The sequence below is a fragment of the Pungitius pungitius genome, chromosome 14 (genome assembly GCF_949316345.1).
Source record: "Pungitius pungitius chromosome 14, fPunPun2.1, whole genome shotgun sequence".
In the NCBI taxonomy this organism is placed as follows: Eukaryota; Metazoa; Chordata; class Actinopteri; order Perciformes; family Gasterosteidae; genus Pungitius; species Pungitius pungitius.
In genome coordinates this window covers 11,890,954-12,035,132 of record NC_084913.1, presented here as the reverse complement: position 1 = coordinate 12,035,132, position 144,179 = coordinate 11,890,954, and the positions used below count along the sequence as shown (strand labels likewise).

Here is a 144,179-nt window from a genome sequence, read left to right as displayed (position 1 = left end):
AAAGGAGAACAAAAAGAACACGGTCATTAGTACAAAAAAACAATCCAAAACCACACTGACAAACACAACTTCCTGACCATACAAAAGTACATGGAGCCAGAGCCAGCGAGCCCTCCTCGGGCCTCAAGACTGTGGCCTTTTGAGCTCCAAACCAGGTGCAGCCACTAACGATCCTGGGTCCGCAGCCAATCAGGGGGGGGGGTGGTAAATCCTGTCAATTAAGAGCACACACACACACACAAGCAACTTCAACAACAAATGCACATACACACATACAAGGCCCTGCTGTGGAACACAGGGCCGTAACATGCAGTACTACGCAAAGATCCTCTTAATTAATAAATATGATGAGTTATAATAGCTATAAATAGAGCTGTGTTATGTTGGGCCTTTCCCTCTGAGGTGAAGACTGGGAGGAGCGGTCGTAACCTCTGCGACCCCTGACCTTTAACGCCTTGCCCTTGGGGTTCAGTAGACATGCTGAGAGTTAACGATGTCCAGAGGGGGACAACAGGCGTGTAACCTTTTAGGTGGCCTGGGCTCACGTCCCTTCTTGGCTCCTTCCGCTTCCTGGAACCACATTAAGCCCTTTAAATCCCTGCTCCAATCTTCGGGTAGAGAGCATTTTGTCAACTTCTTGACAAATGTATTGACCTTAACCCGATAGAGCCATCTCTCCTACTTGTTTGAGCTGTGTTATTGCAAAAAGAAAATAATGTTTTGAGGGTTTGTTATCATTGCCCCAAAGAAAATAAAAAAGGCATTTTTCCACTACTCTTCTACAGGGAGTAAATCAAAGGGCTACAGTTTCCGCCTATGTAACCAATACTAATCCAACATCCACATGTGGTCACAACAGAGCAACCCATCCACCAAAAGCCTTAAAGCGTCAACACGGGGTCAAAGGTCGTGCAGTGAATGGCCAATAAAGGGTACTGCAGCGGAAGTTTCAACGCCATACGTTTCAGAATGGTTACAATTGCTTAAAAATCCAGGTTTAGAGGACTAGTGAAATTACACTGATTCATCATCACGAAATGGGCGTGGCACAGGGAGGCAGGGTGTGGAGCAGGATACACGGAACTGGCATGGAATAAATTCAACAAGTTTTAGACGGTTAACAGTTTAGATATGGTTATATCAAAGGGAACATTCGGCATCGTGATAGAAGTGAAGGTTTAAGACGTAGATTCATGTGAAAGGAACCTGTACGATTAAAGCTCTCATATGGCAAAAGACACATTTCGGATTATTCTTGAAAATAGTAAAGTGAAGTCTGTCACCTCACTAGAGAAAAGATGAAATATAAAAAAATAGAATCAGAAAAAAAATATCCCATTCTATATTGAAACAAAGTATGTTTGACCTCAGGCATAGATAATTATAAATTAATAAATTATTACAGCTCATAAAATGTTCTCCTAGAATACCTCGCCACTAACCCATCCTCTCACAATCAAACCAAAGGGGAGTAGTAAAGTCAAGAAGAGACACCAGGAGTGATAAACAAACACAGTAGAACTCTCAACATCAGTTTTCATGAACAAAGATGTTAAAACCACGCCAGCCACCACAAGACAAGACGGTTTGTCTTGCAAAGAAAACCCAGGTGTGAGCAGCCTTTGTGTGAGATGCAGGAGTGTGCAGAAGAACATTGTGTCCAGGACTTGCGGCCAGGCCATGAGTCAAGGCTGCAATCTGTGTGTGTATGTGTTTTTTGAACCTTGACAACACTGATGTCGCGCTGTGACAGTGTTTTCTGCGTTCTCTGCTCTGAAATAGCATGACAGGAAGCGAGTGAGAGGTGGAAACTGCCTGTGGGGTGTTCTTCTCAACAACACCTCAGATCAGTGTCATTTATCACTCTTCTCATCTGCGTTGCTGCCATCAAAGACAGCAGAGCTGTTTAACTGAGGTTGAGATGGGCCCAGCCCTGCCTGCCCTGGTCATATACACCCTGAGCTATTTTCTCTTGCTATGTAAAGGTGGTTTGGTTTCAGACAGGCTGCTACAGGCACGCATCTGGGCTCAGGATGGGCACACGTGCAGAGACTGGTGCCTTTGTGTGTGTGTGTGTGTGTGTTACATTGTCTGTTTGCAAAGAGCAGGTCTGATTTGCTAGAAAGGACTGACGGGTTGCTGCATGCTGCCGTTCACCAAATAGTAAAATAATCTATATCGGACTCTTTTTTAGAATAGAGAAGTATTTTTTGTTAAACAAGAAAAGGCATTTACAGATTACATTAGTATGGAGGGAAACAAAGAGTTCAAACCACGATTATACAAACACTTTAATCAGTCACCAGCAGCTAAATAAGTTCACTTTTAGACGGATTTTCTTATCATTGACTGCAGGGTCCTTACGTTGCCAAAAATATCTCCCTGGTATACCAGTTTATACATTAAAAGAGTTTTCAATAGCCTACTCCATTCTGGATTCTTCAGGTCTTTAATTCCTCAATGAACAGCCATATTTAAACAGCTTGCTATGAGTCAACTGAACAAATTCACCAGTCCAAGTTCACCAAAGTTGAACTTTGAAAAAAAGATGGTCCCAGATTTACTTTGGCAGAACAAGTGTGTGTACAACCACAAAAAGTTTGCTGTGTTGTTTGCTGGTGTGACCTGGCCTTAAATGTCCGACTAGAGCTAAACTCAGCTCATAAAGGGGTCAAAAGGTCAGAAATATATTCCAGGACCAGGCCCAGATCAGTATGATCTTGTATATCTCTATTAAATACAGAAGCAGAAAATGAGAAATATGTTAAAACCTTCCTCATTGCTTGTACTGACCCGAACGGATCTTTGTGACTTTTAAAGGAATACAGTAAATTGAATAGTGAATTGTCACAAACAAATGATTTACATTGAAGTGAGTCTGAAGACTCAACACTACTTTTTCTTGTTAAACTTGGCAGTTAAATCATTTTAAGGATTTCTCTCAACATTCACAAGATAACTTAAGAGTCACCTCTCTCAATAACAATTAAAGTTCTTTCAGATATCCAAACCATCTCACTCCAAGCGTCCACTTAATCGTTTGAAGGTCTTCGACTGTCACAGGATCCACCTGAGCAGATGGAGTTTGCCCAGGTAGATCAAATTAAGGAGATGAAGCCTGTTGGTATCGGGCCAGTAAGTGTTCATGTGTGACATTTCAGAAGCAACTGATTGGAATATTGGTGAATAACCTCGTAATAGTAATATGCTGTCGAGGTTAAACCTTCCAGTACTCCTCTGTCAGGAGGTGATTTGTGCAAGGCGGTCTTGCCTCACACACCCTTTGACAGGTTTGATAAGAGTTGATGGACGTGATTTCACTTCACGCCTTGGGTCCTTTGGATGTGGCAGGGCTGTAGTCAGGCAGGACCAGACACGCTGAACACTCAAGAAAAGAGGATGATAATTACGCTGCCTAGGATAAGTTAAAATTTACAAAACTGATAAATAGCCCTGAATAGTTGGAAAAAACATCTAACAATGCAGCTGCCTGAAGAGGTTGAGAGCCGAGGTTAAGTGCAAACTGGCAGGAGTTGATCCACGTGCCTCTGATGTTGTCTTCATGTTGCGCATCTATTGCCACGATTACAGAAACAAAGTAGAAGAATATAATAATCAGTTAAATCTGCTGTAGTTGCTAGTTTTGATTATTTGCCCATTGTATTTGTTAATTAGGTGAGATTCTTCCTAAATTAAATTCTCCCCTTCACAAGTTTCTTATTTTCTGTGAACAAATAAATCTAAAGTACTTTGTGACTGACTTGATTTTTAATTCCTCTTCTACAGATACAACAGATGAAAACTCACAAGAGTAAGATTCTAAAGTAAGATTGTGTTGGCAAACATCTTACGCGCTAAACATCAGCATGTTAGCCATGTAGCTGTTAGCAAGCTGACGTTAGCATTTAGCTCAAAGCACAACTAGCTGCCGACTCACCGCTTATGCCTGTTCAATAATAGACTACGTTAATTGGTCGTTAGTGGGTTAATAAAATCTCAAACTATAATTTAATCCGTATATTTGGGACAGACACGGCAAAGACCAGGGTCAGTGTCTTCTCTCACTCAAAAACTTTGGCCGACATGACTCAGTTGAAAGCAGTAGCTCCAGTTTGTTTCATGTCTGTGATTACGTCGTCCGTACACTTTCCAGAGCAAAGACAACTCAATCCATTACGCAAAGCCATTCTGCGTGCGCCTCTTTTTTCTTTCGACATAATAGAAAAATCTGTCAGCAGGTGGAGGAGGCCAGGTTTTTAGGAGGAGGAGCCTGCATTGGTTTCTCCCCCGTGGGTTCCAACGGGGGAGAAACTTCATAAGCTTGTCACATACGACCTGATTCACTAAACAAAATGAGAGTTTCCACACCCGAGGGCTGTCTTTGTACCAGGTGTGTGTGGGAACTACATCTGGGAGGCAGTGCGTGTCTCTCTGGATATTTTCAGTCAGACGTGGAGGGGTTAGGAGCAGAGAAAGACCAGCATCCCCCGCCCTCCCTCCACTGCCTCCACACCCTGTTCCAGTTTTTTACCGTAAATGTGTGGTTAACCAGAAAAAGCTGTTGGTGGGGGAAGAGCAAATCTTGAGGGAGGTGCAATTTGAAAAACCCTGTTTTTCGGTGATGTTGAGGGCATTGTGGATCTGTTCAGACCGAGCCAGTGGCTTAATGGTTATTATTATTGAGTTTGGACATGTATGTGTTCCCTCTGTTCCCTTTTGGCTACACGCAAGCTCAGCAGTCAAAAAGTCAACCTCTGTTCCTCTGAGACAAAGAGGTAGGGATAGGGTGGGAGGGGGGATTGAAGGCCAAAAATGAGACCGTGAATGAAAGAAACAGATAGCAAGGGAAGAGAAGAGAGAGAGAGAGAGAGAGAGAGTGAGGGAATGACAGAAAGAGCCCGAGAGCGAGAGAGCAGAGAGAGGGGAGAGAAGGAGGAGGAGGGAGTGACTGAGCAGTGCTTTTCAAGAGCAGAAGAGAGAACAAAGGGCCTTTTGTGTGCAGTGCTGAGAGAGTGAACTGGAGCCAGGGCTTAGGGAGTGTTTAACAGTGCACACCGACTGCATTCCTGCGATGTGATTACAAGACGCTTTTAATTTATACTCAGGAAATGGACTTAACTCGTTCCTCTCTGTGCATTCGCTCTCTACCTGCCTCTGTTCTCCCTCTCAAGTTCTTCTTTTAGTTTTTTTAATGAGCTGTGCCCCTGTCAGCCTGGGATTGTACAGTTTGTGTGCCTCTTGTTGGTTTGTGTGAATTTGTACACTACTGTCATTTTTGGAGCAGTCCAGCTCACTGGTCCGCCTCCGGGCCAATGATTACAAACCATTTCAGTGCAGCCAAGCATTGGGAAATCATTGTCGAAACTCACATAACTCCATCTCTAATTCTCTTTGAGATCCCACAGTTTACAAACTGTATCAACGCAGTGCAATCCAGTGTCCAAGACACAATATCTGTGTTTGCTGGATTGAAGCAGCGATTAAATAAATGGACTCAACACATTTTTACTTCACGCTAAAAGAGTGACTTGAAGTCCACTGAAACACATTCGCCGTAAAGCACAAAACAAATACGGACGAGAAGCAGCTGTATGATGTTTCTGGTCTGACGGTCACTCTCATTTAACTCTGCTTTGGTCTCCACCAACTCCTGAAAGAGATTCTTGCTTCTTAAATGCTCGATTGTGTTCGCCAGTTAGTTGCTTTGTGTCTGCTGTTTGGTGCTCGAAGGTAGTGTCTGGAGAAGGGGCAACTCAATAGAAATCCACCCAATCTCATATTACGCACCTTTGAATTGTTTAAAACGAGTCACCCAAAATCCCAATTACCTCACTAATTGCCCCCTGGTGTCTTCTGTTCAGATCCTGGTAACTCTATGGTTGTTTAGATCCTACAGCTCCCGATATCAAGCAATGGTCCCCACAATGAGAAGAAACACTGACGCTGCAGGTTTCTCTGCTGTGAATTAAAACATTTCTTTGAGGTGTTCAGGGTAATTCCTGGTAAAATGCGAGGGGTTCGGCATGTATAAATATAAAAAACAAAAAGTTGCCTCAGAGCAACAGTGTCTGCTCAGGGCCTAAAAGGTCAATAAAGTAGGCCAGTAGACCATCAACCAGCCTGAAATACAAGAACTCCTGCCGCTGCCCCCAAAAACACCAGAGCATTGTTTACCAACTAGAGGGCCATTACAGACCGTGGATTATCGAGTTTAACAAATGACAGTCTCCTGACTTGACTTGCCAAGTCAGAAGGGACGAGACGGGAGGCTAGGCGGAGATGAGGAGGATCCGGAGGCCGGGGTCATGGCACACGGCCCGTCCACCTCTGGCCTGGCTGCTGCCCGGCCAGAGTCTGGAAGTGATCGTCACAGCTGCTTGTTTATCGGGGGGAAACATCTGATCTCAGATCATCGGCTGCCCCTCCTCCCTTTCCGTCTCCTTGGGGTGAGGACTAAAGTGCAGTCTGCAGACGGGCCACTGGCTGCTTCTTCTGCAGCACACTTCCTCTTCTTTCTTTTTTGTTGTTATTCCACCCCTCATCTCCCACCGCCCGCTGTGTTCCTATATTCAAATGTAAGATACAACTCCTTGCACTGCTCTCTCTGCACTAAATCCTCCTTGCTGAGTGATTTACTTTCTCTCTCAACATCTCCCCTCAGCTCCGGTAATGAGGCTCTGCATTGTCCACATCGCTCTCAATCCTCCATCAAACGCAGTGAAAGCAAAATAGAATTCAGTGAGGTTAAAGAAACCCAGGGGTGGGCTTAGAAAGAGAATGCACAAAACAAGAAAGTTTTTGAAAACTCATAAAAGCCGGACTGGCCAGCTCCCACCCACCAGATTAGCTTCTCCTCGGAAAGACTGTATAAAGATTTAATTAGCCAACCGTATCTGCACGGCTCACTATTCACTCTCCTGATTTCTTTTATCTGCATTTCAATATGTCAATTCTGCATTTCTGTTGGGTTTTTTTTGTGTGTGTTTTCTTTTCTGTTCCGTAATCAGAAATGCAGGTCTGTGGTAAAAGGAAGGACCAACAGAGTGAGACGAACGAGGAGGCAAAGCACTTCTAATCGGGAAAGAGGCCGAAGGGTGTTACAGTGTATTGTCCATCAAAAACAATACCAGGTTTTATATTCATTTTGGATTAAGGTCTTGAACAACATGAGGAGCTTGTGTGTATGCAGTCGGGCGACTAAGAACATTTCTGTGTTTACTTGTGAGGCTTGTGTGCTTTGGGTGTGCCCCAGTGATGCTAATAAAGCGCATGGGTTTCTATAAATCGTTGCTATTCTTTCCGCATTGTGCTACCGTGTTAAATCTGTGGAGTACTCTGACTTATTTTCATTCAACACGCTGACGCCATGACTTTGCATAGGATTTCTGTGAAGTCTGTGGCTCAAGAATTCTCCCTCATGAAATGACAAATTGCTGTGTTCTGCATCTGATAAGCTTTCAAACTCATGGAGGTGTCCTTGAAAGCTAACAGTGGACAAACAAGCAGCTTGTACTCACATGGCCACAGGAGGGCGTGAGAAAAGTTTATTTTTATTTTTTATTACTAAATGACACGTTTTCTGGAGAAAATCTTGAATATGTGCAGCGAATAACATTTTCCAATCTAGGCTTTAACTGATTAGCATGACATCGGTCCTGGTCTCAGCCACTCTAAACCAAATCTGAAAAAAACGCTGCTGAGGTTAGAGGGGATTAGGGTGAAAAGAGCGGAGGGGTGCAAAGAAGTGAAGAGCAAAAAAGAGCTGGACAAGTTTGGAGGAGGCAGCTCAGTGAGCCCGAGGGTCTGTTTTGTCAGTTGAAGGGAGAGGAGGGAGTGACGGAGACAGGAGCTGTGGGGGACTAAAGGCGGGAGGAGGCAGGAGGGGAGGCATGGTGAAAGTTGGTCTGTATGAAATCCCTCCTTTTTCACTGCACATCAAAGCGGAGCCTGGCAATACAATTCAAAGAGGCAATCTGCATTTCCATGGGTTCCTCCTGACCCTGCTTGTCTTCCTCCTCCTCCACCGCCCACCACCCACCCCACCCCACCCCACCTCGCTTATCCTCCCAAACGTCTCTGCCAACCACGAGCCGCTCTCCCATCCCACCCACACCTTTTTCATCCACTCGCATGACGCTTTTATTTCAGAGGTCAGAGGTCAAGATCAGCTATGTTGTTGATGCTTTTTATAAGATGAGATACCGTGTTCTAGATTACAATCCCTCCATAATTATTAATTAAATGGATTAAGTTTCCAAGTAGAGAAGAGAATATTACTTTTTGTTCATAATAAAATACATAAAAACCAATAAGATTTCAATCAACCTCATAAATAAACCTAATATGGTGAACAAGATAAATACTACACCTGATGCATGTACGCATCCTAAATCCCACAGTACAGCCTCTCGGTGCTGCTAGCATGGCTGCACACGCGTATGTCTGCGTTAACACAGATTGATCTGTAAGAATTCTTGAAAATATTATGGATCATGGTCAGCCAGAGATGGAGCACCCAGATTCAGATTTCTGAGGCTGTTCTCATTGAAAGAATGCACTGTTGAACACAACTCTTTCTCGGGAACAGCTAGATGGGCACAAGATCATCGAGATTGATTATCTTCTTCTTAACTGCATTCTAGTTACGTACTATAGGTTTAGCGCAATCTATAATTTGCTCTAGATTACAATCCCTCCCTAATTATTAATTAAATGGATTAAGTTTCCAAGTAATTGAAACAATTATAAATGATAAAATAAAAACATTTCTAATTAAAACTCAATTAATTCAATAATAAAAGAAAAATAAATAAAGACATCAAAGTGTTGTTGTTGCTACCGCAAGTTAAACATCATTGATTTCTAAGTAGTGAGTCATTCATGTACTGCTGTCTATTGTGTAGTATTGGCATTGTCCAACAAAAAGGCGTAACCTAACAAACCAGACATTGCCCAACAGCAACCACATAAAAACACAATGTCCTCCATACAGTCGGATATAATAGTAATATTACTTATTAAGACTTTTTAGCTTCAAGGAAAAAACATTTAGCTATTAACTTTGTGTTCTTGTTTATTGGAAAATATGGGCTGAATGTGTTTGTTTGGGCTACTGGCCGATAGTTGTTTGTTTTGCTTTTTGTTGTTGCAGAGTTTCGGTGGGTGTTGGTCTATTTTGTTCCACTGTTGGCTGCTCGGTGCCAACAATTACTGGATCAGTTGCATGCTGCGGTTATTTATTTTTTGCCGTCAAATCCCACACTCAAAGGAATCTTTGGGTTTCTACGGCGGGCCTCAGGGTGCAGAGTGCAGCCTTCATCGCCTCGGGCAACTTTCTTTTGTTGGATTTCCGTCCTTCATTATGCAAGTAGTTATAGTTCACCTGAGAAGAAAATACACAGCTTTTTAAAAGGTTGAAAAGACCAAATTGGATTCTAACCATTTCTTTTAATTTCCCAAAGCTCTCAAAAGTCTATTTTTACCTCAGGTGGCGTTCTCACAGTTGGCCACAGCACAAGTCGTTTCAGCCACACACTTGGCTGCAGCCAAACGTAGACCTCATAATGTTGGCTTCATTGACAATTCTAACCTGCAGTAGAATTGCCTGTCTGCTTTCTTACCCATGAAAGAGCCTTAGACTCCATCAGGAAAATTCATTCTGGAAAAACTTCTTCTCAGAATGAATTACCCTTAATAAACACGTTCCTCTGCATGAATGTTGAAAAACACATTTGCTAACTGGCTGCTGTATTCTTTATGAGTGCATAAGTGAGTGTCATTCATGCGTATTTTTGATCGTTGTTTTCTTATATGACATTTGTGTTTTCTATACTGATGCTAATGTTAAGCAGTTGTTTAAAAAAAAAGGTGCTGCGTAACTAAAGCTGACCTACTTAAAATGAGTTGACCTCATAGCAAAAAATGGAATACTCAACGTTCAATGTTCATTTGATCAAATACAAATCATACATCATATACTACACAAAACACCTATCTCACTCATCATCACACTTTGGGCAAGTCTAAAAAGGTCAAACCACGAATGGAGGGGCCGCCGGTCCCGGCCAAAGACGTGGGTTTCTGTACCGACATCTGGGGAGCAAGCCTTCAAAGAACTTCCTCTGGAAGCCTTATAGAGGGGCCAGAATAGCCGTGATGCATGGGGTACAGCGCGCTGTGGTGGGCTTATAGCGCGTTGTGGTCGGAAAAAGACACAGAGGAAATGACACAAAAGAGAATGTGAAAGGCAAAACAGAGATAAAAAAAAAGAGTACAGCGAGAGATGAGACAAATTGACATCGAAGAGATGGACACCACACTACCGTCAGATGATGTTTGAATTCGGGATAAGAAGCAGGCCTCACATAGACAGGCACCCCTAGGAAGCTACTTTATTCCACTAAAATAATGAAGCTAGCAGAGTAAGAATGTTTGGGAAGACACAGCAACATTGCTGCTGAAGGAAAGTTTGGAAAACTTAAGTGAAAGTCCGCTTTTCATTTTGTATTTCTGGTCGGTCCTTTTCATGTTTCTCCACTTTTTTTACAAAACAGACCCATTCAAACACCCCCACCACCATCTCTATTTAGTGCAGGTGCAACCAGTTCAGTTTTCACGCTCCGTCAGTCACAGTTTTAACACGGCACTAATTATACACCCGTCCGTTTTTAATTATCATTTGTTGTATCAGTTATTTTAACAAGGTTTTTTTTTCTTGCTTGTGAAGGCTGATTGGGAAGACTTACTTACTGGATGTTTCCACCACAGCGGTTTACCAAAAAAAGTGCATGACGAAAGGTAAAAACAACTCTCAAGGACAAAGTCACGAATCTTCCAAAAAACAGTGGTCGTTGTTTATTTGCCCGACGGTCATTGAGCCGTTGGAGTGTTTGTTTATGAACACACGACAGATAGTGTTGGGGAGGATTTACCTGCCGAGCTAAACGGGGTTTGCCAGAGCTCAGATAAACCAAAAGTCTTTGTGCCATAAGACTCACGGTTCTTGTTTACTTCTTCATAACTATAGACCAAACTACAAATTGTCCCCTTCCACAGAGATCCCAGGGTTATTATCAGCTTGTTATTATCAGCTATCCCCGTGTGACCCCTTTAAGGACGTTTTTAGCTAAAAGGGAACAACATCTAAGCAAGAATAAGCCCTGGAGGTCAAACGCTGTTGCTAAAACAGATCTAAAAATAGGTACTCCTCTCAATAAATACTGAAGCGCATTCTGGGCGTGTCCTATTTAACACCAGCTTTGACGCTATTGGCTGAGTTGTGCAAATCCCGTGATGGTACGATGGACAGGACAAAAAGATTCATGTGTCCTCCCTCACTTTCCTCACATCTCCATTAATGACAATATAATTATAGCGAATTAGACCGTGCTAATTATTTCTGGGTCAAAAAGGTCGGGATGGCAGCTATTTATATCCAAGTTGTACATACTTTCTTCTTTGAATAGCAGTAGTTAACCAGCCAAAAAGCTCTTAAGATTGAGACGTAACATGTGAGTGACAAAGTAGATTTAAAGAGCAGGTTGTGGTGGATGAACGGGTCAAACTCAGGGCTAACAGGGCTTGGGATTGATCCCTGTGAGACGCTTATTAGTAACTCTAAATTGACTTGAGTATTTTTCCGTTTTTGTTCAGTTTTGTTTAGTTTCGATAACTTGTGTGAAGATTTATTTATTTGAGAATCTCCAAGTCGTGAATGTTGGATGATTTGGAGATTCCCTTTTACACGTTTCCAAATACCAAACAGTAACTTTAGCAAATTCCTGTAGGCAAAGACAGGCAGATGGCTCTAATGGAGGACAATGTTGCTCTGTGTCTGCCGGATGTGCAAATAGACAGATTTTCCACACTTATTAAGATAACAGTTTGTCACTTCAAAAGCCAATGATTCAATATTTCATTGTGTGCTCGTTCTATTCTTTCTCTCGACTTGACTCAGGTTCATAATATTCATTCTCAAAGCAGCCAAAGAAGGCACTGAATACACAACTCCTCCCACGCAATTTGTTCTTTTCTCATCACCGCGTTTCACATGACACCTTGTCAAAAATACCGCATCACATTGGAACACATTGTTCCCAGTGAGAAATACCACATCTCGAGCAATATCAGTGGCCTTAATCAGATTTTCAGGTGCTGACAGCTGCCCGACAGCTGCATGACGAATACATGCATGAGTTTATGGAACTGTTTGTTTTGTTTTATCAGCTCATCTGAAAGGTTTAACCAACTCCACCCAAGCCAGAGGTTTCTTTATCCACCGGGGAGAAAAAAAAAAAAAATGCTGGAGCTGGACTTTTGCCCAGCAGCAACATTATTCATAACTAACTACTTCAGACTTTCCAGGCTGCAGGAAAGTGTGTGATTGCATCCATGAGCGGCCATGCCTCTGGTGTCATGTTTTCATCTCCTTCCGCTGTGTGTCCTCGACACACCTGGGAGTAATTTGCCAGCAATGTGGGCTCTGATGAATCCAGAACACAGGTTTAGATTTAACAATCCAAATTGGAGGGATTACAAGAGTGGAAAGACAAGTGCGCCTCCTCGCCAGGCTTTCCCTCGTCTTCGTTTCTCCCCCCCCCCACCTCCTACCCTGCACTACCATCATCATCACTCGGCTCCTCTTCCTTCCCACTTCACTCTTCTCCGACCCTGTGACCCCTCCCCCACATCACTCACGGGTCATCAGTAAGAAGAAAGGGGGATTTAACGGCTAACTTGGCTCGGGAGGGCCCATGGAGGTGGGGGCCAAACACGTCTCAGAGAATTCCAATCTTCAGCTGACTTACACCCACCCCCCGCCACCCACCCGCCTCCTCCCTTTTCTCCCCACTGCGCTTTTCTGTTCCCACTCAGCAGCCCCAAGGAAAGACATCTCCCCTCATCTTTTGGGGGTTGATTATTGGGGCTGTGGAGCAGTCTGTCAGGAGTCCGCTGATGAGGAGCAGAGGCGCCAACTCTCTTATAGAAGCATGGTGGATGATGGGAATGGGCAAAAATGACTTAAAGCCATATGGAAATCCGCTTATTCACTTTCTTGCTTGGGGTAAGATGGGACCTTGGTTACAACTTAAATATAAAACACTGGGTGGTGGTTCCATTGTCTTTTTAAAGGGGGGCAATGGATGTGATCCAGTTATTTGCAGTTTATTCTTGTTTGCCCATCCAGTTTACATGTGTTTTGCGGCCTTGTAGAAAGCTTACATCTGTTTCCCCGAGGGATTCCTTTGGGGGGGCACTGTTAAAATATTGGATGCAGGGGTCATAGCGCGAACCACCTGGTCCTTGTATGACCAAAGTAAAGCCTGTGTCTGTATAATAGGTACGTAGTCAAACCCGTTTCCACTGGGTGTCACATGACATGCTCCTCTTTGTAAGTGTCCGGTTTGGGGACCTCGAGAGTTCTGTCACCGCACTTTGCAGACGATGTGGTTGTTTTGGCTCCATCAGACTGAAACCTTCAGCACGCACTGGGGCGGTTTGCCACCAAATGTGTAGCCAAGTATGACCACAGATATTTGCCAGGAACATATTTTGGATCTAGCCCTCCTTATTGAGAGTGAGTAAGGTAAACGACTGCAAGGTCCTTGCTGTCTTTCGTTATGAGAAAGGGTCAAATGGAGGTTCAGGTGCCGCATCAGAAGTGCAGTTATGGAACCATTCGATTGTGGTGAAGAGGGAGCTGAGCCGGAAAGTAGAGCTCATGATTTACCTGAATAATCTGCTCCTCTCGTCACCAAAATAATGACTTGGTGGATGCTCCCTGTCTTACATTTAGGGTTACGGAGTGAACTCCACCAAGAGATTGGACCTCAGGGCCCTGCCCTTCTGCCTTAGATGTTTTGATACTGCATCTGACGGGGCATTTATTTGAGTTTTTGTGAGAGTTATGGCCCTGACATGCTCACATGCCCTCCCCCCCCCCCCCCTCCTGCTCCTCCACCGGCTGCAGCATCAGACAAACAGGTGATGACGGTGGTTGTGCAATCCCCCGACGTTGTTTAGTGATAAATTAACCACAACATTAGCGTCGCTGAAACCATTACGTCGCAACTGGTCCGATGTTTCCTAAAAATAAACAAATGAAAAAACTCTGTGATTTGAAAATCTTGTCCAGCTGTTTAGTGACGTTTGTCATGTGTAATGAAGAGAGAGGGAGAGAGATACAGGCAGGCAGACTGAATCTAAAGGCAGTTCTAGTTTTATTCAATCATTGAAATGAAAGGTAGGTCTTAAGTTGAGCTACAGTCTGGTGAGGTATATTCTGGTACATTATTAGTGTAATCTGCTTATGCCTCAAAAATGTGTGTGTGTGTGTGTGTTGTCAGCTTTATAGAAATTTGATTTTGATTATTATGCACAGCGTTGATTCATCTCATTTACAAAATTCCCGACATAATGCTACGAAAAAAGAAACTCCACAGGGAACATATCATACGGTGTTTTATTCATAAATTTTTATTATTGATATTTTAATTGCTGTGACTCAATTTACACTTAAAACGCTGCTGAATTAATACACATTTTGACTATACACACACAAACAATATCCGGTTAATTTGTGACCTTTAGAGGTGCTGGAGGTGTTTTGCCAACTTTGGGCAGACCAACGCTCGCCTACTCTCCCTGATTTTTATGCTTACCTTAGCTAAAGAGCCCCTGCCTCGAGCTACATGTTTGACAATACTGGCTGGGCAAAATAAGGATATGAGGATTGAAATGAGGTTTTGTTGTCCAAGTAACAAGACGGATTAAAGGATCAAGCAGGAAATCAGAAATGCAATCCCACCTTTTCTCTCCTGAGCCTCAAATCAACCATTGAATAGTCATTGGTGGGACTCTTCAACTCACTGCTTCACTTCTGAGGCAGCGCTGGCGAGGCGGGGGTTGAATTGAGAGAGGATCTTGTAGAGTTATTCTTTCCCGATCAACCAACCTTTTAAACACCAATGTATGAAGCGGAGGTTAGACTCAATTTGATTGCGAAGCTGTATTTGAACAAGGCAGGAAGCTGGAGCAGTACATCAAAGAGAGGCTTTGTGGGAAGAGGACAAGATTAGGACCTCTGACGCAGGGATGTACACAGCCAAGAGGAGGCCATGAATACACACACACACAGGCAAACTGCTCCAACACACAAGTCAACACATTAGGGAGGCATTAAATCGAATTCAGGATTGTTCTTCACTATTATTGGAAGCATACAGCCACAGCTATAATGTCTAAAAGAAAAAAAAGAATATCCCTACTAGTAATCCTACTAGGATTTCTAGTACATACTTCCCTAAGCTACTGCAACATAGACACAGTGAGACAATAACGGATTTTGTTTGTATTTTTGTGGCCTAAATGAAGCAGCAACTCTGTCCACTTGACACGATTAGTTACGTCTGAGATACGGCCAAAGGTCACACCTTTGTGTAACAGCGTGATGTTTCCGTTTATATCTGCATCAGTCATGCCAATGGACCTGTCTGAGGTAAAATTACAGCCCCAAGTGTAGACGAAGCAGGTTACCGTAGCGATGTCAGTGGTTAATGTTCATTTCTTACAGCAGAAAGTGAAATATATATCCTGCAAAAACTTCTCCTGCTCCTCTACTTGCCTTCCACCTCCACCTCCTACTTTTACGATGCCCTGCTTTCTAATAAACTTTTGTGGTGTTTGGAATCCATTAGGAGCAATATCCCACTTCTCAAAACATCCTGACCCATTCTGGGGGAGTGGAGCAAGGAGACGGGGGAGCCGCGGGAGGGGAGGGCTTCAAATTTCCATTTCTATTGAAGGCAGACTGAGGGGGATTTGAGCATTGAGAGCAGGGCTGTCGGGCCTGAATTTAAAGTCCGATGCTAAAGAGAAAGAATGCCACAAGGGGGAACGCACCGCTAGAAAGCAATGTCTTTTGGGTAAAAACATTGCTTTTAGAGACCAGAAGCAGTAATAGCTTTGCTTTTGCCTAAGAACACAGTGAAATGTCCCTAAATTAAACGGGAGGCACAAAACCTATGATGCAAAAACATACACTTGTATCAAAGTTCATCCTGACAGAAGCCACATGGAACAAATAAATGTGCCTAAAATAAAACAAATGAAGCATGTAGGTGTTGAAGCAGTCCTTCAGTTAGTAGTCATGAACCTGTTTAGCAACAGTTAGCAAGGAAACCTTTATTTTGGAGGCCTGAAATAACTTTTGATTGAAGTTCTTTTCGTTACCATCCACCTCTCTCTCCATTTCCAAATCAACAGGTATAGGCATAGGTATTCCCACCATATCGGTTGTAGTGGCTGTTATCCTGCTCCAAACAAACCTTTAATCCCATTCTGATAGCAGGCACTCAAGTGTCGCAACAATTGTTCCCACAGTGTGAAAGTAAGCCACTATCTGAAAAACACAAGAGCGGCAAGACAAATGCGTGGCCCGGTGCCAGCCAGGGGAGGCACAGGAGCGAGGGGCTGAGATTACAGACAAAGCACAAGTAAACAGTCCGTTCAGATAAATAACACCGTCTGGCACTTTGAACAATAGTCCTTTCCTGGCAGGGAGCGTCGACAAAGCGCCTTCCTGTACGCGAGCCCCCTTGCATGCGGCCTCACTTCCCGCGGATGCTCCGACATGTGGCCCGCCGCTGAGCGACCGTCCGGCCCCACGTGCCGTCCACCCCCGACCCCACGTGCGCGCGTGTGTTTTTGCGTGAGATTTTTTTTTTTAAATGATTCATAAGGTGATTAACGGGAATGTTTGTGATTATTAACACAAACATATACTTTGTTTTTATTGACTTATTAAAGCAGCAGACAGATGTTTGTACTGCGCCCCTCCAGCTTTGTCCCTGTAGCCCCCTCCAGCTCTATTGACACTGCTGTTAGCCTCGTAAGCATCGTTAGGAGCAGCATCTCATGATGCGACCCGCTGAGAACCAATCACAGTAGTTTCTGTAGCTGTCAGAATAATACGGAAAGGTGCAATACTTGCCTTTGTAATGTAGTAGAACAAAAGTTAAAATAGCATAAAATGGAAGTATTAAAGTACCTCAACTTCAAAAGAGAGTGAATGTGTCTGGTAATTTGCCACAGCTAGAAAACAAACAGAAACCGTCCCATGGGACATCTACATCATTGGAAATTGTACTGATTCCCACTCCCACTCATTGAATCCTGCTTTACTCCGCTGCTTTAAGACAGCACAAACATCTCAAGGGGGGGGAAAACAACAATCTAGAAGAGAAACCACAGTTAACTGGGCTAAGCGATTCATTATGTGTGTCTTGCTTTTATAGTTCTGCCAACACATACTCGTGTGAGGTAAAAGCATATTTCTGGATGGCACATCTCTGTGGACACCAGAAAAGCCTTTCTCCTTTTACATCATGATAAATGACGTTTGCGTGCTGCATGCGTTTATGATTTCGGCCGAGGAGGGGGCAGAGCATCATAAAAAGAAAAGAGAAAAGGAGAACACAGGGCTTGTGGGTAATTACGGCGCAGAGTGGTAGGAGAGGGAGCGTTTGGGAAAGACTTGGGGGCCAGATGTGTGAGGAATGTTCTGGCTGCTGCAGCGTGCAGAGGTGGGTGGGTGGGTGGGTGGGTGGTTGAGTGGAGGAGGGGGGGGGGGGACCAGTCGAATAACACAGCCTGCAGATCGTTAAAGAGCTGTCAGGCCGCCAGCGTTCTACTGTGCATTTCACATCATCTCGTAGAGCAGCTCCAGCCTCACCTTTCTGCCTGGAAACCATGGAAAGAAACTAAGCACATTTACCAGAGGACTCAAGACTCAGGTATCTATTTCATACTACCTTATTACGTTTGAAAGGAAAATATTGCACTTTTAAGCCATGCTAGTGGTGCTGACCGAGGGATCACTCTGTCCACCACCTATGACCAGACTGCAATATCTCAAAAGTGACATTTTGTAAGAAAGGACATGGTCCCCAGAGGATGGGAAGATTCTGGTGATCTTTTCTCAGAGCGTCACTATGAGGTTGACATTCTAATTTGTCCACATTCCCCTTCAGCCTCAGCTGCGTCTTCTTGTCCCACTTAGCAAAGGTTAGCATGCTAACATGCAAAAACTTTTAAGAAGAGTTTTTCAAAAACAATTCCAAATGGGTTTAATTTACATAACTGTACAAACGGGGGAAAATATCCTTATAGTAGAAGTAAATAAGGCCAACTACAAAATGTGTAGAACTCTCTCCAACCCCATTAATCATCCTACGACCCCTCAGGTGTGTCTGGTGACGCTCCGGAGGGGGTCCGGCTCGTAGGAGAGGATCCACTGCACCAAACTCCTCAATTCTATTCTGTTCAAACTAGCTCCAGCGCCAGCAGCTACATCACTAAAAGTCCCACTGACGTATGTTATTCAAATGATATGGATGAATATATAAACCACCCACGGGACATTTTACTGAGTACTTCTCAGTACTTTATCCTCCTTAAGTAGGATTTTTTTTTAACCTAAGTGAATGATCTGCATACACTTCTGCAGACAGCTGCATCACCGCAGCCGGTCCCACTCAATCAATTTGGAGCCGCAAGAAGCCGGGCACGTATTCACACGACCTACCCACAATGCACCTGGAGAGCTCAACCTGCGTCACAGGCAAATAGTAAAAACACGTCTTCCATCTGTTTCTCATCACCCTCATCCATCTCCCCCCCTCCCGCTCCTCCCCCACTGTCATACAGACTCGTTCTCCCTCTCTCTGCTAACTCATCCAACCCTCCACCGCAGCCTCTCTGGTGCTGTGGAATGGATAAATAGGCCACAACAGCTGGGTCTGACTCCTGACCAGGACCACCCCTCCAGACCTGACCAACACCCCTCCTCCTCCTTCTTCTTCTTCTTCTTCCCCAACCACCACCAGCACCACCTCCTCTGGCCGTGGCCACATGTTTTAAAGACAGAACTGGGGGAAGTTTTCCGCATTACCGGCTCTGTTTACGCAATTATTTATTTGGCTTTTTAAATTCATTAAAATTCATTACCGGGGGTTTTGACAAATGAGCGTTCAGTTGCTTAGACGGAGCTTGTTTAGAGCTGCGGTGGAAACAAGAAAGAAATCCAGGTTTTGAGTTATGACAGCTCTGCAGAAATCTTAACCCCCCCCCCCATGTTCCTACTCCGGTGCTTGAGGGCTAAACACAAATATACCCAAAGCATACATGGTTCAAATAAATTCCTGATTGCGCCTTTAAGTTGGGAGCGTGTTGTTTGTTCAGCTGCCGAGGGCCTCAGAGAGAAACCCGGGGAGGCCGCGGAGAATTCATACCTTCCATTCATCACAGAGGAAAGGGAGCGAGGAGGAGGGGAAGGAGGGGGGGGGGGGCAAAGAAAGAGCGAGGAAATGAAGAGACAAGAGTGTGTGTTTTTTTTTCTGCTCTGCTGAGTAAGGAGAGAGCTAAGCTCAGCTTTCTGACAGCTGGGCTGTGAAACTTCTGCTCCACTGATTGACTGCTCATGGCTCATTCATGTGACCGTACATAAGGTTTCCAGCAGCATTGTGTGGAGTCATTTCGGCGGAACCCCCTCGGTGAGGATGTGTCTTTTTCCAGGATGGTTTGCACATGCAACAGCGATTTTCTCTGAGAGAGAGGCCGATGGTCCAAACCAACGTCTTTTAATCTCTGATCACATTATTAGCGACCACGCTTAGTTTGTCTTTGAGGAGTTCCTCAGAGTGTCGTTATTACTTTGAGGTTGCTTGCCAAAGCGTAATTACCCCGTAAGCTGCGCCTCTGTATCTGAATGGTTCCTTGGGGAGATTTATTTGAAGTATTCTGCATTTGTTTAGTGTTGCTCACCAAACGCATCGTCCGTATCTGCGCGGCTTACATTCATTCGGATGCTTCTTCTTGGCAAGATTGTGCATCGCTTCACCCATCTCCATGTGCACACGTGTGCACGTGCATCGCGCACGTGTGACACAAACCTATATAATGGGGACACAAGTCAGGGAAACACGACACCATGATGCTGCTGCTTGTCGGGAACTCTACAGAATGCTTTTAACACAAACACAGAGCATCTGATCAGATTTTCATGAAAAACATTTCATGTCTTTTCTTTTACTCGCAGTTGTTCTTGTCTGTTCAAAATGTTGATTATACGATTGTTTATTTTATTTAGTTTAGTTTAAAGGTTAATCTATTAAATGTAAATTCCCCCCGACTCCATGATGATGAGTACCCATTAACTTGATAATTTATATTTTTTGGCTAACCACAAAATATCAACTAAATGGCAAATTCAAATTATGAACTAAAGCCATATATGTTAAACAAAATATCCTCAGCTTGTCTTGAACGCTTTCCCAGAATCAAGAGTCCTCACATGAGAAATGTCTTGTTATGAGACGTGCACGAGTCCCCTGGGTAGTCATGGCAACCGTGTAGTCCTCTGTACCGTCTCTCTCTGCTGTTGTCGTGAGAAAGCGGCCATGGTACGTTACGGCTTGTTCCATGTCAGGTTGTTACAATGTAACCAAAACACACAAAACCACAAATGTTCCTGCGATGGGAAGCCCTCGGTTGCATTGTGTAATCGGATGAAGGGCATAAAGTGTTCCAAAGCATGTACGCAATCTGACACCTGGCCAAGAACCCCAAAAAGCTGCTGTGCTACATCCTGCTACAGTAGGTGTCTCCAGGACATTTAGCTATAATGACACACACACACACACACACGCACACACACACACACACACACATACACACAACAATGAACAACACAGCAGTTCTTTTGCTGATGGTGGAACTGTACATGCACCAGATTAAACTGAAGCGGGCTGACTATATCTTTTACTGTCGCTGTGACTCTGCCTGCGGTGAATCTCCACTCCGCTCCCACTTCCCCAGCCGGGGCCACGCCGGGGGCCTCGCTTCATCCTGTTGTTACTCACTTCGGTTGCATCAGCGCCGCTACACGCAACTGTCCCGTCAGCACCTCTCGCTTCCTCAAAAGTCTGAAAAACACGGCGCGATGGCTGACTCCAGATCAGGAAGAGCGCAGGGGAGGGGGTTTCGGTCAAGGAATAATCCCGACCTCAAGAACCACAGTGTGTGTCGAACAGCTGTGGGCCCTGCTGATTCAACACAATACAAACGCTGCGGAGGGATTTGTCTTTCTCTTTTGGACCGTTTGAATATGTTCAAACAGAGTAAAAATGTTTTCATATAATCCCATTTGCGATCATACCAGCGCCGGCGATTGGCCACAGGAAAAGTAAGGAAAGGGCGGGAAAAACAAGCCACATGGAGAGGTTGTTTTGAGAGGCCCAATCATTTATTTCCCTCGGTTTTCAGGGGCTGAAATTTCAGCCTCGCTGGGAGGAGAAACCCGAACCCGCGGCCCAGCTGTCTACAGACTGCCGAGAAAAAACCTCCCCGCCGCCCACGCTCTCTGCCAGACTCGCGTCTCCCGCCCGTCCACTCCCGTCTCATCTCACCTCCCCAGCCAGGTAATCAATGGGAAACACACACCCAAACACATCGCGGCTGTGGGGGGGAGGGGGGGGGGGACCAGGACGAGCTGTTGTGACAGAGGCCCCACGAAAGCAATCCGTGTCCCCGGTTGTATGTTTCGTGTTCTTTCGCCTGTTCCCGCTACACAGCTGGAAAACAGTGAAAGAGAGAGACCAAAATAAGCGCGTGACTGAAGAAGCCCCGCGTGGTGTACCTTCGGTGTAACCATCGCTCCGCTGTGCACTTACTTTACGCTTCAATGGATGACATGTCGTCTTTCTGGGTGACTGATTTTTACAGACAAAAGACACCGATGGGACTTAAGGCCACATACAGTATGCAGCAGAAAAGACTAGCGGTCGAGTGGTTGAAATGGTTTAACCCAGAAGCCTAAATGAGGAAACAGACTGATTCGTTTAGGTGTGTGTGAAACTTTAAGTTGAGTTGTTAGTTTGTCGGGAAAAAAAACAGATACAGCTTAAATCAAGTATTTTTTCCCCCCCATTTTGAAGAACTACTTTCTCTGCTTTGTTCAGCAACTCGCTTTTCTTTCCTGTATCTCGCACGGAAGGAAGGAAGGAAGGAAGGAAGGAAGGAAGGCCACTTCTACCCGACAGCGACTCACCACCGACGCCCCTGTCACACACAGGGAGTCGGTGACCTTGGGCACGGAGGAGTTGTCTGGACTTGCTCGTCTTATCAGTTCCCCTGTGGTAGTCCAGCAGTCTGAGTGCGGGACGCAGCCTTGTACTCTGCACAGTTCAGAGACGAGAAAATGTGAGAAAGCGTTCTGGAATCCTGAATTAATGTTGCTGTCGATCAAACCAAGTGGACTCTTTATAGTTGCATTGCTTTATTTATCTTCCTACACTTCCCTCAAAAGAAAAAGAGTTACTTCAAACCGAACACCAGTATGTTTTCTTCTTCGTGTAAATACAGATGGTATTTAGGGTTAGCCCGGCACAGTCTGTACTTTACTTCAAACTAAACATCACCAAGGTGGAGCACACATGTGCTCGCAGTGTTTAAACCTGGATTCACAGATTTTCTTTGGGGAGGGGGGGGGGGGCACTGAAAGCTGTACACATAATGCTTAGTTGCTTATTTGCACATCCAGCAGCCACGAGTACAATAGCGTTCATTTGGAGTTGCGTTTGAGTCAGGTGGATGAATGTTAAGTACAAAATGCTCTGTCCTCTCAACCCTCCCCGGAGGTGATTAAAGGCCTCTCTGCGCTTCAGTTCCCCAAAAGCGTGTTCACGCGGATCACATGCTGCGTCATCCACCTGAGTTGAAATATTTACTGCTCACTGTTGCTTTTACAGACCTAGTGATGGTGGAGTGGTAAACAAGTGATCAACAAGTGCCAGAGCAGAATGACGGGGCGGAGGAGGGCTCAGGGGAGCAGGGACAGGGTTCACAGGCCAGCAGATGTTTCAGCTTTTGGGTTTTGGCTAGAAAAGGGCAATTAAGAGCTGCTCTTAATGAGGCTGGCAGCCACCCCATAAACTGTCTGGTTTGGTGAAAGAGTCGCTCATTAGACGGCGCTGCCCAGAAACCGCCCCCCCTCAACACCACCCATTGCCTACACACTTACTGGAACAGGAAGTGATGGATCAGACATTTGAAAAATTGTATGCCAGCAATAAACAAAAACACTTTATTCCATTCGTGGCTTTCGCTGACCAACCCTATGTGTGCGTTTGCTTGAATGCGTGTCCCTGTGTGCCGGCGTGTTTGTTGTGCGCCAGGCCGAGTGTGGTAATGATGCACATTTTCCATGAGGTAGGCTGCCGAGTCCCCTCCGGCGTTAAGAGCCCAGAGAGGCCAACTGAACATAACTGATGAGAATGGCAACATTGAAATACTAAAAGTGTTCAAAATAGACCCAGTTGCGATCCACTGGTCCTGTGTTTCTGGAGTCGTGAGCACACAGAACAGCTGGTGAACAGCAGTCGCACACAAACACAGACACGCATTTGTTTCTTCTACGGTCTTCGTCACGCTGCCAAAAAACGCGCGCAGACCTCCAAAATGGCGGAAAATAACTAGGTTGATTTACAAGCACCAATTCAGAGGAAAATATCTAATTTTAAGCTCTTCTATTTACATCTGTCATTGCTAGCAAATAGTTAAGATGTTGGATACAACAAAAATGAGGAGCTGAAAGATAGATGGATTAAGACAGATCAAACTACTGGGTCCTTGTAAAAGGTTGGAGTTGAATTCAAACTTGAATATTAGACAAGGATAAAAGTAAACATCCCTCATATAAAAGTGTTCCAGCTACTTAATAAAAAGGGAGGATTTGTGGATTTTTGTTGCCCTAAAGTGATAAACCTAGTCTGAGATTACGTTTGACTCTTGGTCTATTTGAAGTAACAGTGCTGAACCAGCAGCTACAATCCAACCAACAATGACACTAAAATGCATCTTAAATGCATAAGTAAAATTGTGATATTCCCATGGGCCATTTTTCAGCATTGAGTACATTTACTTTCATCATCTTAAGTACATTTTCAATGCAGTACTTCCACTTGTGACGGAGTATTTCGGTACCTTTATTTAATTAAAGGGTCTTGACACTGAAGTGGTCTACAGCGCAGTGGCGTGGCCTGTCCCCAGACCCCTCGCAACAACGATTCCTATTGAGTCTTCACAAAAAAACTAGGTCAGTCGCAAAGCTCTCACTGGACACGCGCAGTGGAAGGAAAATAAACAGGGAGGTGAAGGGAGCTCGACTGGAGGTGGACGAGCTTCCTGCGCAGGCCACAGAGGGAGGTTAAGATAATGCAAAGATGTGATGACATATTGCTATTTATGTGTAGATAATCATGCCTCTGATATTCATCTGCTCTTCACTCTTCCGCATTTTGCGTGGGATGTGGCTCGCAGGGTCTCCTTCTGGCGAGTTTAATAACATTTTTCTCTCATCATAAATTATGCAACAATTTTAAATCCCATTTCTCCTCCATAACCCCCTTCGCCCCTCCCCCCCCCCCCCCCCCCCTTGATGTCGACAGTTGTTGCAAGTAGGCCCCGGATAATGTCTGATAGTGATTAGGCTTCAGAGGACTTTATAAACAAGTCAGTCACAAGAGATATGATCTATTGTTCACTTCACACCAAAGCCTACAAAAAGTTGAAGGTGCACATGCTGTTGTCATCGCCGCCAAGACAGGGCTCGTGGAAATACCAGCCGAGCAGGAAGTGAAAAGAAAAACCCTCAGAGGACAGACGGGAAATCAGGTGACTGGAGCCATAATGTTACAGTAGAAAAAGGACTGGCTCAGAGAGACGATATCAGCTCCAAACAAAAACGCTCAAACCTGAGAGAGAAGTATCTCTCTTTCCTGAAGTTCTCAGTCAACAGAGCATAGAGTTATGGAATCGATCCCTGCCCCCACATCCTGCCTTCGCCATGAGCCCGAGGCGTATGTCTGCCAGATGTCCAAAGCAAAGAGGGGGGATATGAAAGGGCTGAAGACTGCCAGAGGTGTCTTGTATCGGCGGAATTATTATCCTAATGATATAATATAACACATACCGTCAGTCCCTCCAGGAACAACAAACCCCGATCTATATTAGAGCCACGTACCTTTCATTTAGCTGAGCTTTTATGGGAAAGCAGGAGGAGGAAAGACGGCAACCAACATTTTCCTTTTCCAACCAGAACCTGAAAGGGCAGAAAGATTACCTTTCGTTGTAATCTTTCCATATGCAAAGAAGTATTTTCAGCAGAGTTGACAGACATACAGAGACATAGAGTGTCAGAGATAGAGCGGCATGGTGAGAGGTATAGAGATGTATCCCAAAAACCAGCGAGAGGAGAAGTTGTTGCAGACGATCGTAAATGTAACGTGTCTGCCAGGTGCTGCAGTCCCAACCAATACGTCCCATTTCCCACCATGGTAAAGCCTGTAAAGTGCTTCGCATTGGAACGTATGGCAGTCAGTCAGCAAACAAAGAGCTAACTGCAGTCAGCTGATAACTCTCTGTAGTCGTGTCACAGAGTGATTTGAACCACTATTAAACTACTATTAGAGTATTGACTGAAACTCGCCAAACTGGGAGCAAAGTTTTACCAAAAAAAAAATCAATCTGAGTCAAACTGGAACAAAGAAAAAAAAAAGCCTCCTCCTCCCAAGTAGACACACACAGGCCTGTGCCTTAGATTTATGATTATTTGTCTTTTTACTATCAATTAATCCTACATTTATATTCTTGATTTCATGAAAATTTCACAAAAACATGACAAAAATGACAATTACACTTTTTATGGCGACATCTGGAGTGTGTCTTTTTTTGTCTGACCAGCAGTAACATAGTCGGTTCATAACTAAATCATGAAAACCAGATCATTTTAAAAATTGGCTCCAGAACAGAAGGTGTAGTCTGTGAAGGTTTGGCACTTTGACTTAACCAGATAATTACTTTTGAGAAGTATCACATTGAAAAACAATAACTGTAATGACTTTTATAATAATAATCAGGTTTACTCGCTGCAGCAAAAACAGCCCCAAGACTCAAAAATCCAATCCTGCTCGTCTGATAATAGCCCAATAAAGAGATTTCGTTAGGCCCAAGAAAAGCCTCCAAAAAGCCTCCTCCCACAGCTGAACGACTCACTGATAATCGGATGCCAGAAATGTGTCCTCTAGCTTGTGTAGGTTTTTGTGAGCTATATACATGTCGAGAAACTCGACCCAGTAACCTGACTGGACTGGCACCATGTAGCACACATGTATACGGACCCTAGTAGATGGATATCTGGCAGCGAGCCCCCAGAGCATTTCAGTGAATGGATGAGGAGGAGGACAGACAGCACCTGACATTTACTTAGTACTGCTGGATAGACAGACCATTGTCTTTCCTGAAATGAGAAACTCTGCCGCAGAAGGGCGAACGGGGGAGAATGAGGGTGGTGTCAGACAACCTGATATCAATCTAATGAAATAATAGTGTGCTCTGATGTCGATATCTGGGATATCTAGACTTTATACCCCATTGACAAAGTCTTTCATGACCTTGGGAAGCTTAGAGGCACAAAGAGGGCGAAATGGTGAAACAACGCAACAAAGTCTTTTTGCGCGGGCTCCTTCTCACCAAAAAAAAAGAAATCCTCCCTCTACGCGGCGCGGATGGCCGATGAACTTTGCCGGCCTGAAGGCCTCTCCCGGTTGTCTGTTGATAATTACTGCAAATGTAAACAGCCCAAGACAGAGAGAGAGGGAGAGAGAGAGAGAGAGAGAGAGAGAGAGAGAGAGAGAGCCTGCCACAGGCAGAGACAAACATATAAGGTAAAGCCACCCACACAAGCGGTCCTCCTGGTCCGTCGCTGCGGGGTTGACAGCCTGTACCGCTGTCCCGCTCCGCTGCAGTGTCAGACGGACCCACGAAAAGAAAGAGCAACAAACCGCTGTGCATCCATCACAGAGAAAGAGGAAGGGAAAGAAGAAGTAGAGAGCTGGTGAAAGGAAGTGAGACTGAGGCCAACACAGCATCTGCTCCAGATCCTTCTTAGTGAAGTTCGTCCCCTTCTCGCGTTTAGTTTTTTTTTTCCATGGGTCAGGAACACAAGCCAAACACACACAAAGGGGGGGGGGGGCGCTCGGAGATGTGTGTACACCCAGAGAGGAGTTAAGAAGTCAACAGGACGCATATCGTATCGGGGATTGTCTTTGCGGCTCGTCCAGGAAAAATAATAAACGGGACTGACACAAATCAATGTTATCTTTTCACTTGGGGGGGTGGAGGGGGCGAGCCAAACAGCCGGGAAAGAACAAAGGCACAAAAAGGAGGAGAAAAAAGGAGGGAAGAGGAGAATGAAAAGCCCCCTTCTGACTCGCAGTGACCCACATACATTTGCCCAGCTTTTCTGTGGCTCCCTCTCTCTCCCTCCCTCTCTCTCTACCTCTCTCTCTCTCTCTCTCTCTCCCTCTCTCTCTCTTGGCAACCGGCAGCCTCTGTGAAAGAATCCCAGCGTTCAGCCAAAGGCAAAGCCCGTGTGAGGGGAGGGAGGGGAGAAAAGGATGGCAGAGGGGGAGAGAGAGAGAGAAAGAGAGAGGTGCGGACGGGTGGACACCAGACCCCTCCTCCCGTTGCTCTTGGCGACCGGCGCTCAATGGATTCCTCCAGATCCAAAAGGCCAGAAAACGCACAGTACCAAGCGCCGGGAGAAGATTCTCTGTTCAAATGAAAAAGCCTGTGATCTGTGTCCAAAAACGGACTCGAGTCAAAGTACAGAAGGTTCCACAGCGAAAGGTACTCCACACATTTGCAAAAGTAACTTGTTGAGCTCTGCCAAGTGCGGAGCGTCAATTAGCTCGCCAGTGGGATAGCCAAACGTCTTCCAATCACATGACTGGCATCAAATGAAAGGCTAGGTTTGTATCGATATCCCTTTAAGGGCCCTGGTAGCGTTTTTGGTACTAATATCTAATCATATGAACTTTCATACACAAATGCATAAGTAAAAGCTGGTGTGGGAGAGTCCATCGGCTCCTGAACTAAAGGCCATTGTGAGATGATTTGTGGGGTAGGAAATCTGGTACCCTCATTCAATTGTTGATTCTTTTCTGGTGAATCTGCTCAAGCCTGAATCATCATCCAGGTCCCCTGGTTTAGTGTTTCGACGACGTTTCCTCCACCCAGTAACTCCAGCTGGAGTAATCAGCGAGGAAAAGTGCAAGTACGTAATGCCAAACTGTGGGTTGGTGGAATGGTAACAAAAACTGACAAATACACTTTGAATTTCATTATTTCAAAGCATTTGAGCATTTATCCTCTTCTCTTATATTTAGTCCAAGGGTAAGAGAATTGAAGCTGAAAATTCTGGACACTGTTTTTATCGGCGCAGGGCAGCAGCTGCAAACGGAGAGCCGACTGAAAGAGACCAGTGGAAGGTTTTAATAGGGCGTTTGATTGGGGCGTCCAGGCTTGTAGCCTAATGATGGATGAATGCGGAGCCTTCTGAGCGACGGTGACATAATCAGAGGGCTGTAGGTCAGCTAGTGACAGCTGAGTGGCTGTGGCCGAGGCGGGAGAAAGAGCCCTTTCAGCCCAAAGGCTCACGGACGCTGATCCAAGTTCATTAGCAGTCCGACTGGCAACCGGGGCCGCTGCAGGCTTCACCGATGCACACACACACACACACACACACACACACACGCACGCATCAGCATGCAAAGACATACCCAACGTCACACAACAAGCAGCTTTTTCTTCTTGAAGAATCCTTTTTTGTTTTCTTAAACGGCCCATGGCTGTGATTTTTCTCCCCTTTGCTGGCTTTTTTTTCCTTCACGGCTCTGGCAGAGCGTTTTATCTATAAACAATAAAAGGTTGGGGCTAAAACATTTTCTCTCTGGTTTGGCCCCTTCACTACCAATCATCCAGCCCCTCTCCCCTCTTTTCCTGCCATTAGGCCGCGATGGAGCCAAAGCCGCAGCCCAGCCAACGAACCCGATAGTCGTGGAACCCATGCAGCTCTCCCCCCCCGCCTTGGAATGCATTTCTGCTGCGCTGCACTTTTTCACCATCCAGCAGGGAATGTATGCAAGCACCCCCCCCCCCCCAGCTGCAATTACTTAGCATGAGAAACAAGAAAACGATTGATAATCAAGTAACTTGTGATTCCCAACTGTATCGTCTTGGACAAAAAACCTGTGTTTAGTTGTTTCAGCCGTCTTATGTGTTGCAGAACTTGTCGTTTCTTCTTTCCTATCTGAATATTCCTCTTGTGACCCTTAAGGTTTACCATGTGACCCATTGGATCGGCCTAACTCTCAGTTTGGGAACAACTGGTCTAGACTAACTGTATACAAAGCAGCTCAAATTTCCTTCAGTGCTACAAGCAATAGCCGAAGAAAATGCTCCTTACCGATTGTTGCATCCGTGTTAACAATGAGATAATGTACTATGTAAAAATATATCACACTGACCCCGCTTCGAGTCCTTTTTCGTACTCTTTGTTGATCATATTCTTTTACTTGAGTAGAATTTTTGAATGCCGTTTAATAGTTGCATTGGTACTTTTAATTAAAAAGCATGTAAGTACTTCTGCCATTATACTGCTGACATCAGATCTCCGGGTTTAATAGTGCACATTAAACACACTCACACAAAGAGCCACAAACACTCACACCCTTCTCCCCGTGTACCACCACAACTGAACGGGAGACAAATTCCTCCCACATCACACTTTTCAGCAAACCGCAACGGCGCTCGTGGAGAGAACGACGGCTTTTTGGCCAGACGCTCGTTCTGCCCTTTCTCCCTCAGCATGTGATCTTGTGTTTCAATGTCAACACGGAGTGGAGGCCACTTCGCCTGCAACCCACACGCTCCCCCCCTCCCGAACGCTGCACTTCCTCTCTGGTGCATCTTTCAGAAGCAGCTCACTTGAGTCACTCCTCCCACCTGGGCACTGTAGTCATCTCACGCCTTCCACCCGCCACCTCTGGAACGTGCCGACCCCGCACACCTTCCGCATAACGCATGCAGTACGCTCAGGAGTGCGGTGCCTGAAAATAACTCAACTCAGCGGGCCGACCGCCTGAGCTTTGAAGTGGGAAATGGGGGGGTGAAGAGAAGGCGGGACGGTGAGAGGGATTAGGAGGAAGGAAGAGAAGCCAAGATTGGCAAAAAGTAAAGGAAACAAGGGAGATAACTAGAGTGCGACCTGCATTCTCACAATGAAGCCCCCCCCTCTCGCCCCGAGGTCCTGTGGGAACTATTCTACTGCCCCCTGGTGGTGTCCAACAACAATCCTCCCCACAGTGACCCCTTGAACAGGCCCGTGCTCTCCTGCACTGTTCATACACTCTCTCTGCGATGACTCAAATCACACACCGTCATAACATCAACATGTCATGTGTATCCTTTACGCAAAGAGACAATCCGGCCCTCAGGTTCGAGTCGCAGAGTCCCCCCCCCCCGTGGGACCACAAGACGTGTTTCTACTACACCCTGCCGCTCTATACTCCTCGCATGTCTTCGCCTGCAGTGCTGCAGACACTGGGTCACGACCTGATGCTGCAGAGCGGAAGAAACACCTTATGTAGCTGACACTAAAGGTACATTGGTACCAATTGTGTGCCAGTGGTGTGTGTGTGTGTGTGGGGGGGGGGGGCATGTTTCTGGGATGTAAATATGTGAGAAGTATTTTTTTAATTGATTTCAATCGAATCTGTGAGACATCCATGTTATCTGGGAGCACATTAAGCCATTGGCCCAAACACAGCTCCCGTCCCAAAGAGGCGCAGCAAAGACTGCCGTTTTGGTTGGTGGGAGCCGACTGTGTGTCTCTGATGGCCGTAGAGATGGTTTAAAGTGAATACAAGTTGAGCTCAGCTACGTGTCTGCTGCAAAGCGTTCCCTCAGCGCCTGTACACACACGGTGAGCGTGGGGAATGTAGCATGACGCAATGAGATGGTCTGATTGGTTTAGTGCCGCAGAGAAACCTGGAAGAGCTGCATGGCAGAGCAGGACTTCACATGCGAGCACCTCGTCTCTGTGTTTTGGTGCGTTGGTTGAATATGACGCTGAACGATGAACCAGGAATCTGCATCCATCTGCGTCAAGTTGAGAAGCGCCGAGGAGAGGCAGTGTGCGAAAGTCAAACAGATGTCCCTTTGCCAAACCGACATGTGGGCCCTCCCCCTTCAAGCCTTCGCTCTTGCGAAATAGAAAACACACGGATGGAAAACACGTCCAACAAGGCGTCCTTCTCATGGCGCCGTGTCCAAAGCCGGTGTGTTTGGCACAAAGTGCTTTTGGTCGACCCGCCACCGTCAGATGGGGAAAAAAAGAAAAGAACACTTGCTTCCCTTTGAAACTTTTTACACAAAAATCAAGTGCCGCGGACTAGTGTTTACGAAGCGAAGCCTGCTGTCCTTTCCTTTGTCGCCCTACTAGTAGTAATCAAACTTTCAGCAACCGGATCTACTATTCACTCAACCGATTCATCCCTGTGCGCGTTTTGACACGAAACCCGGAGGCCCGGTGGGAGTGAGGTGTGTCCGTCTCCGTTGGTGCGTCTAATTGCTGCCAATGCTAGTGTGCTCAAGACAAGTGTGTGTGCTCGCTGTGCCTCTCCTACGGGCCCATAAGCACTTTGGGTTTAGCAGGTTATGGGCTCTGGCTGCTGTTGGGGGAACATAATGGTCTTATTGACTCAATCCCAAGGTCTATCCTGCCAGCTTTGTGAGCGAGCTGCAGAGGGAGCATTACTGTAAAAATGCTTTTAAAACCGCTATTAAGCCACATTAGGTGTGTGTGTGTGTGTGTATATGTGGGGTAGTAATGAAAGATTTGCGAAGGGTGGTTGTTTTCACACCTTTTCTAAGAAAAAGAAAACCTGGGAAAAGTTTGGAATATATCGTGGGGTAATTGACTAAGAAAAAGAAACATTTTATTAAGGGGCTTAGTGGAAAACCTAACGAGGAATTACAGTTTGTAATGTGTGGTTGCTTGTCTAGGTAGTTGCTCTCAGAAAAAGCCATCCACCGCTACGCCAATCAATGTTTTCGTCCCCGTTGCTGGAGTACATGGTCATATACACAGGCCGCTGCAGGGACGATGTATTACGTAAACGTTGACATGCAAATATGTCTTCGTACCGGTTTGTCCAGCAAATCTATAATAGCTGGTTGTTGATAAATAACTGTCAAGCAAACATATCACTCAGCCTCAACTGGGAAACTGCTCAACTGCTCCAGTATCACCGTCCAGGTTGTCAGGAACACCTGCTAGACTAGACAACTAGACTTGACCCACTTGAAACAACCTACCTTTACGGACATCAGCCCCGTATATACTTTTATTACCCTGGGTCTGAACCGCCAGTGACCCGACGTGGCACGTGTGCAAAGTGAAACACTCCCCAGAACAATGCATCTAAGCCCCTGACCCCTGGTAGATCATTTGTTTTCTTGAATGCCGTACTTCTAGTGTTTACCTGGCAATCATCTCTGCGAAAGATAAAATGTGATGAATTTCCAAATTTGTAAAACCCTGCCTCGAAAGATGACAAACCCCGGCGGTGTTTGGGTGAAAATGCAACATGCTGTGATACCGAAGAATACAGCAGATTGACCAGCTGACACACACATCATCATACACTGTCCCGTACATTGATTTAAGGGGAGTGAGGCAACACATTGTTCTCCCTACATAAAGACATGATGGGTTTGGGTGCACGGTCTGGCAATTTATTAAAAGCGGATGAAGAGTGAATGAAAATGGGGACCGAAACTAAAGTCACATTTTGCCATCTGGATTCCATCACCTCCCTCCTCGATGGCTGGTCATGGAGATGCTTTAGCCTCCATCTTTACATTTTCAACATTCGTTTCTTTTTGCTTCTCTCTTCTTGTTTGCTTTTTTCAAAGGTAAGATCCATTCAAGGAGAGCTTTGAGTGTGGTGTACACATGGTAGCAATGAGTAGTGGAGAGTGGGGCATGGCACTGGGAGAATTCAAACATACAAACACTGTCAAATGAGTCACCCATATGGAGAGTTTACAGAAAGTCACCTTGTTGCTTTAAAAATGGTTAAACAATAACTTACTCATGACTCATAGATCAGTTATACATAAAAGAATCTGTAGTTTTTTAGTAGGTCAGGTTGTAAAAACGGTGTCATTGGAACGCGGAAAATCTGTGGAGACCAGCTCGAGTGTAATTTGTAGGTTGTCGCGCCCATCATAAAAGCAGCATTCATCTCATGGGGAACATGAATGTCTTCACACTGGAGGTCAGCCACGCCACTAATGTGGCTAAAGAATGCCAAACACAAGCTGGTGTTTACTAGACAAACGGGAGGATTTGCTACTTTCGCACTGTTTGGATGTTTCCCAATCCTCCGCTCGTTAAAGACCAAACACGTAATTGGTCACACATTAGACTATACAGCGATCTTTAGTCGTGCATGTTAGACCAGTAGAGTGGCCCCCTTTTCCTGTCCTGGGGTGTAACGTGTAATAACGCAGTGTGTGATTCCTTCTAGTAATCTCCCACCTTAGAACACACACACACACACACACACACACACAGTACACACACGACACACTGACACAAACAGGTGCAAGCGGCGAGGTTGCATGTGTCAGAATACTTCCCGCCTTGGTCTCTGCCTTATCTGCTCAGACAGGCCCTTTATCTTTTATCTACATGTTTAACAGCTCTTAACATTTCACATCTGCTCCGACAAACTCCCATCAAATGTGTTGCATATCAAAGCCAAGCCCCTGCCGTTGGTCTGAATAAACAACACAGCCAGGAGACTTTGGTCGGAATGAGTAACGGCGAACTGAGGTTAAAACAAAAATCAGCGGAAAGTACCTTTAACCTGCTGAAAGTAATCTGTTAACAACCTATTCTTTTTTTGTGTAAATATAAAATAAATATAAAACTAGGGGAAAAGAACATTCTTGATCTTATCGTAGTGACCTTGCACCTTGAGCCACATGAATTCCGTGTCATCCATCCACGATTACAAGGAAAACCTCTGAGGCGTTTATCGACTCAATGGAAGAGAGCACATGTGAATTCCTTTCAAAGCTATGGAGACTTTGGAATTGGCTTTTAGAGGCTCCTGAGCTGTCCCCGATGACGGGGCCACACACCGAAAACGCACACAGGCTGCAATGGTCGCAGGCTTTCCCAGGTTCAGAGTGGTCCAGATGGGCCAGGAGATGCTCAGATGGGCCACATTCCTGAGAAAGCTTAAACCCGGCGGAACATTTTTTCAGGCATGGGTGGTCCGCCCGCGCAGCGTTGGACAGGCCAGGCTGCAGAAAGGCACCAACTGTCAGCGGGCAGCGACGAGCGGACATCAAAGGTGGAAAGTGACCCGGCGGTCACAGATCTGCCTCGCGTTGTCCCAGAGGAGCGTCTCTCGTATACATTCCCAGCATCCCTGATTCCCCAGTCAAGGCCACATTGTGGCTGCGCGGGACTGGGAAGGAGGGTGAGGGCCTAGCTGGGAGTGTGTGCGAGCCCCTGACCCCGTGACCCTTAGCATCGCCTGCCATTCAGGGCCTAAAAGCTGCGGTGTGGAGGGATGCGCTACCAACACGGGGGTCTAACTATTAAAACCATAGCAGGAAAACTGTGGGATCCTGACCCCCCAGTTTGCATAACGCGGCGTGTGCAGCAAGCTTCTTGTTGTTTTAGGCGTACAGTTGGGAGCGCCACACAGACATATTTGCGTACGCATTTAGTATCTACAAGCCGTAAATAGTCCTTCCTCGTCATGTGACTTGCGCTGCAGTGGGCCAAAGTTATCCGTTTAAAGCCCTAACTACCTACAGCATGTGCCACCCAACCTGGTGTTAGTGTAAGTAAAATTGATTTGTAAACGTGGAAATGCCGTAAATCCAAAAATAGACAAACACAAGTTACTCACAAAAGATCAGCTTTTGCCTACTTGTTATTTAATAAATTCCAACATTTCACCAAGATATTGAGACATTCTAGGTAAATATGAGAACCACAGTGGATAAATGTGGATCTGTGAAAGTTGGCACTGCACTGAAGCTCTACTGATTTCTTTTGATTCTTTCAACCAGCCAAGAATGTTTCCACGTAACGTAAGCGAGACCAAGTTGTTTTTCCGGGTAAATGAAAGAATGAGCTCACCGGTGAGCCTGCAGACAATGAGACAAGCCTGCTTACTCATCATCATCCGACCCTCAGACAGCCGTTCACACAACTCACTGCTGCTTCTGCTGAAAACCGGCCATTCCAGTTTGCACAGACTCTGTCACTTGTCAAAGTGTGTGCGTGTGTACGCTTGTGTCTGTGTGCGTGTGTGTGTGTGTTGTTTGCCTGCTACTGTGATTGGCATGTCAGAACAGCCAGAACGCTCCTTAAAAGGAGGCTTGAGAGCACTAATGAAAGGTTGAAGGGTGTGTGTGTGTGTGTGTGTGTGGGTCTTTGTGTGTGTGTGCGGACAAAATCAATCACAAAAAGTAAAGCATGCTGACTCACTGAGGTCAGAAGCAGCTCAGCAGAGACAAAAGGGAAGCCCTCAGGTAGAGTTTTCGATGTTGCATCACAATGGCGGTGAACTCTGTCTACTGTCGGGCCATTGGCTCTCAGCCAATCAGTGAGCAGTGAGCAAGAAAGGAGGGAAGGGCCTGCCAAGATGATTGATGAGCATTAAAAGACTATTGGGGATTGGCACTGATTTAAAGAAGAAAAAAAAGGACACCACATAAGCTCACCTAACAGGTTGGATCATGCCTCCCCTTCTCTTCCCTTCTCCTGTGAGCGAGGAGTTTTCGCGGCATTTTAAAGCCGCACTGCACAGCATGACAGAATGTGATAGAGTTATAAAAACAGGAATGAGTATAGGAAGCAAGTAGGCTTTCAGTGCCTTTGCCTTTTAGTATGTTTCATGTTCATAATGTGGCCTACAACACAAAAGTATGTAAGTTGGATCAAACTGGAATTTCTCAATAGTTGGACGCTTTGTACTTTGTACAGCAGAATACATTATGACATCTTTACCTGCATTTGTATTTATTTTGGCTGTTCCAGAAACACCTGAACCTTTCTTATAGTTACACCTGACAGGGAAAGCTTTTCCTGTAAAACACACACACACACACACACATGTTGAACACACCTTAGCAAACCCCACGTCCACAGAGGAGCCATTCTATCGATAGACGCTGGCGTGCAAAGCTGCAGCAGAGCACTATTTTCAAAATGACTAGTGAGATTTGTGGAAAGGGGGGTGTGGGGGGTTGTTGTGGGGAGTAGACATGAGGTAAAATAACTTAACTGCTTCATAAAGTGCATAGAGGAGGGGAGGGGGCCGGCGAGCAGAGGGGGTAAGAGGAAGGAGACGCTCTCGTGAGGACCACGTGGAGCTCTGCGCCAAAAACGATGACAGAACTTGAGCAGATGTTGCTGGGTTTTTTCTGCCAAATTGCACTTTTTTTTATTCTTCCACTTGACTCCAACAGACAACCACGTCCAACCATTTTTATCCAGAAAGTGGTGCTATTTGTAATATGTTAAACCCTGGGTTTAAGCACTTATATAAATGGTCATAACACATTATAATGCAGTTTTGAAAGGACATACAATATTTTTAGGAATTTGTTATTATATTAACCCTTCAATGGCCTTTGGCTAGCGTCTTTGTACTCTTACAACGTGCGCTCAAAAGGACTGCACAATACATGTCAACCTTCACACATACATTCATAGGAAGTGCTGCTCAATTAATCACCAAAGCTGTCCTTGAACAAAGACAATTCTTCAACGTAATATTGGCATTCTGTGTGAACGTACTCACGACTAAAGCAAGCCCTTAAAGAAAGTGTGTTCTGTATTTATAAAAAGGTCACCGGTGTGTGAAGGCCTGAATATTCGAAGGGGTGACACAAAGCATTATGCCCCTCCGCGCTGAACATAAAGAGGGGCAGCTCTGTACCGGCCTGTTGGCAGCTTTAGTGCCAGCTCCTCTGGCCGCTGATGGAGGTGGCTCAATGCGGAGGTCAGAGGTCGCCCGCGGCTTAATGTTGTTAATGTCAGCCGTCAGTCCACACATCAAAGAAAGCTGTTTATAAATAAACCCAGAGTGACCCCTCTGCTTTCAGCTTCACCAGCTTGGAGCTTGGGAGGGTGAGGAAGGTGAGGCGTGGGTGTGTGGGGGGGGGGGGGGGGGGAGGGGGGGGGGGGGGGGGGGGCTTAAACCACAGAATGGACCCGAGGCGGAAATCACACTGTTTTCCTTGCCTCTCAAATGGGGGCTTTTTCGAAACACACCAAACGGGTTGTAAAAACAAAAAGGCGATGAAGGTCCTGTACATTTCATAATAAGACGTCACGCTGTAGCCCACCTGCACAAACAGCGGCCACACTGTCGCACCCCCCCTCACCGCCCCCCACCACCTTCTACACACGGCAACGAGCCCCTCGGCGTGATCCATGCAGCGGGCCCAGCCATGTTTGGGCTAGCCCAGGTTTTGGGATATGGAAGTTTAAACACTGAGTGGCGTGGTCTAGATGTTGAAGTCATACAAACGACGTGTGTACTTGTGCTCAGCAGGACGCATTCAGACCTGGTGGTTAAAGTAAAAAAAGTAGCAATAACACGAGTCTACTTAGGGGCCATTCAGCGTAACGGATTTTCACTTTGATACTCAACCACTACGGCCTTAACCACTGTTTGTCTCTGTCTGCCCTGCAGCTTTGCTGTTTCTGTTCTCTCTCTCTCTCAGCATCGCTTTGGGCCACAGCAGGAAACCGTTTTCAATGAGAAGCAAAAGAAAACAACTGTACACCACCTGCTGAGCTCCAAAAAAGCAGACAGGAACCACTCGGAGTGGAGCGTTTAGCCGCTAAAGACACCAATATACCCAAACGGAGTTGGTGGAGACCAAAAACAGAGCTAGTAATGGACTTTTTCATCTGGTGCGGCTGGACAATATACTAAAAGTCCCAGTCAATATTGTGAGACTAGATAGTGTCTTAGATTTTGGATAGGGTTATACTATACCAAGGTTTAATTGTTATTTCTGCTTTTAAAGCCTGTAATGTAATATTTGGTTGTATCATATTGTGGTATTTTCTCCATTTTGCGCAGCTCTGACAGGAACAGGACTGCAAATGAGTGACAGCCTCACTCAGTTTCTACCTGGTGTGTACAGTAAATAGGGAACCATCTTCTAATAAGTCTGCCATATCAGTTTAAAAGGGTGCGGTCACCTCTCTGTGGTCATCACGCCTCGTATGCACTGCCTCCAAGTAGCCAATGAGATGAGCTGGTTTAAATACATTACTTGGGTACCCTCCACCAGTGGGCCCCTATTGTATCCACAGCTGAAGAAACAGAGCTGTGGGTCTATTTCTACAGCAAAAGCTTCCATCAGGTGTTGCTACACTTGGGTGACATAAAATTGGTCGGGACAGTGGCAATGAGCCAATAAGAGCAAACACAGCCAGTCCCTCAAGCTAATGACATCCTGGAGTTCCCCTCAGGAGGCCCACGTCGGGACCTTCACGTTGAAAACACAAAACGCTTCCCTCTACAGGCGGGAGACACACAGGGAGCAGAGCGACTTCACGCTGCAAGAGACCCCAGTAGTTCAGCTCCTCGGGAAGCCGCACTGTTGGATAATTATCCTCGCTGGTTTGAGCGGTGAAATGGTGCATGTGTGGGTGTGTGTGTGTGTGTGTGTGGGGCGCACCCGCAGCTGTCATCAGTGTAAACAGAGAGGCGTAGTGACAGTACTGCCGTTAATTACAGTTAGGCAATAGCTTAAAGACGACGGTTGGCTCCTACCTGAAGCTCATTGGTTGAGCCCTCAGTGATCCTGCCTGAGCGAGGTCACACACAGCAGCAGGAATGAGCGGGAACAAAACAGCGCTTGTTGTGTGTTGAACTCCGCTCAGTCTGTCATGCTGCTCCCACAGAACCATGAGAAAACCATCTACAATATGTCATTCTTCCCTAGTTCTCTTCCTGAAGCAATTGTTCTATAAATAAGTGCTAGGCAATTTACTTAATGGCTGCAATAAATGAGGCAAAAACATGATGCATGATCACAAAAGGCCAGTTGGGGTTTTTCGTCTGGGAGTAATTAAAGCACATCAATCTGTGCTGATCCATCGAGTAGAGGCTTCACCGGACAGATAAGAACGAGCGACTCTTCCTGCGGTCCTCGTGCTCTCAACTCTCCATCATTTTTGTGTTTTTATCTCGGCCACAATAATCTTAGAGATTAACGTGTTAACTTTCACAGCCTGACTTTGAATGCAAATAGACATTGTGAGCATCCAGCCAGTTACTGCAGCTCAGGTGGTCAAATGAATGTCATGTTTAATGGGTAGAAACAGCGAGAAATGTGTAGTACAGAAGGAGCGAGTGTGACAGAGCCAGCAGCGGTATTTGGATCCCATCAAACCTACAATGACGTTAAAGAGTGTGCGAAAGGCAAGGATCGATCCCCACTTCGTACAGTGGGGCCTCCGTTTGAAGCAACGTAGACTGGGGGGGTGCGGGTGGGCAGGGGGCATCAGCTATGTTGGATAAATAAGAAACTCTGATCGTTGCCCCAAAAAAACTTGCATCTGAGAAAGGGCCAAACGAGAAAGGAGGCTGGACCTGAGCCTTCTGAAGGAGGAGATGGAAAGCTGCTGAATGGGCCCAGAGTCCTGGAGAAACCCGGGTTCAGGCTCCTCCCACATCCCTCTGACCCGCAAGACCAGCAGCAGCACATCGATGCCATTAACTGCTCCTATTTTCTCTGCCGCCTACCTGGAAACCAGCATTTCTAAATATGAATCAGATAATCAGACAATATAAAAGAGTGAAGGTCCTTTTTGTATCCACTTTGGTTTTGTGAATATTAGGGTTTTTGGTGCCGACAATCAATATGGGAGCAAAGCACCAGAAATATTTGCCTATTATCTGATGAGCCGAAATGAACAGGATGTTAGAACTTGATACTTACAGTGCAAACAAGGAATATGCAAAACAGCGAGATGGCCAGGGCGGAGGAGCGCTTGTTTTTTTTGGCAGGTTCTACATATTGACATCAGACCACAATCCGTTGAGCTTTACTGCCACATGATTAGGAAAGCAGTCATTGCCAGAGCTCTAAAGTGATATTGTGAGAAGAAAAAGGGGCTCACTGGATCCTTCCACAGCCTCTGAATCTGACTAAGGCTTAATATTCAATAACACCTCATTCAAGGGTTTGGCAACCCTTTGTGATCCGTATTTAACGGATCCTACATGAGGGGCAGCTGTGAAAGCTCGTGCATCAAAACACTTCCATTTCTAACGATTACTCCTGAAGCAAAACACAGAAAAGCGACATTGGAAATGGGTCGCGCCTTCTCTTTATGCAAAGCCTCGGCCGAGATAAGCCGTGACCGTTGGCTATGCGGCGCTACAGCTGGCCGCAGGTACAAACTGTCAACATTTAAAAACCGGGGGCACGACAGTGCTGCCTGTTGTTGTGGTTTAACAGAGGAGCCCTGCTTGATAAGGTGAGTGATTTTACTAACTGGCGTGTTCAACGCCAGACTGACAGGTATCCAAAATATGGACGATTTCCTCTCGGGATCTGTCTCATTTCACGTCATGTGAAAGCTAAAAGTTACCTCAGGGAAATCTCCTGGCCCGAAGAAAAGGCACAAAACTATTTGTGTGACGGATTTATTTCTGTTTTTTAAGAAAACTTTAGTTTGCTTCCCTTGCTTTTTTGCACTTTTTTTAACCAGCTTGGTCAAGAGACCTTTGTTAAGAGAGAGACAATTCAAGTGCGTCACATGAAAAGGACTTACCAGCAAAAGTGAAGCTCATCATGGGACTGTCTGTCTGTCCTTTATCTGGCGTCTCTGTCAAAACAAAAGGCATCAAGCACAATTTCTAAAAATCAATAAGATAAGGTGAACTAGATTTAAGTAAAACATGATTTATGACACATACAAACACTTCAAAGTGACATCACAACGCATTCACTCGTTCCCCCTCATTTGAACACCCTGAAATAATGGTGGTGCATGTCAAAGTGTCCCTGAGCAAGACACCAAACCCCTAATTGCTCCCCAGGCAAAATGTAAAAAAAGATGGGTTAAAATGCAATGTAAATTGCTTTGGATAAAAGCATCAGCTAAATGACATCTAATGTATTTATTGGAATTATTGGGTACAAGATGTTCTCATCACAATGCTGTACTTTGCTCACTGGTCCAGCTGGATTTGTATTTAACGTCCCAAATCGTCTGGTACATACGTTCCTTAAAACTTTCCATCTTCAGCAGATAAATGTGAGCACCTTACCGTCGAAAAAATAAATAAAAAGAGTATTCCGCAGCCTAGGAGTCAAACATCGCAGTGACGTAGCCAAAACAAAAGTGCCATTTTGAATGGAAGGGGATTTTACTTCAGCTCATGGAGGAAAAAGATTGTTTATATTATATCATTCTAACGCTGGCTAGCTTGATGAGTAGGCCTGGTACGAGTTTACGGAAAATAAGTGACAAATGAGTAACTCCATTGTGGAAAAGTAGTTTTGCGCCAGAAGCGGAATTCTGTGGGTTTGACTTTTTCGTCATCCCTGGAATCAAATGGATGGTGATGAAGATGCGCTAGGCCTCACCAGAGGAGTGCCAGCACTCATGGCAAAGAGGAAGAATAGCGTGCGATCGGCGAGCCACTCGCCCTCCCTGCTGGTTCCCCACTGCCAAGCGTGGGGCGGGGGGGGGGATTTTCCAGAAGGATCTGAGCAACAAAAAAAAAAACAGTGTCAAAAGCCGTGAAGGCATTCATGTTTTTCAGCAAAGGTCCTGGAGATCTCGCTCATTCACAAGTCAAGCAACCCCCCCCCCCCCCCTCTCCAACACCTCAATGGAGCGCACTCTCCTCGTTGGATCTGATTCAGTGGAAATTGCCCTGGATCTGACGGGAACAACTCGTTTTGTCAGGTCGCCATCCAAACCAGAACCGCGACCTCCCCGACGCTCGACAGACGCATCGTTCCCTCACACCTGCACACCCTGACTTCAACATCACAATAGAAATACATCCAGTTCTACGATGATGAGGAATTAGGGATAAAAGCTAATTCTGTTGCCATTTTAAGGAAACTGTAGAGCAGAGGTCACTAACTAGGGGACCGCGGCCCGGATCCGGACCCAGAAGCCGTCCCATCCGGACCCGGATCAAAAGCTAAAAAAAAAAAAACGGTTGTGATTTAAACGTGACATCACACTTTTCGAGCAGCTTTGGTCGTCTTTACGTTAGTGGCTTAAAGCACTGACCGATTGCATTTGAGTTCAACCATCCCACGTGATACCACTCAACCACTCTTTGCATTTCAGGCAGGACGATGATATCGTCTCCACGCTGCAGACAGACGAGAGAGGTAGCTGCAAATTACAAATAATAAGAGAGTAGGAAGAAAAGAAAGATAGCTACATTTGAGAAAAAGTGAGACGGAGAAAGCGAGAGAAAGGGACAGCGACAACAGATCATTTAATCCTCAATGGACACACCCGTGTCTGTTCATACTTGCAACTGCAGCACTAAACCAGTGTTTCCTGTGCTCAGAATCCATTAAACGCCATCATGAGGCGCAATGAGCTCCTCCACATGATGTACCTGATGCATTCAGATACAGGTTTAAAGTTCCACTTTGCAAAGTAGGAGAGTGGATATATATAACAATTGAACAGTTGATAGAAATATATACATATATATATATATATATATATATATATATATATATATATATGTGTGTGTTTAGGTTTATTATTCATAATTTACTGAGACTGTCAAGTCCAATTGTGAAGCAGAAAAGGGCAAATTCAAGCTTTTCTCCCTGGTTTTTTCTGAATTGAAGCACTTTAACATGCGGACATTTTCACATTTGATTTTTTTTAACTGCAGCCCTACTTTTATTTAGTTAATTGAGAGAACATTATTTATATTTGCAGTCACACATATATGTTCAGTTCTTTGTCACGTGACAATTACATTACATGTTATAGCTGATGCTTTTATCCAAAGCGACTTACATTGCATTATAACCCATGCGTTACATTTTGCCTAAGGAGTAATTAGGAGTCAGGTGTCTTGCTCAGGGACACTTTGACATGGCACATGGGTAGCCGGGATACAAACCGCCAACCTTGCGGCTCCCAGCCCAACCCAATAAATAAATATAAGAGTTTTAAACACTGAATACTACTAGTGAATTCATTTGATTTGTTAGTCGTGTATTGATTAAATGCAAATGCTATTTAATGACACTAAGTGGTCACATTATGATCTTCTGGGCCTTTGCTATATGAAAAATGTTCTCTAACTGGACCTCTTCACATTTTAGTTGAATCCTCCTGCTGTAGAATCTAACACTGTGAACAATTAGGTCAAACAAGAAAGGCCCGGTGAAACTTATATTACACAAACAACTTTGCACACACCCAGAAAAAAAGCTTAACACACATGACATCATGCAGAAGAAGCACTTGCTAAACAGGCCCTAAAATCTGCCCCCGGGGGAAGACACTTGTCATCTTGCACCGAACAGATTACAGGTCGTGAAACTCCATACTTGGAGTGCAAGGGACTTGACTGGAGGAGGCGCGACAAAGACGCGCTGCCAAATGAGGCACTGCCGCGGCAGTTCGTGCTATTGGTGCAGCTGAGAGTTTGAAGTGGACACTCCCTTATACAGGCAGGTAGGCTGGGATTCTGTGGCGGCCCGGAGCTGCACGGAACTCACAGCCAGGCAAAAGATTTGTCAATAACTAGCACCCTACCTGACGAAAGGTGTGGCAGCAAGGCAGGTGGGTCGTTGTTTTTCCTTGAGGCCACTACCGAAAACAAGTGGAAACCTGTCAATGAAACATTATTTGAAATAAATGAGTTGCTTTTTTTATTGAGCACAGGCTGTATAATGCTGTCATAAAAGCATGACGGTTTGAATCAAAGAGGAAAAAACTATAAATATTGAATGAAGTGAGAGGACATGTTAGTTCACATGAAACTGTGCAAGTGGCCGACATAACAAATTATACTTTAAGCCAATCTTTGTCTCATCTAAGAAACCCTAGCCATAAAAAACGTACTCATCAAATAAATCTCAACATGTAGACTGATGACTCAACCTGTGTCCCCGTGCTGTGTGAACACGGGTTTGCCTTTTCTGGTGAAAAGGCGCCATCATGTGGCCAGTTTAAAGTCCTGCAGCTTTAGATGTGACTGCCTATGTGCTTTTCTGTAGGAGTTTTTATCTGTGAGTTCTGTGTATCTGCCTGATTCAGAGTATGAATTAATGAGGAAATGAAAGAGCGCTGTCATTGGCTGGCTGCTGTCAGGGGGAGGAGCCTGTGAAAGAAAACCTGTTCCCGACCAGGTTGGGCTCAGTTACCATAGCGACTCATCTCTTTCTGAAACATACAACCCAGAGTTTCCCTCATCTCAGGGTTAACAAACTTTTACATTTACATTAAACCCGCTTCTTGACCCCGGGTCCCAAAGGCGGAGGATCTAAGAAGCCGTTAGCCAATCACTGATAAAGTTAATGATACAATATCATTTCAGCGCCCTAAAATACATTGAGATTTGGGGCCAATTCTTCGCCACCCTACGCTGTGCTCTCGTCAGGGCAAGTCTCGCGACGCGCCCTTTTGGCGTTAACATGACAATGGCGAGCAGTGTCCCTCCAACAAGACCAAACCCTACCTCGGTACATTCTCTCCTCAAAGCACCGTTTGACCGAAGAACTTTAGCGGAGAAACTGGCGGTGAAACAGCTGGACCCGGATTAACTGGACCTCACGACCAGACAACGGACGTGAAAGGGAAGCTCGACATTGGGCTGTTTAGCTAGCTAGTTAGCTACGTGCTAACGCCGTATATTCGCGCACAGCGCGTGTGACGTCGCCGCGTTACTGTCAAAAAGAACAGCGAGCGCGATCAGATTATCCTCGCTAGCAAGGAAGTTCACGTTCCGCGAGCGAGCGAATATCTCGCGCGAGACGGACTTTTGCTCGTGCATGTTTGATTTATGCGCGCGCATGAAGCTGCTCTCGAATTTTGACAGTGATTTGCCGCCATAGCCATGCTACTCACAATGAATAAAATGCAGTACAGTGTGTCTCCATCTCATCCGTTTCCTTTGGCTAATGAAAGGCTTTGTAAATGAATGTAGAATGTTTCTGCGAGTATATCCTGAACCAGATCACTTGGCCGATGTCAACGGCTACAACGTGTCAACGTAGTCCCACAGTTTCATTTAGTCGTCATTGGAAAATTGGTTCTCAGTTCTCAGAAGAAAAAACACTTACTGTATTACAGGTTTGTATGATATTTGCAAATGAATGGAGAGGCTTCGGGTCATGCCAACGCCTATATAGCCCTCTGATAGAGGTGTCAAGAAACGAAGTACAAATACTATACTATTTCGGATTGTTTTCCGGCTTGTCACCGTTCAAAAACACACAAAAAATACCCGGATAACTCGCGCCGTCGGGATTACGTGAATTTGATTGTGGTTGGACGAGAAGTGTAAACATTTACCATCCAGACATCTTATTGGTTTATCACATGACGCAAATCAGAGTGACGCTGGGTGCGAAAAGTCCCAGTGAGCACAAGACGTTATTTCAACGTTGAAATATGGTTGAAATCGGGTTGAAATGAGGTCTGAACGTCTAAGACCTCATTTCAACGTCTTTTCAACCGGCGAAAAAGTGCGAGAAACCTCAACTTGCTAGAAAAGGGTAAATTTCTCGATGATGTGTCATGTTGTAACGTAAGGTTGAAAGAGAGACGATAATATCATTAAGATTATCATAATAATGAATGAAGTGGTCGGCGAAATTTGGTCTACGCAAAGACGTGATTTCAACGCATTTAAGATTTTTCTTAAAACGTCATGAATATGGAAATACAGAGTGTGTGTCTGTTACGCCGCCACCCCGGCTCGGGAGAGGAGATGGGGCGTAACAATATGCTTTAAGGACAAAATAATGCGGGCCGTTTCAAACATTAGTTGTAAACACGTAACTCTGATCACATCTGTAACGCGCATGCGCAAGTTCTTAGACGCTTGCACCGGGTGCAGCGCGAGGGGAAGTGTGTCCGGGAGCAGAGCGACGTGAACGGGCTGATACAACCACGGCTACCGGCCCCAATACTCTGTAAGTACGTGAGTGTTTGAATGAAGCACACCTGGAACTATAACCAGTTATTTTACTTACCACTCGATACGGGAAAGACTGTTATTTTGGTAAGCTAGTTAGCGTTAGCGCAGATCGTTTGCTAGTTAGCATGCTAGCTCGGAGCATGCTAGCGTTCAACATGAACTGGACCAAAAGTAAACCTCACAGAGTATTTTCCGTGTGTTTGGTGTTGCTTATGCTTTAGGTTGTTGCTGTACCCATATCATATTATTGCCGTTCCCATTTCATGTATAAAATACACGTTTTTAAAGCAACGCGGCCTAAACACAGATTGCAGGTGAATTCAACAAGTTGTGGCCTGTAAACAAGCTAGCCAAAACATCGTAAGTTACGGCATGCTTAAAGCAACATTGTAAAGTATGGTACTGTATAATATACCTGGAAATGTTACTCCAGAAATGCCATAAATGGTTTATAATGTCATAAGTAAACAATCTATAAATAAGGGTTCTCAAACACCTGCTGCTGTTATCATTATTACACTTTTTTATTACTGTCATTATAAACCCAAATTACACACTTTGCCTTTTCCCTAAAGTCTTGGTTCTTCCCTCCTCACAGGTTCCTGTGGATGGAGGTTACATCTGATGGAGTTTGTCCCTGCAGTTGTCCTGCCTTACACCTGGTGTACTACTCTGAATATTTGAATAATTTCTGTTGTAGGAATTGAACGTACTGTACATCTTTAAGTTGTTCTTTCTGTACACAGCTACTCCTCCGCTGTTCACCCTTAAGTGTTGTCCAGTTGAAGGGAGTTTTATCTGTGCCGATGTGATGGTTTCGGGACAGGATGCTACATGTTTACACACTGTAAAGCTCCCTCAGGATTATTTTTCATTTTGGGTTGAATAAAATGAATTGAATTGAATTAACTTATTGACTAGAGGCATCTGCAACTGAGGGGTGTTCTGCACATTCTGAATCATTGAAGTGACGATGAGGGAGACAGAGCTGATTTCAAGTATACGATCCGGATTCAAGTGACTCAGAACCATATCTTGTTACAGAATCTGAAAATGAAGTGCCAATGATTCAGAAAAATGGTTTACAAACACAAAATTCTAAACTGGTTCATGTTGTTGCTCCACTTATAATTTCATAGTTTATTTTCACAAAATATAATTTATTTTTGTATTCTGTTTTGTATAGGAAAAGTGTTGTTATATTGATATGAATAAATACAAATTAATCAAATTGTGTTGTCCTTGTTAAGGGCTGTTGACATGATTGACAACTGTCAACAGTTGATTGTGTGTAACTTGTACTTTTCCAGCGAGCAAGTTATCCGTTGAAAAGACGTTTAAAAGACGTCTATGGCCCGACGTTGAAAAGACGTTGAAAATTGGTTTAAAAGTGAAAGTTGTTTCAACGTCTATTCGTAGACGTTGAAAAGACGTCTATGTTTAGACCCGTTTTCAACGTGATTTTTAATATCGGTGGTAAACGCACAAATGTGGACGTAATTTCTTTTTACACCTATAAAATAATGCTATAGCACAAAGTAGAGGACGACATTTTACCGTATTAAAAATCACGTTGATATGCGGTCTAAATATAGACGTCTTTTCAACGTCTACGAATAGGCGTTGAAACAACTTTCACTTTTAAACCATTTTGCAACGTCTTTTCAACGTCGGGCATAGACGTTGATTCAACGTCTTTTCAACCAAAAAATGTTCACTGGGGTGGTGAAGGATCTTTTTCAGGACGGCAGATCAGTGGTCGTGGTACAAGTTGATCTATTTAGCGACATGAACCCGCCTCCTCCTCCTCATGCAAAGTCCATGTAATGTTAAATGAGTCTTCATGACCATGGGTCCGTACATGTTTTTTCTAACTTTATTGATAATCTGGGACAACACAGCGACCTGCAAGTAGCGCAGCGTCTTCAATTAAGTGACGTACGTCTTAATGCGAGGCTTTAGAAATGAACACATGAACATGGATTCTGTATTTGTTCAATATTTTGATAACCGACGGCTCCCTATCATTATAAAAGCGATGCGCCCCCCCCCCCCCCCCCCCCCCCATGAAGTAGTAAACCATGGGGAGACACTGCAGTCTAATCAATGGGAACAACGTGTGTGTCCTCTGACTCGTGTCATTTAGCCGTCACTGGAACATGTTTCTTTGTTTGTCATACAGCATGCGGGTCGATACGCGTGTCCCTCTGTTGTTGTAGCGTCGCCTCTCTGAATGTCGCCATGTTTCCATCATCCGGCAGGTCACGTGACCTGAAGGCACCTTCCCATCGTGTTGTAACGGACTGAAACTGACACTCACCTTTTATATGTCTGCCTTTTGTGTTTTTTCATCATCCCACTTATGAACACTGTACCAACATGTTTTCTCTGTCAATTGTGCATTGCTGAGAGCAGTGGCTGAATAAATGATTCCACTGAGTAAGAGGTTTTAAAACTTGTAAGTTTAGATAGTTGCTAAGTGATTAATCAAACAAACAAAAATATTCACTTTTAACAAACCTTTATTCCCCTTACAAGTGTTCCATCTTTTAAGCTTATTTTAAGGTACAGGTTAAATTATTAAATTACTGAGTATTAAAGTATAGTCAGGTTTGCTTTTCCAGCAACAATATTGTGATTTATTTAAAGACTCCAGGGGCCTGTTTCAATAAGGAGGTTCAACCAACTCTGAGTTAAAACTTGAACTCTGAGTTGACTTACCCTGAGATGGGAAACTCTGAGTTTTCGGTTACAGAACAGCTGAAATGAGTTAGTTCAATCAACTCTGAGTTGACCTACTCTGAGTTAAGCGCGTGCACCACAACTATAAAAAGCCATTATCAATGGAGCGCAGATATTACGAGTCACCATGGCAACAGCGCCAGACAAAAAGAGGTCTTCATATTTTTCACCAGCAGAACTGGATGTGCTTATGCAAGCATATGGAGAGTACGAACATATATTTAAAAAAAAAGCAACACGGCTGCAGCGGCGAAGGACAGAGAGTTAGCTTGGGAGAAAATAGCTGCTCGAGTCAATGCGTAAGTTTACATTTGAATTACTGTTATACAGTGTTGTGTGTAATTAATTTCTATGTAATCTAAAAACTGTAATTTAATTCCGTAATTTAAAGTAAAATCTGATGTAATTGCATTAAATGCTGCATAAACTATAAAGCAATTCTGTATAAAACAATAGTGGATTTAACATCAAATTTTAAAAGATATATTTTTTCAAGAATAATTCATGCAATTGTATAATGTTTATTTGAAAGCATTAAAAGTGCAGTTTCTTGTCTCTCCTTGTATTGTTCAAGTGGTTGAAGTTGATATGGGATTTAGAAAGTAATTAGTAATAAGTAGACCAATACTTTCTAGAGATAGTCATTATTACATTAATCTAATTACACTGTTGAAGAAGCCAGTTGTAGTTAGTAATATAAGTGACTTGCCCAACTGTTATAATATCAGAAGTGAAACTGGAAGAAGAGTGTGTTATTCAACCTAATTTTAATTTTCATGTAGGTGCAATCTTGCACATTATTACTGTGGATGGACCTCCTGTTGACATAGTCCGCTTCATTTTCGGAAGGTGCAATGATGGGAATATGTGTGCCATCAATGCATCCAACCACATTCGGAAATCCTAAAAGGAATTCTATTATTAGTTTACTTCCAGGGGTCGCAGCAATATGCTCTTAACTGAACGTCATTTATCAGGTTAGCCTCATTTAAACCGATTTATACATCACTGACCTGCAATCCTGTGAAACTCCTCTTTGATGGCTTTCACGGGTTTGTGCCCAGGAAACAGCACAAAAATTTGGAGAAAGCGCTTAAGAGCGAGGCACACTTTCCATACAACTCTGCAAACAGTAGCCTTACTGATATGTTCTGCATCCCCAATGTTATACAGAAAACTACCATTTGCAAAGAAACGTAATGCAACGCAAAGCATCTGCTCGGATGTTAGAGCACGGCCGCGATGTCTGATGTTTCTGATGTAAGGATGGATGAGATTATGGATGTATCTTATTGACTGTAAAGAAAAACGGTACCGCTCAAATAAAAATGAATATGGATATGACAAAAAATCCACTCTGGGTCTCAAAATCCTCTCCCGACGTAAATGCAACTCCCTACGGATTAATGCAGCCTCTTCATCCACAGGATCGTCCATAAAAGGACATGCCATTTCATTCACTTGATTTGATGCGCTCTGCGTGACTGAAATGTGCGCAATGAATGAATACCGAAAGAATGAATGAGGTGATTAAATACCACTTCCTCTTTAAAAAAGGGGAGGAGACGAAATAAACTCTGGGTTTCCCGAAGAAAACCTGCTCCCGACCAGGTTAGGTTCACAGAGTAAGTTGCCATGGTAACTGACTCTGAGTATAAGTTACCTCTCTTTCTGAAACAGGCTTGACTTACTCTGCTTTCTCAGGTTTAACATACCTCCCATTCTGAAACAGAAAACTCAGAGTTTCCCTCATTTCAGGGTTAACATACTCAGAGTTTTCACTTAACCTCCTTTCTGAAACAGGCCCCAGGTCAGACGGTGGTGGTAAACACCCCGCCATCATTAAGCATTGCATATTCAAAGTGTCCCTTCACAGACTCGCGGTACTCTGTATCACAACGTAGGAGGTCAAATGTAAATATGTCTTCACAGTAAAATACCATAACTCTTCCCAGATATGTATCACTGATGATTTAGATCTGACTTTACTTTTGAAACACAACAAATGATGCACGTTTCATTGAAAACAGAACAAAAAAAAACTAAATTGAGCAAAACATAACCTTACAAATAGTATTTTCTGAATAAACTCGGACATCTTGCGGTTAATCCCCTGAATAGTGGCAATAAGAACAATCAGAGAGACGGAGACGGTAGTGGAAGATGGAGAGAGCCTTTTTCATGACACTAAATGTGGGAAGCAGGCTGAAATATGTCTCAGTAAAACACACACAGAACCCACTCATCGAAAACTCCTCCATTCACATATACCCCAAAGCAAATTACCAAATGTATATTGCGTGTTCATTGTGCGCTGTCTGATGGAAGTCGTAAGATTAGTTAAGACATCAGATTTTCATAATATAGTTTATTTGATTCTTAAAGAGAAAAGTTAACAGCCTTGAGCTTGAGCCAGTCATTGCTGCGTCAGGAGCCTCTATTGCTTTTAAGCCAGGTGAAATAAAAACACACATATCCTTCTGCTTTTGATCCTAAAAAGGATTCTTTGTGTGTCTTATTTGTCGTCCAAGCTCCATAAAATATTGGTTTAAATGCTGCAGTTTTCAAAGTATCCACTGGGTGGCAGCATTTCATCGGTCCTCTTGAACAGCTCTCTGTGAATCCATCCTCTGAACTTGCAGGAGAGACAGTGAGGTGGAAACACTTGGTGCCATCGCACCAACAATGATGCCGGTCACACCTTCATGTAGTCCAGTAGTGTTGGGAGGGGGTTTGCATAACTTCCCTCAAAAAAAGGGAAACGCTGAGTCAGTCCAAAATATTGTGGTTGAGTCATTAATGGTGGTCCTGAGGAATCAGTCTATGTTTCCATTTCATGTATCAAGTCAATCTTCTGGTAGCTCGCAATCACTGTAAAGATAGACGTGTCTAATAATGAAAACATGAATCAGCCCATGTAATGTGACCGTGAGTGTGCAGTGCCATGACCTTTCTACTCAGTAAAGGAAGTGTCAGGATTCACACCAAGAGTAACACAACACTAAAGGAAATAAGCAGTTGGCACCTGCTTTGAGGTCCAGATGTCTGAAGTTAGGACCATTCAAAAACACACTTACTGCTTATCTAATACTACCTGAATTATTACAGTTACCCTTGTTCATTGTGTCAGATTTCAGTCAAATATTACAAAGGTGAAACCAAAACACATAATGTGACTCACGAATCATCAATAATGAAAGAAATGAGCATTGATTCTTTTCATTAATGACCTGGTGCGATACTTCTCTCACATGAAAATTCTGAAAACACTTTCTTCACAATGGGATCTTTGTTCTTAATGTACGTATTTTCAAATCAAGACGCTTGACATGACGACGAAACATTTTGTCATTCTTCCTTTACTCAAAATAAAACATGGCTACTTCTTTAATGTTAAAACACAATTTTATCTGCACCGTGGGGGGAGAACATTGTCTCAGAGGAAAATTGTATAATTTGACTCCTTAGTCTTATTAAACTTCGGCAAATCTGAGACAATATTACAGCGCACAACAAAAAAATAAATAATAATAAAAGATTTTTGGTGCTTCATGGTGATGCTTACAACGCATAATCAGAGCCACTGCTCTAATGGCAAATGGACTGCATCTAGTTAGTGCCTTTATAATCACTTGTTAGAGCGCACACACACCCTTACACACACCATGCAAGGCCGAGAACCGGCTCAGTAGTTTGGAGTCTTGCTCAAGGACACTTCAGCATGCTGTGAGGACACGAAGCCGGGAATCGACCACAATAACCAGTAGACCGGCTCTATTGCCTGAGCTACTGTCGACCCCTACACACACACACACACACACACACACACACACACACACACACACACACACACACAAGGTCACTGACCTACAGTGTGACTTCTGACAGAGCTGTGTAAAAATTCTATATAATATTGGAAGACAACGTTTTTCATGCATTATTTTTGCAGGCATCGTGGGTGTTCACTATAAACAATCCTCATAGCTGACATGCAAAGCCTGAGGGTGGACGCTATGTTCTTATAGAGCTTTTTGTAGCTACTTTACTACAGTACTTTGAATAATAATAATATAATAATAATAATAATAATAAGGGACGGGTTGCATACACCTTTTTCTTAGGATTCTATGCAGCAAGCGTCCTGCTGACAGATGTGCCCTTGAAAAACAGACCAATTGTCCTTGAATCTGTTCCTTCACAAGATAATAAAATTAAACCTGTGCAACAGTGCTTTTTTTTTTGTAAAATTCTGAGGTCAGGATGATGATAGGAGACATTGACAGTGTATTCAGGGTCACAGATGAGTGAGGGATTTTGGTCTTCTGGCTGTTATCATAACCGGTGGACCTCTGCTCACCGACCCCCCTCCAACCGGTTAACGCGGAGGAACTGCTTATGAAACGGGGCCAAGGAGGCTAAGGACGGTGTAGCTGGGTGCTCGGGCCGGTTGTGAGACTGAGGTTAGTTTTCTACCTTTCCTTCACTCTTCTTTCAGGCAGCCATTAGCATCACCCGCGGTTCCTGCGGCGCCCGAGCGGCGCTTCGACCAGCCGTCCTCGGCCCCGCCGTGGAACCGAAGCCGCAGCGTCTTGCGGATGACCAGGCGCTCCACGAGGAAGGAGGCGCAGAACCAGGGCACGGCGTACTCGGCCGTGATCAGCCCCATGAAGTTGTAGCGGAAGCCGGAGTAGTCCCAGGGGCAGGCGTTGAACTGGCGCAGCAGCAGCCCCGTGCCGAACTCCCACAGGTAGGTCCACGCGGTGTATATGACGCAGCGGGGCAGCACGCGGCAGCGGCCGCGCAGCCGCAGGTACATCTGCTCCACGGTGAGGATGCAGGTGCCGTAGATGAAGAGCGCCCACACGCTGGTCACGCCGGGGAACTTCCAGTTGCAGTTGACCACGAACTCCCAGGCGGCCGTGAACATCACCTCGCAGAAGTAGCCGTGGATGGCGTAGAGGTACCAGCGGGACAGCACCGTCAGGCGCACCGGAGCCTCGCGGGGTTCCGTGGTCACCTCCATCCTTTTTCTTTTACTGACACACAACTGTTTCTGCTGCTGGGACGCAAGTCTGGAGGAGACAGGGGCAAAAGAAAAGGTGAGAAAGAAGGTGACACAAAGGCGCGTTGCAACATGTCGACTCCATCCAACGACTCAAAGAGAGTCAAACGCCAAATTTTGTTTTGATTCTGCAACAGACATTCAAGATGTTTAACCTTAGTAAATCTATTCTGCATGACGTGCATGCGTGATTCACAGGAAACAAAAAAGCATTGATATCAGCCAAGCTGGTCTGAGCTGTAGTAAGCACCTGTAAATGATCACGTGCTGCTTTAGATTAAAAGCTTCAAACGGCAAAACGTGGGCCGACTTTTGTTGTGAAGAAGCCACAGGAACGGCAACGGATGTGTTAGCACAGACCATGAGTCCTTACTCCTTTTTCTTTGCTTTTGACAGCAGTTTGGAATATTTCAGGCAGGACTGGATGTAAAGACCATAGTAGAAGTTCAATGAGGGACAAGGCAATCAAACACCTGATTGGCACAAGATCGACAGAACTAGAGACGGCAGAGCTTCAGAGCTTCAGAGCTTCCCTCACTTGATGCTATTTACTGAGGTGGTCTCTTATGTAAGTTTTAACATCTGACTGCCTACACAATGTGCTCTTTTTTTCACAATGCGCACATGGGCTTTGGTCTCAAGAGGCCCACGCAGGGTGGGATTCTTTCTCTTCTCTATTTGCCACGGCGCAGGTCTAATAAAAAAACACCCTGCATCATAGCGAGGAGTTCAAAGACCACGGTGGTTGAGAAGGCCGCGTTGTGTTGCATCTTCTAGTATAAAAAGGCCTCCGGAGGAAACTGTGTCAAAACAGCAACCATCATACAATGGATCATAGCCGCTCTGTAAAACACAAGCTCGGGGAGAGGTTAGGACTCCATAAGACTGTTTGAAGAACAAAGGCGATTTTCTTGTCATCTTCAAACGCTGGCTTTGGCCCAGAGTGGTTTCATGGGGATTAGCACATTTCTCCCAAAACAAGGAACAAGGGCTTCATGTGAGGGGCTTGGACCACAGCGACGGACCAACTGACCTCCTTAAACCCCTTCTGGAGTCTGGGAAACTGTCCCGCTCCTCTGATGTGTCCAAGCAGGCCTGGGTCCAACAGTTATTTGCTAAATATTTTCAGCGCAATGCATTATCCTGCAGAGACAACTCGTGCAATACAAATATGTTTATTACATTACAACATCAACATGCCTGGTATAGTAAGGCATGCTAAACGTTCCCCCTTAAAGGAATAGTCCACCTTTTTGAGAAGTGTGCTTTTGACCGTAGTTAAACAGGAAGATTACCAGAACAACTTGTGACAAAATCGGCTTCTAAAGCTCCAAAATTAACGTGCTATATTTGTCATTTCTTTGGTGTTATTGTAATGCAATTCCCCATCGCATCTCTTTTTCCATTGCTTGCACCGATACATCTGTCCAGTGCAAGACGAAAATTATGGTAAATTTATTTTGACTTATTTAGGTCTTAAAATATGAAGAGAGCCTGTTGTAACACAGATGAAAAAGCAAGAGATTCTTATGTAATGTATTCCACATTAACACTTTAGTGAAGTGACACACGCTACATCTTAAAGCGCAGGAACATGAAATTAGGGTTTTAGTTAGAATTAATGTGGCCGTCATACAGTCATGCATTCAAATTTATTTTATTTATTTCAGTCTGATAATAATGAAGGATGAGATACAACAAAAGACATTGGCCGGACTCGTGTGTTTTTGCTGTGATTCCACGATCAGCGTCTCTAAAAAACATCACGAGCCACTTTCTATGTGTGTGTGTGTGTATTCGGACACATCGATGCACTCATTGCCCCCGCGTGACACCGTGCAACCATTGGATCCACTTTGATCCTGTGGTTTCCAGTGTATTGATCGGTAAGGATCCTGCCAGCTCTTGCTGCAGGTACCCAAACAAAGAAAACACACAAGATGAGAGTCAGCCGAGGTTCAAACAAAACAACAACCAACACGTAGCGGTGCCTTTTTTACCGTGCCGACAGCTGTGAACCCACGACTCCGACCCATTGCTGACCCCGCGTCCCGCCATAATCCCCCCCTCATGCAGTGCAGCTCTGTGGCACTGGCGCAGGTCCCAGGCCTCTGCAAGGTCACTGTGGTTGGATGCGGCGCTGCGAATGGAAACCGGCGGTGTCCGATGCGGGTGAGTTGCCAGTGACCAAGAGGATGGAAATGGTGCTGTCATGTTGCTAATTCCATATAGTGGGTTAGCATCAGGGAGTCGCTGTAATTAAACTGGAAAAAAGCCATTTTTCACAAGCAAACAGTCTATATCCAAATAACAGTGTTGTGTGAGGAAATATGTGCGTTAGTAAAAGGTCCAAGTGTTTTGGGTTTGGATGTATATGCAAACATTCACCTTCCCTTGGGGCTAAGCCCCGCCCCTTATTTGAATCCTAGAAACACCCCCGTGTCTCGTTATCACCCAGAAAATATCCACAAATTTACCTTTGAGTACACACTGACCTTTGAAAGTTCAAACCTTTCCTGTAGGAATCCTCTCGTCCCCTCTGTCTTCTTCCTCTTTGCCTCTTACACAATCATTGCAGCTCCTTGAGCTCTTTGCAATTTAATGAAAGACACTAAAACATGGGAGCTAAGCCCTCTGCCCCGGATAGCATGTGGGTCACGCCTCGGGGATTAGAAATGCAGCCACCAAGTAAGCAGCAGATCTTGGTCACGGTCCCTGGCAGCAATGGATGGATGCATGTGCACGTTAATCTTTAATCAGGCAAAGAAGCTTAAAATCAATCATTGACAATAAATAATTCATGCTGGCTTCTCTGTAAGAAACAGAGATATTTCAAAAACGAGAGAGGTTTGACACCTGCTTTTAGTGGAATGTTCTGCAGGCCGGTACTGTTTGGTGTGCACCCAAAGCTCCTCTAAAGCAAATATACATTTATACACATATATATCTATATATGCCTCTTTTTATCTAAATAACTTAATTTGGTTATTGAATCTGCTTAGAAGAACTATTTGCGTTAAAACAGAAACCTGTCACTCTTAGGGAGGAACACAAACATTAGAAGTATGGTTTGAGGTTATGCTTTACACATTTGCTTTGTAATTTACATGTTGGAATTTCAAAAATGGCTAACTCACATATTAACAACTTATATTTGAACTGTTCAAATCACCACAGTGATTTCAACACACAGGAACATTTTGGTTTGGAAACTTCCCTCAGCCTCAACAATGACCTTTTATGTCCCTTTAACCTGCAGTACAAATGCACATTCCCATCATACCTTATATGGTCTCTTATAATAAGAAGCAGGAACGGATAAAACCTGGATGAGTGAATTAATACTAAACAACTTAGACCGAGTGTCCGCACAGCAGATTTGGGCTCATGGTTGTTGTTTTTACACCAGAGCTTTGGGATCTTTTGCCGTGAAGGCTGCCGCTCAAGTTAAAAATAGGTCTTTAATATCAATACAGTTGGTGTAAAACTGAGAGGGAATAAAGGCTACGAAGGCAGCAGCAGCAGGGATTATCGAACAAAAAAAATGTAATGAACTGCAGGCCTTATATGGAACAAATCAGTGATGGACTTTTGGAAATCCAACCCAGGGCCACATATTGCACCATTTGTACATGCATCAATGAGATGTGGATACGCTCCAGGGGAACTCCAGGGGCCGTGGAGAGCCAAAGTCATCACATTTTGACCCCGACAACTACCGGGTTCAGCGCGCGGCTGCAGCATCACGCGTGCTTCCCACTGAGCAGTGCGGTGCAAATCATCCGGTTCTGAGCATGGGCACAAGGGCGTGACGCCAGGCTGCTACGAATAACCACACGACCTCTACACACGTCAGACTGGTGCAGGAAGAACTTCCGGTTTGCCCTGCAGAGCTACGTCATGCCTGCAGCAGAGAAGGTCCAAACACCCCAAAATCTTAATTATTCTTTAGCATAGCTCACTACATGTTTACAATCCGGTAGGCCCAATCATTGAATAGTGAGCATATTAATGCAGTAATTAAGTATCAGTATTGTGTGATGGAATAGTGGCCTTAGATGAAGAAAGCCACTGGCTTCCTCTACTCGATGGAGAGAAGCCTCTCCCCCTTCATGACGCAAAAGACACGTTTGTTCCTTACAAAGCATATTTGAAGTATACGAGGCACAATGACACACACACAGACACACACACACACACACACACACACACACACCGAATTCATATCCACATTTAACTGCAGTAAAAACTAAAAGCAAAAGAAGAGAAATGCATTCTGCATTCTAACACCACATGCAGCTATTTCATTTACTTTAAATACAGTTAATTTAATTCGGGACAGTGACAATATATATATACATATATACATTATTTTTTTAACAAGCTGCTAAAGCTGCTAACTTGCAAGCAAACGTCCGTTAAAGAGAACCGACCGCTATCTCACGTCTAAGGAGGGTCGCGGTCCCATTCAATGGCACCAAAGCTTGGTATAAACCCCTCGCTGCGTGCAGACACGCATTAATCCTCCCTGCTGCAGGCTGCTCATCATTCATCTACCTTTGTACCGCGCTCCGCTGGGTCCCCCGGGTGACTCGTCCCGGATGTCTCCTTCCTGCACCGCGCTTCGGCTGTCCGGTGCAAATGGACACATTTGACTTCGGTGCCGCAGGAGCCGTCCGCCCATCCACATCCACCTCTCCTCATCCACCCATCCTCCCATCCACGTCCACCCATCCACACACACTCACGCACATCTCGCGTCTCCCCTTAACCGTTTCGTCCCCGCAGACCGCAGATCAACGGGTTGATTTTTACATGTAAACATTGGCTGTGGAGTATTAATATGGACGTATTGTGCATTAATGTGTTCATCACTTTAATGTAGCAGCTGGTAAAGGTTTAAACATTTTGAATCACTTTATATACTTCGGAGTAACGTGTGTATTTTCAATGAAGAATAATATTAACCAATAATATATCATAATGTATTGATAGTTTATATTTCGTATTTTAATCTGAGTCTGAGGTACTGAAGTTGTGAGTTAAATGTAGTGGAGCGAAAAACTACAATATTTCCCCCTAATTAGTGCGAGAAGAACTAACATAAGTAGTAACATAAAAGGTGTAAAATAGTTTTCAGGTAATTCCCAGCGGTGGTTAGGGATCACCTCCTGGTCACTCCATGATAACATTTACAGCAACTATAGAAGGGCTCATATGATGTGCAATGCTGCCTTGGATGAAGGGAATAAACATGATCCATGATTAAATGCCCACGGGCCTGTCGCCCCAACGTCCGTGGGCATGAAATCCTTTGAGAAGCTGCTGTTGACCAATCAAAGGTCATCGTGGGGCCTGCTGGACCCCTGCCGACAGGTCGCAGCAGGTGAGGCAGGAAAAAATAAATCACCCCGAGGCCACAGGACCATCAGCCACGGCTCTCCTCACTGCTCTTCTTCCTCTGACCAACGGCTGCACCTGAGAGGAACCGACTGGGAAACAGAGGTCATCCGCCTCAAAAGGGACGGCGCCGAGTCAGCGTACGGACGGACGGGAGGCTGAGCAGCTGGTCCGAACAACCGGGAGCTGAACAGGCTCAAAACCGGGGAGATGATGATGATGATGATGATGATGGGGTCTTGATTATTTCAATGTATGCGGAGAACAAAGAGAGAAAACAGACTTCAATTCAACTAAGCCGGTCCTGATCATGTGAGATCATGTCACCAAAATACTGAATCGATACCAATTATTGTTCTTCAAATAGAAATGTCCTCTTAGAAGAGATTTGCTGAAAGGATTTGAAAAATGACGTAATCTATATACACTCAATTACCACATCACGCATTACAGGTAATTATTTACAAATACCTGACAGAGAGCAGGAGCTCTCTCAACCATTAGGTTAGCGATCAAACTATGCATCAGTGGACTGAAACCAGAAATAACAGAACACATGGACTCTGAAGGCTACAAATAGAGTTTCTCCAGGGAACAAACAATCTTTAACAGAGATGAACTAATCGCTAATAGACAAAGCCCCGAGTAGAACATTTTCAGATGAAGGCAGGTTGCAGAAAGCTTTGCATTCAATCAGATTGATGCATGTGGATTCCCTTCCAGTCATCTAAAGTATTACAGAACATGTGGTCGATCTTGTGTATTATTAAAATGCAGCAGCCTTGGGAAAAATGTTTTCCTTTTAATACATTTAAATGTTTAAAAGTAGGTACAAATCTATTGATCTTAATATAAAACCATATTTCTGAGAAAATTGTGTAATGTTTCATTATCTGGTTGGTTATCATATTCTATTTATTATATTGAGCTGCATCTAGATTTTCCACATGTACTCAGTTTTTAAAAGTGCTTTGTATAAAAAAGGTTAATGACTGTTTAAGGTCAAATGAACAGTCAAGCTCATTATCTAAATGGGCGGAGATGGATACAACAAAAATAACTGTCAGCAGATGTTTTGGGTACTTGTATATTTTCTTGTAGCGACCTAGGACTGATGTTTATATCCAGACAAGCTACTACTGAACAGAAAATAAAGACAAAATGACTGGACATAAAAGCAAAACACATTCTTGATTTTTGGTGGGTTTTTTTAAAAGGTTGTTCCAAAACATGGCTTTTTTTGTCCATTTAAGGTTTTCAAATACTGATTTCTTTTTCTTTTTAAAAAGGTTCAAAATATATAAAGCAATTTGGAATGAAATTTTGCATATACCCTGTTTGCATACCTGTGTGAGTCAGACAACACCTCTCACCTCTGTGCACAGACACCGACAGAAGAGGGAAAATCAATTATCTTTTTTTAATTACATTATCTAAGCATTGATGCATTACTTGTGAAAAAGGTAGAAAAAACAGCAAGTCTTTCTCAATAAGTTAAACCTCTCTGGCCGAAGAGCACGGCCGGCTCACAAAACAAATTTCCTGTAAAGCATTCGAATTCATCGAAACGAAGGACAAGGAATTAACTTGTAGCACTGAAATAAAAGTCTGTCTCCTTGTTGAATTTAATTTGTTAAAAAAAAAAAAAAAAAAAAACAGACATAGAAGATGCAAGTGGCTTATGTTACAGTCCTTCCACCCTTTTCCACAGGGCTCTGCAAGCGTTTATGAAACTTCACAAGTTCCATCGTTTGATCGACAAACAATAAGCAGAGTTATAGTTGGTAAAAAAAATTATAACAACAATAGCAATAATTACAATGACAGTAATAAAGAGAAATGTAAGTAATAAACACAGTCCTGTACAGTCAGGCTCATCTTCTCATTGACCACAGCCAGAGTGATCAATTGCCGATTGGTCCGCAGCGGTGTGACGGATCCATGCCGACTCATGAAAGGTGACCGATGCTGTCGTCTCCTCAGCTGCCCTCGCATATGGTTGGTTGGAAAGTGCCTTTCCATTTCATGTCACCCTCTGCTCCCGAAAAGGACACAAAGGAAAGTGAGAATGAGCTGCCTCCTTGTTCACAAGCGTGAACCAGAAATAAAAGGCTGTAATGTATCAAGCCTCTCCTACTAACAGTTGGCACCTTGTTATCAATTCAAATCAAACATTTTAGAAACCACAGAGCAAATGTAAAACAACAACAACAACTACTGGGGTAAAAGAAAAGACCCACCTCACTGGGGTTTGTAGTAGGTCATTCCCGCCGAGCGCTCAGTCCAGTTCATGCACCTCGTCCTGCATGGAGACTGAGGGCCGCCCGGCTTCGCTCAGACGCTTGGCCATGATGTCCCACTGTGGAGCCAGGATTTTGGATTTAGAGCCTGCAGATGACGCAGAGAACAGGAGATGAAAACACAAACACATCCACTGACTACCGAGTTCACTTAAGGATCCAATATTCTGCCCCCTGGTGGCTCCATAGAGTACGTTTTCCTATTTATTTGTTTCCCCCCTTATTTTTAAAGTAGTTTAATCTTATCAAAAATATACATCTTTAAAATCTTTTTACAGCACAAATAACATGGTTTCCACATTTCTACATTACAAATCAGAGTATCAGAGAATCACTTGTTTTATACAGAAACAACCAGCTTGTTTTCAGCAAATACGAGCTTGCAAAGTATGTTTATACATATTCATTATCTTGTTGTTAACAATATGACTGACAAAGCAAGGTTTCCAACAAATGTCATTATTTTCACACCTTGTGCTACACGTGAGAGGTCCAACATGTCGTATACCATACCATATATAATAAAAGGGACACATTCGGACACATTCCATATGAATGAAGTTGAAAAAAACGCTCAATGCAACAGCGTGTTCCGCAGCACCTTTTTGCTGCTGGAGGAACTAAAGTCACAACTGAACTCTTCTTCACGTCCATGAAGTCAACAGCGCTGCAGTTAATCCTTAACCCCTGCACGGGTACGACCTACACAGGCACTGCACTCCCAAAATGTGTAAGTATTTGACATACAATTTGATTCGTATGGAAGCAGCCATGTCTGGATTAAACTAAAGAACACAAAGAAGCGTTTCCTCTACACACATCACACATGAAGAATGATTGACAGGATAAATTGGAAATCCGCGATACTTGATCCTGGCTGCGTTCCAACCGTGAGCCCCCCCCCCCCCCCGGTGAGGTGCCTGAGGTGGGCTCACAGACCAGTGGAGATGCTCTCCCTCAGGATACACTTACCAAGCCCTCCTCCTCCTCCTCATCCTCCTCTTCTGTTACCATGACAACATAAGACTGGCCTCCAGCTAAAGCAGCAAGGCCAATCCGATCCTCCCGCAATCTCCCTCGGTCGGTCTGTGTCTGTGTGTCTGTCCGTCCGTCTCTGGCGTGCTCTCACTCTGTTGATCTCTCAGTCTCCTCCCCACTCTCATTTCACAGGGGAGAGGGAAAAGTGGGACATAACCCCAAAAAATAAAGAGCCCCAGTCAAACCCTTTACCCTTGGGAAGCGGATCTCAGTGGCGTGCTGGAGCGAGCAGTCCTCTTTAAAATATTAAAATAATCCATGTTTCACATTTATATGAACATTTTCAACATGCATGTCTAATTTAATGAGTTTCAGTCCGTCTTAAAATGTTGAAATAATCAAAGCTAGGCTGAAAAAGAAGCTGTGAGTCAAAGGATAACAGTGAATCAACATATGGAGATAAGAACAATAACAACCTGCTGTGCTCCCTCCTCTCACTCACCATCCATTCCGTTGTGCTGTTCGTAGCTGCGCTTGCCCAGGATGGTGGGGGAGCCGTTGTTGAGGATGGGGGAGGACTTAATGGGCGTCAGGCTGGCTGAAGAGATGGAGGCCCCACGAGGCGGGGGGGCGGGTTTGGCTGGACGCGGGTGTGCTTCTGCAGGTGAGTAGAAGAAAACCATTTTTTTAGATGCAACAAACATATATGGTTGGGATTACTTTTATCAAAAATGAATCTCAGTGATGCCAAACAAGGTATTTATACTTTCAGGTACCCTCGTCACTGCAGTGCTCATACACATGAACTTTGACCTCTTCAGTGCACTCTGTTATCCGTTGAGATGAGCACAATTATATTCCTTTTTCGGATTATGTGTGTTCATTTTAGGAGGACAATAACAAGAGGGAGAGTTAACCCCAAAATCAAAAATCAAGATTTGTTTTGCTCCGAGTTGTCGTGCTGTTTATCAATGAACTTTGTTTTCAGGAGTGTTAAAATAAATAAAAAATGGATTATATGCACAGCTCAATGTGCCAATAAGTTTCTCTTTAACAATTCCAAGAAACCATGGTTTAACATTACTAAGATTATACAGCCATGCTAGCTGCTCTAAGGCTGAACTAAATGCTAACATTAAAATGCTGATATTTTACACCAAGTACAACCAAGGCGGTTGAGAATTTAATTCGTTTTTTGTATTTGGTCATAAAGCATTGCTCAAATTAGCATTTTGACCCGGTAAAAGAACCCTAAATTCAGCCTGAAGAGACCCAACATCAAAGCTGCCTCACTACAAATGTACACCTCACGTGTCAAACAAATGTCATGACACTACAGCAAAGAGATATTTCAGCCTGGACAAAAGCGGTGAGCCGACTGACCACCATTAAGCCACAGAGCCCGTCCCTCTAGAGTCCATCTCCAACAGCCGACCTTACAGACTGAACATGGAGTTTAAATCTAAGAGACGCAGCGGGGGACCGGCTTCTTCTTACCTAAATACCGAACCACAGACTCCAGAGGTTTACGTTCCACTGGTTTCAGTGGCAGCGGCTTCTTTGGCGCCTCTGGCCCCCGCAGGGCGCCTGCCGAAATTCATCACAAAAAAGAGTCAATAAAAAAGAAATACATACCTGAAAACAACGACAAAGTCCACCTGGGAGGACAAAGAAAAGGCACTTACACTCTGCCTTTATGGCGGCCGTGTTGACAGGCAGGTAGGGGTGCCTGGCGAGGTACCGCGGCCTGATGATGTCATGGCAAAGGCGGCGTGCCAGCTGCGTCAGGCCGGTGGTCTGCAGGAAGAAAGCCTGTCTCGTCTTCACTGCGAATTTGGGGCTGCCGCTGTGCCGAAGGGGCAAACCTTGGGGGCTCTGTGGGCACAAACACACCGGCAAACCTGAGCTGACATGGAAGGAGCGCAACGTGGGTCGGTGGTCTCGATCCGATGAACGTGGTTTGACTGGGGACGGGCCGAGGTTGGATGGCACCTCGGAGCAGACTGCGATGCTTCCCAAAAAGCAGCATCCATACAAACGCTTTTGCTGGAGTTCACTGCTCAACCATATGCACCCATTCAGAGAGTGTGCTGTTGACACAGTACACACAAATGTGTACGCACACACAGACTGTATTCACAAGGTAACATGCTGTCATGGTTACGTGTGAGGACGGATCTGAGTACAAAAGGACATTTTTGAAAGCGGTACAGTCGTGAGTGAGTAATCAAACAATAACGCCCCACCATTTTCTACATTGCTACAACATAATATGCTAATGACAAATGATAATTATGCTTCTCTTTGTTGTGTAAGGTAAACTAAATTTCTTTTGAGTTTTAGGGGGCTCGCATTTGCGTTCATCGTTTTGACATTTTTAAACCAACATCATGAATTGCTCTAATGAGCATGAAAAGCCAAACTGGTGGTTCGACTTGATATATGACATGGAAACTTTTTCCTTTAGTCGTAAATGTTAGTCAAACAGTAAGCTGTCTGCAGTGTGTCTTTGTGCGTGTGTGTGCTAGTTTGTACCATGCTGCTGCGGTTGGGTCCAGGTCTCTCTCCATCCAATCTGGTTGGCATCTTGAGCCCTCCGTACTTCTTCCAGTAGTTCCAGCATGAAGCACACAGGCGACATTGCATGTTTGGAGGTCCCCATGAGTACCACTGGTAGGAGCTGCTTGCTACTCACACACACACACGTGGTCAAGCAAAGACAGGAATAAGCAGAATATAATTAATGCCCACGATGGTTGATAATCCACAGCTAATCACGTCCTCATGTTCATGCAGGCGTTATTCATCACTGAATTAATTACAACCTCTAAAATAACTCAAATAATACTCGCTGCAGGGCACATGGCGCTATTATCTCTCTCCTCACCATTTTGTAAATCCAATACCAAATAAAAGACTCAGCGTCTATTCTGGTTTTTTAAATGAACCATTTTCAAATGTATTGTAAATGAATGCTATGGTTTAAGTTAGTGGTTAACGACATCATGAGTTGGATAATAACAAATATTGGCAATACTGATTGCACTTACGGTCTCCATGAATAATAAATCCCAAATAAGCTTCATATTGAAGATATTTTGAGTAAACAAGCTGTAAACAACATCATATTATCACATTGATTACCGTAAAACATTTCAGTTTCAGTGCAGATACATTTAAAAAAAGACAGCATATAATATAAGTTCCTGAAAACAACCGCTCTTCGCCTCTAAATTTTAAAAAGTCAAAACAACTCATTGGTTTTTGGTCTTGTGTATTTAAGAAAAAGGACTTTCATATTAAAGCACCTTTGAGAAAACAGGAAATAAGCTTGTGAATTAGTAAGGAGACATTCAAATTATACAGCTACTTAGAAAAAGGTCCGTTTACTTTTGAGTCAGAAAGCAACAGCCTTCTAAACGTGATTGGAGCCGTGAAGGCCAAAGCAATCATCCTAAACTCATCATGTACAATTTAGCATACTTAGCTTTTGAAACGGGCAAAATAAAATAATTTTATTCTCATTTCAACTTGCACAAGAAAGAGCAGCGGACTTACTGTAGCAGCTCTCGCAGGCTCTTCCAAGGACAGGGGTCTGCGTCAAGCCTGGTGGGCCTGGGGCGCCCGGGACTGCAGGGACTGCTGGGACTCCTGGGACGCTGGGGACGCCGGGGACCCCTTGCCCCGGGACACCAGGCGCTGGGACACCTGGCCCCGGGACAGCAGGCGCTGAGACACCTGGCGCTGGGACACCAGGTACTTGGACACCAGGTACTTGGACACCAGGTACTTGGACACTAGGTACTTGGACACCTGGCCCCGGGACACCTGCAACTGCCGCTCCATTCACCAGAGGTAGTTTGACAATGTTACTCAGCTGGTTGGGGTTTGGCTTGTTACTGGAGGGCGGCAGGAAAAGGGGAGAGGGTCAGATGACACCAGCCAAAGAGAATACATGACATTCATCACCAGCAGTTGGGCCGATAAAGTACATGAATAAACTGAAAAAAGCGTCTGACTTTTGAAATACATCAGATGTTGCTGTGGAGGGTCCTGATGTCTGCATGTATCGAGATGAGTTGCACACGTTAAGTCTGATGAACATAATTATTTGATTTAAACAGAAACTTGAGGTACTCACTAGTTGGGGATGTAGACCTGCTTCAACTTGCTTTCTGCCTCGGCTGCTTTTAATCGTTTCTGGAGCAGAGACAAAGGGTGAGGAAGACGAAGAGAGCAGAGAAACAACGGTGTGATCAGAGGGGTTTGCTTAAAAGAAAACAGCCCCGAAGGATTAAAATAGATTTTAAAGCGGGGTAAAAGCGTATTTTTGAATGAAACTGACTGATTTATGATTTTTTTGGTTATACGTTTTAATTTGGAGCTTCACTGACGACAGAATACAGCCAAACTGTGAAAAAAGGAGTGTAAAAAGAAAACAAAAAGGGAATTGTTCACCAGAAAAGAGTGGAAAGTGTGAATCAGACTTCCTTCTTTTTTTAATACTAGGGATGTAAATCGGATGCAAACACAAAGGTCAAAGTGTAACAGTTATTTGCTATAAAAATAAATACAGCTTGATATCAAAGAATAAAAGCCGTTTTTTCTTTTAACCTCAAGAAATAAAGAATGTTTTTTTACCTGCTGTACATATCTGTCTGTAGTCTTCCACATGTAGTAATACTCAATAATACTTGTCAGGGACTTCCATGGCAACTGGAGAAGAGAGGCCCCAACATATTCATTATTTCAGTGTCGACACTTGGAACATGGTGAGAGCACACCAATAAGAAAATACGTGATATTATCTACGCACGCCCGACTGACAAGACAGCACACCCACACGGATACACGGACGCCATTTAAACAAGGAAACACGATCCAAATCAACAAAAACGGGCCACAAGAGCTGCTCGGGTTGAAGAAGCGCCGTTAAGTTGCCTCCGAGAGAAGTTTGAGAGGAAAACAAGGCGCCATGTCGAGGCCCCACCCCTAATGGTGGCGTAGCCCTGTTGTTTGAGAGAAGGCCCGGGTGGAAACATGAGCGAGCGGCACTGACGGCAGGCCTCCACCAGGTGGTGGGGTGACGCACACAGTGAGGACGCCGCGCATTGTGCACCATTGAAGTCCACAAATGGCAGCGGCGTCCTTCGGAAGGCTGAAAGACAGTTTTCTGTCGTCTCAACCTGCTTGTGGAACGATTCGCTCTGTATAAATGTTCATTGTGATCAGCTGTAACATGTTGGCTCTTCCCTACAGTCCGGATGTATGGTTGGCTTACCCCATCCCTATTGTGTTTGAAAGTTGCTCATCCAACGTCAGCTAAACAACTCGCATGATTCAAAGGTGAGTTGCACAAGCTTGACACACCTTTAAATCAGATAATAGGCTGATGAGCACTGTGAATAATACAAATTTCCACACATCTAATTCAACTCAAATATTGCCGTTTTTAAAAAGATGGTGAGAATAATGAAATACTGTTAGTAGTTGTAGTCATAAATGAGGTTATTATAAGTGTAAAGATCATTTAAAGAGATTTTTCCCAAACGTCGAGCCCAATAACCACAATCATGTTATCTTTCAACCAAAGTAACAGTGAATAATACTGAAATGAAAGGGTTTCTTTCAAAAAGGATATTGCTCTCAAAAGAAAACAGCGGCAGGATGTGGTGATGTAAACACCAGCCTCTCTGAAGCTCACTAATGACCATATTACACCTTGTTAGTTTCATCCGTACAAAAGATGCGTTGTGGTCAAACAGCCGATTACGTGCCACAGTTCATCTGGCTGCATCCTGGACTCTCGCTGGGAGGTTACCAGGCAACCGGTGGAGCTCTCGTTAACCAAGGCTAGCAGTTAACCCCTGGTTTCAGTCTTTATGCCCCGCTAACCGCCGCAGAGAATTACACTGTACTTTTTGTTTTTCCTTTTCTTTTGCAACTCACAAAATCCTGCTGGATGTCGGTGAAGTCTTTGCCGTATTTCTCGAGTGCCTCCTCGAACAGGTTGGCCTCCGAGGCGCTCCACTCCTCCATTTCATCCCTGCAGAGGACGGGCCCACCCTGAGGTACCAGCGCCGCGATGGCTCGGGTCATGTCGTAGCCCGTGGCATGGAGAGTGTCCATAGCGTGAAACTAAAACACACGATCCCAGACATATGTCAACCTCAAGACTTATCATCATCATCATCATCATCATCTCAAACAGTGATGCAATAGATTTGAGTTTATAGGAGGAGATAATGCTGCCTGTTGTTCAAGGCTCAGGGCTGGGTGTTTGTGGTTAAATAGGAGGCCTCTCGTCCATGTTTTAAATATGAGGATAAGATCTAGGGCAGAATAGACCCACTAGGCTTCTGGGGCCCGGTGCTTGTGCAGGACAACCACAGACAAGTCTGAACAATCCCAAACAGAACCCACCAACACACATCAACACTCACGTGCCCTACAAGCTACACTTTCCCCTATGGAGGTGTGATGCCGATTTAACCCTGAGGCGGCTTTCATGCTGCGGGGACGTGCGGGTATCTCACCAACGTGATGTCCCTGGAGGCTGCAGCAGCACTCATGTGCAGACTGGGCTGCCGGACCGAACTACTGCAGTCTAAGGCTCTGGCGAAGGTACCGACGGACCTGCGGGACAGAGACATGGCGCAAAAATATGAAGAAAAGGTACATAGAGACACTTCAAGAGTCTGCATTTAGCGATTGATATAGTTCCCACTTGCGCACAAAAATACATCCAGTGCTTCCTGATAAAATATTCAGTGTTTTAGTGTTGCAGTCAGAGCAAATTATACAACTCCAGCCAATTAGCACGGAGATAGAAGAGCAAGCTCTAAAAGGAAAGATTAAACAAAAAGGGAATGAGGAAGATGAAAATGAAAGTAAATTTGATAAGTCACTTGATACATCGGTTTTGGTTTCTATACTATCAAGTCGGTTATCCTGCCCCCTTCTGACACAAAATGATTATTTGCAGCTGTTAGTTAAAGGAGAAACGCTTCCGTCAAGTTTGGTCACGTCATTGAGGGCGGACTAGAAAGTGCACACCGGATCTGAAATGACACACACGCACTTAAAAAAAGGACAGCGCAGCAACAGTGGCTTAGTTTCTTTGCGCACACACACAGAAAAGGGTTCGAGTTGGTGGCTTAATGTGGTGACATCACTCAAGATGACGAAGCAGGAGCTTAGCCTGAAGACTGGATCGGCCCAACCCTTTTTTTTCCTGTTAAATGAGGAAATGTACGTTTTTTTTTCTTTTACCAACTTTATTCATTTGTAATACAATTATTATCTCTGAAATCACTACTTGAAAGCAATCTGAAGTCAAATCTTTTTGAAAATTGATTTAATTCTTGCTATTTCTTTTTCCGGTAAAACAAACTGAAGTGAAAAGTAATATGCACTTATTTTAGAAATAAATATTTGTAGCATTTCTATACTATATTGCATGTATATTTCCCTTTTTATCTTGTGTATGCTTAAGCACTTGGCGTCGACCTACCGAGCAACCACTAGGAACTGGTCAATCTGTTTCTCGGTCAGCAAGCTGTTGGGGTCAAAGATCTTCTCCTCCAGTTTCTCCAAGTCTCTTCCATCTTCCTCGTCTAAATGGACCCAGAGGACACAGATACATTTATTATTATTATTTAGATATTTATTTCTCAATGCTTTTCTATTAGCCACATATGTAGTGCAGGAGTTTGTGCTTTTCCACAATCAAACCAGAGTTTCTTCCTGGGTTTCCCTTTCATAGTCTGTGCAAAGCTTGAATGAATCCCACATTAGAGTAAAGGGAAGGGGGGGGGGGGGGGGGTTCTGTCAAGCCTCCAGCAAAACAACCAACCTGCCTGAGCTTCAACACATGTAACAGAATGTCATTAACATGGCTTTAATTAGAGAGCTTTGTGTCCCCACGGTGCCCAATTGCCATTTCAGAGGTTTTCCCAACTGCCAGGAAAATTCTTGCAAAACACTGAAACTGAAAAAATAAATGCAGGAAAATAGTCCCATTTAATAATGCTGAACATCAGCCCACAAACTGTGTATGATGTCCTTCAGACTGCAAGTTATTTTGGACATGTTGCAGATTACAACCTTGTGTATGAAGAATAAACAGCCATTAGTTTAAATTAAAAAAGGCCTTATACATTCCGTTGCTGCAGCACAGACATTAATGTTCTACGCTGTGAATAAGCTTCTCCAGAAAACAGTGCCTATTGCAAAAAAAACCTGCCCAGACTTCAGTTTAACTAATCTGCACCTTCTTTCAGGAGGTCGGTGATGTCGGCCTGGTACTTGTTCCCAACGCGGATCTCCCCTTTGTCAGCCAGCAGGGTCTTTTGCTGAGGGTCGTATACCAGCGAGTAGAAAAAGGCATCCTGGGAAAACAAGTCAGCGGAGAGGCGTGAGGATGGTATGAAAGGAACAGGAAGCGAGACGAGTGAACGCAGAGTGTAAAGAGAGGGGTGTATCCGTGTGTGTGTATCTTCTCCTCTGCTAGTCTCTCGTCTCCTCATTACTGTATGTGAAAAGAACGTTCTAGGTCAACATGTTGAATAATTCATCTGGAAATAAAAATCTCAAAAACTCATCTCACACACCCTCCCGGTCTCACTTGGACCATAACCCGTCTAACCGGGGTAGAAGACCGCCTCCTGTTATCTCAGCATGAAGAGCTGCTGGTACTTACCTCTCTCTCCAGGTAAGACTTAAGGGCTTCTGTCTCGTTCAGCAAAGTCACACAGCACTTCCCCCTGGAGTCCAGAAAGGATGGAAGGGAGGGACGTGCGGAGGGAAAAAGGGAGAGGGTGAAGACACGGAGGAGGAAAGACTGAGTGGACGACCTGAGAAACACAGACTAGCAGACCGGACTCTGGTCTTGGACCAACTAAAAGAGGACACTTTGACCAAAGCGATGAAATCTCAGAGACCACAACAATGACGTCTGCATCCAAATGATTTAGCAGCCGGCTAGTCACACCTCCCTAGCCCCGAGGCAAAGGCCATTTTGAGGGTTATGAACGCCAACACCATGCGCAACATCGCCGCTACAGCACACAGGTGTTAAATTCACAAAAACGTATTCAGGTCTGAACCTTCACTCCACGAAAAAGGCTCGGAAAGGTTGTTCATTAGGTGGGTTTGCCCGGAGCTTACTGATGAGCAAAGGCACACACTACATGCAGAAAGAGCTTAGCGCTGACATTTAGTGCTCCACGTGCACGATGAATTTTATTACGTCATTAACATCTTTCAGCCGTCACATAACCTCATGTGTGGCAGGTAATGAATCAATAAATAATCACTTTACCACCAACCTCTTCCAAGTGAGTCGGGGAGAGGCCGTAAACAGACACACAGAATCCAAAAAGTAGACTTTTGGTTTTACTGACATAATACAAAACCCCTGCATTAAACTGAAAAATGACTGTTAACATTCTACTTAAGTGGTGAAACTGTTTAATTCAATTTCAAGGCTCATTAAAACGAAAAACTGATGAGAAAACTTACACAGATATAGTCTATGATGCCTCTTCAGATTGCAATACCACACACACAATTTGTAACACATTAAATTCTAAATAAGTTCCTTAATGAAGGTTAAGGATTAAGGTTTTTACAGCAACACGGTCTTGTAAGATATTCAATATGCAAAGTTGTATTTTAACATTCAGCTTAAGTTCATATAAAAGAAAAATAATTGTGTGACCTTTCAAATACAATTTTTGAACGGTGTTTCAATAAAATATTTGATTTTTGTAAATGGAAATAAGAAACGCATTGGTTGCACTGTAGGGAAACGGCTGCTGCGGCAGCGTACCTGATGTGTGTGGCGGGTAAAGACTCCAGCTGTCGGGACAAGAAGAGCTCTCTGTGTCTGAGCTGGTGCTTCTGTTTCTCGGGGAGGTCCGCCATCTCTGGATTCTCCATCTCCTCCTCCAGCTCCCCTGGGGTGGTAAAAGGGGTCAAAGGTCAAACCTATACCCATTTCACGAGGAGGAACAATGGCTTCCGCAGGGGAGGGGGAAGGAGCGCGAGTGGGAGAATTCAACGGCCACGGACAAACGGTCTGAGATGTATAGCAAGCAGATAAAAAGCACAAGGAGACACACTTGATGAGCCGGGACAACAGGTCCTCGGGGACACTCAGGAGACCTTCTGCATGAGACCTTCAATATGAAACAAACAACGTCTGGCTTTGGTTTTCTCCAGATTCACATTTCTATCTGATTACAAACAGGACATGTTCCACACTGCTCAGGATTCCCCATCATTTTATTGCCCCCCCGGCTGTGTTTTCATTAAGCGCCTGTATTTCAAGTGTGAAAGACCATCAGAACAACCTGAATTGAATGTTAAAAACAAAAAAAAAATCTTGCATTCAGACCAGCAAAAAAAGAAAATGTAAATGCAATGCTTCCGTTGAAAAAAGGTCTTCATTGTTGACTAAGCAGCCAAAATAAAAAATAATCTCTGCTAAAAGTGGTACACTTGGTCAACTTCTAATGCCTCAACGAGGTGACGGCTGAGCCAGCAGCGCCAGCACCTTCAACAGTGCAAAGAGCAGCAGAAGGTGCAGACAGCGTTTACCTCTGGGGGAACCTGCGGGTCGCTGCTTTGCGCCCGTGACGACAACGTTGGTCGAGTACTAGCGCTACCCGCTACAGACCAGCCAATGAAAACAGTGCTGAGCAGCGGCCCCAAAACAGCCTGTGGGGGCACGCTCACGTGCACTAAAAGCACGTGCATCCTGTTCGGTTAGCTCAACAGAGCTCAAATTACCGCAAACACATCTCTGAGACGTTACTTCACTATAGCTCAACTTGGACAATAGTTGATATTGATGCTTGCGAGGAAAAAAAAGAAAATGCTCGCAAGTCACACATTACGGTTTTTTCAAAGGGGGAATGATTTAGTGTCTGGAAATGGATCTGGGAAAAAGAACAACCCCTATGATAACCAATTCTAGATTTAGGGCGTAAGCTATTTCCTTTAAAAGTCTATTTTACGGTTAGGACTTTGGTTCTAAACCATTAGTTCCCCCAAATTACACCGCTCCCAAAAACAAACAAGTCATCAAATCGATGCAGATGAGTTGTGTTTTATAGCCTCAGGTTTCAAACATCTCTGCTACAAATTTCCACCGTTTCAGGAATAATAATTATGGTGATAATAATTGAGATGAAGTGGTTAGCATGAGGCCAAGACAGCAGTACTTGTTTATGGTGGACAGGCCCTCCAGAAAAAAACGGATGAAATAAATGTGTCTTCATGTTAAGGGTGATGTTGTATTGCACTTGGTAGTTGTAATGTTTGAGAAACGTTTGCCATCCCGCACTAAACCAATAAGTCGGTTACAAACGCGGACCAGACGCTCCAAAGCCAAGTCGTCAGGTTATTTTCTCAGACTTGAGGAAGCTCCTCCAGCAGGAGAACGAGACGTTAAACTGTTTTCACAGTCTCTGTAGTGCTCCACTTGACTAGTAATCGGACCTGTGTGCAAAACCGCCATAGCTTCCCTTTAGGCTTGTGCTGCTGATTGAGCTAATTTCTCACCAGCCAGTCCCGCCATGTACGGCATTGTGTCTCAGACCGCTAAGACCTCCAAGGTTTTGGCTTTTTATACCAGGTGTTAGCTTGAATTAACTGAATCGAGGGAGAAAAAAAAAAAAACCTACTCGATATTTGTTGCAAAAACAGATGGACCGAGCGACCATCGAAGGGCTCCGAGCCCGTCTGACTGGGTCACGTGGTGGAGCCGTCCTACGGGAATAGAGCAGACTGCTGCTGGCGGGCAACGTCTCCGACGCACATTCTCTCCCCCCCCCCCCCTTGTGGGGATGAGGGGAGCGGAGGTAGTGAAGGTGGGAGGCGAGGAGGAAAGAGAAGGTGAAGCGGACAGGAAAACGCTTGAACAAAGACGCACAGAAAAGCAGAGAGGGAGGAACGTGGGACAAAGGAGATGAAGACAGTCGTAGAGAGGAGGCGAGAGGAGGATAGAGGAGCAATCGAGGGAAATCGGCAAAGAGAGAAAGAAGAGCAGTCTGTACGTGCTCCAATTCATTTGGAGTTTCATTAGAGGAAGCGGGATGGAGAGAGGGAGACGGGGAGCAGAACAAAAGCAATCAAGGGATTTTCAGGAGATGTGTGGCCAAAATCAATAAGTACTCCTTCACTCCCTCACTCTGCACTCGGCACCCAGCAGACACCGCATCAGTGCCCAGGGAAAACGCGCACCGCCCCCCCACCCCTCCCGGCTCCCATGTAAAAGCTAAAAAATATAGACAGATTATTAACACAAGGGAAAGGGGATAGTTGTAGGCAGGTGAGCTATGAGTGTGTGTTGGAGAGGCCTCTGTGCAACGGGGCACTTTGTTCTTACGGCGTGTGCAGGTGCACGTGTTCGGGCCGGCCCCTCACAGAGGCAATTAAATATACCAATATTTTCAAACAAACACCTCAACATTTATCCCAAAAAGGGACTATTGGGGCTTTCAAAAAATATTTAACCAAGACAATTATGATGAATAATATTCAGTAAGGCGTACATAATTACTAAGTGGGTAAAGCCAAATTATAAAAGAGAATAAATCACATCACAACTCTAACGTTGCTTTTAAAACCAGTAAAGCAAGACTCATTGCTAAATAACAACATGCGTGTATTTTTGCTCCTGGAAAAAAAAAAAAGAATGATAGTGACTCTTACGTTGTGCATGAAGTGGGTCAGAAGAATAACGGCACAGCAAAGCCGTTTTTTGTAGCTACACAACGCTTCAACGCAACCAGGCCACTGTCGAGCAAAAGCTTTGATTTCCATAGATAAGCGACATTAGGGGTTTCTCCCAGCTGCACGCAGACCAGGGCCGTTTGTCTCTGCGTCCTCTTCTTTAAAACCCCTCCCGCCACGGTGACACGCTGCTTCGATTAATGACCACGAAGCGAATGCGATGCATCCATCGTTCTTCCGCTGAGCTCCATCCGACAAATCCTCACCCATCTCATTCACGTAGTAAGATTAGGTTTCTTGTGTTATTATTGTTGTTGTTGGGGGAAATTTACGCCTTTTAAAAATGGACAGTTAAGATTTGATAATATAAATGATGGTAAAATAAAAACAAAAACAGACGTCTCCGGCCGGACACCAACTGTTCATAGTCGGCGCCACTGAATACGAGGCACGTGCTGCTCGTTACACCCTTAATGAGCTTAATATCAGGTTTCTGAAAATATTAAGAAGGTATACATTGTTGAAGCAACACGGCGAGCCTCCTCTACATAAAACTGCAGGAAAAAAAACCCACAAAAGAAGCATTCTTGCATGAAATAAGACAAACGCAGACATGATACTAATACACACTTAATTGGACCGGGGACATGGACGTGGAGGGAGGGAGGGAGGGAGAGAGGTGTATTACTAGCTGCTGTGATGCATTGATGTTTTTTTTTTTTTGGCGAAACAAAACTGAGAAGGAGCCGTTCTTTTGGAGAGAAATGAGGTCTGCGTTTGTTTGTCCTGGATGAGGACGTCCTTTCTGCGGCTGTTTGAGATTTCTGCCGCCATTACCCTTATAAGGTTTTTTTTTTTCTTAAGCCGAAATTATGCTCTACATCTGTATGCACAGATCCATGAACTCACCCACACAAAGTGTCCCATCCAGGTTATTATGCAGCAGAACGTCGGCTGGAGGGGCCCCTCAGACTGGCCCCCGGCTGAGCTTTCTCAACTCCCCAACCTCAGTCCTCGTCCTCCTCGAAGCCAATCTCCTGGCAGCGCACCCGCACCATACTCTCTACAAATTGCCTCTCCATCTCACCTGTCCCGACCAATTATCAATTATTGATGAATGGGTCGCCTTACGGGGCCCAGACACCGCGAGGGGAGGGGGGAGGGAAGAAGGGAGTAGGCCTGAGGGCGAGGAGAGCACACTGTTATTACCTTAACGAACTGACTGCACCTCTATGATACACTGCAGACCTCTGACTACCACACAAACACAAGCAGACGGCTACGTGCTCCTGCTCCAAAATCACCCGTAGTGAGGAAACCAACAGATCTCAGCAAAGCGGCCAGATCCAAGTTAAATAGGTCTAAACAGGGAGTGACAGTCTTGAGTAGTAATTCACAGAGTGAACAGATTTGGAGAAATAAAACTCTTGCATCAATACCTCACCTGGTCATTTTATGAGGTTGTGTGCATTTACTTACTGTTACAGGAAGAGTATTTAAGCTGTTTAGTTTGTAGATTTGCAGAAAAATGGTCTGACTTGATGCAGTGGGGGGCAAGGATCATTTACACCTCATGTTGCAAAGGAATGGGTCTCTTCATTTGACCCTGTTGGATCGGTAAATACCAACGCCACTCAAACTCAAACTGCCCAGAATCGATAACTGCATTGACATCTCAAAGGATCATTTCCCCAAAACACAGCTTCCTGCAGAATACCAGAGGACATTTTCACAGGCTAAACGGCTCCTTTTGTGTTGCGGAAAAATCACTGGACCTCCCCTTAAAGTAACCAGTCAAATTTCTTCATGTAAACAAGAAGTCTGTAATTGGGGTGAAGTAGTAGGCAATGCATGTGAATGCATGTAAATCAAGTTTCCAAAAAAAACGTGCTTTTTATCCACTAATACCTGTGTTCACAGAGATCAGTGACTAAAAAAGCCTAGATGTTAATGCTGCATATTTAACTGAACATTAGCAGATGAATACAACATGTCAAACATTATTTCATACTGTGATGGTCAACCTTGAACTGTGTAATTCATCTTTATCAGTGTTCTGCTACACCATTTATTAAAATATATATTTATAACATAGCTAAAGTTGCAGCACGTGGAGGTGCATTTCAGCATGGTCCCCCCCACCTTTATTCTAACTACGTACCGACACAAGGCACAACCGCGTCGACCCTCTGATTGTAACAAACGATGAGGAGCGGTCCCAAAACTCTGTGGCTGGGGACGCAAATAAGAAACTCATCCTCTCTAGAACGACGCACTTCTGTGATGACTTTTCATCGCCTCGCGTAGAATACAGAGAGGCTGTGAAGCCGCTAACAGCATGAGGCGAGACGTAGAGACTACCCTCCTGCCAATGGTCTCACTAATAAAACGATGAAAAAAAGGGATGCGTCTTGAGACAAATGTTTTTGTCACAAGCTTTGGATTCATGGAGAAAATAATCTGATGGGCTGCACCTATCCCACAACCGGCTCGACTTCACTGCTTCTACTTTAGTGCGTCAGCTCGCTGGCAACATAGTCGTCTATTGTTCATGGGAGCTCGGAGCCACATTTCTAAAATAGGAAAAAAACAGAAAAAAAACAGTCATGGCAAATTCAAACGTCTGAGGGGAGGGGCCAAGGAGGTGAAATGCCAAGTCCGCCACAGAGGCCGACCACTCAGGAGGCTGCTTCTCTAACAGGGGAGGGGCTAATGGAGGCCCCTGTGTGCCTCGATCCTCAGACGCTCTGCAAGCAAAATATTTGATCAGTGACTCACATGCGAGACACACACGCACGCACACACGCGAACACACACTCACTCACGACAGGGCGCAGAATTGAAAAACATCAAGTGCATCATACGCTGAAGAAAGTCATGAAGGCTCACACACACGCTCAGGCACAAACGCCACAGACAGGATACGGCCCACACCCAATGGGTGCACAGCCATTCCTGCCGTGCATTTTTTTTTGCATGTGTTGCAAACAACGTCCGAAAGCCCCTTACCAAACTGCAGCTGGCAGAGCTCAGCCACAAATAGGATCTGATCATACAAACGTTACTGCGATCCTGCTGCGTCCAATCGGTGCAAACAGTCGTGCTTTGACTGCATGCGCTTGACCATAAAGACGGAACGAAACCACAAGTGCAGGTGAAGCACCATTGATTATAAAAAAAAAGTTATATTTTCAACACTCTCTATGCCATATATACCGAAACAGTGTTTTCCTTCTTCAGCGGAACAACCTAAAACCCTGTATAGAAAGAGAGGTGGCGATAAAGCATCAAGCGCACATCAGCGCTGATAATAATTAACAAGGTTATTCTGGCATGGAGAATTATGAGGCCGACGCCTCGTGCAAATTTCGTTCCGCCGCCCAACAAAACTCAGACAAGAGCCTTCAACATGCTTTTGTTGGATTTGGGGCATTTGTAGCTGTATTTGCGGCATTATGGTGCTGTGCCTTGCAGTTAACCAGAAAAGGAGATGCATAAAGCTGCCCTATAAAACACAAAATACTGTCACTGATGAAATTACACCATCCGTCATTGGTCTTTCACAATGAATAGACAGACGCAGTGTTTCCGGTGGCGGCAGCTTTTTCAAAAACGAATCACTCAAGAAAATAAAACACTCTGCCATCAATCATATTGAACACGGAAAGCCGATGAGGTCGATATTAGTGTCCTTTTTGCCGTTTAGTGTTTTAGTATAGCTTATCGCCAGCTGGCGTTCATTAACATGCAAGCCTTAACATCATCTTTTACTGTCACCTCAAAGCCAACTAGCATCCATTCACTTTCAGTTTCCCCTTCACTTGATCACAAAAAGGTTTTATCTATGCTCTGTAGGATTCATTTAAATTAGGAAGTAAAATGCAACTATTTAAATTAATTTATAAACGCTTCCTAACACGAGGATATCTACTATTGTGTCTTAATATTTTGTCAGTAAAAGTTTATTTTACCTTCAACATCGGGCCGTATAATTTTTTTAATTTTTTTTAAAGGGAAAATGGTTTATTTTTCATTCATAAAGAAGGCTACTACAAGCCCCTCCCTGCAGAGACACAAATCAAACATCCTCATGTTCTATAAGGGACATTAAGGGCACACCAGATTTCACTGCGCATGTGATGCGACGCAATGTGCAGCCGCCGCTTCCATTTTAATCCTCCTTGTTTTGAGCCAGGGACACAATTTCTTTTAAAAACATGATTACAGACTCTCTTAAAAAGGGACACACACACACACACACACACACACAACGATGCTGTGTGGTCCTCCAGAACAAACAAACAAACCTCCTGCCGTGGACCCACCCATCTCCAGGAGACACGCGCACATGCACTTGGGTGGCTCACCCTCTCGTTCACGCAATCCACACGGCAACATGGCGTGTGCCACGCCCAGTCAAAGTCTAGTGGTGGTTGAGCAAGTCTGGAATGCAGGATGGCGGCGTTTACACTGGCAGTGTGACGCCAGTACCGGCATGAATGGTGGACGGAGTCAAATCCAACACTGCCTAAATTAACCAGCTGCTTTTGTCTTTACCATAAAATTGATCAGCGTAATCCGTTTTTTGGGGCCAATTGCTTTGAAGTTGGTTTGAATGCAAGTTTAGAATCAGGGTTGGTCTACTTGAGGCCTGACTGGACACCAAAAGCAGACTTACACGGTTCGTCCACCAACATGCTTATAGTACAATGTGCACTAAATTCAAATCATGAGGCCTGCTGAAGGCACCAGTAAAGCAATGGGGTTCAACTCCCATTTCCTTCAGACGCAATGGTCCTCTCTTTGAGCGTTAACAGCAGAGTGCTGCACCATGAGGACCAGACGCCGTTACCCTCATTGATTCTCCTCCAGCCGACAGCCAATTGCCTCCCCGCCACCGAGTGACAATTTTGCTATTATAAAAGACGTGGTCAGACAACACTTCCTATGAAATTACTTTTTTTTGTGTTGGCCAGTCTGCAAAAGACAATGTTAGGAGATGCCAGCTACTGTATTTCATCCAAGAAATGAAGTCTCAGAAGCGCTAAATCAGTGCTTGTGGGATGGCACGTGTGCACATGGAGCAGAAATACTCCCTCACGAAGATGCAGAACCGTACACCAAGGTTTACAGTCGTGTTTGCAGTAGATGTGCAGAGTGCACGTGGCAGAAGGACTTCTTACCCATATAAGTTAAAACATCATTCATTCACACATGAGAGGAACAGCTCACTCAAGAATTCCCATCTTTGCTCATTTTTTCGTCAATATTGTTTTGTCTAAATATAGCAACCTGCTATGGATGCTGCTGGTTGTATGTTCCCGCCAAGATTCACAATGGCAGGTGTTAAAGGGGGTTATGAGACACAGTTCTAACCTTAGCAGTTAGCTCCTATGCTGCCAACATTACCTCCTGATTACTTAACACGTTTGTGCTCCACTGATTTGCATCATCAGCAATCGGTGACAAGAAAGCATGAAGGCAGATCTCTCCATCGCATGGCTTATTTTCACTGAATATTGTCTGATAACAATGGGCAGTATAAATGGTTTTAATTACTGTGTGATTAATCTGCCAAACCCTGAGGGAGGATCCATACGGACCAATTATGGTCTGTTACACCCCTGCAGATGATAAGATTAGAGAAATTACACACGGTCAAACGAGGAGATGGAATATCATTCAACAGTCCCGAGCAGTGCCTTGAAGGCATCGTTTCCCACTGACCACTGGGGATGCGACCTGGTCATTCAGAAATGTCTCTGGCCTTTAACAGATTCACTTTTTTTTCTACCTTTTTTTTTTTTACCACAAACTTGGACTCAGCATCTCTACATTAAACATTAAAAAGCTGCTTAAGGTAGAGGAGGCCGGTCTACGGCTGCCTGCTGCTCCACATATACCTGCTGCTGACACACATACACACGCACATGCACACGCGCGAACACCCGCACACACGATCAGGCCTTTCAGAGGATGGACTGCTGCAGTCTGGATTGACTCTTTCAGCTCGGAGAAGGTTCACAAAACCCGCAATCCCTCCCCAGATGTGCAAACAGGCCAGACAGTCCACGTTCGTCTTGATCAATTGGAGTGACGGCATTATACGTTGCAGTGGGAAAAAAATTGAGGAAGGGCTGCCCCAAAGTGACCCCCCCCCCCCCCCTTGCTTTTATAGCAGCGGTCTGCGTGCTGTTGGGCGGTGGCGTTTTGCTGGCCGGGTTACGGTGGGTCACTCACTTGCGTGTTTGTCTGCCAGGGCGATGAGTGTGCCAGAGATGTCCCTGCGCCGGTAAAAACACACCACTTTGGCCTCCACGTTCCCATTGGCTGTCTGCAAACCAGAGACAATCGACGTTACCACGGCAACAAGTGGTGCCGCACACAAAGCACCCACACAGTTGGGGAAAAGAAAGTGAGATTTGCAGTTATCAGGTTGTCTGTGCAGTTCTACAATTAATTTGTTCTTAGTGATGCTACATTCATATGTTGAACATGTATCACGAGCAGCAGGCCTATTTTATCAAAACAAAAACTGGGAAAAATATTATTTACATTAAGAATAATAAAAGACACTTTCACTGATGATTTGTAGTTTATTTTTCTTAAAAAAGACAAATTGAAGGTAAATATCGATAACTGGGATACTTTAAAGGGCGATCATATTAGGTCGAGCATGTGGGGTTGAGATCTCCCTCTCAAATCAAACACTTTGCGAGAGGAAGTTAATGACGTGATGGAGAATTGCACACAGCCAACATGTCATATTTCTGTAGCACTGCAGACTTTTTACTTTTCTAATCAGCGAATAATTAAAAATCCAATTTCCCACATTTCTATGTTGGACAAATGGTGCGGGAACAAGGAAAACATTTCCAGTTGGACCATTTTTTCTGATAGCACTTATTGGACATTTTAATGAAATGCAGAAATGAATTTGTTTAAATTTTGCTCTTTTGTGAAGTGTCAGTTTGACATTTCTACAAAAGTCAAAGCAATCTGTGGAAGTCAAATGAACAAATATTCTCTTAGTCACCAAAATTTGAACTGAAAATGTTTTGAGTCTACAGGCTAAATAGCCCGGAACACAATGGAGGACAATACAAAATAATTAAAGCGAATTGACTAAGAGCTACATATTTATAGTCGGCACTCATCATAAGCTGCCAAATGCCAAACTTGAACATAAAAATGTCAGTCAAGTTAAAGTCTGCTGACTTGATTAAGTGGGTTCAAGTCTTTCTGGGGATTCTTTTACATTCCAGTAAAATCCCAAAGCAGTCTGACATGGTAAGGCAGAATTAAGAGAGTGTGATTCCCACAATAAAGTCAGTCATATTCACATGTGCGAGTCAAAACTGTCAACCTTCCGCCCAATTAAAGGTGAACAGAGCAGAATGTGCTAGGAGAGGAAGTCATGATGCAGCAACTGGGGGCGCGACCGTGACACAACACAAAAATGCTAAATATTCACCTGGCTTTAACTAGGTCGAAGGAGGATCCAAGTTTTTGGCTGTCTTGTCGTTTCATACATAATGACTCAACACTCTTCGGACAACTAACTATCGGTTAATGCCTTTATTTACTTTTATTATATACCTATAATTAACCAGGTGAGTCAATTCTGAAGCAGTAGACATTTACGTTGACGACTTGGCAAAAAGAAGAGCAGCAGGAGGCAAGTCGATATAAGAAAATATTAAAACAGATCAATACATCATGACAAAAAAAACAATCGACTTGTAAAGGATAGTGATAAATGAAGATAAATGCCCCCTGCGGTTAAGAGCCTTTAGAAAAACAATGAAAAGGTAAAAAGCCTTTTTATTAAAAGCATGATCTGTGAAGTCAAAAGAGAAATCCGAAACAAGACAAATAAGTAATTAAAAACGTTGGAATAGTTTCTTTCAGGCCGGGATTCTTTAGTCCCTAAATGAAATAATGTGTGCTCATTTTACATTTACACTTCGTAAAAGTGTCCCGATCAAAACCTTTGCTCTCAGTTCAGCCATTCCAATGTTTTCCATAGTTTTGAGTAGCTGGCAGTCGTCAATACTTTCCTCTACACTTTCTAAACGTGCGTCTGAACGATGAGAAACTCAGAGCTCCCAAAGGAGCAGAGAGACTGACAGTGACAGAGAGGAGAGACTCGCTCTGCGCTCTGCGTCAATCACATTAAACAGCCTCCATATTATCCGGCGTGGGGCCGAGACAGGTGACACACAGCGGCCACCTGTAGCAGGTCCACGGAGACGGGCCTCCCTTTCTGATCCTTTGACTGTACAATGAACGCGTGATCCGGCTGGGATTTACCCATGCAGCAGCCGGAGCGACACGGTCATCATACTCGGGTTGACATAACAATACTGCGGTGACGGCTTTCAGTGTGATCCGTACATGGATGCATATTACAGGTCTATTCTCCACCAAAAACACGATTACTGTCATTCTATTTTGTGCTTAGCAGAAAAACTGGCTGCTCAAACAGGATACCTCACAAAATGTTGGGATTAGATTATTAAAAACAAGCAGTTGAATAAGTATTTCTGGAGTTCATAATGACCTTGATGGGAGTAATCACACAAGTGGCCCTTAAAATATGAAGAAATGTCCATGAAACAGACAATTAGGAATCTCTAACCCTGCAGCCAACAATTACTCAGATTCTCGTTTAAAGGTGGCAAATCATTTTCTTATCAATACATTATTTGGTCAATGAAGTCAAGAGTTCAAATTGTTTTTTCCCCCTCAGATTTCAAGTCTCGTTTGGACCAAATCTTCAGCTAATGATCCTAACAACATAAAAACTACAGGATAGATCAAAATCTCTTACACCCTGATAAAGAAACATTTTTATTTTCATGCCTGGGATGTAGATTATAAACAAAACTCCATTTATCACTAAAGAACTTTATAATACAATATCTAAAAAAAAAAAGTCAAATCTTATTTTGATCACGTGTGTAGAGATTTAAAAGACATTTGCAACGATTCATTATTATTTTCCACATTATTATTTCATCACTCAAAACCAAGCGCTTGGTAAGGTTAAGACGGAGACTTAGATCTGTGCTGCGTTCGAGTAACTCACCTTGTTCAACTCCTCTATCCTCCTGATCAGCAGTGGGTTACTGGACGAGTTCTCAAAATAAACATAATCTGCAGAGGAACAGCGTGAAGGGGTGTGGAGGGGGGGGGGGGGAGGGGGGAGAAAAGAAAAGAGCAAAAGGAAACTTCAGTGAGCATTTTGAGGTCACCCAAACGCTCAGGGTGACTTCCAGTTGAACCACACTGCGACAGCTTATTAGGCCAACACGGACATCCCCCAAAATGTTGCCGTACACTCATTGAGGTTCATTTCATACACAGGAGATGGGGTTGAAGTCGGGAGGTCTGAATGAAAGAGACGCTGACGCACAGACACACAATAAATCAGCCTCTCCGGAGCTCTCCATTCAGGCTGCAGCCTTGTTTCCTCGGGCTTTCTTTGCCTTATTACCGCAGTTTGCATGCACGGTGGGTCTACATCCGTGTGTGTGTGTGTGTGTGTGAGAGAGAGACTGCACCAGCTCTACTGCGCATGTGTGACGATGCACTGGAGTGTGTGCGTGCACGTACGTGGGGCTCCTGGCAGCGCTCCAGGCCCGTTGGAGGCTTAGCGCTCACCAGGATGTCCCCACAGGCCCGGTCTTGGTAGGGCGCCTGGTTTTAGCCCTGCATGTGTCTTGGCTGAGTGCTGTCAGATTATACCCCACACTTGGTTGGCTGCCTGGAGCTGCAGCTATCCACCCTCCACACCGAAGCTCACCCGCCCATCACCCCCACCCCCACCCCGAACCGTCCACCGGGGGGCCCCCCGTCTTCTTGCCACGACTCAGGCAGAGATCGGACTATTAGCGTGTACATCCTGCGCCTCAAACCAACTGGTTTGCACCGACATGGAGATCTATCTCACATCCACCTACGGATACCTCTACAGTGTGCAAACAACTAGCAGTATGTGGCTTGTATTCATCTTTTTTTTCTTCTTCTTCTATCATCTGAGCATTACGTCGGCTGATCTGACATTTTCCGCCAAAGTTTTAGCTTTTAAAGCATTTTAAATATAGCATCTCGGAAACAGAAGAGGCAGATGTCCAGATCTCTCCACCCACATGAATCACCAACAGACCACAATGCAACGCTGCTACTGGTTCCGAGTAGGGGGCACACCTTTGTACTTGTTCCACTCTCTAGTGGTATTCCTCTCTCCACCCACACCTCCACCACTGAACAGATTCGCAATGATTGCAAATTTAATTAAAGTAGCTAAAGGTAGTAGTTCAATGGTAGAAAGGGTGCAACACTCCCTCTCGAGGGTTAACTAGCAGCAGCAGTAGTAGTTCAGAAAGCACGTAGAGCGCAACTTCAATATCAGCTTCTCCTGACGACGACATATTCACTGACAACTCAACATCGCTACGAGACGTCTCCTCTTCACCCCGAAACAGCTTGTTACTAGACTCCTGTGCCCCGGCGACATCTCCGCCCTGCTGCTGAATATCAAATAGGCCAACTGAGACACAAAATGCAGACAAGCAACATGCTGGGGGGGGGGGGGGGTTCTAAAAAAACTGCACAGGGGAGAAGCAGCAGAGCCGGGAGGCGAGAGGTCAGAAGTCGGAGGAACTGGCTCTGGACCGGCTTTCGACGATCATCAGACGGGCTGTGAAACAGACGACTGGAGGAAAAGGGAGAGCGAGCGCCATTGGTGAGGAACCAGATCAGAGGTCAAACAAGTAGTTGATGAAATTGATTAGCGTCTCACAGGAAAGTTAACCTCTGATACAGGTCACGTTTTTCCTTTTTTCACAGAACATAATAAAAATGGATAACCGAGAAAACCCCTGGCCTATTTACAATAGCGATACGTTCTAATCACTAATTCTGACTTCTTAGCGGATTGGCGACTGTTCACTTTTATAACAGGTCCAACAACACCTTCCTTTAATTTACTGTACATTAATTCACTCAATTCAAACCAGAATCTCACCTGTAGAAGCTGGTTGATAACTGAATTGCCTAAATAAAAGCAGCATGTCGACTAAGCACCTCATGGTTTCGGCTCCATTGTGAGTGTACGTATCGCAACCGGACTCACTGCTAATATTTGAAGTCTGCCGGCCGAGAGAGAAGACATATGGTGGTCCACATGAAAGGTAAATAACACTATCAATGTTGATAATAACCCTGATGAAAAAGTAATTTCACCCTCAAAAACAAGGACAGGTCTCGTGGCAAACCACCGAGAGATGATGGTGGACCTCTGAACAGTCACTTGGTGCGACTCGCCACCACAGCAGTACGGTTTTCGTCTCCACTGTGAAGCTGGGACACCGGATGCAGCGCGCCCTCTTTCCTGGCTCATGCTTAAGTTACCAAAGATGGAATTGCTGTAAAGTTCCAGCCCTGTCCCCGTACGAGCACTGTTAAGAGTGGGCTGGTGGAGTTTCCACCATGTGAGGAGCTGGAGCCGGGTGGAGGGGAACTCAAAATGAGAGCGAGAGAGAGAGAGAGAGAGAGAGAGAGAGAGAGAGAGAGAGAGAGAGAGAGAGAGCCTGTAGGCACTGAGCAGCGTCACTCAGCCTCTCTATTTTCCCATCAGCCCTCATGCCGCCTCAATCCGCGTATAACCCACCCACCCCCCGCCCCCCCTCTCCATCCCCCGCTGCCAGCCGGCAGCCAATCGGCGGCGCCTCTGACGTCAAGATGCAGTCGGATTTTGTGAGAGCCAATCAAGGCATGTTACCGAGCCCCGAAAGAGAGAGTCTGCTGGACTGATTCAAACCAGGCCAGGGAGAGACCCGCGAGCCAGATCCGCGCCGCGATGACAGGGGGGGGAAGCACGAGATAACGGGCCGACCGGGAGACGCACAAAGCCTGGCGGAAACGTTGAGAGGGCGGATGAGTTGGTAACGCAGTTGGAAGGGAGGCGCAAACCTTTGCGACGATGGACGGTATAGGAAAGTAGATTAATTACTTACTTCTAATTGGAAACACACAAGCACACACGCCTGTGGCCCGAAAGCAGCAACCGCGGACGGGATTACGGCTCAGAATCTCCTGGTATGGGGGGGGGGGGGGGGGGGTTCTGAATATATTTGGTATTTCTATAAACTATGCCGACCTTGGAGATAATCCACATTAAACACCAGTGAATGAAAGACATTAAATATACCTTCATCATGAAGCCATGTTAAAGCAGAGAGGGATCGTTTGACCTCATAAAGTGCTACTTCACATGAATCGTTCTCGCACCTGAGATCACGCTGCACGGGTTGCTTGATCTCATTCAAACGTGATTCTACATCGAACGCGTGTCACACGACACTCCTCCCTTAAAAACAACTTTAGGGCAAATAGCCTGCAGCAAACACTGGCACACTGTATTGCAGTTTGACCTCTAAGGAGGTGTGTGACCATGGGGACACCAGTCGTGTATCTGGTTGACTGATGGTCCTGAATTTGACGAAGCGGTGACTCGGCGAGCTCGCCCACCAGACCTGCGGGAGAGAGGCCAGCGTGGGAAATAAACACCAGCCAGCAGCCAAACAAAGTGTGGGCACTGTCCAAGCTGGTAAGTTAGTCAGCGTGTGTATATCGGTACAAATCAAACGCCTTTAAGCAGGGGCTGAATCATAACTGGCAGCCCTTTAAGTTAGTTAGTGAGCACGTTTAACACGTTCTGTACTAGCGTTGTCACACTCCAAGTGCAGCGATTAAAAAGTATTTATTTGCGGAGGATGTCTTAAAACAATGGTCAGGTGTTCCTGCAGAGATGTTAACAGGATTTGCTTGCTGAGATTTTTTTTTTTTTCAAGATTTCCTTTTTATAGACTATTAGACTAGACCTATAATAAATGGAACATTTATTTGAAGCCAATATTGCGCATTAGCAGGCCTCTTCCAAAGTTGGTCTTCTTTAGTACAAAATGTCCCTCTGTGCGTTGTCTTCCCTTCACTGAAGCTAAGCAACGAGGGACTAAGGAGACTAAGGTGGGTCCACTTGATTCTTCGAAGTAAGACTTAAGCTGTCTGTCAAAAAGCCCCCCCGTCATTTGTATAGGAGTCGTCTGACAGTGGAGTTTCCAACGTACCGTGATACAGCCAAAAGAACACATGTCTGTCTGGCAGAAAAGTAGAACCGGTCCTAACTTTTGTCGCGACATGGAAGTACCATGAAGGATCATTTAATGGCCATTATGACCAGGAGGACAGATCATACAGGCACCTAACTCACAGTCTTGTGTCCCTCCAGAGTGTCATTTTGGGTCACACCTGTGCCAACCAGTTAGTCAACCAGTCTTTGTGACTCGTGTTCGGAGGTTAAGACTTTTAAAACTTTTGTGGTCCAGTGCACATTAACTTTGTTCCGGCCGCTCTTCCCATTGCACCTTTGAGATAAGACTTATAATATAATAATACTTATAATATAGCCTATAAGTCACCAACAATTTCCTGTGGATTGGGGGGTGGGGGGGGAGCAGTGGCGTGTGGCCTGCAGGATGAAAACAAAGGCATCGCGGCCTATGGAGCGGAGCCAGCTTTTGTTCACAGTTCAATCTCAAGGGAATTCATTGCTTCTCCAAGATGATCCTGCATTGTCCTACAAAGTGGCGGCCATCTTTTCAAGGGTTCTGCTTTGCTCAGATATCAATTCGGTCAATAATGACTTATTTTGGGCCTAAATTCTGCATTGTTTTTAATTATTGTGAGTGTTCAAAAACTATTTTATGGTATTATTATTCAGCACAATGATTTTAAGGGTTTGGTTTCTGATTAGTATGGGATATTATACAATTAAGCAGATTTACACTATTTGGATTTTAATCTTACAAAAACTGAAAATGTATTGTAAAAAAACTATCAGTTTGCTAATACTGATTTATTAAAAAGATATCAAAAAATGAGATCAAAATCTCTAGCCAGAGAAAATGCATTTGCTCAAACACAACATCATGCACACAGACATACACAATATTTAAAAACACAAATGAAATATAAGCTAGTAAAATGTAAAGTATCTCAGGGGAATAAGAGCCTAGATTCAACCTGTACTGCAGCGCATCCCAACAGGAAGCTGCCCATAAAAATGTGCATTACCGTGCCAAGTTAGAAAAGTATTATTAATGTCTGTGTACAGACGAATTAACAGCGGGCCTGATATTTATCCATGAGGGATACCGTCATCAACCATTTGGGGATGTGATTTGAAACCATTAATAAAAAAGATGAGAGGAACAGCATCCAAGCAAGATACAAACACAAGTTTGACAAAGATCGCTGCACAGTGTTGCTTTTTATGATGCAGGCCATCCACAGAAACCTCTGCAGCTGTTGTTCTGCGATGACCCGATCTAAAAACCTGGTGCCTCCAGTTAGCCGACTTGCGACTCTGGGATTTTTACACTGACAAGACAACTTGGAAACGGGTGGAAAAGTGTCACACCACTAATGTATATACTTTTTTTCCACTTTAAAAGTGCATAGTGCTAAAGTACAGGGGGAAAATACACCACCTTAAAGCTACCAAGTAGCCAGGAGAATCGTGTGAATCACAAATGAGTTTTTTTTAAAACACGATGTATATATTCAGCTGGTTAACATCTCAGAAGACAATTTAACACCACATTTTGGTAATGTTGGCTATTTCCACCTGGCTCTGGAGATAATCCTGTTCTCATTCAAGTAGGCCTTGTTTAATTTGACTAAATAATAAGGCTAAGGCTATGACGTGCACTACAAGCTATTTTTGATATGGGTACCATCCCAAAGAAAGTCACAGCATTGCTGGTGCACTGGTCAGTGATCGCATGTAAATATGATCAGACGGTAATAAATAACTCTCGCTTTACCTCCATCTCTTGCTTACGTACAGTTAAAAAGAAGTATACAATTAAGCAACTACAACATGGAAAACATTGGACTCCAATAAAAAACATGAATGAAAATAATGTTCAGTACAGATAATGGAACTATCCTCTTGGTATTTACACCTGTCACTTACTACACTGAATACCTGTCACCGCCCACCTTTATGTGATTGTTGTGACACTTTGACAGTGAATTTTGAATAGAACAGTAGTCTAATTAAACTGCATAGGGAGTCAAAATTCTGCGCGGCTTATGGGTTTTCTTTGTGTGTGGAAAGCATCGGATAAGGATCCTATCTTTTGTCTTTAGCGCTATTCAGTACTTTCTAGTATACAGACCCCCAACAAAATGTGCCTATTTTCACACAGTACCTACAAGATGTGAATCAGAAAGGCGGAGTGTGAAGAAAAGACAGGAATCCTAATTATATATTAACTGATGATACTTGAGCAAATAACAAACAGTAAAAAAAACCTTGTTTAAAGATTTGAAATGCATTGAGATGCTTTTTTTTTAAATAATAGCTTAAAACTTTTTTTGTACCTAACGTCAGTTTCTTCATTTTCAATTCCTCTAAAAAAATAAATAAATAAAAAAGCAGGAAAAAAACGCACCCACTTGCTGCTTCGTGCAAACCTTACTGGGTTTCTGCAGGCTAGTGGATTACTATTGATATTGGTTTATTATCAGAGAGCAGCCAGAGCAATAGTTGAATGGCACGTAAAACTTTTACAATGCGCTCGCCATGCTCCCTTAAATATATAGAAACACAATGCATCACTTCGGATGCAGCAGCAAACCGAGGTAGTAGTTTGGGATCATCGTAAGTTACAAACACAAAAGAAACGAGGGGGATCCGGCAGTAAGCGAACCACTACTCTTCATCACCATCCTCCTCTTCACCACCATCATCATCATCTGTGAAGCACAAGGCTCTTTAGCTTTAGGGAAATAAAAGAAGGGAAGGAAAGACGGAGCACGCTCTGTGTAAATACCAAAAGACCCGCGGCGCATCGAGGCGAATTCGGCACAAGAAAATGACGGGACGGTTGTAAAATGTCACTCCCTCCTCCACCTTACCTCCAACCCGGTACATGTTCGCTGCCATGACTGCCCCCGGTCCCTGGCTTCCTCTCCAGGTAGAGGGGTGGCTCTCTCTTCTGTGGCGCTGCCGGAGCTGTGTTAGCACTGCCGCCGCTGTGTGTTGGAAAATGGTGGATTGATCAATACGAAACAGACGAGCCGAGGGACCTTAAAGAGACAGTACACATTTTTTTTTCTAAACCCTTGAGTTCGGTGGCGGCATTTTGGGGGGAAAGTAGTGTGACAAACAACTAATTGTGTTGCTAGTTTACCGTGTCATCCGTAAACTAGCAACACGTCAAAAACGAAGCGACGCCACGGGCTTTGTTGTAGTCTCACACGTGACGTCACGGGTTTATTTTAAACCAACGGCTACGCCGTTCGCTCGACGTTAGTGACTTGCGTCACCCACGTAGTTAATTAGTACGATACAGTACGTAATTGATGCTAAATGAAAGTGGGAAATCTCCATCGTTCTGTGTATGTAAAATGGAAACGGTTTTACTTTTCTACCACGATGTTGTACAGAAACCACCTTAAAACTGAAGCAAATAATGAGATTAACCTGGTTGGACCAATACGTTGTTGGGCTGACGTTACTTTACAGTTGTGCACCTGGACATTCGGCTAATTGAACAGGAAATACTTACAATAACATACTTACCTCTAACATGGTGTGTCTAAAAACTAATTACACCTGTCCTATGCTTTAAACCCCATTCTATGATCCCATACCCTGTAGCACAGAGTAGTGGAACAGAAACAACCATGGAGAGGATCCCAAGGGGTCAAAAAGAATAGAATTATATTTAATTAAAGAAAAAGGGGTAAATAAACACACATGTGTATCACCAGCAATGACTGTACAGATGAATGAATGATACTTTACAGATAATGGTTGGCCTAATAGTTTGGGTGACTCACTTTTGCTTAAACATTGTTTGTACAGGTAACATGTGTCATGGCACTTTGTATTGTTTGGTAGATCCATTAGCTTTTCTACAATTTAATTTGGGATTTTCATGTGGCATTGGTAAGATTATACTTACCTCATACTTAGACTATACTTAGACTCACTAAATTTGGTCAGTGACAAGGTCAAATCAATCACTTTGTTGATTTTTTTATTTTCATTCATATTCCTTTGAAATTGTTGTTTCATGTCATCCACACATTTAGTATAAAGAACCAAGGCGGGGAAGGATTTACATACCACAAGATTTTGTATTTTTCAGTAAAAAAAATGTTTTGCAGGAGCAGTGAGAACCAGTAAGAAGGGGAGATAATATATTATTTAGAATATTAGAGATGGTTTCTTGATTAGCTCAGTTTTCATCGTGGACACAAGCACAGAGCCTCTCTGCTGGAGGAATGCTGTGGTGAAGGCTACTTCTGATCTATACCATATGGACGCCTCAATTACCGTTTCCTAACACAGGGGACTACAGTCTGCAGTCACATGACCGCCATAAGCCAATGGCGCGTTCTTACAGTACGCACCCCTGCTCAAGTGTGCAGTCTTAATGTTGGAACTGTGCTGCATTGGAGGGATCCTGAATTGTCTTTGTTCTCTATTATGAGAAAGAACAAGAGAACATGTAAAATACATTTGAGCATATTTTTCCATGTCAATGTGCATAGACGGAATAAAACTGTTTTGTCAATGAAATGAAAGAACATTATTAGCAAATCAATATTTGTGCATATTATACATATATATATATATATTTCCCAATTTACATTATGTTGCTCACTGCTATGTGCAACACACCTTAAACCTGAATTATCTGTTGAATTTTGCTGCATGCTGTTTAGAAAATGGCTCCCTGTTTCACGCTGTACTTCATCTGCTCACCTTGCTAATTCACTTTTATTTTGGAGCAATAAAAACACAGATGCACAGAGTACGTCTTCCATATATCGTCCTACGTACCATATAGCGACACAAGTGAGCTGTCTTCTAAGCAGTTGTAATATTCCCCAATGAACTGGGAGAACAACAGTGCCCATCCTTAATATGGGATTAATGAAAAGTGGTCAACAATGTAGCCTTGTGTTTGGGAACTGTGACTAGTTTCAATAGGCCCCTCAGCCAGATGTGGCTGCAGTCAGGTACAGGCAGGCAAGCCTGCATGCAGAACAGCATACATTGCAGAGCGGCGCAGGTGTTCCCCAAGAACGATTTCAATTTGTTGGAGATGGCTCGGGACTCGGAGCTTCTGCAAAACATTCCTCTCTGTGTATTCGCCGTCTCAGAGGATGACCTTCGCCGGCCTGTCCTGCTTTCTCCTTCTTTCTCCCTCATCCTCCTTAAGTCCTCCACCCCTCCATGTTACAGATACACGCAGATGACAGACAAAGAGGAAATCAATTAGGCCTGTTTCCTGGCAGAAACCCATTCCATATCCTTGATTGTGGATCCTCGTTTTGTTCTCTCACTGGGGGGGTTGTGCTCGGATCCAGAAACACTGCGGGAGGTAGAGCAAAAAAAGAGGCTATTGTGATTAAGTAATCACAATACTAAGTGCTTTCTCCCTGACGCCTAACTATACATAAGTGTATTTCCGTGTTAACAGTGGGAAAAAAACACCATGATCATTTTTACTACGGAGCAATACCTGGGCCGGTGCTCCCCGCTGTCCCCATCCTGGCTGAGTGTGACACTGTCAGCTACGTTATCTTTTATACCAAACTAGTCTTTGTTTGCCATCGACGAGCTCTGACTCATGCTCTAGGTACAGAAGCTGTGGCGAGATCTGCAACTTCGACTGAACGGGCGTCATTGCAGTCTGCGGAAAAAAAAGCTGAAATTGCTCAAGTCACACAAGTATAATTACAGTTAGTCTTGAACGTTACATCTCTCTGTTTCAGACGTCATTAACGACCAGGCATGTTTTTCACTGCTCTGAAGGCACGAGGCAGCGACAAGTCTTTTTTAATTGGGAATCTCAGCTGTAGGGCTTCTGTCAAAATGATTTCACAGCTAAAACTAGCAGTAACTGAATAGAATCTCACATACAGCTTGCATTCATCAACATCAGACTACAGGGGGAGCTACTGTCTTGCTTAACACACAATGGGTAGTCAGGACAAAGAGGTGTCTGCTTTCAGGCCATTTTCAGATGGATGTAGTGCTATCCATAGTTTGTACCTCATGACAAACACACGTTTGAGCTCCAAACCAGCAAGAAACCACCATCAACAAGCACCGACGCATGGATGGAAAAACAAGGCGCTTCAATCTGCACTTAACTCATTCCACCACTAGGGGGCATCCCTCACATGGCCTTGTCTGTTGTCCTGAGTTGGTCCCTCACAGATCAGTGATGCAGTGGAGCGGAGAGAAGCTTCAAAACGTCCACCGTATACCTCAAGGATCACGTGAATCAAACGTTGTCACTGCCAGAGTGGCAGAAAGCTGCGCTGCAGGGTACTTTGCGCCTGGAGGTGACCTCTCAGTTTGTCATGACTGCAGGCACGGCGTGGCGTGTCTCTCAGCCGCACTTTGAAGGCCTCCCAAGGAAACCGTTGCCCTAATCCAAAGGGATTAACCACGTTGCAATGGAAGGTTATTGATACTGCGACCTTCACAGAATGAAAGCGGAATAACTGTCACGCCGAGATGAAAAGACAGTGTCGCGTATGGATGCGGGCGGCTGTGCTGCATGTGCGCCACCCGCATTCGGGCCTGACTCCACCTTGCGAGGGAATCCCGCCGCCAGGTGTCCACCCTCCACCGCAGGATCATGTGCCAAAATGCCAAGAGCCGCCAGACGAGGAGATTTGCACATATTTTGTGAAACAGCTGGTGAACCGCCAAATATGTCTCCATCTTCAGAGAGAGAGGAGAGGCACTGGCAGTTGGTGAAAGGACTGTGTGTGTGTGTGTGTGTGGGGGGGGGGGGAGACACACACAACACTTAGACATGAAACAGGAATCACAGGAATGGCAAATGGCATCAGAAAGTCACGTCTTGAATTTCCCTTGCCGTCTGAGCTGCACCAGCTGATGTCAGGACGCAGTCTCAGCAACTAGCACGTCTGAGCGCCCAGAATACACACATGCATGAACTTGCATGTACAAAAATATTCAACACAACCTATTGGATCACCAAATGATCAGCATTGGAGATAGAGGTGCTATTTTATGTAACAAATAAGTCCAGACGCAACAAAGTGCTGCAATGTTTTGTTTGAGAAAACTGTTATTGTTGAAATAAATCACAAGTAATACGTTAATGCTTTATGGCACTCAGCTGACACACAGGAACAGCTAAGTACATACCATTAAAGTCAAAGACACTAAAGAGACCTCTAAAACGATGCATCACTGTTTTAAATCATGAGCGAGTCGGAGTGCTGTCAACTGAACTAAAGCTGCTTCTTTTATTGTAGTGCGCTAATTTGAAAATGCAGCATTTTTTGGCTCCTGGTTGAGTTGTGAGCCTGATGTCACGTGAGCCTTCACAGACTAGAGCTTATAAGGCGGATACACCTTCAGGCAGTTATAGCACATTGATTGACTGCACCTTTTGTTTACACTTCCAGTTGTGATGTCAGTTTGAATGCTGCTGGATAAAAAAGTGCAGCTTGTAGGCTGTTTATTAAGGGTATGTTCTGTTTACTACGAGCCCCTTGAGACTTCTATAAGTAAATTATTGGAAGTTATTGCAAATCTTTTGTTAAATTAGATTCATTATTTAGTCAGCAAAAGTTAGACCATTTATTTAAAAGCACCTCTCTGAAAGAAAGATACATATATTTTTTCTTTCAGGGTTGTCAAATCATCATACTATCATTATTTCTATTATTCTATTGTTATCATTTCGACACCCAAAAACCCAGAAGTTATTACGATCATTGTGTTGATTGATGTGAACAAAACGAAGCCGATTGTTGTACCGCTCATGACGCCAGTAGAGAGGAGGAACGTTTAAGCGCTGTAGTGCCTGCATGCGCGCCTGCTTCTCCTAAAGGCCCCCGCAAGCGCCTCAAACAGGACGGCGTCCGGAGTTCTCCAGTGCAGCACCACACGCGTTCCAAGGGTTCAATTAAGAGCTTCACCGGATCAAAACCGTTTTCATGTGCTGAATGTGGCCAGTTTGCTTTATTGCGTATGGCAGAGAGGAAATGTCCCTGCCCGCATGGAAGAAACAGACTTGGCTTTATTGCTGAGGTACAGAAAATGTTCCCAGTGCTGAATGTTTTATCATGAAATTGGGCTCCAGAGAGAGAGACCTTGTGACAGCGAGGGCTATTGTTTGGGGTTTGAGTACATGTGAAAGAGAAGGCAGTTTCTCTTGGGATTTTAAAGAATAATTCGCGATCCTTCTGACCCAACTGTTGTCACAACTTTGAATCAATGCCAGAGTTGCAAGAGGCCCCAGTGCAGGGTATTTTCACCAACCCCTGTGCCTTCTGTTTTATGAAGACACATCATCAAATAAGGACTCAAATGATACCCAGCAGTCATTAGTCCATTCACTCACATGTCAGAAATACCAGACGACAACTGGGAAACTGAATTAATCATTTTTTCATAGTTCGTTAAGAAGCATTTTGCTCCTGTTTCAAATATTGGAAATAATATGAAGCGTGTCACGTTTTCATTTTTATCTTATTTGTTTAACATATTTTGCTTGAAGTTGCCCATTCTGTTACTATATACCATGTTCTTTTAAATCTATTCTGAAAATAGAGAAATGGTTTTTGAATGTGATATGAAGATTGCTCACAAAGGAGATTTTGAAGGACTTTCCATCAGAATCAGAATATCTCGATTCTCTATTAATGAAGCCTTGAGGTGGTCTGTTAATAACCTTTTAAATCTAACTCAATCTTTAGTGAGGTGCCCAAATTGTTTTTTTCTGGTTGTTAAATTCAATCTAAAGTATTAATGTGCAAATAACGTCCTTCACTATCACTGTACGGCATCTAGAAGTGTGTACCCGTATTAACATTATAGCTGACAGGTATCTAACACCAGAAAGCAAATTAGTGTATTTCCAAAGATTTGAAAGACCATTTCTGTGAAGCTCTCCCTTTATACATCCACGCTGCGTGATTGATACAGCTGTAGTCAATACTGCTGATTGATGCTCCATGAGTGACGCTCACACTGCACATTCACCATCGATGCCTCCGCTGAGTAAGACGGCGTCTTCAGGACCTATCGATCATTACCAGTTTTACTTAAACAGCATGATGCTGCAGAAAGAGGAAAGCCGTGATTGGTCAGGCCTTCATTGCTAAAGGGTTGTTAGTGGGATTGTACAAAGACGGCAAAAGTATTGCATTTACTGATTTGAGTAGCTGAATAAAAGTGGTTTAGTCGTTAAAGAAAGTTCATGCAGGTTGTCTGTGTTTAGAGTCTAACTCCAAATATGTGTCACTGAAAGGGAGCTCAAAGAAGGAGGGTCACAGCATAGATAGAGACATAGAAAATTCTGCTAGCTGCCTCAACCACACGCTCCCTCTGTGGGAGGCCAAAAACCCTCACCATGTGTTTTCAACAAACACATGGTGAACAATATTTCAACAAAAATACAAATTGTACCGGCTAAAAATAGGCTTTTAAACAAACATGGGAGCAGTGAAAATGCACAGAGTGGAACCTCGACCAACCGGGACCAATGGTGACGTATGCCAAGCAATACACCCATGTCACTTAAAATGGCATTCAGTGGAATATAAACACTGCACAGTCCAAGTGGGAGTAAAATACTTCAAAATAGAAAACACAAGAGCGCTCTTCCATTTGCACTCGGGATTACGGCGATGGAGCCACAAACCTTTTGTCTTAAAAAGCCCCCTGATGTTGTAAACACTCTGGGTATGTAGACATGAAGGAGGGATTAGAATGGACAATTACCACTAAAAGTCACAATACTACTGTATGTCAAACAGTGATTGGTCATTTGATTTATCAAAATAAGTGAGAAGATTTGCACCATTAAAGCACAATATTACATTACATGTCATTTAGCTGACGCTTTTATCCAAAGCAACTTATAATAGTGCATTTCAACCATAACTGACAAGTCAACTGAGCCTTGTCCTTCATTTGAACTTTTTCTTGGTCCAGTCTCATTATTGAGAGTTATTGAGAGAATTTATCCTTAAGGCATCCAATTGTTGCAGTTTACATTTACATGGTGCATATTCTAGTAATTCTAAGGAAATTGATGGGAAACCGCACCTGCTGCTAACAAGAGCCTGCATGCGTTTTCAAAAACAGGTCTTATCATCTTACAAAGTGGAAAAGCTTTTCAGCATGAACTCCGCTCTTTGTGTTAAAGGACCTCCAACAAAGATCAATAAAAAAACAATTGCTGTTAAATTAAAAGATTTGTTTAATCTAAACCGCTGAGGCTTCATATCAGCTTTGGCTAAACTTTGAGGGGCGTGTTTTATAATCCTTTTCATTAGCTATTACCTAATATTACTACTTTATAAACTGCATTCCCTGTTCTACAGAATCATTTATCTGAATTTTGACTTGAACGTGACTTCTGGTCATTTCAAACACTTAAATTCAAGTAGATGTAGTACATCATCTTGAAGTTATTCAATACATGAATATTACTTGATGAAGGTCTACCATTAGATCGTATACTACATGTGCAATTTCTAGTAACTTGTTCGTATCATAGCTGAACAAGAGGCCGGCTACCTGTGGGGAGACCAGAAAGGAAAGAAGGCAGATAACAGCGTCCCTGTGGTCCTCTCGCTCTTATCCACAAAAGATATCTGCTGTCCATTAAACGCTCCCTGAACACTCAACATAGAGCTTATCATCCGCCGATACAGTTTAATCTCGCCTCTGTCTCCTCCTCGCAAAGCTAAACATAGGCTACTGATTCTAAAATAAACAGCACTCTGCGTGCGTGCAAGCGTTTCAATAATGAATTCAGGCTCCTTTTTCCTCCGTCTTACTCAAACGCTCTCACATGCACGTGTCCTCCACGCAGACACACTGCACCCTCGCATTTTCATTAAACACCACGGCTGTCCCGAAGGTCTTTTAAACGACGTGCTCGCTCGCATTAAAATAGAGGCCTCAGATCCCCTCATTCGGCGTCCAAGCGGCGAGGGCCCAGCCCAACGCCACGGCCCGGCTGCTTCTTTAAGCCGTGGCGTTGGGCTGGGTGACAAGAAATGTCACGCGGCTCATGTGGATTAGCCTTCTTTTACATGTGCGGACCCTGAATGTGTGAGCGCTATAGGGTGTGTGTGTGTGTTTGGGGGGGGTTAGGAAGGACATGAAGAAAAAAGGAAGGAACTGAGGGATAGCCGCCGTCTGGGGTTAAAAGCAGCGATGCCACCTGTTTGGCCTCGGGGCTCAAGTAATGAGTGCTGGCGTGAGCGGTGCTAAGAACAGTTGTGCAACTGGAAATCATCGTGGTGGACTAAGGGTCAAAGGTTAACACAAGCGTGATATCATGCATACTAAAACACCTATTTTATCAACTATGACCAATATTCCAATATGATCCCATTATTTCTAACAAATGTAGTATAATATAATTTACCATCATAGATGTTATATTAAGATAAAAACCTTTCAGTGGCTTTTAACTGCACTGTTTAAGATTGTATATATATCATTTTAAAGAGCATTATAAAAAAAAAAGATGACCAATTTTCAGGTGAGAATTTCTGTACAATTAACTTGAGTGCAATGTAATGTCCGTCTAGCACAATGCTATGCTATTTTAAGAAAATCAGGTGGATAGCACACGTTTAAATCATTTGAACCCTTACTTTAAAAAGTAAAAAGTCAAAATTGATGCAGGTGTAAGACATCACTAAATCCTATAAAATCCTGTGATGCATCTGAATGACATCTTTGGTTCGACTCTCCTGTCCACAACGTTCAAGCTGCACACCAACAGTCCTGCAAGCTTTCTGTTAAACGATTTAAGCCTCGAGCTGAACTGGGAGGCCCTGATGGCATCATCAGTATTATTCTCTCTCTGAGCATAAGCGGCACCAATGTCTTCGCAGACTGAGTGGTACTCTGAGAACACGCTGAGATCAAGAAAATATTTGAATGTGTCACATTCTGAGGCCAGTTGACCTTTTAAACCCTTAAGACCACCTCCCCCTCTCTCTCTATGCGTCCACTCTCGTTGTTTGTGGTTGCTTGATCCGCTCTAAAGAAACAGTCTCACTGTTCCCTCACCCGTCTTTCATTTCCTGCTCCGTACATCCCAAACCGTGGATATGATTGATGTTACGCGTCTTACACTTGAAGTTTCTTGAAGCAATAGTTTGCTAAGTGTACATTGTCCTTTGTTACACACGAGTGGGGATAATAAACCCTTCCTCCCATCTTCATCCCGTGTTCAGTGAGCCGAGGATTGCAGAGAACATTGTCGTTTCCCTTTCACCCGACCTCCTCCTCTCAGCAGGTTTGAGTCTGATTGGACCGGCAAACAAACCTGCAACCACAGCAACCAGCTGGAGGTGAACGTGTGAGGACTCATGTCCTCTGTGAAACACACACACACACACACACACACACACACACACACACACACACACACACACACACACACACACACACACACACACACACACACACAGAGTAGTACTGCGATTTAATTATGAAAACAAAACTTTTACTTGGGCAGTGATGATGATCAAGGTTTCCGTTGAGAGGCTGTTGAGTCTCAAACGGACCGTTTGGAAGATCTTTTTTCTTCTTTTTTTTTTAAACAGTCAGCTGAGAGATAAGGAGGAAGCGGTTAGCGGCGGTGCTAATCGGCCCGGGACACAGATGTGGGAAATATCAGTCTGATCCTTGACCAGGACCTGCACAGCGTCACTGTGGCAGACAGAGCAGACAGCGCCCATGTGTGAAAGAGATGACCTCAGTCCCCCCGAAGACTCCCAAGTGGAAAGAGGCAGACAAACCGTTGCAGGAGCTGATAATGCCTTTTAATTAGTCATCACAAGTGAATGCAACAACGACTTGTGAGAAATCCAGAAGCTGTATTTCTGCTCCGCCTGCCTCCGGTCCGTTGGCCTAATCTGTCATGAAAGCCAGCAGCCTTCTTAAGGGGAAAGTCGATCCACCCGAGCCACGTTTCAGCCTTTTCCTTTGCCTCACAAATTCCTACGTGTCACTCATTCTGAAAGAGAACACTGTGATTGAACCAAACATTTCTCCTGCTCCTCTTGTGGGAAAAGAGGGTGTGGGAAGAAAATGTGAGAGCATGTGTACCCTGCACTACTTGCTCAAAAAGCTTTCCCGCCTGGCCTAGTCTTGCTATGACAAGACCACAGTCTGGCTCATGGAGAGAGAGAGAGAGAGAGAGGAATGCTGCCTTCAAGTGCTGCTCGTCAAACATCCGACTTGCAAAATGCTGTTATGGGGATTGCTTGTGCTGGACGCACTGAATTCTAGCTGGGACAGTCGTTAGCAGATTCTCCTTCATGATGTTGAGTTTGGTCAATCGCTGCTTGAATCTGATTTTTTTAGTTACAGAAAATCTTTTATGCCACCATTGGAAACGTATGATTAAGGCACATTGAGCCTGTTGTTGTTTTTCAAGAGCCACGCAGGTTTAAAAAGGCTGATCAAAATATTCAAAAAATTGGAATTCTAGTGCGTTTTTCCAATAAGATAAAACCAAAACTAACTAAATAACTAATGCCTAAAGGGCTAATGCTATTGTTTTATAGACTGCTTCCGCGATAATGATATCACAAAGAGGCAGAAAAAAGAAACAACGTTAAAACATGAACTTTCGTCTCAACTGTCCAAAAATGAACAGAACAAGAGATGCATTGACCTAAACTATTAAGTGGTGACATTTCCTACAACACGTGAAGGACCCGCGAGGAGGGCACCGTGGTGGGGGCGGAGCTATGCAAATGAGACTCTACTCAATAGATGCTCGCGGCTTCTGTAAGAGGAGCAGGGACACTTGCTGCGGACAGAGGAGACAGAGACAGGAGACGCTGCTTCGGACCAACACAACAGATCACTTTCACTCGACCCACAACGTCGCAACATGTCTTCAAAGTGCCCCAAGTGTGACAAGACGGTGTATTTCGGTAAGTGTTTTCCCGCTTTCTTTCATCGCATCTTTCGGAAATTTACTTTTAGGTCGTGATGGTGATCTCGCTTTAAAACCACCAGGTCGAGCCTTTTTTTTGTTTGTTTTTTGGAACGCGTTTTACCGGGTTCTTTTTACGTTTGAGTCCATTTATTTATACATTTCCTGAGTAGTCCGCCAATATCTATACAAAGCAGTTCATTCCCATTCATTGAAAAAAGGGGATCACACATTTAGGATTAGGCGATGTCGAGTTGTTAGAATGTACGTTTACTAAAAACTCTACTTTTCAAATGGAGTTGTGAATGTATGCATGCACTTTTGCCTTCCACTGTGTTTTATTTTTGGCAATATATTGACATCTGTATTTTGTCTATCAGTCTAACAAGATCAATATTGCTTTAAGGTCCTATGTTGATGGGGGGGTAAACCGTTTCCCAAAAGAGTTTCAGAAATAAAGCTCGCCCTGAGACTGAGACTGGCTATTTTAGCTGACTATCTGAGGGGAAACTTTGGGGGCGAAGCAGGAGAATACACAAAGTGGTCAATGTAAACAACACACCCCCCCCAAAAGCAAACACCAACCGAAAAGATTCTTTTTTCACAACATGTCAAATGCTTCCAACGTACGTGGGTGAAAACCAAGATTTACTCTCCAAACTGGATGAATAATTCCCCTCATTTTTGACACTGATGTGCCATTTTTAAAACGGTAGTGTTTGGTAAACCTCCAAGCTTGGCAGTTGGCTTCACGGAGGCCCTTCGCCAAGAGTGTAGAAATGCCATATGCCCCAGATCGCCCGCTCACGGAGGAGCACGTCGTGCTGCGTCAGTGAGAGGAAAACACGCCAGCGTGCACCTCCTGCGTCCTTCCAAGCAACGCGGGGGGGAAACCGGAGCAGAGTCCCACTCCGTCCCACCCATTCACTACGGCAGATGTTTGCAGCCAGATAAATGGTGCGGGGAGTAAGAGCAAAGCAGAGGATTAAAGGGCCGCAGGTCATGAAGATGATCGGAAATGTCCATCTCTGTTCTGAATGCAAAGGCCCGGCACCGTATTCACGTTTGGTTTCTAGAGAGCGTGCCCACGCCACCCCGTTCGATAGTGGGCGATCCTGCGTGATGATCTTTTCCTACCATTCACGTCCGAGCTGTCACGAGGGGTCAGAATCAATTCTGTGAGTGCGTGGAAGTCTCCTTATGTAACGGGAGAGGCAGCCGACGCCACAGCTGCCGCTCGTCCCGTGTGGGCCCCGGGGGTCGCTGGCATGGAATGAATATCTGTGCCAATAAGATTTCCTCTCCTCCGATACGGACCTGGTGCATCTCTGTGTAGCTGTCTGCACGGGAGCCCTAATTCGCCGCATGGAGTGAGTCACGGCTCCTCTGTGTGCTTTTTAAAATGATTCTCCTTATGTAACCTCGTGAGATGCTTCCTGGTGGAGTTATTTTGGGTTGGGGTGTGGCTGAGTCGTCTAGAAGGATGGCGAACGAGCACCCAGCTTGGGTGGAATTAGCTGCACACGTCAAAGGATGGAGAAAGTGAGGGAGGTTGTTAATGGAAATATGAAAAACTCTCCTTCAGGGCAAAGGGAAGCTGGGAAAAAAAAGCATGCGAGAGGTGGGGAGAGACTTTCTGCAGCAACACTGTGTCAGTGATGGATTTCAGATACTTTAAGAATGAGCTCCACCTACATACACCCGCCACTCAAATCCGGCTTTGGTCAGCGGAACAGTTCTAGTCCCACAAATAAGGGCGTATAAATGTTTCTGATCTGCACCAGCGCATGTGTTCCAGAGAGAGAAAATGGTCTGTTTTCCGTCTTCGTTTGCCAACCTCATTCTTCATCTCCTCGTGGTGGTGATTTGTGGCGCAGCTATATGGAGCAGTGATGGGCCCACCCCGTAGTTACCCACCTGGTCCTCCAGCTGGTGCCCAATATTGGATCAAGCAGGAAGTTTTTCAACCCATGACCCTCCAGTCGTGTAAGAAAACCTCCACAAAAAAATCGTCATCTAACACGGCAGCGGTGAGCCACAGTCTGAGATGGAGCTTTTATTATTTTCCGTTTGTTACTTTAATTGCCGTCTGTTTTATGGTGGTGGTTCAATTTCATCACCACTAAGTGCAAGTTTTATTTATTTTTTGTTGCCGTTTGCTTAGCTTCTGCAGTTTTTATTTGATTCAGAAACCCAAATAAATGGCGCTTGCTGCGCGCAGTGTTTAAAGAAGGCAAACATTTGACTTTTTTTGTGTTGGATTGAAATTCCACATTGTGGCGTCGCATCTGTTGGTTCCTGTGGCACAGAGACGCCTCAAATACATTGGGGATTATCGGCCCGCATGTGTCAAGCCCCAGTGGACATGCATTGTTAGCGGGGGGGGGGGTGATGTCCGCGGGGGGGACACCACGCAGCGTGGCTCACCAAGTCCCCCCCCCCCCCGGGTCTGCAGCCCAGCGATCCAGCCGCAGTTCCTGTGGCTGACGTGTTGGAGCCGCGCATCGCCGTGACGATAAGTGAATAGACGAGGAACTAGTGGTGGGGGCCCTGCTGGGAGTTTCTCCTCCTCTCCTCCTTCCATTTGACGATTCCTCTCACTCCGGCTCCTCTTCAGCCACTTGCCCCTCGGCTCAGGCCCTGAAATCCCTCTTTCCACAACTAGGAGGACCGGGAGGGGGGGGGGGTGGTGAGATCGCTCGCCTCCATTAAGACGGGAACACTTTCAAAGTACCTCATGCATTATAATGAGAAAGGACATCTCTATTCACACGAAGCTCTTTCTGTCCCGGAGGCAGAAAGGCTACGTCCCCTCGGCCTGACCGAACTTTTCCCACACACCTCCTCCTCCTCTTTTTTTTTTATCCTGCTTTTACCTCAGACATCCACACAAAGCCTGCTCCTCCGTTGTTCCTCTCTCTGCTGTCAGCATGCTCCCTGTTTTCCACTTGGCTGCCCGGTGGGCTGTGTGAATGTGCCTCGTCGGTTACGTAACATCACTCCTCCAGTCGCTGCCGTTGTGTAACCTGCCAGCTACTGTGCACCAGTCAATGGGGGGCCTTTTTCCAAATATGATCCCCCCCCCCCCCTCCTAATGGAGATGGCATTAGGCTTGGTGTTGAAAGTCAGCCCCCAACACAGGTGAAACCGTCTCACCTGGGAGCACAGCGGTCTGTTGCATAACGGCACAGAGGAACAATTGTCTCCAGTTCACCCAAATGCAGAAAAGCATCAACGAGGTTCAGTAGGATTGTTTGTGGTGACCTCTAGGTGAGGTGTCGACTATTCTGGAAAATCACACAAAAGGATGATTAATCCTTGCAATTCTTTCCCGTTGAGCACAAACACCGGCTTTGATTCCAGCCAAGTTGGAACAGAAAATGATTGGTAGCTCAAATTTGAAATGAGAGTGACGCTGGCACGGGAGAAAGCATGAATGCATGAATGGAATGTGCTACGGACATGAGATGCCATTGGTTCGGTTCAGTCGGGCCGGGTCTATTTTCATCTCCTACTGTATCAAATACACAGGTTTCTATACTAAAACCAGTACCACCAGTAACCACCGATGTTGACTGGAATCTCAAGGATTAGCCGACAATTGAAACTCTTTTTGAAGCTTTTTTTTTTTTTTTTTGCGCTTTCAAAGGCAGTTGAACCACGTGCTCATTCCAGCACTCCACTTTGCAAGCCTCCCTCAAAGTATATCGTTTGTATGCGTGTGATGTCGCCGTCATGTGATGTCTGCCCCCCTCAATTATCCAATTACATCGGCTGGATCTGAAGGTGCCTTTCTAGTGACACAGCCCCCGCTTCTGTGTTTTTCCCCAGTCGCCGGGACACAGTGTCCTGGCTGGTTAGGGATGAGACGCGGTGTGGGGCCCACGGGGGGTGGGGAGGGAGCGCGGGGGGCGGGTCTTCGCCCGCGGCTCCTCTGACCGGCGCAGACAGGATGCGAGTTAACTGCGGCCCATTTACGTCGGCCAGCAAAATTCACAAGGTTGGCCCTTTTCTATTCACAAAGGGAGGGGGGGTGGGGAGGTGGAGGGAAACCCCGGGGAGGAAACCTCGCCTCGACCGAGGGGACGGGATGACCTCCAGAGCTAGGTTTTGCCATGGAGGGTTGCATCAGCCGCTGGAGGAGAATGCAGGTTTCCTCGTGGCTCTTTTAGTATCCGCACCCTGCAGTCACTGTGAGAACAGATCAGTGCTGACGGGGGGGTGAGGGGGGGTCTCACTCTCAGAAGCTTTTCAATAGTACAGCAATGAAATAGCAATCATCACCTTATTAAGACCACATTTCTACCAATGGTTCCTCATTGTGAGAATTGAGAATGCATGCTAGCCATAAACCACACTCATTATAAACTAAATTCTTTGTTTGAATGTCTAAACAAAAATAAACCTATTCAAATAAACCATATTAATGATACGGTATTTCATTTTCTTTTTTAGGAGTAATTATGTAAACCTGTTTGGACTCTGACATGCCATCCAATATCCGGACTAGCAATTGTTCCCTCCTTCCACAAAAGCTGGGTTTGACCAGTTTGTTTGTTTGTTGCTGAAGCTCAAATCTCCTTCAAAGCCCCTTCCCCTCGGTGAGGCTGGATGCCCCGGTGCGACCGACTCAATGGCGATTGTCTTTGAGTCCTCGGGGCGGTTTGCACTCCAGAGAAGGGGATGCAGAGGAGGAAACACAGGCTGCTTGTTTTTTCCTCTCGTACGCGTCCCATGAGATGGGAGCCTTTCAACTCGACGGACCGCCCTTGTTTGGGGTCCTGCTTTTGTCTCCTGGGCCTCCAGACAGTCAGGTGGTGTTTATTAGGACGTGCAGTTATCACACCGCTGTGACAAAAGCCCCAAATCAGGAAAACACCCGCGTGGACTCAGCTGTCACTGATGTGTGTGTGTGTGTGTGTGTGTGTGTGTGTGTGTGTGTGTGTGTGTGTGTGTGTGTGTGTGTGTGTGTGTGTGTGTGTGTGTGTGTGTGTGTGTGTGTGTGTGTGTGTGTGTGTGTGTGTGTGTGTGTGTGTGTGTGTGTGTGTGTGTGTGTGTACACACAGATGGCTCCACATTACCAGAACAGAACCCAGCCGACCGCAATTTGCAAACAATTGCAACAACATCGGTTACATCATGAGCACCATGAAGGAACTCATCCGTGACTGATCAAGAATGTGGTTGCATATTAATATCTAACGATATTCAAACAGATTCTCGATAATTAGTATTTGCCCTGGTGCTTCATCACATCAAGTTGCAATTATTTGCATTTCTGAGTTTGAAGTGTCTTTAGCTTCTGTAGGTTAAGGTTCACGCCATATGGAGCTGCAGAGGACCGGGTAGAAAAGCACCTCTCTCTCATGGCCTATAGTTGCTGATTGATTGATGGATGTCATGATGTTGTTGGTTGAATTGGTGGGTCTACGTATGCCCTCGTCATATGTGAGATAAAAATGAGCATTGTTCATCTAATTTGTTGTTTGTCATGTGAACGTTCTCGCAGAATAAAAACAAAAAATGAATTGATTTTTCTGAGCTGTAGCACCGTTGATGCAGCGATCAATCAATGGAATTGAGCATAACCAACATGGTTAAACGTGCACAGTTTAGAACGACAGAGAGGCAAACTGAATTATTCCTTTCAAACTTCAGAGGCCTCACAGACCCTCCTACTGCTCTTGCCTTTCACAATAAAAGTCCTAGAAATATGCAGTACATAACTGTTAAAAGAAGGGGGAAAGGGAAACTCGATGGCTTCAGGTAGGCTGCGGTCCTTTGAGGCAGTAGGATCACAGTAGTTCTCTGCCTGGACACATCGAATCGAATGCAGTCACAAATCTGTATGAGTGCAGGTATCAGAAGTAAAATATTTGATTGATTGCAGTATGTTGTACTTTAGCAACATATTTATGTAAAAGCCTTAAAACAAGCAGCCTTTGGTTGATGCCGCTTTGCTCTCCTTTCCTCTCGCTACACCCTAATCCAATTATCGAGTGATGAAGGGAGCACCCATACGGAATCTCAGCGCCCGCCCCGCCCCCCCCCCCCCCCCCTCTGTCGTGTTGCATGCTGGGACTTCAGCTGTGTAAATGTACTCGTGCTTGTTTATCTGTTTCTAGGCTCAAAGAAAGGATGCGTTTCCTTCTAATCTTGGGGGGGGGAATCTCAGTGCAGCCTCAGCTCTGGTTGTTGCCCCGTCGCTGTTATTAATTAAGCGACTATAATTAAGTCATTTAGACAAACTGGTGCTCAATGTTCCCCCTCCAAAGACCCCTCGTTTAAGTTTTGTGTTTTGCAGAACATTTGGTGGTCCTCTTACCAGCTGCCAGTACACTGAGCATATTTGATTTCAGTATTAATAAGATCCGGAGTGTAACTGGATCACTTAGCAGAAATAAAAAACTGAATGGAATTGGCTAGAAGTTGTTCTAATGGCATACCACGAGTCATCTGTTTCCAAAGCATCTACTTGATATCAGATTTCTGACTTTACTCATTGCATTAGACGTCTTATGACTCAAATTTCCCAGGGCTGAAGTTAGACCCAATTTAGAATTTGTGATGACTGACCTGATCAAAGCTTCAAATGTCATCCGACCTGTGGAAAAAGTTATTTGTTTGAAAATATAAATCGTCCAAGGGAGGTAAAACTGTGCTTTTGAATCACTTGTGTACTTTTACAGATGTTCAATGTCTTTGCGCGTTAAGGTTGTACCCATAGCTATATATAGAGCAATAGTCTGACTATTAAATTAGACAATTATGTGCTGTTTGAAATTTTTAAATGCTTTTTCCAGTTACCTAAAAGCACTGAGCCTTTTGAATGGCGCTCTGTTTGGAGGAGATGTCGCCCCTTCATTTCCTGCCAGCTCAAAGCCAGCGGCAGCGCTGTCCTAATGCCTCTTTCGTTGGGCGTCAAGTCAAATTTAGTTTTTGCACTTGAGCCGGTTTGGTAATTTCCTGGCTACAAATCAACTGGACTGTGCCGGGATGGGTGGAGCGCCACAGCCGGGATCTGGAAGGCACTTGAGCCTTCACAGCCATCTACTGAGGTGTGCCACGTGTTCTTCTCACCCCGAGGCTTTTAATGCTCATTTCTGGCTCCATTTACATCCAATATGACAGTGGATTGTCCACTAATCAGGACCGAAATATTCAGAAAAGGTGGATTTCTCTACTGTTCGAAACATTTTACACGACACGGGTGTGAAGTCGTTGAACAGGACATTCATTGGAGCGGAGTTGACACCCATACAATACACGAATCAAGGCTACTCAAAGGATTCTTCCTTGGTCTTCGCTTTATATAGTCCTAGGTGTCACAATCTGTGCAGCACATCTGTCCAGAGAGATAGAGCATTGTCATCCAGGTTTGAAGGAGATGGAAAAGAACGCCAGGGGAAAGGTGGCATCATCATTCATGATTAGAAAGAAGGGAGAGAACACTATGTTTACTCCTAAACCAACACACTTTGTGAAACGACTTCCTGGGATTCTGCCCTGAATTGATTTCGAACCTTGTTCCAGTTAAAGAGGTCACAGACCTTCTGTCCACTCACCTTGAACCTTTTATTTGAATTTTTTCCAACATCTACCAATGAAACCATTAAACGGAGATGGTGATCCACACAGACATGAGGCATCTCGTTGGGTGATCAATCAAGTTTCTAGGTCACGTTCTCTCAATAAGTATGTGGCGTTTTCTGCTCAGAGACCTGATGGAAGGAACCGGAAAACGGACACAAACGTCAGGTGAGGAGTTCTACAAACTCTTCAGCCGTGATCTCCGTAATCAGTCCCACTGTTTACATAGAACCGGGGGGGGTGGGGGGGGCTCTGAGAGCTTAAAGGATTTGGCACATCCTCAACGATGTTGACAATGTGATGGGGAGTATCCGGAGGGACTTCCCTGTGAACAGGAGCTTGTTTTGTTAACAAGTGGGTGCTTTTACCCTCAGACTTGGCGGCATTTCAGTCGGTACATTGATTCAGTCACTTCAATTTGAGTTTTTTCCCTGTTTGAATTCATCTGAAATGTCAACCTAAATACACATTTTCCGGCATTCCTTCAACAATTTGAGGGCGTCCAGTATGAAGGATAATAAAGATGCAGGGGGGGTTATAAACATCTGGGCCAGAGGCAGATGCCCTCCCCCTCCCCCACTCTTTAACTCCCACAACACACAGACTCTTATAATAGCAAGTGCTCGTTATAACAGGGAGCTGTTGTGGACTTTGTCACTACGCACAGAGGGAGTCACAGACGGAGGGATGAGGAGAAACCGCTAGTGGTTCCATTCATACGTGCCGGGTGGTGTGACCACATTCACGAGTCCGTCAGTGACGTGCACACACGCCGACACGCTGACAACACACACTGGCAGTGCCCTCAAGAACTGTGGGTCAATAAATCACACACACACACACATGAACTGAACTCCTGCTGGCTCCATCCACACGCTCCTCAAACATCACCTCAAGGCGTTTGATTGTGTGCTCTTTCATTTAATCAGAGAATAGGCTGCATTTAGAGCTACTTTATTATTCTTTAAACAACAGCATCTTTAAGTGTGTTTTGAAAGTTTCCGGCAGTCTGCTATGTCAGCATTCCTTTGCTCTTTAAGTGTTGATGAGAGGTCATGCACCCGATCCTCCCGTAGCCCCACAGGCCTTGTTATTGGTAATTAATCTGTGTTTTTATAATTGACGGGGAGAACTGATTTGTGTGTGTGTGTGTGTGCATGTGTGACCGTTGGTATGTAGGAAACACACCCCCGTATCCGTCTATTTGTGCCCCGTCTGATAAGAGAAGGCGTTTCCTCTCCTTACTCGAGGCTCCTTGAGGTCCATTGTGTGGAGGCAGCAGAGATGGTATTATTGGAATTTGCTATAAATGGAGGGGCCCTCGCTGGTCTGGATTTGTCTGGGAGAGAAAGGGGGCGGAAATGGGGTCGAAGGGCCGTCTGCAGCAGGACGGGTATACAGTAAGCTGGGGGAGGGGTGTGTGTCGGTTTAGGGAGGGAGGAGGGGGGGCACAGAGGATCTGGGTTGGATGGGACGGGGGGCCTCCTCCCCCTCCCCCCGATGCTCCAGCTGGACCTGGACTCGCGCCACGGTCTATCCCGCAGTGACGTCATCACTGCATCCTGTGGTGGGTGCACAGACATTCCCAGTGTAACGCAGACCCCTCCCCCCTCCCCCTCCCCCCCTCCCTCTCACCCTCCCGTCACTCAGTTGGCACGATGACAGGATTTCCCTCCAAGGGCGCAGCGGGCCGGCGAGGCCGAACAAGCGGGTGATTATGATGCAGCGTGAAGCAACCAGAGGTCGTCATTTGTCTCTCCGATGAGTGACCGACGCCGCTCACAAAGCGCCACACAGTTGGCCGTAGTAACGTCAACATAAACCGCTGCTCTATCTGTTTGTCGGCACTCACCCCCGCATCTCTTTTGTCGTTCATGTGCAGCTGAAAAGGTGTCATCGCTGGGGAAGGACTGGCACAAGCTGTGTCTGAAGTGCGACCGCTGCAACAAGCTCCTGAACGCCGGAGGCCATGCTGAGGTCAGTGGCGCCGCCGGCGGCAACAACGCGGCCCTTACGCCAAAATGAAACGCATCTCATTCTCATCGGTCTTCTCCAGTGCTGATACTGCTGGCTTTTCCCTGTTAATGCATGTTCTGCTTTAGCTAGCTGTGGGTTTTATTTATTTTTTTGGCAGTATGAAAATGTCAGCAGAGCGTTGGTCACATGGGGTCGAAGGCCAATGAACTCTGTGCTGTTGTTTCTTTACAGTTCAGTGACTGTTGTTGTGAAATCTAAAAATGGAAGCAAGTGCGTAATGTATTGATTTATTCAAATATGGTCTTAAAAATGATCCTCAATTTAAAAACTAACTATGGCATGTTTATGTTTCTAAAATGGCCTCGTTTCACTGATTAAAACTATGACAAATGATATTGTTATTTATATAAAATCCATTTGCATGTGAAGTTCTAGTCACTGGGTGATGCCAGGAATACAAGCTGGGATAGTTTGAACTATTGTAGCTTGCCTTTTCCTGTGTCCTTCGTTCTCAGGATTGTGCAAAAAACTACTTTTTAATAATGATCATTTTATTAAAGGTGGTGTGTTAGTACCATCATGGTACTATAACATCTCAACGATTTGTTTAATGTCACCTGATCATTTCTTTCATTACAGCTGCTGTGACTCGGCCTTTCATTTCACAGAACTTTGGCATCATTGTTTCAGGAAATTCCCCCTTCCCCGTCTCTCGCATCTGTCAAAAGGAGTCATCCTCGTGGGAATGTAAACCCCCCCTGAGCGATAAAAGGCTGAGTGGCCTTTTTTCTCTCTGTTGCATAATCACGTGCCTCAAGATCACAAGATAGATTCCCACCTTTCATGACCCAGCCGACGATTCCATTCTGACCCCTTCTCTGTAAACATGTGAGTTTCCCGCTCCTTTTTCAACAAAAGGAGGATGTCCAATGTGATCTCAGCTTCTTGATGCACCGAAGCAATTTCCCTGCAAGCCCCAAAGGATTCTGTTTTAATCTCTGCAAGATTACAGTAATGTTGTCACACAATTTCTCTCTCGGCCCACCGTCCTCTCTCTCTCTCTCTCTCTCTCTCTCTCTCTCTGGAATCCATCCAAATCCTGCCCCGGGCTGCAGCACTCTGCCACCAGACTTTAGTAGGCAAAAAAAACTCAATGCTACTCACTATCATCGTCATGGAAACCGAGTGAGCGTGTAAGAGGGGGAAAGGGACTGCGTCGGAGGTTGGGGAGGGCATTTGATATCATCTCTGGAATGGTATGCAAAAGGTTTACGGCCCTCCGAGCAAATCTGACCGCTTCTTTAAAAGGAGACGCAGCGGGAAGCAGTCCAGCGGGGCCGGTCCTCTGTGGGCCGAACGAGGGCAGCAGCGTCCCGAGGCTGGTGGCAGAGAGCCAGGCTGGAAGTTGACGAGGCCTCAATGTTGACCCTAAAAGACCAGGACTGTATATTGTGACATGTCCCGAGGAAATGAAAAGTTCACTTATTTTATTTTTGTTCACCAACTTTCTGTGGTCAATCATGCTGAATCCTTTCCCTTCCTTCGGCCTCCATCAAATGACACGACAACTCTACGGTTGAAATGGTTCACAGCTCTGACTCGATAGCCTCTTTTTGAAAACCTTTTCTGAATTGAGCCACCTGCTAAGCAGACGAGCAAAAACGGCCAAATGAATCCTCCATTTTGCAAAATGAGTGTGATGAGGCGGCAGATTGGAAAATCATATTTTAAATATCGGGTTGTGGGAAGTGAACTTCTGAGAAGAGAGTGGGCTGAGCAGCGATGGATAATCCATTTTTAGGGTCCCGCAGCGACATGGTGTGTGAACAGAGCGCTCGCCTCACTTCACAATGAAGCCCACTGTGTCCAGTCCTGAGAAAGCCATCAGTGCCTCAGACCTTCACGGGTCCCATAAATGTCAAACAGGAAGTGAGAGGACTATTAGCAGTAGCTGATCCCGTCATGGTTAATGCATTATCAAAGCTACACCACCTTCTGAGGGGAAAAAATGAGCTCATGTGGCCAAAGCAGAAGGGATTGTGGGTAGTCTGTCCCCTCTGTAATGCCAGTTTTTTCCCTTACGACCCGACGCCTGGCATCCTGCCCGTGGCATTGGCTTGGTTCTTCTCTTCTATGGGCATCGGGCTGTGGACTAGTGGCCCCGCAGCCCTGATCCCCGAGCCGGTGACATGCACCTGCACCGACCGCCACATTCCCAGCATGCATCAGCAGCGAGCATCCGTGTCTAACAATGACCCCTGCAGTGGCGGGCCTTCCCGGGAGGTGCGGAGACATCTGTTGCACTGAAGTGTGGCGCTGGAATCGTCCACACAGTCTCGTGTCTCGGAGACATCAGACGTCATTATTATGTGTCGAAATGGAAAGGACAAAAATAGTTGTTTTCGTTTTTGGACTCGATTTTTCCATTTCCTCTGCAAAACCCAAGTATATGATGTGTGAAAGATTATGAGCTTTCCTACATCATCATTGTCATTGTTGTATTTTCATGTCCAATGAGTTTGTTTTTGTGTCTCTCCCACAGCACGATGGACGACCCTACTGCCACAAACCGTGCTATGCTGCCCTCTTTGGGCCAAAAGGTGGAGTAAACAGAGATGGATTCTGCTTCACACTGACCACCACCAAGTACCCCACTCAGCACCAAGTTGGAGCGTTAGGTGTAGCCTAAATATATATTAATTTCAGATAAATTTGCTAAAGATAATGGAAAATTCACGTTAATTAATCAGGAAATAAGACTTGTCTTTAGTGTGTCTGACATTCAAGCTACTCATTTTAAGGATCTTTATTTTGTGATTAATAACCAACATATTTTCTATATTGCTTTAAGTCTGAGTGGGATATGGATTCATTTATTAATTGCAATATCTGTCTGTTATTTATTTCGTTTATTTATGTATTTAGCTCAGCATGTATCTATTTTTATATTTCTTAATTGAGACTATTTTAGTCTTCCAGAAGGTTTTCAAATTCTGATATAGTATTTTAGAGCAGATCTGAATGCCATATGTAAAATATATAAATATTTAGTCTTTCATATTAATTCAACTCCACTGCTACATCTCTCACAGGTGTGAACATCGGTGGCGCCGGCTCTTATGTGTACGATGCTCCAGCCAACAACAACGCTCCCACTACTGTGGATTCGGTCCCCAGAGCCGAGGAGAAGCGAGTGTTTGCACCAAAGGCAGCTTCGAAGGGTAAGTGAGCAGCGCGTGAATTCATCCTGTCACTGATGGTTAATGGGAAACCGCCAGTCGATGGCGGCGTGACTTCAGACGGTCAAAAGGAAAGCTGCCGCCTCAATGACGAGAACGCAGACTCACAAAGTCTTTAGGGCCTTTAGGAGGATTTTCTGCGTCTGTGTGTGTGTGTGTGTGTGTGTGTGTTTGTGTGTGTTTTTTTTCCCGGGACATCCCTGTCATCAGGAACATTTTCTTATTGGGTGTTTTTTCATTTCTAACCACTGTAAAGTCATTTTATGTACTCACTTTGTTAAAGGCAGATAAGGAGGATTGATTTAACTTTTACAGTTTTTTAAAATAAACATATGGACTGAAAGAAGAGAAATTGGGTTCAATACCTTTCGGTAGAATGCGTTGCACTGTATCTACCGTAGTGATTCATGTTGTCATGATTTCAAGCGGGTTAAGACTAAAATCTAAAATGGTTATGTTTCAGGTAAGTTTTAATTTCAGTTTACAGTTTACGTTTACATTTTTTTTGCTGAATATGTTGTGTATCATGAGTTGTTGGTTTCACAAGAATAAAACCAAACCAGTGTCTGTCTTTTGGCGCCACTTGGAGTCCTCTGCACAACACTACATGTTCACTAAGGAGTCACAATGGGCTCTTGAAGGTAGATATGGAAGGTTTTAACATGGCAACCACAACTAATCTCTAGTAATATTATAAAGCTGTTTAGTACTTCATTTATTTCCATACTCCTTGTGTTTTAGTACACAGGATTTCACACCTAACTGGTAATGTTAGAGCTCAAATATTGAACCTTTTCCCTTGACTTTCCAGCTGTTGTAATGTGCGTGGCTGTGTGTGTGTGTGTGTGTGTGTGTGTGTGTGTGTGTGTGATGTTTCAGCTGCTGGCGGCATCACCACCTTCTCTGGAGAGGCCAACTTGTGTCCCCGATGCAACAAGAAGGTGTATTTCGGTGAGTAGTTTCACACTTCTTCAAAACAAGGTGGGGAGAAGGGGGAGAAGGTTGGAGAGTAAAAGGTGTGAACCTGCAAGTGGTTGCCATGGCGTCTCACAGCTGGGCTTTGTGTGTGTCACAACAGCCGAGAAGGTGACTTCACTTGGTAAAGACTGGCATCGACCCTGTCTGCGCTGTGAGAGGTGCAGCAAGACTTTGACTCCTGGCAGCCACGCAGAGGTGAGAGAAAAAAGACTGCGTCACATTTAGAGGTGTTTCTCATATTCACCCCTCCTCATGTCTGCAAATAGGTGGCCCAAAGAAAAATGAAACATCTCTCATTATGACAGTCTGGTACAACCCCATCGTTTGATAATTAACCCCATTATTGGTAATTTATGGCCTTCCACGGCTTCCTTCTTTATGCGTGTTGGAGTGTATTAGGTCATAGCTCACAAAGTGGCCATTGAGTGTTAATGTCCCTCAGAGTCAAAAACAATAACACATTCAGGAAAATATCATTTCAACATGTGTTCTCATTACACCTGTAGTCTGTACACACTGAATACACTCTGTCACAGATGAATAGTAAAGAAAACTATAATTAATAAATAAATTAATATATATATATAATTCAAAAAGACTTCTTCTGCTTCTGGGAAAGGCACTGTATTCGTTTGTACGTGGAATGCAGCATAACATGGAAGTGATGGCAGTCCGGAATGCTATAATATCATTTATACACAAGTGAACGGTCACGTTATCAGGACTTGCAATGCACATGCACAATAAACATTTTTTTTTCTTCTTTTCCTCTACGTTGCAGCACGACAGCCAGCCCTACTGCCACAAACCGTGCTACGCCGTCCTCTTCGGGCCCAAAGGTAACCGCTAGGGGGTGCTGTCAACCCACCAATTATCAGCTACACTTGAAACAGAATGTCTGAGCACATTCAGCGTCATCCACGACACAGAAGCTTCTTCAGGGAAATGTTTGGCCCCCTACCCGTCCCCCTCCTCTCGCCCCTCTCGGTTACCCCCCTCCCCCTGACCCTGATACCCTCTTGCTTTCCCTGTGGTTTTTCCAGGCGTGAACACTGGTGGTGTTGGCAGCTACATCTATGAAAAGGAGCCCAGTGCAGTGACCCAGCCTTGAACCTTGTGTCCCCCCCAGCTTCATCCCTCTTCTCTTCACAGCGCCAACCATCAACCACAGTATTATTCATGGGCCGTTCTTCTTCCTCCCACCTGTGCGCTCATACCCGAGAAAACCACATCCTTTTTCTCCTGTAACCCGCTCACAGCTGATTTAGCACCACGAGGAATGATTGATACATGTATTTGTTCCAAGAGAGCCACAGCCAGCATTCCCACAGGTTGTTACAAACAATTAAAAACATTTTATTTTTCTTTCTCCATGTTAACACATTTCTAAATGTTGTCACAGTTGAATAGAAAGGTCTTGTATATCAATTTTGAACCCAGGAACCGTACGACGGACTGTCTGTTTTAGGAAGACGTATGTTTTGTTTAACATAAATGTGATCAGAATGATTGTCGAGTTCGGTACGGTGCGTTGTTGGTTGACGTGCGTTGTGGGTTGAGGTGCAGCCACAGCCATAGGAATTTCCATGATGCTGCTTCAGGCACAGGTGGTGCTTAGGAGCATGGTGCCATACATCTGTATTTTGTAAATGCCATATTTACATTTTGGCTGCTTGACAACATTCCAAATGTAAAATCAAACAAAACAAACGTTCCAACAGATTTGAAAGAGATGGAAAAAGATTTTCAACCCAACCGTAAACCTGTACCATGAATTTATTTGACTTCTGAGAATATGTAACCTGTTTAATTTTTAAACCAAGATCAACTGCTAGTTATATTTTCAAAGTGGGACAGAATGTGGGTGACGTTGTGCTTCGCCAGAACAGAAATGCGTATTTATACCTTTAATTCAAGCCCTTAAGTTAAATAGCTGTCGTACTACTACCCTCTCTGTGATTATGAAGGAGGTCAAACGAGGAGACGTAAGCTGCATAAACTTTACGATCTAGACTTTTATTGTTAATTTCAAATAAGTAACACTGCTGTTATTTTTTGAAAGATGACGCACTATTTGAATTATTATTTTTTGTTGTTGACATTAGCAGGAACACCTGCTTAGCTTGTAGAAACACTGCAGACAAGTCATTCTGTAAGAATGTGCCTCCTAGTTTTATTGTTACTGTGTTTACCTGTAGTCGGGCTCCGTAGACACTGCAGGGCCCGAAATACTGCGTCCCTCTTTTTAATCCCATGAATAAAACCAAACTCTAGATCTGTGTCGATGCAATTTTTTTTTACTCCATTTTCCATTTGTGAATTGCAATAAATGTTTCCTGTCTGATGTAAAAGTTCCCAAGATGTACAGTACATGTACAATACTCAGTTCAAGTGTGAGCCCGGTGTCGTCATGGGGAGCAGGAGAGGCTGCGTCACTCCACCAGCAACAAACGGCCGTGAATCACTCGTCCCAGGTCGGTCGTGAATGGCAAAACTGTCTTTTATGAGGCACAAAAGCATGTGATGCAACCTGCTCTGCGTGTGGGGAAGCTGTAAAGGTGCACCGCCCATCAGCGGTTTGTCTTGGCTGCACTTTATTTTATAGGCACCATCATTTCTTAATCGCTTCTTCTGACATCCTGATGAAACAACTTCTGGTTTTTGTGTGAAATATACGACTGTGTTGTCCCGTCTTCACAATTTATTGGTGCCTTCAGATGGAATTACACTTTACGTACATTAATTAGTGTGTTCTATAAGCCATGTATTAAATGTTTAAATACTATGAATTATAAACTGCAGTTATGCTGAATAGAGAGGCATAAAGATCCCAAAATTCAATCAAATGTTAATCCGTTATTGGAAAATATGGTTAAATTCATCTACAAAGACACAAAACATTTTTCAGTTTTGTATGTTGGGCTCATCTGCAGTTTATTGTCTAAAGAATGAAGACAACAAACTCTTACATAGCAGATCATTTGAATTATGATTTCATATTATAGTTTAACTATTGAAACATATAGGAACCCAAACTGTTTCTTTTTTTGCTTTAGTATTTTATTTTCATTTTGTCCACCTGTACGTGCGCTGCAGACGGGCTGAAACACAGTAGCGAGCACTAGTGAAAGGTCTTTAAACGGGATCATCCGGCTTTGTCTGAGGTTGACAGTATTCATAAACCTGGAGGAACAACAACGTTGTGTTTAGACCGGAGGGTGTTCGCTTAATCCCACGGTGATGAGGCCACACTAATCTCACTCTTTCTCACCCCTCACTTATCTAAACACGGGGACTGGCAGCAGGAAGAATGGCTTCACCCAGTTTCAGTCTGCGATCCCTTCTGACAGAATGTGCCTGTGATGCAGGTACGCGGGGCCTCATGCCGTCATTCTACTGGGCCACACCCGGGGGAAACAGTGCGGTTGCCTGGATACCAAACAGATGTCAGTACGTGGAGTCACACGGCCGCCCACGTTTGACCTCTTTGACCTCTCTATTTTTCCAATCAGTCACACCCGATCGAGCCTTGGACGGACCGGTCTTGTGATGGAGACTGCCAAAGGACACCATGTGTTGGCAGTAAAACTTCAACTCAATTGACTTCAAGAGATAAGAGTTGTGTCCAACTAGGACGTGGGGCCTCGGGGACAAAGATTAACAGCTTCACTCAGCTTTTGGTGTCTGTAGTGAATGAGGAAATATTGTCACTTATTTTGCTCGTGAAATGCTGTTCTTTGTTTGCCAATTTTGGATTTATTGAATGCTTCATTCAGATTTGGTTCCAACAAGAAAAATCAATTCCCCTGTGTGTCTTTCTTTTCCTTTGGATCATTTCCTCCATGTTGAGGGGAGAAAAAAAAACTTTGTCTCACATCATAAAAGAATATTTCCGTCTACAGTTATTCCCTAAATATAAACATGTACCCCGGGAATGTGAACGTTTCACCGACTTAACCCATCTACCAGATGTTCCCAAAGCTTCAGCAAAGTGACCAAAGCGACCACATTGGTCACTTTAGTGGAACCGGTCTCTTTGTCACTCGCTCCCCGGTAGGCCAACGACGTCCCTTGTCCACAAAGAGGCCTGCTTTCAACTCGGGCTTCTTTTCAAAGACATTTAATGCTGAGGAACTCAAAATCTTAAAACCTAAAATGTGTTTTAACAATGACTGTTTTGGGGGAAAAACTGTAACGAGGTATTATTTATTCGGAGTAATGCTGGGTTCGTGTCATATTGGGTGGACGGTAGCAATTAGAAAGATTACTATCTTGGCGATTTCATCAAGACGGATGTAGGATTACAGTTGGTCTCTGCACATCCAGTCATCTCGTTAGATGGAAGAACAGTTCATGTCCGTTTGTGTTCACATCTCAGGCACGTGTGTATCGGAATAACAACTTGGATGTTGGCGCGATGGCTACGATCGAACCACACACCAACTGCAGTCGGATCTGCTTTCAAATACCACTTATGCCTAATTACTCTTTTGTACACTTTGAACCAGCTGAAGGGAACTCAAGACTTCCGTCAACAGACTAAAACTGAAAAATGCTGATTGAGAAAATGTTCCTTTGAACAAAGTGGGCATCCTGTGCTTCAACATACAAGTTTCTCAATTCCCGGGGGTCAGGTGTCGGTGTTGTTCCTGACGCTGTCAAGCAGCTGTACGGAGCGCCGGGAGACCAGCAGGCGTTTTTTTCAGTTAACCATACTGAGTCAATTATTGAGGCGCCCCCTGGTAATTAAATTACACTTTTTGGGAGTAGCTGTATCACCTTTGATGTTTCCAACAGCCATTGCTCCAGCCGAAAGGCTCATTCAGCTAATCATCTGATGGGAGGTTCCCCCTTGTTAACATAAATACCACGTGAGCTTTTACAAGCCTGGTTTCTGCATAGGAACTTGGTCCGGTTCACCACTACAGTTACATCAGATCCTGTTTTAGTGAAAGTGATGGTTTTGACAAACCTACACTGATACTTTCTTTGCACGTATTATGGGCCAGTTTTCTGCACACAGTCAGGGAGAAGCAGATGTTAAACGACAGCCAGTCAGCCTCCTCCTGCACTTCACATCCTCCCTGTGGCTGCGACAGCTCAGGACCGGCCTGAACATTTCATAATGTTAAATGTGAGGAGGCTAATGTTGTGGAAAACCGAACCCCAAATCCTCCCTGCTATCCCGAAGGCCCACGCTAACGTTTTGCATCCATCCCGCCCAAGCAATGGCTCAGCACAGGTGGGCTGTCTGCTGTTTCTCATTGTCGAGAGCAGTAACAAAGAGACATGAAACCGGGCAGGAAGCCAAGATCCTCCCTCCCCGTGGTCTCCTACGCTCTGAATCCTCTGCATCCTGCTCTCCCACTGGTCCCTCAGGGCCCGCCCAGCCCATGGTGAGGGGATTTTTATCATGCTTTTGATGAAGGGAGCGTGTTTCTTTTCTTCTTTTCTTGCACAGACATCAGTAACTCTAAGTGTCCAGCAGTCTTCGCAGGTTATCTGACACTTTCAGTGTCTGTGTCAGAGCTGTGATAGTACATGGCAGGAGACAAAGAGAGGTGGGGGTTACAGTGAGGATGAGCTTTGTTTTGGCTCACCCCTACTTGAGGCAGCCAAAACATACCGTAGATTACTTATCCACGAACACAAAGACGGTGCTTTTGATTGCAAATCCAAGAGCAACATTGATGCTTCTATTGTCATTTATCTGGTCGGTTGAAGTGGACCCGGTCAGTAAACACGTCGAGCAGTGAGATTATAATGACATGAGATAGAGTTACTTCTGAAGGTCAATGTTAACTTGTGAAGCTGGCTGAATATTAAAAATCCTATTTTAAATGAAGTCATGTTGCATGATATCCTTTTCTGCACAAATAGAGGAACTGAAGTCATTCAGACCCCGGAAAATGTGCTTTTGTTGATCAGTCACACAATGTTCAGCCACACCCTTCAGACGTGCAGGAAGCAGCTGTAAAACCGATGAACACCAAGATTCTCATCACCACGTCTCTCTTCAGTCTTTTCCCTCTTCTGTCGCCTTTTTTATCTTTGCATATTTCCACTGCACACATTCAATTGAGTACTGAATTAAAAATATAAGCTACACACATATACAACATATATATATGTATATATATAAGCCGGATAAATCAGCCAATATGTGAATCTGTGTCCTAACTTAATTGGAACGTTATTCTTTGATCACATTGTGATTGCAATAAACTGTTGCACCCTAAATAAGTTGCCCATTAGGTGATACAGGAGTTGCATGATTAAACGTCTGTGAATGCAACGGCTGTTGCAAGTGGCTCCACCTAATTCTTATCTAAAACTGAGCTCAGATAAAAAAGATGACCTAATCACAGGGCCTGAATTCACGGCGTACACAATAAAAAATGTCGCAGGCAAACATTTAACCACGTAGTAGTGTGTTGCATTTCCTTCTGGTTTGCTGCGTACGATTTTAAATCTTCGACTTATGACACGACTGTAGTCGGCCTGCATCCAGGGACACGCCCGCTGTCGTCACTAAAGCTTCGCTCATTGTTGAGTATCCGATAAATGGGAAAAGACTCTGTGTGTACAATGGACCCGCTGTGCAAGCTGCCAGACTGAGACGGAAAACAAGTGAGGAGGGGCGAGGGGCTGAAAGTACTGCAGGCAGTTTGTGGTCACTCACGGCACAGAATGAGAGATTAGGGGAACGTCAATGTGAGGAGGTGACTGGTTGAGTGGACAAGGTTAGGCTCACTTCTCTTCAAGAGATGTCAGTGAAATGTTGCATGCAAGCCTCATATTAGAAACCCGGCCTTCGAAGAAAGTATTACATTGTGGAATTGAAAGTCTCTGGTTTCTCACATTATGCAGCAGGGCTATAAAATATATTTTCCGATAGACTTTCGTCGGTGAGGAGACGTCTGTGAATAATTGATTTCATTTTACCTTTTTTTGCTTATTAAGAGACACGTCTTTCCCAATTTAAGTAAATGGGGGAAAAATCACCAGTAAACTCAGAAATTTGGTATTCTATCAATTAGCTATAAAAATTTGCTTCAAAGCCTGGTTTGTGTATGTCCGTGAGCTTGTGTCACACCTCCCAACTGAACTGACAAAATCACATCCACCTCAGTTTGCAGCTTTTAATAAAAATGATTTTGTCATCTTCATCATCAATTTTTGTCTTTTGATATGGACAACAGATTTCAGATGACTTTTTGAATATAAAACCTGCACTTTATTCCAGTCTGACTGCAAATACATAAGACAAAAGATCATAGACCAGAGATCTTAAAAAAGGGTCTCAATTCTTTATACAAAGACCCCAGCTGTTGCTCTGATATTATTTCAAAGAATTCTTCAGTGGTCACAGAGTGTTCTCGCATACTGTAAACCCACCACGGGGACCCTCTAGAGCCCATCACTTGGGAAAACATTTTCTTTGTTTTCGCTTTTTATATTTGCCCAACGAGGGAATGAGGCCTGTTTGTGTTATGCGTGCGGCGGTTGTCAAGGAGACCCTAAGTTTCTCAGACAAGCTTCATGCCAAGTTATTTCAAACATCTCTCACTATATTGTATGATTTGGAGAGCTTAACTTTACTGTAAAAACACATCTTCAAGTGGAAATTACACCATGATATTCACAGCAGTAAAGCAGGCGGATGTTCTTTTTACACATCTCAGGATTCATACTTAGTATACTTATATGTAGGTATATAACGTATGTTACTTGTGCCTGACCTGTGGTTGGACAGGCTTGGTGCTGTTGCCCAGAAATGAGGTTAAAAAAATCCCCCTGCCACAAAAAACTTTATTTAATTGATCAAGGAAAACCACAATTGATGCAAATGGTTCCATCCAGCAGGAAAGAAAGTGGTTTTGCAGTGAAATATTACACTCTGCAATGTTTAGAAAACCTTTTCTAAACATCTTTCAGAGTACGCGTGATGAGCGTGGAAGATCTGTTCCTGTTATTACCGTGTTATATTGTTTACGTGTTTTATATGCCGTCACTTTTTAGGCAGCCAAGCTTTGTATGCATGCCTAAGAGTTTGGTTTTAGTGAAAATAGCAAAATAAAGCTCTGCATCAAAAATGTAAGCAATGGGTCAAACGGTGCTTTTATCTGCTTCAACGTCTCCTGCAACCGTTAGCATGTCCGGCTAACTAGCTAGGCTACCTACTGTAGTAAGCTAGCATTATTCCCAAAGAGAAAGGAGAACATCATGAATTACATTCTTATAACGTGTAGTTAGATTAAAAAAGAGGCATTAATGACTAGTTATCTAGTGTGTATTATTTTCCAGTTCAAGGTGTCATGATTTGGGAAAGTTAACACCCTAGCAGACTAATTCATAATGGCATCCATTGTTTCTAAAAGCCTTTTCTCTTACAATTATAAACAAAGACTGTGTTCAAAAACATACTAAACCATAACCAACTATTGTTAATAAGTTGGGGTAGTTAACATGGTAAAGTTAACATGAAAAGACGCAGGAGCTGACACATATAATGTACTGTAGAATGCATACTAATAACACTAAAATCTTAATTTCCTTAGAATAATACTGGAAGTGATTGAATTGAAAACTAAATTCTGGTTTACATTTATGATTAAAAAAAATATAGAGGCAGCTTGAAACCTTTTAATTGTGATTGATAGTCTAATGTGACGTTTTGCTTGATTTGTGCATTCTGATGCCGGAAATACAGATTATTGCAAGCTAGAAATGCAAAATCTGCTTCCTTAAATCAAAAACCCATGTGGAAAATCTGCAACTATTGTCACTGTGAACTGATCATGTGCCGTGCAAGAATGTTTTTTATAAGCTGTTTTATTGCTGTAACAGGCACAAAACCTTTCATTTACAAGGCTGACTGGAAACCTTGGAAATCAATTCCTCCAGAGGAGCAGCTTAGATACTAAACAGTGGTTCAAAATGATAAAAAGAGCTCCCAGATGTTAATATGATGATTATGTCATCAATCACAAAAAGCACTCACGCATAGTCAAACTTTCCGGGACAATTAAAGACGCCATGATGGATCCAATTAACATGTAAGTCTTTGTCAGAATGTATTTACATCTAGACCCACTGCAGAACAGAACTCTGCCTGCAGCTCAGTTTAATGCAACATCCAGATCCCTCTGTCCGATACAGCTAACACAGGGGCCACGCCGATTTGCCAGAAGTGGACCACATCCAACGCAGCAAATTACAAAATCTACAGAACCAGTTTGGGAACAGGGCTATTTTCAGAAGGAAATAGTCAGGGAGGGAAGGTGTTTTTTCTGGAGGTCAGCCTTACTGGTCTGCGTATTGTCAGACCAGGGACTAAAAGCTTGGGCCTCGACAACAAAGTAAAAACACAGACGGTAGAAATCTTTAAAGAACTATGATCCTCGTGTGTAAGTTTCTAATCGCTGCATCAAATTAAAGCGTTTAAACCTCCCCATTGATTTAGTGGTCTTTGCCGAGTGGTCTTTAACGAGAACAACAACGATCTTACACAGAAGACAACAAGCAATGGCCATGCGCCACACTTATGTAAATACATGTGGAAACAGCAAATAAACCACAGGGTCCAGTTCCCACATGTCCTTTGAAAATGTACGTATTTCATTAGGATTAGAATTCCATTAAGGGGGCTCATGTCTATTGGATTCAAAATGAGATGGTGCACACAAGTCAAAGAAACTAATTCTTTGTTTGAATATAATACTCTCACTGTGGACGGCTCTTTACAGTATTATATTGCTCCGTTGTTGAACCAACTTCATGTGGTTTCATGTGAATACAGACAAAACAGACGCAATTTGACATTCATTGGGATTTGCAGATGTTGTCTGAAGGAAAGGCGTTACAAATATCATGAGATTCCCTCAATGGAGTCTCCAGTTGCACAGATTACACTGTACAGTGGGGACTTTCCAAATACCAGGACCAATATTCTGAATACGGCATGTGGGAAAGTGTCACAGAGCAGCTAAGAAGAATGTTATACTTCAAACAAGATCATTTAGATAATCGTGTGGATGTAAGCATTCCTTTAGGGTGACTTCTGAATGATTCAACTACCAATAATGGCTTTAACCATGGGTACACATGCAGCTGCTTCATTAAGTTTGAGTAATGCTTTAATTTTGTTTACTGATTATCAGAACCAAAACAAAACAATGAATGACCTAATATGTTTATCTAAATGGCCATGAATACATCCATCCGGTGTCTCTTATCAATTTGAACTGTACTTCTGCGACATTACGCGTACTATTGTATTTTCATCATCTCCTTTGCTGAATGACTATAAAGTCAGTTTGAGTAAGATTTATAGCCCCTCACTGGTCACTGTTCCGGCTGAATCCCTTTAACTTGACTAACAGGGTGAAGGAGAGCACAAGCATGGCATTTTGTGCACTTGATGAATCATTAGTCCGGTGATTGATATAAATAGGGATTTATGTGGCATTTACTGGGATACAAATGCAGTATCCAATGTTTTTGGTGGATGATTGCTCACAGTGATCAGGGATTTAAGTGGAGTTTCAACAAAGATGGAAACCAACCTTGAAGCTTTTAAAATAATCAAAAGAAAACTGCTGTGTGATGAAAATTGGAGCAGTGGATGAGGCAAGCCACTCGGATTGGTGCGTTTTTTCTGTGTTTCCATGGCTACCATCCTTGTGAAATGGGTGGGTCATCCCTCCTTATAGCAAACCATAAAGATGCAACTTCCATTCTCAATTATTTCCCCCCTCGTAACCACTTAATGAAGACTCAACTACCTGAAGGCAAATGCAAAACGAACCTCCTGGCTGAGAGTCAGAAGAGAAGATCCATTTCACTTCACGGTGAATTCCATTGTAAACTATGGAAATGAAGCCAAGAGGCAAAGCTTTGCTCAGCATGATACTGGAAGCAGAGACTTCTCATGAAACCACATGTTGTTGTTTTTTTTGTAGAGAACACTAAAGACAAACCATGAGCCTTAGTCAGAGCTGGCTAGCTGTTTCCCTCTACTCCCAGTCTGCATGCTAAGCTAGGCTAAAGAACATGCGTCATGCATAATGCACGAGCTTGCATGTGCTGTATCTGATTCTATGCAAGTAAGCAAAGAATTTGGCTAATACCACCACTCAGTGTTTCCACAAACTAAAATAGCAGCCATTAGGTTCAATATCCTCTTACAACGTTGTTGTCGGCACGGCAGAAGCATACAATAATGAACACAGTAATACATTAAAGAGTTTGCTCCTGAGGTCTATGCTCAAAGCCCAACGTGGCATCACGTTGCAAAGCGTTGCATGGGATGCATATATGAAACGTATTGAGTCCAAGTCAAAGCCGTAGGGAGCCAGTCCAGAATGTGTCCAACGACTGCAGCCTTTGAAAAAGGTAAAGAAATGTAAAAGGAAACCCGCTCACAGCTGCTCAGTGGGAAATGTTTGTCGACTTGCGGCTGTTTTGGTTCTGTGCCAAGTCTACAGTGAAGTGATACGAGACCCACGAGTTCCTAAAAAATGATAAATGAGTCTGGATCCAGCAGCTGCAAATTTTGCATGTCACCATTTATCTTCGAAAAAATATTCAAAATCTCTTTACTGACTTTTCTTTGAACCACATCTTAAAACATTCTGTGTTTTGGAAGATTGTGTCAAGAGATATTTCACTGGTTTGTGGATTGATCTACTTGGAGGTTTATAGAAGAAGGCTCCTCGTCTGGTTTCAGTGAAGAGAAGTCGTTTCCAAGGCTGCGGAGGAGAGACACTTGAATTACCGACAGCAGAGGTCGTGCAGGTCAGGGGACAAAGAGGGGATTGTGTCTTTTGATCACTTTTTGAGGTCGGGGAGGAAACCCATTCCAAATCAAACAAAGTGTAAATATTTAACTAACAACGTTGGACATATTTCCACCGTCTATTTTCTTCTTCACTGATCTAAGAGAAAACCAAAGATTGAATTGCACTGAGAAAAGAAGGCAGCAATGTGACTGTGGTGTTCAAGCAGTGGCAATCCAGAATAAATAACCAGGCAAGCAATTTAAGATGCAGTCATTTATCTTTTTGGTCTTCTTTGGTGCAGGACAAAAAACAATAAGAACAGCGCTGACAAATGATCACTTTGTAAAGTCGTTAAGCTGCGTTAATAAACAGTTGCCAGTACATATGGAGCAATAATATCATTCACTGGATTGTTGTTGGCTTAAAACCCCAAATACTGAGATAAAAGACACTGAAACACTTTGTAGACTTGAGCTGAACTGTGGTGATAATTAATCATAACAAGAATTGCAATGCACAGAATAACATGTGTTAGCTGTACACATGACAATACATATTTTAAATCTCATGATGGAAGAATAAAAAAATAAAATAACAAAAGAATGGCATAAAAAGACAGTTTACAGCAACTTGAATTCTTTGCTGCAAAAACGGGAATAAAATCCAGTAAAACATGTTGTATTGTTGCAGTCTTACTCATTCAAAGTGACATTTATACAAAGAATGTTGTCTGATTACGGTAAATAATAAAACCCCTATATTTCCTCCAGCATGCTTGGTCACTATAATGAGTTGCAGAAAAGACAGCTATTGAGATTGAACCTACGGTGATATTGTAAAACTGTGGTTCTAAAACCAGCAAAGAAACCAGTTTCCGTTCATGTTGACTAAGAGCATGAAGCCAGAAAGGTGAGTTCCATCAACAAGCAGTAATTCAGAAAATATACTTGTGTAGTTAAAAGTGAAATATGATGTTTCTCTCTCAGTTAGAAAAGAAATAATGTGCGACAGATCAATCAATAGGTAAGTGTGTGCAACTAATCTTAAGAGCCAAAATGGGGATCAGGGGAAACTGCAAGGCTAAATACTTACCAGATGTTGATCATATACAGGCCCTCTAGGGTAAAATATATTATTTAAAGCAACCACGAAGCCAGCTACTTGTTTTATTAGGGGCACATGTCCATTTTTTAAATTTTGTTAATTTTTTCCATCCTTGAATTAATTAAAACACGATAATAATTATAATATCAAGCATCACAAAATGATTTCATTAACGAACATTTCGGCCATATTCTTTGATTGAAAATGATTGTACAAAACACTCTATATGCTCTTGAATGTCTCACAAGAAAAGGTCCGATTACTACTGAGAAACACATTCCCTTCATTTCCTGTTATTGAGGAACTCACTGTTACCATAGCAGCGGACACAACTTTGCTGACAAACAATTACCCAGTTGCCAAGGAAATTACAGCTTACCCATGTGTTTATTTACTTGACCTTTCTTTTCCCCTCTGAATAGTTGAGCCTGTGCCAGGTCCCAGCATTAAAAGAGTCTTAATGACAACGGTTCACTGGACTAATTTGCTTGTTTTTACGGGATACTTTTTTATCGGAAACGTCTGCAGCAATAGTTTTCTCTTTATGGTTCCCATTTTGTGCTTTCCTCCCTTGACAGTTCCCATGAAGATTTAAACGCGTGACCTCTTCTCATTCCGACCAACCGTCTTTGTACAGGAATCTGTGTGTGTGTGTGTGTGTGTGTGCGTGAGAGTATTTGTTTTGATTGAGGGCCATAACTGAAAGACATCCAAGTCAAACATAGCTTGTTTGCCTGCACAGAAGGTTTGAAATATTTAGGCGGCACATTGCAAACACGGGAAGAAAAGGTAACATGACGTGCACAAAGCCCTTTACACCATGTTGTGACGAGAGGGAAGTCAATCTCTGCGTCGCCCTCAACCAGACAGTTCACATTGCTCCATATTACAAACATTCAGTTTCATTGGACGTAGTTCAAATCGCCTTCACATTCCCGGAAGATAAACAGGGAACGAAGCTTGAACGCAGTGGAGTAATAAGTATATTTATTCATGTGCACTTTTCCTGTGACTTTATACTTCCACTACAGTATGCTGCTACATCTTAGAGATAATTGCTCCACTTTTTAGTCCACATAACCATAGTCATTTTGCAGACTCAGATTTAACATGCAATCAACAAATATTGATCCATGGTGGAGAATTCAAACACCAGCATTAAATAAAGTAAATAGAATTATCTCCACATTTACTGCGCTATTAAAGTGATGAACAAACCTATCCATCGGTGATAATAATCCCAAAATATATAAACATTTTTCTGGTATGGACCACTCTCTGCTTAATGTTTACTTTTACTTGATTAATATATGAATACTAATACCTTAACATAGTAACCTTTTCTGTGGAGAAACCATAGCAGTAGATTGATCCAATCAGTAGTAACTGCTCCAACCGGTCCAATTAGCAGGAGGTTGTGGCCACACATGGCAACATTTCCACTTCTCTGTGGTTATTATGAAACCAGGATTCACTCAGTACCTCAACACTTTAAGCATCCACTCATCTCGTGCACTCAGTATCCTGCAAGGGGCCAAAGGATCTGTTTGCAAACCCCTAAGTACGTGCAAACAAGCTAAGTATAACTTGGCGTAGGAAAAGAGACATGATGAAAGAGAAAGAAAAGCCTCCAAGATGATGTGATGCAAGACAAATGACTCCACAAACATGCAATGAGCCGAGTGAGACTGAAGTTCAGGGCAGTTGACGGACATCTTTTTGAAAGTGCAGAGTGCTGTGGCATGATCACTAATAAGAGGCAATTTGTAACGCACATGTCCTGTCCTCTAGAAATAGAATTGCATGGGAAGAAACTTCTCTTCAGGTTACGCGTCAAACATGTACAACAAGCACAACACATGCATTTATCCACCATGGCATGGATCATCAAGACTTTCGGGAAAAGAGTTTTATTACAGTCCTCACTGACAACAGTGCAGGACCAGTCCAACTCTTCTACCTCTTTGGGGGATAAGAAATCCCTCCAGAGACGACTGTTGCCCGTCGACAACCAAGGTGCAGATGCTGCGATGTTTCCCATTTCGGGTCAAATCTCCGGGCGTGAGGTAATGTGAGCATCAAAGGCGCGTGGAGATAAGAGAGCAGACAGCGACCCTGGGAAAACACGGATGTGTCGGAGAGAGGAACAGTGTGAGAAACTCTGAACCTTAAAAGAAAAGCTTAACTAACAAACAAAACACTCAAATACATGTAAAGGTCCAAATTCAAATTTGTGTTTTACATAATGTCAAAACAAGGTGGGAGGCGAAGAAGAAAAACTATGAGCTCAGAGAAGCTAAAAAAAATAAACACAGTAGAACTGCAGTCAGGTGACAGGTGTTTTTATTGTTTTGTCAAGTAACCATATGAATAAGAAATGTATTAAATATAGTCGCTTTGTTCGCTTGGTTGCTTTTGCTTCGGTTGTATGAGCATCTGCTAGAGAGGAAATGCGAACATACTGCCATTGGTAAAGTGTGCATGCACATGCACAGGCTGTATGAGTAGTGAGAGCGGAGACTGAAGACCGAATACAACTACAATAAATGAATGTGCGTATATGATTTTTTTTGTTTTGGTTTCTAGGTGTGTGAAAGCGATGAATCAGACGCTCTGACGGCATGTGCTTCATGGCCGACACCCCGCTTTCCTCCCTGAACATGTCTGCTTGAGGCTGATAGATCACTGTGTGTAATTACAGTGCTGCTCACATAAAGTCAGCAAAGCTATTTGTATGAATAAAACAAGCAGAGTAGAACTTGTTTCTGATCGTTGGCAAGAAATGTATCGCAACAGTTTTGCAGCTCTGCAAGTAATTTTCTCAATTAATTCTCCAATCATGAGGGCCCTCTAATTTTCGAATAATTTCCAGATTGATGCAATTCAAATGTCAAATAAGGGGTTTTCTCTTTTTTCGAATGTGAAGTACATTCAGAGGAACAAGCTTTTCTCTCTAGAAAAGGGGATATAGCGACCTATGAAGTCACGCTTCAGAATTTATGGCTCCCAAAAGGGAGCCGTACTTTAGAGGCCGCGGTAGCTGCTCTTACAGTAGCTCCTCTGTGTTTGAGCAACTCTCTTGGTCAGGCGTTTTTGATTATAATAACTCACAGTTGAGAGGTCAATGCACAACCTGAATCAGTTTGAATGATGTAGAAGGCACACACAAAAAAAGTAGTGTCCTTCTTAAAGGAAAATGTGACGTAATTTTCCTTTAAGAAGGACGAAGGACACTAGGCACTAGCTGCTTAAACCTAAACCTAAAAGCATATAATCAAGTGAAACAAAAGACTGAATCCTATGTATACTTATCTTTTCCCAAAACTAGTCAAATTGAAGTATCTTGAGTCTAAAAAATGAAGGAAACAAAATGAATAACGAAATGCACATATAACAATTTTAGATTGTACATCAATGAATAGCCTTGTGCTATTTCTGGTTTCCCTGTATTTTGAATTAATGCTCCATGTGTTGGCCTCAACAGAAGTGACCTGTTGGACTTCATGTCTCTCCTGCACACTGCGCACATTAACGTCTTCAGCAGCTTGTGTGTAACCACGGTACTTGATCAGCAATGTAGAACATGAAACCTACCTCCGCGTTAATCTTGTCTAATTTAAGGGAGGAGGGCTGATCACTGAATTATATAATTACAAGGCAGTAACGGAGCCCTAACCGGCTGGATCGGAGCCAGACCGAAATGGTAGCTTGGTGCAGGCCACTGAGGCGAGACCATGGGCTACCTGGGTGGCTGTTAGAGATAAGCCCTCAGATCTGCAGAGGGCAGAGCATCCATAATTTAATGGAAACCATCCCAGCAAGAAGATTACAAGGCGGTGGCCTAATCAAGAGGACTTCTTGATTCTCCCCACGCAGCAGGTAAATCTGCCACAGTAAACCACGTATGAAAAGGATCTGCAGGTACATTGCTATAATGAATTCTTATTATTTTTCCCTTGCATTGTTGTTGTAGTTTTCCACCAAGTTGCATCACTTGAGTTGAGCTGTTGGTGTGGTCAAAAAACAGTTCAAGTCATTTGTCATCTTGTTAAGAAAGATATAAAGTAATCTGTGTGTGTTTACAGGGATTTAACTTGGAGAAAGGAAATGCGCTGTCATGAAAATATCATCAGAATGACTCCGAAAGCACCAAAAGGCTGTCAGGATCGTCTTTGTTTTGTTGCCATGGTGATTTCATTAAAGACGGCCCTCAGAAGGCTGTGTTGACTTTTAGAAGTCACTCATCTGTGGAAAACAGACTGAAACAGGCTTCACTTTGCAGGTGTGAGGATCCACAGCAGGCACAGACAGGCTCATACAAGCCAACTTAACAGCTTTACAATTCAACATACACACAGCCATCGAGAAAATAGAATCTTTTCAGGCACACAAGCAAGGTCAAAGGTCGCCCTAGGGTTGGGTGTTTGATCGACTTGTGTTGCAGGGATTACGCCCAGTAGGACTAAAAGTCAATGTCAAAGCAGAGTCCAAGACAGAGAGACGTCATCGTGATCAGAACGCAGGCCCAACAAAAACAAGCCATCGGCCCTATGGTTTGAGGAAGGGGATGTTATATGATATAGTGTATATATACATATAACAAATCATCCTACTTACCTGGAACTATACTTCCTTGGTAAATGCTAAATTTCAAACAACCTCTGAAATATAAAGCTCGTTGAAAATCACTAGTGTATAACCTCTTTTGTTACAAAGTACTGTAAATATAGATATGAAGTTACAGTCACAGGAAGAGGAGACTCACACAGGGTGAGTTTGTCACTAGTAACAGCCAACTCCTAATTCACCTTGACTTGGGTTATTCATGGAGTTCGTTGTCTTGCCATTCAATACTGAATGTAGTCAGCAGGGAGGTATATTTACTCACGAGAGGCCACTCATAAAGTAAATAAATAAGGATCGGGACGTGGCAACAGATCACTTGTGGAATGTAGTTTAATGATGTTTTTATCGAGGGTTATCTTGTGCTCTGTAACCATGATTGGGTGATTCAGAGGGGAGCGCTCTCATTTGGGAGATTCAAGGCAAAAACACTCAAGATTAACGTTCTATCTGGCAAAGGTTGGTATGACCTATAACACACTAATGATCGTGACACTACTGTAGATTATACAAATGTTCACATAGCTCTGCAGCAGCTCTCTCTTTTGAACTCTCAGAAGGTGTGATATAAAGTGGCCAAAAAGGAAATTAGCCAAACATTTGAGAACAAATAAGTGCTTTTGCACAGAGTATTAATAATTCAGCGTTTATTCCACAGAGGCCTTCTGCAGGCATTGTGATGGTTAACTAGTAGATTATATGAGTGTGAAATGCAGTAATTACTTCTTGATTACTTCCACCGGTTGAGACTTAAACTCTGAACTTCAGTTACACTGATAAAACGTAACTTAAAAATAGTAAACCTTATTGTATCCCCTCCTGACATGTTACAAGACAATTAAGATGTTTTTGCTTTAAAATCAAAATCGCCTGCTTCTCTATAATATGTTCAATAAACTGCTTACTGAAAAACTCAAATATTTTCCTCAAGTAAAGTATCAAAATAGCATAAAACCACATGCATTAAACATTTATGTAAATTGTCCAAAATGTTCCATTTCAGAATAATGTATATTACTGGATAATCATTACTTACACATAATGTGTACATCCCTTTAATGTTGAACCAGACAAAGGTAAATACAGCAATCAATTTATTTCAGAATTCTATCTGTATCTATTATTTGGCCATTAATCTGAGCAAAGTAACTAAAGTTAAAAGTGAAGTGGAGTAGAAACTTGCCGAAGTGGAGCACAGAGTAGAAAGTTAAAGTAAATGGAAACACTCAAGTAAAGTACAAGTACTTAAAGTAAACTGTAGCCTACTTGAGTGAATGTTCTTCCCCACAGTGTTTAGCTCCTTGGAAAGTAGCTACTTTAATTAAATGTAAACCTCATCCTGCTCCACTATCCAGTTCACTGGAAGTAAACAAACGTTTAATAATGATGATACTAAAGTGGGCGGTGGTAAAACAATTATTGACTACTTGTGATAGAGGAAAATTGCATTAAAAAAATACTTAATAAAAACGGAAAGAGTTTAGTTTAATTCTTACATTCCAGTGCTTGAATGTGATTTTTTTTTTTTCCCCTCTAGGTCCACAACGGCACAGCCTCAAAACAAGCCTCACCCACTGTGAGAAAAAAAAAAGCGTGTTACTATTTGGTCGGTGCTATAAATCCAGGACGCAGCGCTCCTCTCACAGCGAGCAGAGCAAAGTCAAAGCAAACAGGTGCGCGCTTCATCCCCCGGATACCTGCCGTGTTTGATCCAACAACTGCAGCAAAATGCCAAAGTGCCCCAAGTGCCAGAAGGAAGTTTACTTCGGTAAGATCTCTTCTCTTGTTTACGTGCAGGAAATCGTGTTTCCTGGTTTATGACAAGTTGGCGGCTTTTCTGCACAAACGAGGAAGCAGCGGACTGAAGAAATAACTTCTGGATGTATTGTATCCAGATCCTCTGCTTGCGCGAAAGTCACTGTTTCATAATAGAATTACTGAAGAGCAGTTGCAGAAGTATTGTCAGGAAAATTAAATGATCTAAAGTACTCGTGCAAAATGGCTCCTTATATTCTCACATTCCTGTGTCATTATTACTGATGCAACAGCATGCCACAGTATTTTGTGTTTTCATTTCATCTCAACTGCTTGTTGACATCATAATAAAGAAAACAGTAATTATCTTTGTGAAATACATTTTTTAATATATTTATATAAGTAAAGAATATCATATAAGAAACAAGTACAAATATTTATTTACGTAATTACATATCATTATTATTAGCTATGATTAAAGTACTTCAGTAGTAGTACTTGGTTACTTTCCACCACTGAGAATACTACATTTTGAATTGCAGTCCTGCTTGTATTACTCATCTCAATGCTTCTTTCGCCTTTAAAAGTAAAATACAAATCTCAGGAGTAGCCATAGATCTCAAGATCTGTCTGTCCACCCTCTTCGCTGTTTATATTTATTTGTAGGTATACATTTTTGCACATCCATTTCTGGTATACCCTCTAACGCCACTGTAATCAAATTATTTTGGACAGATAAGGTCTGTGCACCTTGATATTGAATTGTCTTTCCTGATTTCTGGCGAGCTGCATGAATAATGGCCGGATGCAGTCGAGGAGCAGGGAGCTAATAACCCATCCAGGGAGGCCAAGGACAGCTCCGTTTTATTTGTGACTTAATCCATTTACCACATTGTATAAAGCTTTGTCGTGCATCTGAGTTAATCTCCTGCAGGGAGACGCAGAGAGGCCGAGGGCCAACGCGGAACACAAAGCCAAGTCTTTGGAGTGTCAGTCAAATGAATAGAGCGTGCGACCGGGGACTCGTGCCTCCCATTCTTCCTCTTCATGGATAAACTTTCCCCGTCTTGCCAAAACAAGCAAACCAAATTATTTTGTCCAGAACAAGCCAGCCAAAGGGAATATGCTTTTTCTAGTAGAAATATAGCTGAGAGGAAATATAGCGTGGAAAAAAAGCTTTGGATTATTTTTATGGAAGCAGATTTGCATCAATATCCTGAAGGGTCTGTGTTAGTTTCCCCCCCAAACCTCCTCAACAAGCTTCATGTCTCTCCATTGCACCTCACTGTTCCACTCCCCATCCTCAGCTGCCCCTCTCTCTCTGTCTCTCTCTCATCTGTCTTAATCTCTCAGATGGAAACAATCAGGCTACTTGGAACTTGGTCCAGGTCCAGATACACAAAGAGCAGAGAGCCCCGCCCCCAAAAAAGCAATCATGATTCCCATCTTATTACTTTGAATGAGCGTTGGAAACAAAGAAACTAATGTGTAGTGTGTTATTTGAGCAGAAAGTTATCATTAAAGCGTTTTTAAGCCAAACACTTATTTTACTTAAGAAAGTATTTTTACTAAGCAAAGTATATATAACGCTGGACAAGTAAGAATGACCTTAATATTTCCCCAAATGGCAAATTATTCCTTACATTTTGGATATTCAACGTCAAATGTGTTGGATTGGGCAATATTTAGCTTCTGACAAGCGTGCGGTTTCCTTCTGATTAAACTAGAAAATCTCGCTGCAGCTTCATTGCTGTTTATATATTGACCCAAGATGAGAATAGGTGATAAAAGTATGAAAAAGAAATCCAAGAATGACAAGCCTTTAAATCGTCGGCTGCAGACAGCAGCTAGTCAACGTAGCTTAGCATGAGGACGGGGGAACACCGCCAGGCGGGTTTGTCTTTGCTGGTCTGTAACAAAATCCACCGACCAGCACATCAAAGGCTCACAAATTAATATTAAACTAAAGGAAGTCACTGGCACAAATAATGTGTTAATAGGCAAGCTTTTGAATAGGTGGTAGGTGGATGTTTATAGCCTTTGGATAGAGCAGGGGTTGCTAAGCTAATTGGCTACTGGCGGTATTTAGATCAAGTGTGACATAAATCTCCTCATCTCACTCTTGTCCTAAAAGAGATTAAATGAAAATGAGTTTTATTGTATTGAAGTTATTACGTCAACTGCAAATGCTTGACACTGCATTCTTAGCTTTTTTAGCTTGACCTTGTGAGCCTTTAACTTGACAAACTGTTATACAACCACTCAATGCATCTTTTGGGGATGGAATGATTAATGCTAGTTAAACATCCTCCCTCACTGTGGGTTTTTCCATTCAAATCTGAGTCTGTGTATTCTGGAATTCATCCATAAGGCTCCCGGCAGTTGAGAGTTGATGTCGAGAACATATCAGATTATTTCTTTTGGTCTCTCGTGCCCCATTTTCAATCATGTTGTCAGATAAAATGAATAACCAGTGCACAAAAATGTGTGCTTCATCAGATCAACATAGAATCCAGAGTAAAGCACAACATGGCGACTAAAAGCTCTTCTTTAGTTGTGAAACTCCATTCCTCTTTGTACAGGAGACAAACTCACTTGTTGCACAGTCTACTTATGGGTTATTTTAATTTAAATACAGTGCTCATTTCAGGGCAAACAAGCTCCACCCCAATTTTCTAAAAAATGTTCATGAAACTGGCCAGAGAGACTGACCTCGCCCCGGAGCACTTTCCCCGTTTCCACTGCATGTTGCATTATCTCATGCCACCACATCAGGCTGTTTTTAGGGAGGAGGTATGTCATATCCTGCATGGTGTTGTGGGGAGGTTTGGCTTCACCTGTTATACAATAAACGCTCATGTATCTGTAGCCCTTTTTGAATATTTTTTTATCTCAGAAAATGTGCGGCTTGTGAGTTATGACATGTTTGGTAGAAACATCCTCCGTTTCCTGGCAACACTTCCTCCATTTTCAAGATTTCCTGTGCACTCACTGTAGGCGTTTTTTTCCATCTTTGCAAAAGAATTCTTGCTTGTAATCATGTGACGGGTCAAAGTATGTCTAAACTCTCATTTGATCCACTGAAGGCCTGGAGAGGGTGGGCTTCTCCCCACTTTTTCAGTCCTCTTAATGGGTGTTTGTGCAGATAAAGACGACCTTCATTGAAGTTTATGAGGCAGGATGCGTTCAGGGACACTCAGATCTCCTTTTCCCTCCAGCACCCCACCCAAACAATGTTCTCAAAGTCATCTGCAAAGACATGATCTACAACGGAGATTGTGACCATCTCCTCTTTAACCTGCACTGACTCTCTGTACGGTGGATGTTTAAGGCCCTAGTGATTCACTTGGTGGTTTATGTGTTTGGCAGCTGAGAGGGTGACATCGCTGGGAAAGGACTGGCACAGGCCATGTCTGAAGTGTGAGAAGTGCAACAAGACGCTGTCGGCGGGCTCCCACGCAGAGGTACATACAAGAAGATCCTGTGATCTTTAACAATTTGCATGAGGTTTGGTTTGCAAATATGTATTTACACTTGAATCTCTGTGGTTGACTGTGAGTGTTTAATAAAGTTATAAATAAGATTAAGTTCAAGAGGTAGACCTTAAAGATAACAAGATAAAAATGAGCAAAGACACAATTGCAAAGACATCTTTGATCTTTTTAGAACTACAAATTTTTCAATTACTATTAATCCTATTATTATTGGAAAGGACAGAAAAAGGTGATCAGATCGGATGCAGGATTCTGAAAGAATAATATAATAACAGCTTATTTTTATATCGTATCAGTGCTTAGTTTATATCTACATTTTCAGTGTTTGCAGTGCTAATACAACTCTACCTCTTACAGCATGAAGGCAAGCCGTACTGTCACAACCCTTGCTACGGTGCAATGTTTGGCCCTAAAGGTGAGCATGTTCCCCCACCACTCACCTTAGATCGGAGGACTCTCGGCTCTGTGAGGACCGTGTTCTGTGTCCAATCACGTTGAAGCTGTAACAGTCCAATGGGACCACACAATAAATAAACCGGTTCTTACATAATTGGCAACATTTTTTAAAAATCTTGTGTGAAAGAGTAGTTTCTCGCAGTCACAAATGTCTCCTGTTAATGGTCGTTCATTGATATATTTCCTTCCTTTCTCTTTCCTCCCAGGATTTGGTCGTGGTGGAGCAGAAAGCCACTCCTTTAATTAGACAGGTAAAGGGTGCGCATTCATTGTTCAGTCATTTGCTTGTTGGCCTCATAGATTTTCATTTTATTTGTTAAGGAAAAGGGTTGTGTTTGCCTTAGGCAAATCCATTATTGTACTTTCACCTTCATGTCTAATGTGTCATTTCCTCTGCTTCACCATCAGGTCTGAAGTTGCCTGGAAACTGGATTAAAGAAGCCAGCAATGCTCCCAAAGCTCCAATAAAAAGGGCAAACAAACTTTGCTCTCATTCAGATTTCATTGTTGTTTTCTGAAGATGTTTGGGTATCATTTTCATGACACAGTAATTAAGTGGTTGACTTATTCTGATCTTAAGGACATTCTGAATAAACTTTTTTTAAATTTGTCTTATTCTTTAATTCTATTCAATTTATATTTTCTCTGCAGCCTTTGTATGAAACAACATTGCATTGGAGCAAAACATTTGCCAATGACATAGTTCAAGTGACACGCAATAAATGCCCGTTTATAATTGAATTTACATTTTTTCTGTTGAATGACACCATCACCTGACCCGTGTGCCCCTTTATGCACCACATTACACGTAGAGGCTCTGCTGTTATAACCTGCAGCTGTTGAGTAAGTAGGTTTAAAGTTTATTGTGATCCCTTGAAAAGCAAAGACAAGAAAATGTATATTTTCACCTGGGCAAACTCCATCTGTGTGACGGGCTGAAAGCTCCAGGGCGGCGACGAAGGGGACCTTGTGGTCATTTTTGGAGGCCATTGAATAAACTTTAAATCTCAGCGGTAATGTTTTGGCTGATGGCTCAAAATACTGTCAAAAGTTGTTTTTTTAGCAATGCATTAGTAACTGTGCTCCTGCTGGTGCATTGTGGGTAGACAAGGATGGCCTGGGTTTTTCCAGATCCAGCAGATGCTTCCCATTTCCTTCCTTTGGGTTTGTTTGCCAAACTTTTCCTCTGTATGGCTGCCCTCGCCGTCCATGAATTACGAAGCAGCCACCACCCACCACCAAGCCTCTGCCATCGCGGCCCAGCAGTTGCTATGGCAACAGACACAAACAAGACCCAACAACCTGCGTGCCCAGCCGTCCGTCTGTCTGGCTGTCACGCTCTTTTTTTCTCTGCAACAAAGATGCTCGTTGTCACAGGAAATCACAACCAAGGACACGGACACACACACACACACACACATACAGATGTTTCGGAGTGGAGCATTTTTCAGATTTTTCTAAACACAAGAGTATCTTGTCTATGGATAATCAACATGACATATGGTTACAGCGCAGTCTTTGTTGTCATCTGATTTTACTTACCTTTTACTTTACTTATTATTTTGGGACTGTTTAAGAACGTCGTTTTTTAACTTTAAGACACAGCTATAGATTAATTAAACAGTGAAAAAAAAGCTAAAAAGGACTATGATAAAGAATATGAGAAGAAAGAAAAAGTACTGCTGCTGCATCGGCCTGCAGTCGATGCTTCAGTAGTAGTAAAGTTCAGTTTGAATGCGGTTAAGTACCAAGAAGATATATCTCTGGCTCATAATAGTCTCACAGCACGTACTTGGTCCATGATGTCGAGACTTAATGAGTATAATTTCCGGACATGATCATAACGAAAGCTTTGTGAAGGCACTTACGGTGACTTATACTGCACTTAAGGTGGAGTTTTTTTCTTCCTGTCGAGCCGGAGGAAAGGGAAGCGGACAACCTCTCCGCTTCCAATCAGAGGCCCTCAGTCTACAACGACAAAATTAGGCTCATAAACCTATTAAGGGCTGGAAAATAAGTCTCATAGCTATTACAACTCATCTCCAAAAATGAACCTTCTTTTTATAGTGCTTTTGGTTGGATTTGAAACTATCTGACGTTGGTGACTCCTAGTGGTAGTTTAATCAGAGATACACTGATCTGCCTCATTAAAAACTGTGTAATACACAGGTGCTAGTTTACCTATAGCAGTGAGATATATACAACACAGTTAAGAGTGGTTTTTCTATCATTAAAAAACATTACATTGTTGGCAAAAAATCTAAATGTGTAAAAATGTCCATAGCTACAGTTGTGGAAGTTAACCTAATTAGTGATCCTTGAAAAGGTACTTAGATACAACTTTGATGGACTTTACTTCCCTTTAAAGCTACATTGTAGAAATGTATATAAAGTGTGGTAAATAAAATGAGCTCCTTCTCAACCAGCTACAACATTGAGAGCATAAGCTATCATAGTAAAAATGATGATAGAGTATATGTTGAAGTAACATTTCAATATTAAGGCCCATTCTCTCATTGTTCTTTTGACCAAACTTTCTTGCAAATATTTCTAAGTACTTTTTTTACTAGAGGACTTCACAGTATGTAATGTAGTAATGAAAATGTCTAAACACACCTTCCACCACTGCAGAGCACTATAAAGTATTAGAATAACATGGCGGTGGGCATGCTATAAAACTGAACAGGGAGAGTTATTACTGTGATTGTCTCAGCGTCAATGAATATTTTACAACATACAGGCTTTAAAAAGTAGTTTCTTAAACTTTTAACTGGCACCAGAGAATGTATGACACAAATACCAGTGCTCAGCCTGCAAATATTTACTCACATCTGGAAATGCTGTTTAAAATCTGCATGTCAGAGTCAATGCAACAAGTAGTTTGCGTTTTTTATTTTTGGTTATGAACAAATCTACTTCTATCTAAACCCACTGGTTTTGTAGGAGAGGCTCTTCAGACTGGGAGAGAAACGACTAACCCATTACTGGTCTTCCTGCTTTTCTAACAATAAGTGGGACTGAAGAAATGGGGAAAATATCTCATATCCTCCAGCTTAACACGGGGGACTTTAAACGGTCTCACATGAGTGAAACTGTGGAAGGCAGTTTTTAAAATGAACACACACAGGCCTTTTGCCAACAGGCTTTTATTATATTTAACATATGTCTTTCCCATAAGATTGAACTTTCTAAAGTAGGCCAATAGGGTAAAGTTTATTTGTGTAAATAATCTTTACGTTCACTAGTCTGTGCGCACGTTGTCCCCCTCTAAGAGTTTCTTCTCCTAAACACACATTAAAGTAATCTCAGGAAATCCACCATTTACTTTTCACTCAGTAAAGACTATCCTTTAAAATGACTGAAAAACAATTATAACTCCTAACAATTGGGAGATTCTCCCATTAGTTATTCAGCCAGGGTTTATAATGTGAAATGTTTGCTGCATGCTTTAACAAGATACTGCAATGGCAACTAAAACCAAATATTGATAATCATTAATTAATAATTCAAGAATAATCTGTAGTAATTCCTGGTATAGAGAGTTAAACTATTTAATGAATTAATCTGATGATTTATTCCCTTTTCACAATCTAAACTGCTTTGAGTAAAAAAGTCAATCAATATACTTTTTTCTTTTCAGAAAAAGGTTAGTATAAATGACTACAGGCAGGAAGTGAACCCAAACTGTGACAAAGAGACATGAATGGCTACAAACAGAATGCAATAAAGAGGCACAAAACAACTACAAAGCGATGGAAGCGACTACAAAAAGGGGATGAACTACCACAAAGAGGCAAATCCTGACTACAAAGGGAAATACATCACCAAATGACTACAAACAAACACAAAATGACTACAAAGAGACTCCATAATGACCTAAGAGACCAAGTTACAACAGACACCAAGGGAACAGAATGAGACCCAACATGATTACAGACACTCAACAGAACTACAAAGAGACACAAAATGACTGCAAATGCACAAAAAGAGGAAAACCAACTACAACTACAAATAGACACAAAAAACAACCACAGGTTCTAACGACCACCAAGAGACAACATCTGTTATGCTCCTATAACCGGGGCTTTTTGCGTGATTGTATTTTGGGGCCTATTGTCTCCTCCTCCTCCTACTCCTCCTACTCCTCCTCCTCCTCCTCTTCCATCATTGTCGTCGTCATCCCTGGACAAGTCATATCCAGTGTGTGAAATCTGGAAGCTCCTGCAGAACCTCTCGCCCTGACGAACGTTGACTCCTTCAGTCCTGTTGCCGTGCGTCTGAACGCATCAATTCGGACCCGCCAGACAAGAGCTTCATTCATTGCATCTGGTCCTCATTGCTCTGATGGAATATGCAGAGCCGTCTCAAATAATCTGTGTTCACCATCCCTGCACCTATCATTCCTTCCTCCTTATCCCTCCTTTCCTTTCTCCCTCCTCCCTCCCTCCATCCTCCCTCTTGTCTCATTTAGCATTTCTGGGCTGCAGCTAATTAGTGCTGCTGTATGCATGCGCTGTCACTGCGGCGCCCCGTCTCAGCACATGTGTATAAATAGGCCCTCTGGTGCTGTAATTGCTAATAAGGATCCAGTGTGAGCAGAAAAAAAGGAAGGGCTGCTGCCATAAGCATTTGTAATGAGCAGTAACTTCAAGCACAGGAGGAAGCCTGGATAATGAGGTGGACCGGCCTCTCAGCCTGCATCTCACAAAACGATCTTGGTAGATCAATC

The 144,179-nt window shown here is 43.8% G+C and overlaps 4 protein-coding genes across 6 annotated transcripts; 2 read left to right on the top strand and 2 right to left on the bottom strand.

Annotated features, from left to right (window-relative positions):
- Positions 1-53,222: 53,222 nt before the first annotated feature.
- On the bottom strand, positions 53,223-59,179 carry tmem229b (transmembrane protein 229B). 3 transcript variants are annotated; one of them, XM_062557347.1, is made up of 3 exons: positions 58,528-59,179; positions 55,971-56,234; positions 53,223-53,980 (listed from the first exon to the last, which is right to left on the bottom strand). In XM_062557347.1, exon 3 carries the CDS (start codon positions 53,929-53,931, stop codon positions 53,389-53,391), a length of 543 nt encoding a protein of 180 aa, XP_062413331.1. In that variant the 5' UTR covers positions 53,932-53,980; positions 55,971-56,234; positions 58,528-59,179; the 3' UTR covers positions 53,223-53,388. The 3 variants fall into 3 exon arrangements, with proteins under 3 accessions (XP_062413331.1, XP_062413330.1, XP_037343149.1); XM_062557346.1 differs by having other exon boundaries at positions 55,971-59,179; XM_037487252.2 differs by lacking the exon at positions 55,971-56,234 and having other exon boundaries at positions 58,528-59,173.
- A 1,597-nt stretch (positions 59,180-60,776) lies between these two features.
- On the bottom strand, positions 60,777-91,705 carry mta1 (metastasis associated 1). Its single transcript, XM_037486529.2, has 18 exons — positions 91,383-91,705; positions 84,481-84,548; positions 81,630-81,723; positions 72,481-72,607; positions 71,350-71,413; positions 70,921-71,038; positions 70,162-70,264; positions 69,185-69,284; positions 68,598-68,786; positions 67,290-67,364; positions 66,790-66,848; positions 66,207-66,547; positions 65,184-65,335; positions 64,334-64,523; positions 64,146-64,235; positions 63,151-63,306; positions 61,611-61,758; positions 60,777-61,405 (listed from the first exon to the last, which is right to left on the bottom strand). Exons 1-17 carry the CDS (start codon positions 91,408-91,410, stop codon positions 61,649-61,651), a joined length of 2,064 nt encoding a protein of 687 aa, XP_037342426.2. The 5' UTR covers positions 91,411-91,705; the 3' UTR covers positions 60,777-61,405; positions 61,611-61,648.
- Positions 91,706-102,286: 10,581 nt separating this feature from the next.
- crip2 (cysteine-rich protein 2) lies at positions 102,287-118,515 on the top strand. Its single transcript, XM_037486292.2, has 8 exons — positions 102,287-102,449; positions 111,924-112,018; positions 114,561-114,618; positions 115,111-115,239; positions 116,137-116,208; positions 116,336-116,430; positions 117,017-117,074; positions 117,279-118,515. Exons 1-8 carry the CDS (start codon positions 102,407-102,409, stop codon positions 117,344-117,346), a joined length of 618 nt encoding a protein of 205 aa, XP_037342189.1. The 5' UTR covers positions 102,287-102,406; the 3' UTR covers positions 117,347-118,515.
- Positions 118,516-135,337: 16,822 nt separating this feature from the next.
- On the top strand, positions 135,338-140,060 carry crip1 (cysteine-rich protein 1). The gene is made up of 5 exons (XM_037487421.2): positions 135,338-135,513; positions 138,870-138,964; positions 139,352-139,409; positions 139,657-139,701; positions 139,859-140,060. Exons 1-4 carry the CDS (start codon positions 135,474-135,476, stop codon positions 139,695-139,697), a joined length of 234 nt encoding a protein of 77 aa, XP_037343318.1. The 5' UTR covers positions 135,338-135,473; the 3' UTR covers positions 139,698-139,701; positions 139,859-140,060.
- The last annotated feature ends 4,119 nt before the right edge of the window (positions 140,061-144,179 follow it).

Coding starts and splice junctions, on each gene's coding strand:
- crip2 (XM_037486292.2), top strand. CDS start 102,407: ATGTCTTCAAAGTGCCCCAAGTGTGACAAGACGGTGTATTTCG. Junction 102,450..111,923: donor TGACAAGACGGTGTATTTCG/GTAAGTGTTTTC, acceptor GTTCATGTGCAG/CTGAAAAGGTGTCATCGCTG. Junction 117,075..117,278: donor CGTCCTCTTCGGGCCCAAAG/GTAACCGCTAGG, acceptor TGGTTTTTCCAG/GCGTGAACACTGGTGGTGTT.
- tmem229b (XM_062557346.1), bottom strand. CDS start 53,931: ATGGAGGTGACCACGGAACCCCGCGAGGCTCCGGTGCGCCTGACGGTG.
- crip1 (XM_037487421.2), top strand. CDS start 135,474: ATGCCAAAGTGCCCCAAGTGCCAGAAGGAAGTTTACTTCG. Junction 138,965..139,351: donor CGGCGGGCTCCCACGCAGAG/GTACATACAAGA, acceptor TACCTCTTACAG/CATGAAGGCAAGCCGTACTG. Junction 139,410..139,656: donor TGCAATGTTTGGCCCTAAAG/GTGAGCATGTTC, acceptor CTTTCCTCCCAG/GATTTGGTCGTGGTGGAGCA.
- mta1 (XM_037486529.2), bottom strand. CDS start 91,410: ATGGCAGCGAACATGTACCGGGTTGGAG. Junction 71,414..72,480: donor TTACCCGCCACACACATCAG/GTACGCTGCCGC, acceptor TCTGGACTCCAG/GGGGAAGTGCTGTGTGACTT. Junction 61,759..63,150: donor ACAGCACAACGGAATGGATG/GTGAGTGAGAGG, acceptor CGTCATCTGCAG/GCTCTAAATCCAAAATCCTG.